General features: G+C 36.4%; 1 protein-coding gene across 1 annotated transcript; it reads right to left on the reverse strand.

Annotated features, from left to right (window-relative positions):
- Positions 1-55,745: 55,745 nt before the first annotated feature.
- Positions 55,746-119,924, reverse strand: MMRN1 (multimerin 1). The gene is made up of 8 exons (XM_036026447.1): positions 118,975-119,924; positions 99,635-99,754; positions 94,512-94,618; positions 82,717-82,827; positions 81,285-81,458; positions 74,522-76,504; positions 57,729-57,875; positions 55,746-56,604 (listed from the first exon to the last, which is right to left on the reverse strand). The coding sequence occupies exons 1-8, from the start codon at positions 119,553-119,555 to the stop codon at positions 56,183-56,185; spliced, it is 3,645 nt and encodes a 1,214-aa protein (XP_035882340.1). The 5' UTR covers positions 119,556-119,924; the 3' UTR covers positions 55,746-56,182.
- Positions 119,925-121,896: the final 1,972 nt, after the last annotated feature.

Genomic DNA, 121,896 nt, shown 5'->3' on the forward strand with positions numbered 1-121,896 from the left:
TCTTATTTCTATGATTTATTTTTTTTCCTTGGCAGCCGTCACTGTCTCACATGTGATATATTTTACTTATCTACCTTCTTTTTTGTCTACCTCCTCACACTAGAATATAAGCCAATAAAGGTAGGAGTTTTTATTTGTGTTATTACTTTATTCTCAGCACCTAAAACAGTAACTGACATATTGTAAAATCCCACCAATACTTATTTAGTGAAGGAGAGACAGGCATTCCTGCTGTGAGGCATTTCAGAGTGTCTTCAAATTAGCTGGACATTTTATAGAAATTTGGTGTAAATGTAAACATAATTGCAGTTCTATTAGGAAGGAGTACATAACTTCCTGCAGATTAACATATTTTTGGTGCAAGAACTAATGCCATAAATAATTAGCCTAAGTAATTTAAAATACTTTTTGAAATGGAGAGTTAAGAATTATTAAGGCTTTCTGAGAAAGGCAGTGGCAAGTATAGAATGGTACTAAAGGAAGATTAATCAGACAAAAAGATGGATTTGAGTCAGCAGAGATTAAAGGCAAAGGTCATTATCAGTCAGGAGGTTATTATCTGAAGTAGAGCAAGAATTAATGAGGTCCTAACTGGAAGCGTGGTTTGGGGAATGAAAGAAGCCTTACATCTCATTATGTGCAAATACTGTCAGGGGTGTTACTATGACACAGTGTGATAGCATTGCTGAAATGGAAATCAAGTGTCATAGTAAGAAAAGTATATATTTTAGTTTAAACTAAACAAAATTTCAAATAGTGGGATGTTGTGGGCTGAAATACCCTCACTGCATTAAAGGGGCAAAGCTTTCACTACAACGTGCCAACCACCTCACCTTAATCCGAAAGTCATCTTCTCTCTCTCCCTCCCAGTGGCGCCATGAGTACATTTGGTTATGAGAAAGGTGATGGGAAACTATTTGTTGAGTCCCACTAGAGACACTGGAATAAAACATAGTAGCACATTACCAGTTTCACTCTTTTGATTTGATTAGCCATGAATATATTTAAATATTTTCACTTTCAGCTCAAAACAAAAGTAACATTATTTGGTAAATATCTTTGTGGAAACTATTTGAAATATTTCACTGAAGTGTTCTCTGCAGGAGAGAAGACTAAACATGCAACCTTGAGAATGGACCTCTTACATTAAATTAATTCTAAATCCTATGTTTTATGTGCATTTTGTGTCTTCATCAATAATTTATCTGTGTAATTTTGAGAGAAAATAATAACTAAAATTTTTTGTTGATTAAATTCTCATGAAAAAAAATTTCTTAAGGACATCGATGCTGTGTTTAGAGATCCCCCCAGACCCATGCTGCACGTTCAGTTTTGGGGAAACAATGACCTTGATAAGAATTGTTTTCATTCTCTTACATTGTTGCAAAAGGGCCAGAGTAAGGAGAATTGTGAGTTGAAAGAGTTTGTAATTAGACAGAAAATAATAAAAATGTCAGCTACTATTGTCAGAGGAGTTCTTAGCACAGCAATGCAATGGAGCAAGTGGAGCATAGGTACTTTTCACCCTTGGGCCTCTGTGCACACATCAGGGTTCTCTTCAGGCTGTGAATGTGACACCCTCTTACAGTGCCCTTCCTACAGGCTCAAATCAGGTGCCCCTCCCTTCCCTGAGCAAGTCCTAGATCCCTATTTTGCCCCTTGGACTTACTTATTTATTCTGGTGCTATATTTCTTCAGTTTCTGGAGTTTGACCAGGAACTGATCCAATGCATATATCCCTCATACCATAGTCACTGATTTCCTTCAAAAGGAAATCCTCACCTCAAACATATGTGTATTCCTCCTAAAACCTATCATTTGTGGCTCTCCACTCTCATTGGCATTTCTCCTCCACAACTAGTTCTTTGCATCAATGTCCAAACTGCCTTTCCAGCCCTCAAGATTCAAATTTATCTTCCATGTTGCTGAAAATCTGATTATACTAATCACTTACTTAAAATAATCAGCAGTTTCTCAAAATTATGGGATATAAATTAAATTATTTGTGTAATCGTATACACCCTTCCAGGTCCTGGCTTTGCCTCTCATTCTTGTCTTGTTTCCCATTCTCTTCACAGATCGTATGTTTTCATTCTTTTTTCAGAAACACCTGGCTGCTCTGTCCATCTGTTAATTGTGCCCATTTCTCAAGTCTTGGTTTTACCAACTCCCTTCTCTTGCTTAGTCGGATTCATCTCTTTCCATTTATCAGTTCCTTGTGTATTTCTACTCAAACATGATCTCATTATATAGTAATGGTTACACAATTCCTTAGTCAAATTCTACCTCCAGTGTCTATCATAGTGATGGCATACTTTGCCTTAGCAGAGATAATACCTTTAATCAAAGAATGATTCTAATGATGAAACTTCCAGGTTACATTTGTGAAAAGGGAAAAAATATGTTTTTCCCACTGGGCCATTTAAATATTTAAGACCAGCTTAATCACTGCTATTCCATAGCTGCATTTGGAAAACCTCAATCTACCTTTTACTGACTTATGTTCTGAGTTCTGGCTCCGATAATGAGGCTGTGTGGACGTCTAGGAAAGAAAACCATGTGGATGTCTAGGAAAGAAAGCAGATAGAAGGAAAACTTTTCAGGAATGAATCGAGGAAATTACGACTTGGCTTCTCTAACCTCATGCATAATGGCTTCTGGAGCTGAGACAGCTGGGCAGGAAAAGCACTGGCTCTCAGAGGATAGGAACAAATGCCAACCATTTTGATCCTTGCTGTGACTATGCAGGTAAAAAAATAAAACCACAATAAGAACAAAAGCCCATGCTCTCAACAAAGAAGAGCAATCACTTGTGTACCAGGGAAATTTCAGCAGCCATGACAGCTGCCTTTATTCAGCTATTACTTGTTTTGAACAAAAATATTGGACCATCCCGGAAATCTTGGCTGACTGACAAGAGAGGCATCTCATCTCACTGCCTACTCAAGCTAACCATCTGGACATGGAACCTGCTTGCTAAGATGAGACACCTTGTGAGTATGATGATCAGACAGGTTGGCGCAGTAGTCCTGACCCAAATCAGGGTCTTTGTATCTTTACCAGGAAGCGTATTGTAGGTTCAACTGCTCAAGTTTCAGAAAGTGCTCTGAGCTTTAGAATGTACCTTAATACTTATGAATTAATATCAGACTGAATTTCATTTGTTCAGGGGCCAAATTTTATTTAAAAATGAAACAATCATTATTATTTTAAAATAAGGGCATTCAAATATTAATGACTATAAATTATAGATGCTTTTAATGTTTAAACAGATTTCCTTTTTTGCATAAATCAAACTTAAAATGTATTATTCACAATAAATTTAGTTTTCAAAAGCCTATTCCATTTTACTAACTCTGTTTTTATTACTATTTTTATCAACAGTAAAGTGATATACCTGTAATATCGCCCACATTTCTATATCTTATATTGAAATAAAGCCCGTTCAAAAATGCTTCTATGGAAAAAAAACTGTTATGTTTGTCTTCACAATCTTATGAAAATTTGATGGGACAGAGTGAAAAAACACAACACACACTAGATTCAGTGATTCTTTCTCTCCTTTTTTCTCCCAGTTAGTCCAAATGGTAACATCTAAATCATGCTTCATACAGTTTTTGAAAAATAAAGACACTAGTATAATTCATATTCATAAATATAACAGTTATTTATTCTTTAAGTTTTGCTTAATTTATGGTATTTTATTATGTCATATGTTTATAAGATTAAAAAATGGGTCTGTGTAGGACTAAGAAATAGATTCTAAAATAGGATTGTTGTGGCATCACCCACAAAAATAGCACCAATTAAGGAATCTGTTTATCTATAAATGGTCTAGCTCTACTCCACTAGGAGGGAAAAGATCCATTCTTGGTTCTTGTCCATAGCATTTTACAGAACTCTGTTTTCTTCTAAGAGTGCTCTGTATCTTTAAAAGCTTGGGACCATATTATAAAATTACACAGTAATTATATTTCTATTCTATGTAAATAGCAATGCTTTTCTTGATTAAAAAAGAACAGAGGGAGGGAGGAAAGGAGAAGAGGAACGCAAATCTAAAACCAGAAGAGGATTTTTGCCACGTGCTCCAACAAGCAAACCCCGCCATCTTCAGTAGGTAGAAGCAGACATGCTCTTGTTGGGAGGTCCAGTGCTGGTGTGTGTGGTGTTTGTGGGCACCAGGCAGGCCAGCAGCTGTAGGACTCAGTGGTGATAGAGGTGACAGCAGAGGTGGCGCTGGGGAGTGGTGCTGGCAGAATTGGTGAGATATTTCCTGCGGGTTACTGGGCATTGGCGGTCTCAGGATGGAAGACTTCCCCAAAGACATGCATGTGAGATCTCTTTGGGACTCTGCCTAACATGGGAAAGTATCTTTGAAAAGATAAAAATATTGATACTACATTATGTTTTCAAAGAAACAGTTTTACTTATTCTGAACATGGCATATTTTTATACCTGGACCCGGGTAGCTGGAAAAAAAATGAATGTTACAGGCATGAAAAAAAAAATGCTTTCCCAATGAAAATTAGAATGATAAAAAGGAGACAAAATTCCAAAAGTGACACCTCAGGAAATATTCACATTAAGGAGGACACAGAGTCCAGTGCTAAAACAAGCGATGTCTCATTTTGGGATCTCACTCATTAGCAGTCAGTCTAAGATGTTTGTGAAGGACACAAAGACTCTGAGTACTCCAAAAATCACAGGCTGTGTTTCTCTGCACAAAATCTTACAAATATGAGTCACATGAAATCTCTTAAAATGACACTGCCTCTCCTGTTGATGGTTGTAGAAATTTTTCTTGCAGAATGTTTATTTATTCTGTTCTTTAAAAGTTTATTTCATAGTTATGAGTTTATTGAAAAACTGCCATCCATTTTTGTGATATCTAATGGCTTCCAATTAGAACAAAAATTCACTCTTTTAGGGAGTGAGAGGGCGACTATTAAGAGCAGATAGAAACATTTTATCTTTAGCTTACTCATTTCAACTCAGGTGAGTTTTATGGTAACTAAAAGCAATTTTATTTGAACTTCTCAGTGACCTTTGTGAGATTAGGTGCTGGCAGTTCGAGGCTGCCTCCTGGAGGACCTGGCCTTGTTTCAAAGGCACCCATGTAACTGTCAGTCCTTCCAGTAACCTTTGCAGAATTACAAGGTTAAGTGGAAACAGAGGCCAAACCAAACATTCACAATGGTGTCTCTTGGAAAATGTTCAAGTCTTTTATTGCTTTTACGTTTTGTTTTATTTTGTCGTTTTTCATAACAGGGAGTTTTGCCCATCAATCTGTCAATCTAGAACCTTTTATGAATATGAAGGTAGAACAAAATCAAACATTACATTTATTTCGTCTACTATTTATAGTCACTGGAAGCGACACACACACAAAAATAGTAATCACAATTTGAACACAAAAAAGCCTATTTATTAAGATTGTTTGTATGAATAAAACAGCTAAGTGCTGAATATGAGAAAAATCAGGGGCACTGTTTTTTTCTTTTTCCGTGCAGGTAAATTTTACACATAGTATGGAAATCATACAGCTGACAGTGTATTGCACTGCTCCTCCATGAGTTGGTAATTAGTGGAATATACCACAGTAAATTAATTGGAGGTATTTTTTTAATGTAGGCATGGGGAGAGTTGAATTGCTCCTGCTTCCAGCCCAGTGTGTTTTGCCATCTGGACCGTCAGCGAGTGCTGGAAGTGCCCCTTCCTCCCAAATCAAAAGTAAAGGATAAATGCTTTTGCACACTACCTTATGCCTGTTTAAACAGCAATTTCTGACTCTACACAGTAGCTCTCATTCTTTTCCTTTCCCCTCCCCCAACTAGCCTGACAAGAAGAAAGGAAGAAGGAAATCTCACATGCACCACATTCCCATTATGATCCCCAGTGTGGGGCCATTAAATAGTACCCCTTCTGAGTGGGTCTAATTGGCCAATATATGGTGCTTTCTATTGATGCTTTTTAGTTGCTACAGAGTTCAATATACTTACATGTATATAATTCATCACATGAAGGTCACTTTCCTCACCCCTATTGTTCTGATGTTTAAATTGTTATTCTGTGTGAATTTCCATGTAATTAACTGGTTTGGTCCCAATTTCAAGCACTTCAGAAAGACAAAGAGAAGACTGAAAGAAGGCCACATTTGTGAATTGGTTTACATTTAGAAGCATTACTTGTCATTTTCCTAGACCACCAGATGTCAGCCTAAATTGAAGAATGGAAAGGAAACCGTGTATCATAATGTTAGTGTCTAGTGTGCCAGATGGAGTTTTACACAACCCTGCAGGAGGACTGAGACAGCAGTACTTAAAATTCAGTGTTAGAAGTAGCACAAGTGACACTGCATGCACTGTAGCTTTTTTTGATTATGGAACTTAATTGTATCATAGATCACTGATAGCTTAATTTATGAGGATTGATTTTGTTAATTCAAGCAGTTCAAAAGTCACTGTTATAGCTTTAGTTCATTTAATTGTATCTGACTTTAGCTTTACTGGTGCTATCAGAAGACAAATGGCTGTATAGTGATGATAAATTTTTATTTTTTTCTCTGTCCATTTATTTCTGTGTCATTTAGTGTGAATTACATACTGATGAGCAATATTAAATATATTAGGTAGATTTCTTTATTCCTCTCAGTTGAGCTAAAAATTGCAAATGTTAAACCATGTTAAAAATGTGACACTTTTATTTCACTACAATAGGAGTACCAATAACTACAGAATGTTAAGATTTTCCTTTCAATATTACCATCCATTTCAAATGGGAGATTACAGATGTGACTTCTTGGGACCAAATAGCCGTGTTTTGGGCTAACCTAATGAAAGCGGTCTGCTATATTTTTCATTAATATGCAACATTAAACATGGCAAATCCATTAATACATACATTAAGAAAAGCAGTCAGGAATACACTTAGAGTGATTTTACTTCTCTTTTTATTGAACATAGAGGATAAGTAAATTACAGAGGAGTTAATTTAAAAAATTGAGATGATGTGTGTTTGTGAGAGAGAGAGAGAAAGGGAGAGAGAATATATGTTTTGCCCTGATAGTTTAATTAGTATTATTTACCTGTTTATTCTTGCTTGAACTAGCTGTCATCACTGATGTATCAATGAAATGACAATTTTTCTCTCTATTTATTTATTTACTTATTTATGTTTGCTATTTGAACTCCAACAGCCAGGTTCTTTTCTTTTTTACCCCGCTGAGCTATGAAAGCCAAATTCCCTTTGAAGGCAATGGTAATGATAATAATACCTCACATTTGCTTATCATGCTGAAAATAAAAGATCTTAAAATACTCCACAGACATGATGTCATTAACCTCATAATGAAGTCCTTTTTCACATGGCGAATGTGAATATCAAAAAGGTTAAAGGCTGGAATGGGAGTAAAAGGGAGAAAACTGTACTGGAACAATTAAAATAAAATTTTTAAAAAATCTAAAAAAAAAAAAGGTTAAAGGCTTACTCCATGGCTAACCAGTGTATCCATGATGAAATCAAATCAAACTCTTTATTTTATCTCAACTATGGCTTTGACATCTGAACTTTATTTTAAAATCAGTTCAGGAGAGAAGAATAACAAAATAAGAAGCTGGCCCTCTATTCAGTTTTACTTAATCCTTAATTAAAGGACTTTCACAGTAACTTCGTAGAAGATTAAATCTGAAGACAGGTTTGATTATATCCTAAATACTGTTTCTGTATATTTTAAATTTCATACATCTAATCTATATGCCTTCCATTTTTAGCAATTATTGTAATAACCCAGAGACTTATTAATCTTTATTATATTACAAACATCCCAGGGTACAGTTTTTGGTTATTTCCAAAACACGTTATATTCAAGGGGGGTTATAATGGTTTCCTAATGAGGATAGAACATTCTAACATCTTTCCCTACATAACACAATGTATGCTAAGTAAAAGTAAAGAATAGATTTGGTTTGATAATTGTAGTTCCAGAAATAAGTTACAAAAAAAAATCAAAGGCAGAATGCCTAATACAAGACAGTCAAACTATCCACAATATGTACAGATGAGACATAATGTGCCTGATTACATGGGTATGATCAGCAACTGAGTCTGAACATATGTTTTCAGACACGTAAAGGTGTTTACCACACCTAGTGATTTAGGTTTTGCTTTAGTTTGTGCTTTGTTTTACCTGTCCAAAGTGGTATAGGAAATTTTCTTTAGTGTTCTCTTGCCTACCTGTGCTCCCAAAAGTCTCAAGTATTAAATAAATAAATAAATAAATAAATAAACAAACAAAAAAATAAAATTTAGAAACCATTTTTCTCACTCTGTAGAAGTCACAAAATTGTAGACAATAGTAGTTGAACTAGTCCAAGTTCCACCAAGTAATTGTTTAGATCACAAATAGATTTGAGAATTTCCCTGAGGACTTGTTCACTCACGTGTTTCACACAACCTTCTTGAAAATGAAAACCAACATTGTGGGACCTTGTCTATCCTTTCCCATTTAATCCAGCAACAGTCCCAATCCACCACATGTAGAAATAAGCAATGATTTCTCTCCTCGTCAATATTGCATAATGTTCATTCTCTTTCTTCCAACTCCATTTATATCTCTTCTCTAAGTCAGGCAAAATACTTCTCAGAATATCTTTTATCCCCTTTACTTTCTGCGCAGCCACTTTTCCGATTGCACATCTTTGAATATACAGGGTCTGGCACAAATAACACCCCTTTTATTACAGAATCTTTTATCACAAAATTATAAGCATTTAATTATGTATCATGCTCAAGCATACCATATGACATTTTAGATGAAATGTTGAAATTAAAACTCTAAATTATTACACCCGTATTATTGCCCTACCAACCATGCTCAAGGAGGTACTACATCTGCCAGACATGTATAACCCACAACTTTCTTTCTCCTATTGCCATACTCAAAACTATTCAACAAACACTAGATGTTGGGCAGCCCAGGGTGACTTTAGGTGAGTTATTCTTCATGGGGTGCACAGGCCAGCAAGGACAGCCGATGTATGTGGTTAGTGCTTTATCAAAGTAACAAAACTCTGCTGGGGGGCATGGTGAGGCTGGAGAGAACAATACATTCTTTCCTGGACACAAAGGTGATGATGGAACAACAGCCTTGAAGCATGGATAGGACGTTTCCATGTGAGTAGTTAGGGAGACATTATTCTAGATAGCAAAGGCACATAAGATGTAGAAAAGCAGAGAGTGTTTGAAGAACAGTGTGTATTGTTCTGGGGCAATGAAAGTCCTCAACACTGACTTTATCCAATTGTTCTACTTTAACTCATAAACTTCCTTTTAAAATGCACTCATTTATTACAACCCCCATTTTACATCTACTAAGCGTTAGACTCTGGGGTGCTATGTATATCTCAAACACCGGAACATTAGAATTCAATTTTCTTTCATTCTTTATAAAGCTCACAAAATTCTATTTTGACTCATTGCCTTCCATGAGTTAGGGAAAGTATGCAGCTGTAACCTTTACTGACCATTTGAGTCAGCTAAAGAGCTTTGTAAAAATAATCAGATCCAGAAACCCCCTTTTTCCAATTAAAGCAGATAGTCAGCTGGTTCTCATGGGAGATCCTTTGGTGCAGACGGTCTAGGAAGGTCTGCCCTTCTATGCAGTTGCTGTTTGTAACCAGGGCCACTGGAAAGTGTTAGCAGTATGATACCCTAGATGGTCCCAGGGCCGCAGGTATGGAACAGATTAACCTCATCAACCTCTGAGAGCTCTAGCCACTTCTATTTTCCTGAGGAAAATTCCTGAATATCTTTCATTGAACTTCCACGGACTTCAGGTAAAAGTTAAATTTTTAAAAAGGACATAAAAGATCCTTCATTAATTTCTCACTGGATGCATGTTCAGCCTCAACTGCCCCCCACACACACCCATTTTTGTCCAAACGATGTAGACACACTGTCGTTCTCATGCCAGAATCTCTCCCAAGTTCCAACTTTGAGTATGTTCTTCCTTCTTCCTATTTAGGTCTTATTCCCTCATACTTCACACCCGTGGATAACTAACTCCTTCTTCTAAGTTCTATAGGCAAGTGTTTCCTGATTGTGCCCCAGTCCTCAGGATAAATAGGTCTTTCTTACTCTCTGTGTCCTGTGTGTAGGTCTATTAGAGTTCTTTTTTCACTCTAATTTAATTGCTGTTTTCATTGGTGTCCTCGCTAGAAGGTGAACTGCTGAATAGGCAGGGAGTTCTGTCTGCTTTCAAAATCCTGTGTACATAATGCATGATATATAATAGAGGCTAAAATGTGTATTGAAAAAAAATTATGTGACTTTATTGAGTCATGCTTCTATTCTAAAATTTAACAATATTTCCAAATCCTTGTATGGTCACTGAATGGTTCTTAATTTCTTGGCACATTTAAGAGCTATATTTGCATATAAAATGCCTTGGAATTAGAATATCTTATTTGGAAATTATTATCTCTCTATTTTTATTCTCTATATTTTTAAAAACTGAAAATGTAGACTTGGGAAATGCTAAATAGTGTAGTGATTTTTTCTTTATATTAATATCAATTAGCTGGACAAAGTTTCTTCATTTGGAAGGAAATTCTATGCTTAAGGAATTTACTCCCCAAGTAAAGATCCTTTCTTTGCACTTAGTTCACTGTTTCTATTTCAGGCTTATGGGAAAGGGAAATGATAAAAAATTATATTTAAACTGGATAAGCAATCTGTAGATTAGTGCTAAAGAACTTAACTAGCCTTTGAAGATCACTTCCTTTTTGTTTTCTTCTATTAAAAGAGTAACAGAGCATTGAAATTGCATAAATAATGCTAATTAATATTTAATGAGTGATTGACCAAATGCCAGATGTGAACCTACCATGACCAAAACCAAGGAAATATCTTGGAATGGTTCCACAGCTAATGTCCTTTGGGAATCATTTCTCAAATAGGTTGTTAAACCATTAATCTTCTGCTTCTATATGAATCTTTTTTATGTTAAAATGTATATGGATTTTTATTTTTGTTTTTTTACCATTTTTTATTAATGTTAAAATATAGTTGTCTCCATTTTCCCACCATCACTTTCCCCCGCCCCACCCACCCCCACCTCCCACCCTCCATCCTTCCCCGCTTTGACTTTGTCCACATGTCCTTTATATATGTTCCTTGATGACCCTTTCCCTTCTTTACCCAGTTATCTCCCTCCCCCCTCTCCTCTGGTTACTGTCAGTTTGTTCCTAATTTCAATGTCTCTGGTTGTATTTTGCTTGCTTGTTTGTTTGTTTTGTTGCTTAGGTTCCACGTATAGGTGAGATCATGTGGTGTTCGTGTCTGTATGAATCTTTGAGAAGTAAGAATCTTTGGACTTGTAATCAATGAGCCAAAAAAAAATCATAGAAGTACAACCCTGTGTACTTCAAAACTGCTGGAAGCACAAAGGTAATTTAAATCCTACTTATGCCATTTAACTACTGTAGAGAAATATTCCTGTAGTGTAATGAGATTTTTCTATTTGGATCATTTCCTTCTGTACTATTTTATCTCCATCAATTTCTTCTTCCTCTGTTATTACCAGACTGATATTGCCAAGATGTTGCAGCCAAAGTTTTCATTCTATGTGTTCAAACTCAGTTATTTCTATTTATATTTCTTTTATCCTAAATTACTTTGTAGGTTTCTCCACACTCATATTTCCTCCATTTCTCTCAAACATCTCTATCTTATTTATTACATATTCTTAAATAATAAAGGGCTGTGTGCAGGTTGGGGTGGCTGAGAAGGAGACTTTAAGATGAAAATGTCATTCAGAAAGTTTATGAGAGTGGGCCGTGGGTTAACAACCATGTAAAGAGAAGGTAGGAAGGTGGATTGGGCAGATGGAGAGGCTGAGCCACAACATAGTCACAGCTAAGACTTCAGCCCTGTCAGCTAGTCCCACAGGGAGCTCTCAGGCTGTGATGGGCTCTCAAATTGTCCTGAGGTGAAGTGAGAGCCCAGGCATTTATACCTCCATGTAGAGCATTCATGACCTCTGAGCTGCCCCCAGAATGGGAGCATGACCCTGGTCTGGTCCAGGAAGCTTTCTTCTTATTTTCACTGGGGACCACATCAGCCTCGAGGTTGCCTTCAAAGGGCTGAATGTAATTTTAGGACTGTTGTAAATATAACTATTCCTTAACTAGGGGCAAGAAGCTCGGCACTGCTGCTGGGCAGAAACAAGGTGCCAGGCTGGATAAAACAAGGGTCAGATTTGGCCCAGAGGACCTTATGTTTGCTACCTGTGACGTAAGCCAGTTCTGAGGCTCACAGAATAGACATTACCAACACCTTGGGAAGAAGTCCTTTCATCCTTGCCTTGCAGCCTGTCAGGGCCAGGCCTTGGGAAAGAAAATATGCAGAGCCATGGGGATGCTTGGCATGCCTTTATTCAAGGGTGGGCGATCCACGAACACTGCAAGACACACTTCCCCTCAGCAGAGAGCCCCTACCCTCTTATATACTAAATATAGACAAAGCCAGTAGGAAGCCAGGATACATTATATAACACAGAGCAATTCTGCACATATGAGCCCACTCAGTGTTATAGGAAACGGTTATCAGACCCAGTCTCAAGGCTATGAGAACCCTACTTATCAGGCCCATTCTCAAAGTTATGGGAAACTGCTTCCCTTCGTTGCCCAGACATCTGGGTGAGGAATTCAGACTGCTTCCGTTTACCTTACAATCCTGAAGGGGGATCTTGGTGGCACATTAGAGTGCCCTCTAAAGACAAACTGATTCAACTGCACCTTATATCAAAGAAGGCTAACCCAACACTTTCTAAGGGAATTTAATTACTTCTGCTGACTGAGGGCTTTAGGTAATATTGTACTAGGTAATATATGGCATGAAAAGTCTCCTTTAAAAGACAAACAATTTGAAGGACGCAATTAGGGAAAAAAGCAGAACAAATGATGTGGGAATGACAAGGAGTGAGTGAGGTAGTTAAGTATGGTCACCCTGTGGACCAGAGAGCCTATGTGAAATCCCAACGTGCATGGCAGCCAAAAGGACTTTAGGAAACGTGGTTGTTCATGTTTGACTGGAAGTCGTTGGTGTTGCTTCAGTGTGAATCTCCCTCAACCCCACCACTCCCACCAAAGTCTTCACGTTCACTTTCAGGCATGTATCCCGCAGGAGTGATGTGATTTTAGTGGAGATTAAAATATAAACTTGAGATTCATGAGTGGGTAGGAGCCCAGAACCAAAACTGACCATTTGAATTTGCTTAAATCTTATCAAATATTGTTATACAAATCTTTCATAAATCTTAGCAGATTATACAAAGGTATAAAAGGGGTTCAAATTTATCTTAATAGATTTCAAGGGATGATGAAACTCCAGGTGATACATTGGATACAGCTGTGAAAAAAGTATATATATACTATATATAGTATAAATATATTTTTCTATATTATATATAGTAGTTTTAAATAATTAAACAATGAAATATTGATAATTCAGAATTTAGCAAAGAAAAAGGTTTTGACCTTGTCTCCCTCTGACAGAGTGAAGACACACCACATATTTGTAAAGGATAGTTTCATTAATAGTATAGTTAAACCCCGTTCATCCTAGAAAATTTTGTTTCTCACATAAGTTATGAATACTGATGAAACCCCTGCTGAGCTATAGTAGAGGACATTTTGTAGAAGACATGTATAACAGACTATGCCTATTGTACGTACATGCCTAAGAGACCTTGACCACTAGAATTCCATTCTTGCATTGATGTTTGTGTCATCACAAACATCACAAAATAATTTATTAAAGAAATTGAGCAATAAAATTAGATTGTAAAATATAAGAAAGAAAATCATTGCAATTTTGAGAATGAACCTGGAATAACTAGATGGATAAAAAAACAACCAAATGAAAAAAAAATCTGCCATTTATCAAGTTCCCACTCTGCATGAGTCCCCAAGTAAGGTGTCTCAGATTCTCACATGACAATAAGTGGTAGAATGTCCCATTTCCTCAGAGGAGCACAAGGGTTAGAGAAGTATGTCACTCATCCATGATGACAGTACAAAGATTCAGACCCAGGTTGGCCTGGCTAAAGGTCCATGGTTTCTCAATTGCTGAAAAATTTTGAAATTTTCTTGTCAGTTATGATAAAAGGAAATGATAAGTCAGATATGTTTCAGCAAAATCCTATGTAGGATATAAATGATCATGAAATAAAGAAACAGAAGATGAAGAACAAGAGGATCCTTACAGAACACTGTTAGTCAATTGAAGGTGTCTTCAATGCCTAAGAGAGAAGCTATTAGCAATTAGCAAGAACTGCATTGCAATTATACTCACATATTATTTGAATTAGTCTTCAGACACTTATTCTGTCTAGTTGACTATAACCTGTTCATTCCATAGTGCTTCATCAATGATTAGCAACATTCCATTGATCATAAAAGAGATAATCTGAGCTCAAGAGCCAAACTCATATTCACACACACAAAACTGGTGTACAATGCACTGTCCAGGCAAGGAGTGTCTTTACTGAATGCTAATCTGAATCTGATCTATGTTAGTTCTGCTATACCTTAAGTTGATAGATGTCATAAAGACCTTATTTTGAAGGTATCTCTTAATAACTATATTAAGATCAAATTTACTTTGTATGAACAGCTAATCACACTATAGCTCTATAACTGCTAGACAAATCTTTTGTGACATCATTTGGGGCAGGTTTTATTTAAACTGGTCCATAAAAAGTGAGCCCTTGCATTATGTATATAAAAAGTAATATTTAAATTATAAAGAATTAGTGATGGAATTTTTAGAAAGGAAGGATGGATATAGCCTTTACAATTTTTATAATACTTCCCCCCAATCAGTGTCTTTAATAGCTATCTGGTGCTGCTTATGCAAATCTTTTGATTCTTCTGCATTAGCCACCACTCCCACTTTAGTACAGCTCCAATATTTTCCAACCTCCCTTCAAGGAATAACTCAGTCATTCTGTTTTCTATGTGGACTTTGCCTTTGTGGCTTTATCTTGTTCTATTCTGAAACTCATAAAAAAATAGGTAAACAAGTGTAACACTAGAATAATTTCCTAGCACAGTCAGTTTTAGTGTGTTCACCAAAAGAATATATTATTGTACAGTTTAGAGAGAGCAGATATTTACCTATAAAATCAGGGCTGCTCCCTGTATGTTGTAGCATCACAAAAGCTTGCGTCTCCAATTACCCAGAGTCTGGTTTCAAATATGCTTTCCTTCTAGGCAGGTTTTCTGTAACAGACCCTGTGCCCATGAGACTCTCCCTTGGGCAAAAGCAAACACAAAGGTGCCTTTGTCTTCCTCTTGAACAGGATTCAAGGCAACAGCCCTAGTTTCTTTGCTTGTGGGTTTGCCAAGCTGTTCAGCATACCAGGAGGAAATAGAGTGTGTCTGTGTTCCTCCCACCTGCCAGATGATTCAGAGTCAAGTGGTAGTAAACCTCTGGGTGCCTACATCAGGCTTTCGAAGTCCAGTCTAAAGTCCTTACAGGGAGTTTCAAAGAACCAATTTTTCCTTTGGTTATATTTCTATGGGTTACCTGGTGTCACTTCCTGGTAAGGAAGTATATCCTGTATATCATACAGTGAAGGCTCATTACATCTCAAAGAAAGACTCATTTAGGAAATATCAATAAATACATAATAACATATTTGCACAGGTTAGAAGAAAAATACTTTTTTAATTTTTACCTATGTAGATGTCCAATGTAGTATGCCTTTCTTTCTTATAAAATCAACAAATATTGATTGAACTCTTATAATAAGACATACACCACATGCTTCATATAGAGAAGGCATTTGTTCTATCAGTGAACTATAGCTTTTAGCAATTACTGCTTTGTTTGTGTGCAACTTGTGTTACCTTGGTTATTTCTGCTACATTGGGCTTTATACCTTCTATCTTCCAACTTGTTTGGCAAAGATTTCCAAATACCATGTGTTTTCTTCTTTGTGATTTTCTGAATTTGTTTGTTGTTTATTTAACTTATATTATCCATCATGCTATCTGCTGTTTACAGTTTCTCATTCTAATTCTGAGGCTAAACACTTTACAATTTTTCTCTCCAATTGTCATGTTTTTATAATCTTACAGCAATTACTCCTAATTTTTAAAGTTTTTATCCTGTGCTTACTGAATTCCATCCTTTATCCTCTCTTTTTTTCTTTCTTGGTCTTAGGTTTACATTTCTAGACTCTGATCCTGCTGGGCAACCGCCTGTTACAAAACACAGCACAGGAATCTCTTGGGAACAGCCTGTCAAAATTGTCTACTTGGCGATCGGTTACACTGCTTGGCAGGTGGCGTGTGACTGATCATTACTTGAACAGAAATGTATTAAATGAATATGTGGCCACATTAGAGTCGCCTAAAAAACATTCTAGGTGTAAAGTAGCCACAGAGCAGAAAAATAAAATTATATTAACAAAAAGCAAAATTATCAGTGAAATCAAATAAAATAATGATACAACGTCAAAAGATGGGCAAAAATACCCATGTTTTTGTTGTTTTGAGACTTAAATTCTGGGGGGTTATGAAATAATTTTGTGTATACATGTGAAACAGCAGATAATATGGATATAACTGTTTAAACTGTTATTTTTCAAAATGTTTTCTAATTCTCATATTGTGTTTCTCTTCCATTTTCTCTCCTAATGTTCACTACAACTGACCTAGATACCCTACATCAAAAGCATTTAGTAGAAAAGAAAACATATGGCATTATGGGAGTAAAGTAGTAAGTGATAAAAACAACTAGGAATGTTACCTGGGCTCCTAATGAATGCTGGTGTTTCATTTTAAAAAAGCAGGTCCCAATAGTGTAACATGGTATTCTACATTTATGCCTTAATAAAACCAGAAACTATTTTTTATATGCATCAAATGAAGAGGAGTAAGGAATTCAATTTTGGAAAGACAGCAAAGCAATTATATGAAAAAAATCCTTTTTTGAACAGTGATTCTCTTATGAAACCAATAATTATATTTAATCACACAAATATTTGATTAAAAGTCAGCCAGATGGAAAACATCAAGTGTTGGTGAGAATATGGAGAAATTGGAACCTTCATACTTTTTAAGGAGGAATGTAAAATGGTACAGCAGTTTGGTAGTTCCTCAAAAAATTAAAAATAGAATTACCATATGATCAGCAATTCCATTTTAAATATATAACCTGGAAAATGGAAAACAATTACTCAAGAAAATAGTTGTACATGATTGTTTGGGGCAGCTCTATTTATATAGCCATCAACTGATAAATGAATAAACACAATGTGGTATATAAACACAATGGAATATTTTTAGTAATAGAAAGGAATGAGGTACTGACACATGGTACAACATGGATGAATCGTCCTGGCTGGTGTGGCTCAGTGGATTGAGTGCTGGCCTGTGAACAAAGGGTTGCCAGTTTGATTGCCAGTCAGGGCACCTGCCTGGATTGCAGGCCAGGTCCCAGTTGGGAATGCACAAGAGGCAACCACACATCAGTGTTTCTCTCCCTCTCTTTCTTCATTTCTTCTTCTCTCTCAATAAATAAATAAATAAATAAATATGTATGAACCTAGAAAACATTATTATGCTAAATGAAATAAGTGAGGACAAAAAGTCACATACTGAATGATTCCATTTATATAGAATATCCAAAATCAATAAATCCATGAAATCAGAAAGCAAACTGATGCTTGCAAGGGCTGGGAGGAGAGGAGAATGGGATGTGACTGGTTAATCAGTAAGGGGTTTTCTTTTGAGATGATGAAAATATTTTGGAATTGGTAACAGGTGGGAGTTATACAACATTGTGAATATACTAAATCCTACTTGTTCTTCCCTCTCTTTCTTTTCTTACTTAATTTTTATTTAAAAATCACCAAATTAGATATACGAGAAAATTTTAAATGATAGCTATAAAATTTTAAAATACTGTGGTCATGATATTATATAGTATTTAAACATAGCTTCATGATATATTTTAAAGATGTTTCATTATTCTCTATCCTAAGGAGACCAATGGTTTTCTAATTTCTTTTAGCACAGAATCCTGTTTTTAAATTTAATCTCATGGAAATAGAGATCCAAGATGGCATAAGAGTAAGTAGAAGCTATGCTAACCTCCTACCAGGACCAAACTGAAATTACAAGTAAATTTTAGAGAAATCATCTGCAATAAACAACTAAACAATGGCAGGAGAGAAGCCTTATAACCATGGACAGACAGAAGAAACAGCTTCACCACAACATGACTGGTACTGAGTGCAGAGGAGAGTCAAAAGGGCTGGCTGGGCTCCCACAGGTGGCAGCTGAAGTGCTAGAGGAACATTTCAGTGGCCAGGGTGTTCCTCCTGAGAAGTGTGGGGTCTAAACCCCAACCTAGCATCCCTAACTTACAGTACCAGAGCCTGAGAAGAACCCAGATAACATCCAGCTGTGAAAAGCAGCAAGATTTCTCTCTGCCAGGGACAGGCAGCTGGAAACTCAGAGAGACTTTCAAAGGGAAGATGCATAAAATTTCATTTTCAGCCAACTTACCTTCAGCTCTGGCAAAGGAGGGGCAGACTAGACTAGAGACACTTGAGGAGATACTAGGGATGGTGGCTTTGGCAAAGAACAGAGTGAGGAGCCACCAGGATCCTGGTGCAGACTCATCCACCATACTGCAGGAGCCATCTTGCTCAGGAAGCCCATTCCCCTCCAAGTAATATTAGCCTGAGAGGAGCAATAGCCCTGCCCACAGAAATTAATCTGCCCTGTCCTGTAGTGCTTAAGCCTGACTGCTGATTACAGAGTAAATAGATTAACAACTGAAGGAGTCAGCCATAGGTGGTACATCACTGATAGTCTTGAACAGGCTGCCTGAGGCCAGACTGGGACACCATCTGTCATCACCAGAGGCAGATCCAGGAAAAAAAACAAAACTGCACCTGCACAACAGCATACAAGATATGGTGGGCAGGATGACTCTCAGTCAGTGAGCCAGAAGGAATGATCCACCAAAGAACAACCCCCAAATAATCAAAACCCAGTTACAAGTAAAAAGCAAACTTAAACAGCATGAAGGGCATCCCAAGAGCATCAAGTTCAGAAGATCAAGGAGAATGCACCTTTGCATCAGAAACAAAGAGGGGAAATTACAACTGATATCAAAGAAATACAAATGATTGTCAGAAACTTCTACAAACAACTATATGCCAAGAAATTTGACAACCTGAGCAAAATGGACAAATTCCTAGAAATATGTAATCTTCCAAAACTGAATGAAGAAGCAGAAAGCCAGAATAGACTGATAATAATTAGTGAAATTGAAACAGTAATCAAGAAACTCCTTGCACACAAAAGCCCTGGACCAGGTGGTTTCACAGGAGAATTTTATCAAATATTTAGGGAAGAGCTAACTCCTATCCTTATCAAAATTTCCCAAAACATTTAAGCAAAGGGAAGACTTCCTAACCCTTTTTATGAGGCCAGTTATCCTAATCCCAAGCCCAGGTAAAGACAAAACAAAGATAGAAAACTACAGGCCAAAATTTTTCACTTATTACATCCACAAGAAAAATAAAGTACCTAGGAATAAACTTAACCAAGGAGGTAAAAGACCTATACTCAGAAAACTACAGAACACTGAAGAAAGAAATTAAGACAGATACAAACAAATGGGAGAATATACCATGTTCATGTATTAGAAGAATTAACATCATTAAAATTCTCATAATCCCCAAAGCAATCTATAGATTCAACACAATCCCTATTAAAATATAAAGGAGATACTTCAATATTTAGAACAAAAATTTCAAAAATATATATGGAACCAAAAATAACCCTGGATAGCCTCAGCTATCTTGAAAAAGAATAACAAAGTAGGAAGGATGATAATGTCTGATATCAAATTATCCTACAAGTCCACTGTAATCAAAACAATCTGGTATTGGCATAAGTAAAGACACACAGATCAATGGAACACAATAGAGAGCTCAGAAATAAACTCATATCTCTATGGTCAATTAATATTTGACAAGGGAGTCAGAAGCATAAAATGGAGTAAAAATAGCTTCTTCAACAAACGGCACTGGGAGATCTGGAATGATGCATGCAAATGAAACTAGACCACCAATTTACACCATATACCAGAATAAACTCAATATTGATAAAAAACTTAAGCATAAGCTGCAACACCATAAAAGTCCTAGAGGAAAACATAGGCAATAAATTTCAGATATCCCACATAGCAATATTTTTGCCAATACATCCTATAGGTCAAGGGAAACAAAGGAAAGAATAAATAAATGGGAACACATCAATATAAAAAGCTTCTGCACCACTAAAGAAAACATCACCAAATTGAAAAAAGAACCCACCATATGGGAAAACACATTTGCCAATGATACCGTGGACAGGGGTTTGATCTCCAAAATATATGAAGCATACATAGAACTCAAAAACAAGAAGACAAACAGTCCAATTGAAAATGGGCAAAGGACCAGAACAGACACTTCTCCAAGGACATATAAAGGGCCCAGAGACATATGAAAGGATGCGTAGCATCACTAGCCATCAGAGAGATGTAAATTAAAACCACCATGAGATACCACTTCATACCAGTGAGAATGGCCATCGTGAAGAAATCAACAAACAGCAAGTGCTGGCAACGATGCAGACAAAAGGGAACCCTGGTGCACTGTTGATGGGAATGTAGACTGGTGTAGCCACTGTGGATAACAGTATGAAATGTATTTTAAAAACCACAGATGGAACTGCCTTTTGACCCAGTGATTTCACTGCTGGGATTATTTTCTGAGTCCTGAAACACCAAATCAAAAGAACCTATGCACCCCCATGTTCATAGCTGCATTATTTACAATAGCTAAGTGCTGGAAATAGCCTAACTGCCTATAAGTAAATGAGTGGATCAAAAAATTTTGGTGCATTTACACAATGGAATACTACATAGCAGAAAGAAAGAAGGAACTGCTACCTTCTGGAACAGCATGGATGGAACTGGAAAGTATTATGCTAAGTGAAATAAGCCAGGTGGCAAGAGACAAATACCATGTGATCTCACCTATTATAGGAACCTAATGAACAGAGCAAACAAAAGAGTAGAATAGAACCAGGGGCATGGAAACAAGGAACAAACTGACAGTGACCAGAGAAAAGGGGGGAGGGGGATAAGGGAGGAAAGAAGGTGAAGGGCCTAGTTAAGGAACAAGTATAAATGACCCATGGACATGGACAACAGGGTGGGGATTGAGTGTGGGAATGGGGGCCAGGGGGTAGGCCAGGCAGGGGAGAGCAAGGGGGAAAATTGGGACAACTGTAATAGAACAACAGTAAAAAAAGTAAAATAAAATAGAAAAATAAATAAATTTAATTTAATGTCATGGAGAAACCCAATATATAAAACAGATAAAAATGGAACTGATCTACTTGTATCTGCCTTTTTCCAAGTGTCTTCTCACATCAGAACACAGTTTGAAAACCACTACTTCAACCAGTTCCATAGAGTATTTAATAACATTTCTTGTTTTACTATTTCTACATAATTTGTTGAGACTATTACTACAAGAAAGGAAAACATTTCTCATTTTTAGTGATACATGGACTCAGGAATTCCTTTAGAATACATTTAGTAAATTACTTCTAGGGAAGTAAATTATACTTTGGTGGCATGAAAAAGATCATGTAATTCAAAAGAAAAACAATCTGTCTTATTCAATTCTTCTGTTAGGTTTTGAGCATTCTGTACAGTTTGGTTCTTTTAAATATGTTTTTATGTCCATCAGGGTAGGTCAGAGACCCATTTTTGGTCCCTTTCTCTGTTTTTCTCTATTTTTTCACTAATAACCTCACAGATCATCTGCCAGTTATATCTTCAACTAAGCACATATGACAGCAAAACTCATTGTTGGGAAATTACCAGATAAAACATAGTTAATCACAAGAGGAAAAGGCAAGGGCTGCATTCACTGATCTAACTGGAGCCACCAAGAATTCATTCTAACAAAATAAATCTCCATATGGAAGAGGACAAAAATTGAATTTATTGTGACTGTTTGCATGAAAATGTAACAAGGTGTCCTACCAAGATACTTACGCCCTAATTAAAAATTCAGAAGCTGACCAATGTTTACTCTGGTGGGGTCCAAGACATCTAACTTCTGCAATCATTAGAGGCTGTAAATCTTTCCAAAACTTAATGGGAGCCAGGAAATTACAAATGACATTACTTGCTGCCCACCTGTGTTATGGTTAAGCCATAGATGAAATTATTTACTACAAAATAGGTAACTTTGGAGAAGTCTACATCCTTCCGCCCTCCCACTCTCTTTCCCCTCACCCCTCCTACAGAACACTGCTTTGATGAGTATCTCTGGAAAGCTTGTGTCCACATTATCCTCCTGCTGTGCATGCTCCTCTTCCACCTAGCTTCTTTCTTATCACTATTCATAATACCCATATGCAATGACCTCTTTATTACATCCATTTGGCAAAATGACATGCCTAGATCAACATAACTCCACCTATTTTTTCCCAAATGGGAGATACTAAATCCTCACAATTGCATAAATTGGCAGTACGGCAAATTTATGGTGTCCAGTCTTGGTAAAACAAACTCTCATTGCTGACTGTCAGTCACTCTAGGAGGCATTCTCTAAATCTGTACCATGAGCCAGGCGACATTCCATGCTCTGCTAATGTAGCTCTAAAGGAAAGAGTCCCTTTCCTCGTGATACTGGCATTCCAATTGAGGAGACAGAGTATAGTCAAGTGAACCTATATAAGCAGGTAATTTCAGTTACTGTTGAGTGCAAAAAATGAAGTCACCAGGATGATCTGGTAGAGACATGTGGAGATTGTCACTTTTTCTCAAGGTCAGGGAAGCCCTCCCCCTCTTGGAGGAGGTGACATTTGAGTTCAGCTAGCAAAGTCAGGAATACATGGAAGCCACCTGTGAGAAAATAACTAGATTTGCAGTGGAATAGGGGTATGTAGGACAGGGAAATGAGGCCAGTGAGCTCACAGTAGAGTATTCAACAGTAAGAATGGAGTGATCAGAAGTGATCACACAGGGTTTCCTTGTAACCCACGGAAACAGTATTCTCAGCATAAGGTGTGAATCATGAGGACTAAGAAGGGATCCTGGTGGCTAACTGGGCTCAAATTTAACAACAACAAAAGCAGAATATAGCAGCCATTTCTGCATAGGAGTCTCAAGCAAACTGTCAGCAGAGCCTCTGCACTAAACTCTACTTCTGCCATCTGAGCCAGCCCTTACCAAGGAAATCCTGGAGACCTAATTCAACCAGTAGGACTGAGGCTTTCTCCGTCAGCTGGAGCTGCACAGTTCTGATGAATCAGAGCAGCTCTATTGGGACCAACCAGAGACCAGGTATGAAGACTTTTGTCTGTAGAGCCTGCTCCCCTCTGGGTAGGAGGCACAATTTCCACTGAAGACTCAATACTGTGCTGCTTCTGCTGGAACTGAAACACTGAAGACATACATACATATAGTTCATACACATACTATATGTACATATATATCGTAGCTCCAAATACTGAGAGTGTTTAGAAGCAGTCACTAGCTCATTATTAAAGAAGACAACTAGCATCCAGATCTTGGTTTTTAAGTATATTCTTCCATTAAAGAAACCAGAACCCTTTGGAGAAGCTGTGATTCCAGGGCCATTACAGGAAAAATGCAAATGAAGCCTAGAGCATCTTGTGATGCCAGAATGTACAATCATGTTAGAAGAAAAAAAAAGAAAAGAAAGAAAGATGGAAATCAGGTTGAAAAGAAATGAGATCCAACCTAAACAAATTTTTTACTGAATTTATAGGGGTGACACTGGTTAACAAAAATACACAGGTTTCAGGTACACAGTCCTACAACACATCATCTGTACACTGTATTGTGTGTTCACTACCCCAAATCAAGTCTCCGTCCATCACTACTTACACCCCCTCAACCCTCCTCCACCCCCGTCCTGGCAATCCTCACTCTGTTATCTGTGCCCATGAGTTTCATTTCTCTTTTTTTCCCCTCAATCCCTCCACTGTCACCCTCCCAGCAACCCACCCCCTCCTCTGACAGCTGTCAACCTGCTATCCATCTATGAGTGTCTATTCCGCCTGATAGTTCATTGTGTTCATTACACTCCACATGTGTGATATTATATAAAGGAATTTTTAATGGTCATATCTGGACGTATTTTTTTTTGTTTTCCAATAGAGCCACCTCTACTTATTCTGAGGTTAGAGAACTAGCCATCCATAATTTCTCACTTTTGAGAGTGTGAAATTTCTCACTTTTTAGATTGTGACTCAGGATCTTCCCAAAGTTCTGCATGATACAGTTCAAACACTCATCAGACTCATGGGAACAGGCCAATAATCTGATATCCTCTAGTCCTTTGAGAGAAAAGGGGAAGGGAAGTGAAAATGCTGTAGTACTTCACCAGCGTTTCTCAAAGAAACTCTTTCTTTCCTGTTCATTTATCTTCAAACCTTTAAAACTCAAATGGGGATGATATGGGGAGAGGTACTAGGCTAATGTTCAAAACTGATTTTTGATTACCAACTTTACATACCCTGACTATATATCTAGCACATCCCTATGAAATATTAAAATACTTGTAATCTGTTATGATCTCAAACTAGCAGCAAGTTCTCAAACTTCGGGCCCTTGGTTGAACTTGAGGCCCAAAGAGTCCCATTTTCTTATTTAGTGATAAAAATAAACTTGCCTAATAAGAATTCTTTTCTGTTCTCCACAATAGACCTGAAAACTTTCCAAAAATTCTTGTGAGCCTCAATAAAATCCCTTGCTTTATTAGAAAAATTAGTCTACCAGAAACTACCTCAATTTTGCCAACTCAAATACTAATATACCTACCTGCCCCCACTTTCATTCTTCTTTTCATGGAACGCCTAAATTACAGGATGCATGTAAACCCATACCTAGATACATAATGACTATTCAGAAGACTACAGACAAGGAAAAAGTTTTATAAGATTCCAGAGGAAAAAAAAAAACAGAAAGGAGGGATATTAACAAAGGATGAAGGGTCAAAACAACTTTGAATTTCTCCATAGTCACATTGAAAGCTAACAAGGTCATAGATAATTTTCTAAGATTGCTGGAAGAAGATTATTTTAAATTGACAGTTTGAAATCAATCTGTACGTAAACAAGGGTGAGGAGAGAAAAAAGATATTTTAGTTATGCAGAATAGAAAAGAATTATGTTCCTGTACTCTTTCTAAGAAAGCTGGAGAAGGTGATCTATTAAAACAAATAACTAAAAAAAATAGTAGAAAACATGGAATAGATTGTTTGGAAAGACATGAAGGTAATTCTGACCATGAGAGTAAAAAGAGCCTCTGGATGACATCTGTGATTCTGGCCAAGAGAGTAATGAAACTAGATTGGAGGGAGAAAAAAGAAAACCCCTGAAATTGACAGAGTGATTCATGAATCTGATAATTTAGGAAAACATTTATACAATTGGCAAAGCGTTTGGGGCTAAATTACTGATGAATATAGAGAAAACTAAGCAAGCAAACAAAGATGATTTTTCACTCCAGAGAAAATTCATCTGTGACTAGCATTTGCATAATCATCATAATAAAAAAAGAAATGAAATATTAATCTAATCAAACACATGACATAGCTGTCACTGGAGGTTTGATAGTGGGGTGGGTATGTGTCTGTGAGCACAGGTGAAGACAGTTAAATACTCATCCTGCACAGTAACCAGTGATCAAATAATTCCTAAAACTGGAAGTATCAGGAAGTAGGAGTGCAAACATGTCCTTGAGACTATGGAGTTAAGTACCACACTCATCAATTTTAACTGACTAAAAGTGCCTATGGGAAAAAAGAAATGTGATAGAGGGGGTCAAGGAACTGCTTTTCAACTGTTACCAAGCTTATGCATTTATTTGTCTTTTAAAAATTTCTGAGAGCAGATGACAGCTAGTGGGAAGGTGGTTAGGGGGTAGAGGGATTGAATAGAAAGGAAAAAGGACTCATCAACACGGACAACATTGTGGAGATTGCTGGAGGAGAGGGGGATATAAGGGGACTAAATGGTCATAGGAAAATATACAATAAAGATTAAATAGAAAAAATTTTTATATATGTAAAATTTTAATAAAAGTGAATATTGAAAACAAAATATTACTGAAGACTTACAAGGTTTTATTCCTCATAGGACTCACAGGGAGTAAGGGAAACAAGCAAGTCCTAAACGCATAGATAAGATCATGAAACGAGTTCCGTAAAGCCCTATAGAGGAAACAGTGTGTCTGATAGAGACCAACTGGAGGAGGTCAGAGAGAATTTCTCTATTTCTTTAAAGAGGATAAATGTAAGTTAAACAAGAATAAAAAGTCATGCCTGGAACATAGCGGGGGATGGGGTTGGAGGAATGTTCCATGCACAAAGAACTGTCAATTGAAGACCTTGAAACAGGAAAAACTTGATGTTTTAGAGAAATTGAGGGAAAGCCTCAGTATTCATACTGATTGTAATGGAAAGTTTGAGATGAGTTAGGATAAACAGGAAGAGATTATATAAGACATGGATTTTATTTATAGATAATATTTAGAATAAATTAGAGAGTTTAAGTAAAACTTAATATTATTATTTGACCATGAGAGTAAAAAGAGCTTGGTACTTATTATCTTAATATAGATACTATTTAGAATAAATTAAGAAAATGTAAGGCAAGTAAATATATCTAAAGATCAACCTGGTGGCCATGTGGAGGATGAACTGAACACAGGCAATACTGAGTTCGAGAAGACCACCTAAGGAGGAAGCCCAGGCTAAAGGCAGCAGTAGTCATGGAAATGGAGAGACATTATAAAATATGCTTGAGCCAGAATGTCCCAAGCTAGATAGTGGATCCAACCTGGTGGCTTAAGGAAAGAGTGTATTAAAGAGAGCCTTCAGACTTCGGGTTGGAGCAACTTGGTAGTCACCATTTATTAATATAGGGAATGCAGGAGAAAGAACACCTGGAGAAGGGAGTCTGCAACTAGAAAAATAGAGTCCTTTCTGCACAATTTCAATTTCAGATGCCATTAGGTACTCAAGAGGAGCTTTGAATCTCGCCATTGAATTTGTGAATCTGAAGTTCAGATAAACCAGTCATGGAGCTACCAGGAATCAGAAGGCTTAAAAAGTCAGGGGAATAGGTATGATCTGCTAGACTGAGTGTGTAAAGACAGAAAAGAGGAGGACTGTGTTTGGGCTCTGAGTAATTCTATAAATTAGAGTTCAGAGGTAAAAGGGGATCAGAAGAAGACCAATAGGAGAGTACGGTGATGTGGGAGTCAAAAGAGGAAATTGTTTTATAATGAAGAAAAGGAATCTGTTATGTCCAGTGCTGCTCAGTGGTAAAGCTAAGAACAGGGCAGAAATGTTCCCTTTGATTTTGGCAGTATGGAAGATCTTAGTGGCCTTGAAAAAAATACTTTTATCAGAGTGGTAGATGCAAATAGGTAGCTAGAACTAAGCAGATTGGAGTGAGAAAGAGGTAAACAATTGTAGACAACAATGGAACACAGAGAAAGAATGAGTTACTGAAAAACTGTCTGTTGAATGAATTGGATATCCAAATAATCAACTTGTCCCTCAGTAAATGGAGAATGGTGAGCAGGCCACAGGATGAGCTGTGAGGTGGGAAATGACAAAGGTCAGGAAGGGCCCATGTCATAGGGGACTTTAGTGTAAGTATCATAATTTAAACATTAGGTCAGTTGCATACCAGTAACAAATGCCTTGTTTTATTTTTTAAGGAAAAACATTTATATACAGAGCCAATATCTTTGCTAGCGTTTGAGACATGGAAGCCCAGAGCTGTTAACACCCAGTTGTACTTTAGAAATTTAGTTTGTAAAAGCAAGTTATTCTGAGTGCTTCCTGAATTTCACATCTTCATTTGTTTCTGTGAGTTATACAATTTTAAAGCTGCAGGCATCCTGTATTTGTTTCTTATTGCTATTGTCATGAATTATCACAAACATGAAGGCTTTAAAAAACAAATTATATTTACTTTGGAGATGAGAAATCTGAAATCAGTATCACTGGGTCCAAATACAGTGTCAGAGGGCCATGATCCCTCCAGAGGCTCTAGGGAAGAATCTGTTTCTTGCCTCTTCTAGCTTCTTGTGACTCTGACATTCCTTGGCTTATGGTTGCATCAATCCCTGGTCATATTGTCTTCTTGTTCTTCTATATCATGTATCCATCTGTATTCCCCTTATAAAAACATTATGATTGCACTTAGGGCCCTTCAGGTAAACCAGGGTAATCTTCCCCATCTCAGGACCTTTACCTTAATTACATCTGCCATATTAGGTAACTTGCACAGGTTCCAGGAGTTATGTCTGGGGAAGAAGGGCATCATTTGGCCTACAGAAGTTCTCAGAGAGCGTTTCAAGTAACTCTTATTTTTGATGAGGGAAAAGCAGGTGGAGTTGAAGCGACCTGCTCAGGCACATACCTAATAACAGACAAGGCTGAGGCCAAGTGCCAACCTCCTTGCTACAAAAATCTCACATAAAATTAGAAGCAGGACTATGCTTTTTTTCTGTTTTATGAAACTGGGTGTGCATAGGCAAACTGGAGATTTATGAATCACAGAAACTGAGAATCAAAATTTCAAAAAGAAATAATAAATTATGTGGTTTTATTCAATAATAACCCTAAAAATTATTTTTTTAAGTTTTAGAGATGAAACTTCTTATTTATAGTGCTAATTCATGATTTAAAATGTTTTATTAGATTAAGAATTTAGTGTCTTCAGTAGGTGTTTATCGACAGGAATTTATAGACAAATTTCCTGACGGTTCTGGAAAATTTTTGCCTGAAGAAATAATGTGTGAAAATAGTGGTGTAGATCAGCATTCCAGTGTGTTAGTAATTCATATAATTAAATATTATTTCCTCTCAATCACTTGGAGAGACTGAATTAAGCATTGTGTGGCCAAGATCCTCCTTGTTGAGAGAGCTGGGAAGGCTACCAGGATTTTTATGCTTCGCAAACCATTTTTACAGTCAGATCAGTGAGTTCTATTGCACTTCATGTGTTTATACTCCACACATAAGTTTCCTAGGCAAAGGGACAAAAAAGTTAAAAAACACTATATTAGATGATTAAGTTATACCACAGAAAGCATTGTCAGATATTGTTGCAAATTTTCCAAGTGTCACATTAAGTGAAAACACATAAAATATAAGAGAACATTCAAATGAAAGTTGGTTATTCCACAGTCACTCAAAGCTCTTATAGATAAGGGTAATATTGGTATATCTTGAAAATAATTGGGGCGGGCTTGATGCTATTTAGAATTCTCATATGTGAATATGAATTGAGTAAGCTTTTCCAAATAAACATGTTTAGCCCCACTACACCTTGTCTGAAAGATGAGCTTTGACAAATACCATGTTAGATTCTTGCTTCCTAATTTTATGCTCAGAAAAAAATTTAATTTAATTCCTTTACATCCTGACCTTTGCTTGTTCTTTTAATCATTTTGTTTTTAGTAATTCAGTGGCATGCACATTTATTTTATTGTGCTTCTATTTTGTATTTCCTTATGTTTTGCACATTTTAAAATGTTCATTGTCCCCTTGAATATCCTCTTTTATCAAGTTTCTATGGAAGATTTATGCCTATTTCTCTTTTAATCTTTATTATCCTTATTGATTGGTAGTTCTTTATATGTTCTAAATGTGAGACTATTTCTTCTATTATATAGATTATCTCTGCACTATCTTAAAGCTATTTTTGTACATGGCTCAATTATTCATTTTAATATCAAACATAATGTCTAGTATTTAATTACAGTAGGCTATACCAACAATTTTTTAAAGATTTTACTTATTTATTTTTAGACAGAGGGGAAGGGAGGAAGAAAGAGAGGGAGAGAAACATCAATGTGTGGTTGCCTCTCATGCACCCCCTACTGGGGACCTGGCCTGCAACCCAGGCATATGCCCTGACTGGGAATCGAACCAGTGACCTTTTGGTTCTCAGGCCAGGGCTCAATCCACTGAGCCACACCAGCCAGGGCTATATACCAACAATTTTAATGCTCGATTTTAATCACATAATCAACCAGCTGAATGAATTTACATAACTATTTTGAAACACCTGGTTTATTGAAGAACATCAATCTTAAAATAATAAGCCTTCAGGTGTGGAATCAAGTTAGAATTCATTCACAATTATTTTAGTGAGCATTATGTGTTAGTGGAGCATAGTATGTAAGAGAGTGGATTTTGGCATCAGACATGGCTCACATCCCCATTCTGTCACCTAGTTCAGTTTAGTGAATAATCTAACATAGTCTCTCAGTAACTTTTTGGTACAATAAGGATAACAATGTCTACCTGGTAAATTCATTCCAAGTTTTAAATTGTTAGTATATATAAAATGCCTTAATATGTGTTATTAGCTTTAATATGTCACTTTTATGCCCTGACTGGTGTGGCTCAGGTGGTTGGGTATCATCTCACAAAGCAGAAAGTAGTTGGTTCAATTTCTGGTCAGGGCACATGCCTGGGTTGAGGGCTAGGTCCCCTTTAGAAGGCACATGAGAGGCAACCACACATTGATGTTTCTCTCCCTCTCTTTCTCCCTCCCTTCCCCTCTCTAAACATATATAAATAACAATCTTAAAAAAGTCCTTATAGCTGTAAAATCAATAAATTCTGTAAATTCATATGAAAGTGAGAATTATAAAGCGCTATTCATGTGATGGATGGACATTCACAATTTCACTTTCTAAATGACACTTGGGTACTTCATTTTTTAATTGCTTTTTTGAGAGATGAAAAATAAACTCACATATCATCAACATAACAACATCAACTAAAATATACCTTTGAGTCAACAATTCTGGAGCCACCTTTAATCAAGAATTATATTCTATGGGTCTTAATAGTATGTTTAAAATGAATAGGCAAATGCTTGGCAATACTGACAATATGGTACTGTATATTGCCTGAGCAAATAAAAGCCATATTTAAGGCAATAACATATGCTGTATAAGAATGTGAGGGCCATGACCAATTGTGTCAAATACAATAGACAGGTCCAGCAATGGGGAAGTTGACAGCATGCTGTTATCAGCATACCTGTGCAAGTGACCGTATAGTACTCAGAAAGAGGCAGCCATCATGCTGTGCAAAGATCAAAACACAGATAAAAAGTTCTCATTAAGGTTTTTATGTTGGAGGCAATTGTGCAAGTGTGTTACCAGCACTTTTAAAAATGCTCTTGGCTGGAGAAGGCAAATTGCTTGGTAAGAAAGTAGAATTACACATTCCCCACAAAGTATCCACTAGGAATGTTTTCTGCATGCTATTTTTTAAAATCCATAGTTAGTGTTTTCCAATATATACAAATATAAAAAATGCAATATAAACAAGTTATATTGACCTTAATATCATCTCTTCCAAGGAAATTCACTCTCTTGGAACAATTATAGGTAGAGATAATAAGGATATAGATATAATGTTCTCAATGTATATTAACATATAAATTAATATATACTAAGATGTTGTATATAATTGGCACATATATGTATACATACACATATGCATATAAATAATCATATATAGGGTGGCCATAAGAAAATTCTACAGGCTGAGTGGATTAAACCACAGGAATTTATATTATCTGGAAGGAAGGTGTCTAAGATCCAGATGTTGGCAGATTTGGTTTCCTCAAAGGCCTCCCTTTTGCCTTTGGGAGAAAGTAACAGGAGAAAGCCTAAATAAGCTGCTTTGCTCCTTAGAAAAATTATGGATAGGAAAGGAGTGAGCCAAGGCAGGGCTGCCTTCTGTTAGAAATACATGAAAAATAGAAGCAGGAGGAACCTGGTGATCTGATCCAAGTGCCTTTATTTGATGTTGCAGAGGCGGGCTTAGTTGGGTTGACTTCAGGACAAGGGGAAGGCAAGAATGGGGTTTTTAAAAGAGAAAGTGTGGGGTTTGTGAGGGGTAGGGGAGGGGATAGTCTCTTGTTCTTCCAGGCAGGTGCCTCAGGGCTCCAGGATGTGAGCCTGGACTGTGGGTTAGGTAAAGGGCGGGCTGACCCCCAGATGCCTTCATAACGCCCCACTCACGCAGGGACTCCCAGAGCTCGGACCAGAGGGAGGATGTGTGTCTTCAGTGTGCAGAGCCCAGGTGAACCCGAGCACTTGTTTTAGATCTTATCCTTGTTTCTGCCTCCAAACACAGACCCCACATATCTGAATACCCCTCCTCTACAGCACAGCTGGGTCTCCTTTAACCCTGATGGTGAATGGGTAGTAAAACATTGCTGGTGAGGCTGTTACTCACTGTGATCTGAGTGGCTACAGACAAAGGGTGGAATCCAAGTCACGATCAAGTCACGACACTAAAATGTTGTGGATGGGAAGAGAGAGACCTGAGACAAAAGGCCCCATCCCTTGTCTCAGATCTTGGCTCACTTGTAAGAGAATAATTCAAGTTGGAGACAAACACCTATGGTAGAAATGAGATAGCAAGTTTATTTATGAAACACACGAGCACAAAGCTGCAAGCAGTTACTCAGCTAGTCTGAATGCCCCACACATAGAGGAAATGAAGTTGTTAGTAAGTTTGTTCTATAGACTTGAGCAGAGCTACAAGTGGGCACTCAGCTAATCTGAATGCACAGACTATTGGGGTTCAGGGGTTATATACCTCAGCTGGCTTCTAGGTTCCCCCTTCTTTACCCTTGGGAATAACATACAGCTACAAAGCCTTTCTAACCCCCTCTTCCTGTATTATTCCCTCCTGTGATGTTCAGAGCACCCTGCAATCTTAGTAAGGTTTGTTACAGAGGCCCCTTTTCTCAGCACAGTCTCAAGGACTCTCCCCTTCTGTGTTACTTTGCTTGCAATGCTCAGACACCAGCAATCTTACCAAACCCAGCTCAGGACTGCCGAGTTAATTGATAAGACATGTCTTCCTTTTGCTTCCAACCTCCTATATGAAGTTCTTTGTTAGATTGTAATGGTGAGGGCCCTGCCTGTATTTCCCCTCTCGCTTCTCATTCCTAGCTGCCGCCTAACATTTTGAAGTGGATGATACACTGGGAGAACTGTGTGAGGTCCCAAGGTGCCTGCTTTGAAGGGGACTGAGGCATCATTATCCTATGTACAATGTTTCTTGCATCTTGTATCTTCTTCAACAAATGCCTATATTTTTCATATTATATGGCTAGATATTTTGGTCTTTAATCCTGGTCTTCTGGCACAGAGCTTTTAAAATTCTTATAAGTTCCTAAATGGTCAAGATTTCAGGAATGTCTGGTTTTTCATACACCACTTTCAACTCTGCCTGAATGTGTGTTAATTAGATGACTGGTGGCTGGAGCCCCTACATAGCCCAGGATGGGGGCTGGTTGCCAGAAGAACCAGCCATGTGATTGGAGGGTTGAAAAATCTCATCCCCACCTGCTGGACCTCTAAGGAAGGAAGAAGGGGGTTGAGAATTAAGCTAATCAATCACTGATGGTCAAAGATTAAAAAATCACACCTAGAAAATGGAACCTTCATAAAAACCTTTAATGAAGGATTTTGAAGAATGTCTGGGTTACTCATTAGATGAAGCAGTATGAATCCCAGTCCACAAATTTAGGTGTCAAATCATCTATCTCCCTTTCCCCTAATAATGGTACCTCCCCTCCTCCCGAGCAAAACCTGATGCCTGAATTTAAGATCCCATACAGGGCACACAGTACCTTGGGAGATGGAATTCAGTTACTCCACTCAACCCTCTTCTGTCATTTCTTCCCTTGTGCACCTTTTTCTTTCTCTCTTGGACAGCAGCTCCCCCAGGCAGATGCCTTTCTAAATCATTGGGAATAAAAATGTCTTCACTTAGTCCCGGATGGTGTGGCTCAGTGGATTGAGGGCTGGCCTGTGAACCAAAGAGTCACGGGTTCTATTCCCAATGGGGCACATGCCTGGGTTGCAGGCCAGGTCCCCAGTAGGGGGCGCCCAAGAAGCAACCATACATCGATGTTTCTCTCCTTCTCTTTCTCCCTCCCCTCCTCCTGTCTAAAAATCTTTAAAAACATGTCTTCACTTAATTTGGCTTAGTTACTTGATTTATCATGGATTAAGAGACAATACAAAGAGTAGATATATCAGAACAAGTGAACTATTTTGAAATTGTTCCAAAATATCCACTTGTATACCATGGTAAGCTATCATGGCTCCTAATCCATACAATGGATTGCACAGTTAATTCTCTGAAACAAATAAAAAGGATGCACCAGTGCATAGTTGTTTTTATATTGAGGAGAACTTACTGCTGTATACAAAAAAAAATCACTATAAAGAAATTTTAAAAAAATTATTGTTGACACTGTTATGGATAGACAACCCAGACCACCGGCCCACCCTTTCCCAGGGAGCTGAGGTGCCCGAAGCTAGGCAGACTGTGCCAAGCCACAGGGAGGAGGGGTGTTCCCCTGCAGGTGAGGCACAGAGCCCCAATGCTCAGCTTATGGCATTGCCTGGCCCAGAGACAGCATGAACCCTGATGGACACCATGAGCAGTAGGGCACCACCTCCCCCAGTGGAAGTGCTGGTTGGGCTCAGTTGCAGTGGAGCGTTGGCTTGGAGGTGGCAGAGCTGCCTTGGTGCAGCCCCAGGCCCTGAGGAAGTGAAGCTGGGCAGCCATGGATGCAGCAGAGTCAGGGGAGTCTCTCCCACCGGCCAGAGGGTGATGGGGGAGGTTCTTACATGGAGCACACTGAAAGCTGGGAAAAGGAATGGATAGGACCCAGAGTGAACCTAAAGCTAGAAAGATACTGGTAATTGGATAAGAGAAAAGGCCCTTTCCCCCTGCCCTTCACCTGATTCTCCGGGGACCACAGGAAGGCAGGACATGCACCATTGAAGTCAGAATCATGGCAATGGGAGGTTCTAGACCAAAGAGGCCTGGCAGTCTAGCCTGGGGAAAGAAGGGATTGGATGGAAAGTGGACCCACCTAAAGTGTGTGAAAGTTTAGGGAGTTAGTTTGTCATACTGAGAAAGCAACTCATCGTCCCACATTCAAAACAGATACAGTCCAGGGGAAAAGAAATGGTCTCTGATCCTGCCCGTCACCCATTGTTCAGGACCTGTTCGTGAGGGGTGCACTAACTTGTCCTCTGCACAGGCCGTGCAGCCTCAGCAGCTTCACGGTCCATGGCCTCCAGGGGGAAGTCTCTCTCTTTGTCTCTCTCTGATCTGATGAAGCATTTGTCAATGTGTTCATGTGCTTTCTCACCCAGAAGCATGTGACCTTGTGCCCCTAGCAGCAGCATAACCCATAGTGCCCCAGCTCCACAGGCAGCCTCCCGAAGGGAGGCTGAAGATGGACAGCAGCTAGGAACAAACTAAGCTGCCTGGATGACCACTTAGTAGCCACCCATGGGCTCCAAAAGATGATATTTTGAAAATGTAGCAGGAATCTGGACACTGCCTTTTACTTTGGTCTTGCTGAGCATGGCTGGGCTTGGTCAAGGTTTTGCGGAGAAGAGCTATGAGACAGGGCATCTCCCTTTTTTCCAGGTTGTGCAGCATCAGAGTAGAACCTCTTCCCTTTTGCATCAGCACCTACCTCATGAGTCTGGCTTTTGTGGCAGCGGGCAGACAAATCTCCTTTTGTTGTTCGGTAACCACACTATTACAGATGTCCTCCACCCCCGCTTTGCCCACCTCCACCCATCCTCTGATCCCCTTTCCCTTGGCCTTCACCACACTATTTCTGTGTCCATGGGCTATGCATATATGCTCTTTAGATGATTTTAAATTATTAATTTTATAATTAAAAATTCTTAAAATGTTGAAAAGCTGAAGGAGAATGAGATGCTAACTATTTCATTGTGTGTCATAGTCTTTGGCCTTCAAGAAATCCTGAATGCCTCTAGATATCAAAAGGGCCCTCAGCTCTTTACTTATTCACAGGTTTCTCTTCTCTGGGAGGAAACAGATCAGGAATTATATGCTGAACTTAGACAATGTGCCAATCATCCAATTAACGTACATTAACAACAGAATTAAAAAGAGAAGAGTATTTCATGGAGGGCAGTCTGGGGATTACCCTGCCACTGTGGCAGACTCTGGCCAGCAGAGTCCACCTGTTGTGACTGAAGGCAAGAACAAATGCACAGGCTACAGCAATCCCGTGGAGAAAAAGGGGACGGCACGGCCACTCTCTCAAGGGGAGAGAGCCTCTGAGTGCACTGACCACTTTCTCAAGAGAAGAGCGCACTGACCCTTGCCTAGACAAGCTTTTATTGTTTTTCTCAGGTTTTATATCAAAGAAGGATTTATTATCTATCACATAGAATATTGTTGTCTACATTTTAGGTACAATCAAGGAAATGAAAATAGCACATGCAGAAGGAAAAGGCGGTGAGCTGATTAGCTCCATCCTTGGGAAAATTTACTCAGGCTTTGGAAACTGCCTTGAAGACAGGCAATAAACATCTACTGTTTCAGACCAGGGTGAGGGAGTTTTAGCAAAAGCAAGCCATAACAGTTTGTATGCATTTTCTAGGGCCGATTCCCACAGGAAAGCCTGGTTTGAGGATCTGGCTCTTGCCCACCACATCACTTCTGTAGGTTTTCTATACAGAGCTGAGTCACATTTGCCTGACCGAAACAAACCAGTTCCCTACATGCCACTGTGAATTTTATTAGATGGGGAGGGGAGTGGCATACATAAGAAGAAGCTAATCCTAAGGCCCATATAGTATTCTTAATATTAAGGTAAATGCATTTCCCTGTTATTTTCACCTGAGAGTTTAGTTCTGTCATGGAGAATCAGATAGGAAAGATCATCTATGGACTTGCTGCTGTTTGTCGACACCTCCTTAAGAGAGTCACATTTAGGAGGGAAGGCCATGACTCATATGGGGGGATGCTGAGGAGCCCCCCACCATGAGAATTGTCAGGGGTGTTGGGCTTGTGGCAGTGAGCATGCCATGCCCAGCCCTCAACACTTGCAGTTTCCCACCAGTGTCCTCCAAGGAGGATTTGAGGTAACAGTGTAGGCCTCTTTCCCTACCACTGTCGCAGCTGAGATCTAAGATGAGTCTAAAGCCTTTTCATATTATTTAAGACACTCTAAATAATCTAAAGTGAAACACTGAAGTTAATCACTGGTAAAACTTAGCAAATATAATCCAACTCTATCAATTATGCAGGTACTCACATAAGAAATATAAATGTATTATTATAGGCTGAATTGTGCTCCACCCAACAAATTCATATGTTGAAATCCTAACCCCTAGTACCTCAGAGTTGACTGTATTTGAAAATCAGGTACTTAAAATGTGGTTAAGTTAAAATGAAGGTCTTTAGGATGGGCTTTGAGCCACTGACTGGTATCCTTGTAGGAAGAGGAGCACACACTCACAGAGGACATAGCAAGGGGACAGACACCTGGAAGGTGGCCCAGAAATTGGTCCCCCATAGGCTGTGGAACAAGTGGGGCCAGGGCACTTTTTTATATACATTATATGGTCTCTCATTCCTGATTTCAGAACATTTTTTAGATTTGTTAAATATATTTTTAAAGCTCGCTCGCTCTCTGGAAACATCTGGAAGATGGAAGCAGAGAATGCTTATTTCATCCCCAAGAGTACTTCTCAGATTTTAGGGAATTAGAAGAATTGCCTCTTTGGATGTGGACCAAAAGGGGAAGGGAGGAGACTCTGAATGGCAGGCTCAGGGAACATAGTGGAGCATGCTGGTGCCCCTCCTCTGCAAGAAAGGCCTCAGCAGCTGCTCCCCACCCAACCCCCCACTGGCGGCCAGAGGCGCCTCCAGGGCTACTGGACTGGGGCACATGGCTGCTTCCAGAGCGAGCCCTGCGATGGCAGTTACTGTCATCACTGCCTGTGGGAGCTGCAGACACTAGGACTTCTATGGGTTTAGTTCCCACACACTTGAAAGCCAGCTCCTCAGAGGTAGAGACTCATGATGGGTTGTGTGCATTGCTGGGCTCCAGCCTCTAAGATGCTACAGTCTGGTGTAGCGTGGGACGTGGGTCCTCACCTGTTTCCACTCTCACTACCGGAGATCTCATCTATGTGGATCTCATCGCAGATGTTGCTTCCCCTGCACAACCTTGCAGGGGTGTCCAACCCGCAGCCTGCGGGCCACCAGAATCCCAGGATGGCTATGAATGTGGCCCAATGTGAAATCATAAATTTGCTTAAAACCTTTTTTTTGCTCAACATTTTTTTGTTAGTGTGTTTGTTTAATGTGTGGCCCCAGACAATTCTTCTTCTCCAGTGTGGCCCAGAGATACCAAAAGGCTGGACACCCCTGGTCTAGAGTGATCTGGCAGTGCACCCCAGACGTAGGGTGTGGGAGTGTGTAGGGGGGGGGGGCGTAGGGGGGGGGGAGAGAGAGCGGGAGAAAGAGAGCTGATGGGAGATGATGGTGACTAAAAACCCTCATAACACACCCCAGAGAGGATGGAGGCCTGTTTGTATGACTGGTGTAAGCTCTAAGAGGACAGATAAGCAACAATGGAGAACTTCTGAGCATGGTTTTGGTTTGCCATCTTTTTGGAGCAAGGGAGGTTCTATGTAAGGATTCAGATCAGGAATGCTCCCAGCCTCCCCCACCCCCTTGCAAATTGGGAACCCTCTTTATAATAACCTATGCCCTTCCATACAAATCTTTGTGTTATGTGTATACACAGTGAAAAATGACCAAACCTCATGCTGTCCTGTTACATAATCTTTCAATTAATCTGCTTTTTCTTTAGTGTCCTTTCCCGTGTTCTAGGGTCGAGGAAGGATATTTTTAATCAGACATTTGAAAATTCTAACTTTAGATAGATCAATCAAGTTTTAGGGAAGCATCTTATCATTACTGAATCAAACATTTCTTTTAGAAATATAAAATGATTTCCTTCATTTTCACACAATTTTGATGCATTAGAACAGCTTATGAAATTCTATAGCTTTAACTTCTGCTTGTTTCATGTGATCTGTTATTTTGGCATGTATCCTTAATATAATACTTGAAGCATCTATGAATACTATGTTAAAAGTGATTTTTAAAAGGCAATGATCAAGATAAAATTGACTTTAAAAATTTATTTATGTGAGAAATTCTCTTTTATCTTGGCAATTATTTTTTTCATATCCTTTTGTAGTTAACACTTCACACCCCAGCAAGTTTTTGTGTCTTTATAAACAAAAGTAAATAATGTAGCCACTGAAGTTCAACAAATAATTTCCTCTTGCATTTTCTTATTTATGTACCCTCATTTCCTATATCTTTCCCCAAACACTAATGTGCTAACTCAGGGTAGGGATATGTTCCACTTCTGAAGTACACAATCCAGCATGTAAGACTATTTTTATCTTTTTCTCTCAGTTTTTCGATCTGTGAGTTGATGCTGTGCAAATAAGTTTATTCTGGCAATGAGATACCTTTTGTTCTATTGTTTCTGAACTCCACCATTTGAGCCTCTCTGTCTTCATGCACTGGCTTTGAGAAAAGCATGAACAGGAGTTTTCAGTATAGAAAGGTTTATTAAAGAATCGGCTAACCTGTAGTGCAGGCAAGCTTGTACTCGATAGACTCCCCCATGGCATGCAGGTTACAGGTTATTTTGAGCAATATCACAAGGGACCATAGGTTAGGGTTTCAGAGCTGTGTTGGGGGCCAGTTGGTTGAAGTGGGGTAAGGGTAATAAATCATTTCTTCAGGTTTTGAAGAAAGCTCTGAGGTCTTTTCTGGCATCCCTCTGTCTGGTCTCAATGGGAAAAAAGCCAGAAAAGAGTTTCACTTTATGACTCAATAGCTGAAACATAACTTAGGTCAAATTGTTATCTTTAAGCTGCCAGAGGTCCAGACCTTGTGGCCATTGGTCAAATTGTAACGGGGGAACACCCTGGGAAATGGGGAAGGGTGGAAAAGTACCAAAGACATGCATTGCTGGGGGAACCAGGAGGATACATGGGCGACTCAGCAGAAAAGAAGTGCAAAGGACTGATGCTTGGAGATAGGGAGGTGACAATGGGAGGGACACACCTTCTCATCTATTTCTGCCAGGAGGGATTATAGGGGTGGTTTTTCAAAGTGAACATGCAGAAAACACACAGTTTTTCTCTCCCCTATTTTACCTTTTATTCTATTGTTTCTACCTTTTGATGGGGGAACTGAGCCATTGGGAAGCATTTGCTGTGTCTCTCCTGGAGGGCTCCAGAACCTGCCCAGCCAGGAGTGTTGTGGGCTCTAGGCTAATAAGAAGGCAGGGGAGGGGGCTTGGGCCAGGAAGGGTTTCGGGAGGTGGCTTGGGGGCAAGCCCTGCACCCCTCCTTCACACTGGAAGCCATCTGCGGTGGCCAACCATCCATAACCTCTGGAGGGACACCCCCTCTCTGGCGGCCATCCACCTGCCTCCAACTTGAGCATGTCAGCAGCAGGCCCTGTGTCCCTCCCTTGCATGTCAGTAGCCTGACACCTAGAAACTGCAGTTTCCCGACTGCCACCCGTGCACTCCTCCAGCAGAGAACCCCTCCCCCTCGACAACCCCCGACAATAGCAATTCCTGCTATCGTGGCCATTCCACTAGCTCCAGCCCAAGCAGAGCCTTAAACCCACCACACTAACATGTGGGACAGGGCTTAGCAGACCACGAGAGGGCAGCCACGAGAGGAAGAGGAAAACATACCACTAGTAGGACACCTGCATGCACAGATCCGAAGGATGGAAAGGATGGTGCTGTGGATGGGAGGAGAGATTCCTTGTGCAGCCTTTACATGAGCTGGCAGAAGGTGGCAGGGTGATTTTCTCTGAGGTGTTTTAAAGGAAGTAGGCTGTGAGGCAGAAATCTGCCATCATTTCAAGCTGTATATCAGATCTGTCCAGAAAAAGTCCAGCCAATTTTAATATAACAAGAACAGTTTGCACAACATTGATATAAACTTGGCAGCCAAAGAGAGTGGACTGGAATGTGCATACATGAACAATGATGACTTCATTGTACTAATTGGTGGGGATGATAGATGCCATTGAGTGAGCATGTGTATTGTGTGGTCATGATATTCAAAATCACTGAGCAAGTAAAGCAATGAATCTGCATCAAATTTTACATTAAGCTTGAACATTACTCCATGGAAACTACTTGGATGATTCAGAAGGCCACAGCTATGGGCAACTGGTGATTGGCAGCTTCATCATGACAATGTACCTGCTCAAGCATCATGTTTTTGCAGAGTTTTTTGGTGAAACATCAAATCATCCAGGTAACTCAGCCCCACTATAGCCCAGATTTGGTGTCCTGTGACTTCTGGCTTTTCCCAAAACTAAAATCACCTTTGAAACAGAAGAGATTTCAGACCATCTATGAGATTCAAGAAAATATGATGGGGTAGCAGATGGTGATTGGGAGAACTGTGTGTGGTCCCGAGTTGCCTACTTTGAAGGGGACTGAGGTGTCACTGTCCTATGTACAATGTTTCTTGTTTCTTCTTCAATAAATGTCTCTATTTTTCATATTATATGGCTGGATAACTTCTGGACAGACCTTGTGTACCTTAATTAAAGGATTCCCTTTCCTTTCCACCAGAATGTGTGTCCAGAGTTTTTGCCTATGGTTGGCAAGCAGTAGGACCCCACTGACTATTCTGGAATAGCATGAGGTTGTCTGGTAACAAGATATTGGCTATTGTTTTCTGCTTCCTCAGAGTTGCTGATTACCCAGGGGAAAGGCTGTATATGAGGGGTGCAGAGAGAGAAATATGATTCCTAGAGCTAGAATTCACAACTAAATTTAATCAAAAACCTTGCTTTGACTATACATTTTCATAAACCTTCTTGCTCTACTACTTATATTCATTTTGTTGACTCTTTCTTTGTTAAAACTCAAATCTAACAATAAGCAGTTATTGAGAACTTGCTAATTATGTCCTCTTCTTCTCTGTGTATTCCCCTTTACCTTTCACAATCTTCTTTCTAGCATAAAAATGCTAGCCAATTATTGAATATTTGCTAAGTCTTAAACTTCATATCTAATGTTTTGTGTGCATTGCCATATTTAGTCTAATAAGAATGAGTGGATAAAAAAACTACGGTACATTTACACAATGGAAACTATACAGCAGAAAGAAAGAAGGAACTCCTCCCCTTTGAGACAGCATGGGTAGAACTGGAGAGCATTATGCTAAGTGAAATACACCAGTCAGTGAAAGACAAATACCATATGATCTCACCTATAAGTAGAACCTTATCAACAAAACAAACAAGTGAGCAAAATAGAACCAGAGACATGGAAGTAAAGAAAAAACTGACAGTAACCAGAGAGGGGAGGAGAGAGATAATGGAGGAAAGAAGGGGGAGAGTCATCAAGGAACATGTATAAAGGACACATGGACAAAGACAATGGGGGGAGGATTGAGCATGGGAGGTGGGGATGGCTGGGGTGGGGGAAAGTGGTGGCGGGAAAATGGAAACAAATGTACTTGAACAATAATAAAAAATGCAAAAAATGGCATATTGGAAAATAAGAAAAAGAATTCTGATACTAAGCAGGAAAACTTTTTATGCCTATTTATAGATAAATAAAATGAAACACAGAAAGGAAAATGTCAGATAACTTGTGATTGGAATCTGAACTCATTTGGCTCATGCCCATTATGATACCAAACTCGGGTTCGATTGCTTTTTGCTTCAAAAGCTCATACTTGAGAGGCAGGTGCTGATGTAAGGAAAGATGGTTTATTCAAGTATGGGAAGCCTTAGAACATGGAGGACTCCCATCCTAAACCCATTGTAACAGCTCAGTGAAGGCAGAGGTTTTATTAGGAGGGAGAGGGAAAACAGAACAAAGAAGTCAGGGAGTGGGAGGTTGAAAGTTCTCTACATGTAAGTCAGCACAGTCGATTCTGATTATGATCTCGAAACCAGTCCAGCAGAAGTCTGGTTTTCATGGTTTAAAGTCAGCCAGTCTGCTGGAGCAAGAATGTCAGGTTGCTGTATTTAGCTTCCTTTGACGTTAGTCCTTGAACTCTTACACAAATATGCTGTTTGTCTATGGGTTACATATTAGTCAACAATTTATCTTTTACAAAAACACTTTTAACAGAAATCACATTAAAAGAAGGGGGGGTGTGGCAGTAAGATTCCCCACCCTTCATGGAGTGCCTATCATTGTAATATGCCTGTGAAACCTTGGGTGTGACCGACTGACAACTGATTTCAAGCTTTGTTAACAAGCCTGTTAAACCCTGATTAACCTGACACCTAAACCTGTAACTAATTCTGGCTAGAAAAATCAATTTAAGGTAAATAAATAATGGTATCAGAACTTTTAGCAACATTCAAGTAGTCAAACTATAGTTTACAAGTGATTCTTGTAGCTTTCTATTAGGTGTTAACCAAGTTCTATAGATTTAATTTAATCGTTATGCTAAATAGGTGGTTACAGGAAAGCCCAGTTATACAAGGGAGATGGTGTTAATGAACATTCAATATTACTCTTACTATTCCACATACCTGCATGTATAAATTATGCAATTATTTATGGAACCTTTCTATTTGGAGCAATTTTAGTTACTTTCTCAGGCAATATGATATATGCATAATTGCACATACCTAACACATACATCCATATGAACAATTCCCTCAGATTTCAGTTTAAGCATTAGCAAACAAACGCAAAATAAATGTCTGCTGTATGTTGGTCATTTGGCTGTACTCTGCAAACACTGCAAACAACAAGAAAACCAGTGCTAAGTCCTTGTGAAAAAGCTTCAATAAGTATAAGAAATAAGTGAGTATTGTAGGTTTCTGAGCCTGGAATTCTTTTTTTTCTCCACTGCAGTAGCTGTGCCAGAATACAGATACTGAATGCCAGCATTTCATTGTAATAAGACGTGATAGGGAGAGTAATGGAGGAAAAATGGGGACAACTGTAATTGAACAATAATTAAAAAAACAATACATAGGGTTTCAGAAATCTTTTCTTTTTTCAAATTTTAGTCATTTGCAAAATAGATTTGATTATTTAGAGGTCTATAACTTATTCTTTATTCAAAATGTCTATAATTTTAATCATGTTGTCTTAATTGCAATAGGTTGTAAATTTGCAAATAAAATGCCGAGAAGGGAGGCTGTAACAGATGTTCTGCCGGCACATGTGATTTCATCTGAGACAATCGAGCATTCGTCATACTTAGTCTCCATCGGTTGAAATGCACTGGTTTTCAATAACATGAGGTCTGTACATTCAAAAGGCTCTCATATCTTTGGTAATTTTTTTTCTTACTCTGCTGTTATCTTTAAATAGTGGCTAATTTACTTAATTCATTATTATAAATAATTTTATTTAGTTGTGCATTATTTTTATGTTCCTTGATTATAAAGATAGCCATAGTTTTTTATGGATGCAGTCAATGTAAAATTTATTTTTTGGTCATTCGTTGTTTCTTTGGACATGAGAGGTATTTCACCTAATAAGTAAAATGCCATCTAGGTTTAAGCTGGATGCAATTTTTAAATAATGATGTTAAATTATTTCTTTGAAATATACTACTCAGATGGCAATTTAATTTAATTTATTCAGATAGTTTTAGAATCCTACTGAGCAGCACATTAGCAATAACATTTTTATTAAAAAATACAATTTAGTCCAGATTCAGTACCATATACAGTGAAAATAAACGTCACTGAAAATATAGTACAGCCTGGGGAATGTTTTTAATTATTATTTGATCTTAGAAAGTGTAGGCTAAAAGCGAAAGAAAACAGAACCATAGGACTTTATAATCAGTACATTCTTTAAATGATGGTTCATAAAAATGTGTGTAAGAAATTGAGGGTGAGAAGGGGAAAGAAGAGTAAGAGAGCAAAAGAGACAAAATGAAAGTAAAAGAAGAGGAATTCAGAAGAAAGTAGAGGAAATACAGATAGAGACAAAAAGAAGAAAAAGAAAAGAGGAATAAGAGGAGGAGAAGGAAAACAAGAATGAGGAGAAAGGCAAGTCACAGGGAAAAGAAGGGAGACACAGAAAGAGAAGCAGAAATATAAAACTTAAAAGACTAAAGCTTTTCCTTTCACTTGCAAAGCTAGACATTTTCCAGCTGACATTTAAAGGCTCAGGTAGGGAGTCAAGTTGTTGGTGAATGAAAGGCGAATCCTGCCTTGAGGCTTGCTTTCACAGAAAGGAGTGAACCTGGGGGAAGAAATGAAGGGAGGCTCCTGCCAGTAGGTGACACGTGCCCACCTGCCTGCAGTGAGCATGGAATGCTGTGGATGGTTTGTCAAAACATGAGAAAAACATACACAGAGACAACCAGGTTCTGTGGGGGAATAGGAACAGAAGGGCTACTCCTCATGTGAGGAGCAACTTTGGCCACCCTCTTTCCTGGAAGGAGCCCCGTGTCCACACCCAAGCAGATTTTTATTGAGAAAACAGACTTAGTTTGTGGATTCACAGTCTGGCAGAAAAGATCAAAAAATGTAGGCAACTTACAAAGGTGGGGACAGAACTCCTGCTGTGATTCTGGGCAAGGTTTGTGGTTTTTAACATATGAAAGGGCTACAGGTTCCAAAAGTTTCCTGCCTATGCTTTTAAATTCCAAGTTAATAACATCCTCCAGCAAACAGATCTTATAGGATCTTGCATATTCTATGTCCCAGGCCTGATCACCCCGGGGGTCCACCGTTTCTGGTTTGGCCTGCACCGCCCCTGCAGGCCTGAGAAGGGCAGAAGACAGAGGCAGCCAGGAGACTTGGATTTCTCACATCTAAGAACAAAGACTCAGGCTTTGACAAAGCCTTGGGGACAGGGGTTGATGTCCATCACCCCTTCATTTCCATAGCCCTGAGTCTCTTCGTAGAAGCCTCCATGTGATCATGCCTGTCTTAGACATTTCCCTCCATGGGAAATCTTACCCGTCATTGGCTAACTGATCAAGCTTAGGAGGTTTAGGCACAGAATAGGCTGTGTTCATGCCAGGGAAATAAGTTTTGTATCCTTCAGTGGCTCCTGATCTGGAGGTCTTTCACTCAGTCTAAGTCATGGGGGGTTACAGCTTCCTGAGACCAGGCAGGGTGGTCCCCAACAAGTGGGCTCTGGAGAGAAGCAATTAGGTCTTGGCTAGTTCTCAGGTACTGCACATGCCATTTGTCTTCACATGAAATAGTCTTGGTTGTTGGCTAAATGATCGCAGTTGAGAAGCTCCAAAGGAATGCGAGGAGTTGTGGAGAAACACAGGAAGCATGAATCTAGAGGTCAAAGTAAGATGTAAAGTTGGGGGTGGGGGGAGAACAGAATTGCCCATATAGTGTAACATCCAGAATATCTTGCTATTCATTCTAAAAATTTTTCATTTTAATCTTGGATGATAGGAAGGACAAACGAGAAGAATGTGCCTCTGATACGCATTCTGAGATTTTATAAAGAGTCTTTTCTCCCAAATCCACCCCACAGTTTCATATATATGATGCTATTCTTATCTTTTCCAAGAGATGCATATAGAAATCAATGAAATTTTACTTTAGGTTTGAGGGGAAGTATGTTTGTCACCCAAGAGACTCCTTTTAAGATATTGATTATTTTAAGGTGGTTATTTTTAAGAAAGAAAAGACCCAGAAAGAACTTTAAACCTCTCCCTACCCTACCCTTCTAAAACCGGCTAAAATTTTTTAGATAGATGGCCTGCTCCAGAAAGGGAGATAGTATGATAGATAACTATAGTTTAATAGGAACTTGGTATGATAGGCAGGAACCTACCAAGGCCCTTTAATCAAAGTCTTCTCTGCATCTCATTGTAAAGATGGCCCAGCAACCATTTATTTACCAAACATTTGTTTTTCTATCTCCATGCAAATTGCCTCCTGACCTTTGAAGTCCAAATCTTCTACCCTTGCTTTCTCTCTAGCTCAAGATGGCATATACTGCCTCTGTCCTCAGGTCCCATATTCTTGGAGAACCTCTGTACCTACATACATCACAAATTTGGCCACTTTCTCCTGTTAATGTATCTTGTGTTAATTTATTATTAATTCCAGCCAGAAGAATTTAGTAGAAGATACTCCCCAACAGGTGGAAATTTATTTTTCTGTACCTTTTAAGAGATTTTGAGAGAAAAGCATATATTATTACAAATTGTTTTCTGATTAATATTTATATAGAACATATTTTATAATAAGGGCAATTTAAATTCATTTCAAATACACTACTTTAAGAAAAATTTTTAAAAATTATTGTGTTTTCTTTATGTTTAGAGCTGAGAGAACACATTAAACATTAAATATATTTGCTAACTTCCCACATTTATTTAGCAGCAATGCCAATGTAGAAATTTGGCAATTCCATTACTGGAGCTTAAGCTGTACTTATTAAAAATGTGTCCATTTTACCCATTTATGCTTTTCATTTTAATGTATAAAGCTGCCTTTTAGGACTTCAGGAAGTACGGTGAACAACCACATTGATTATCCCTTTATGCCAGGAAATAATCTTGGGATCCCACTGAAAGAAAATTTGTGAGAATGCTATGATTTTTTCTTGTTAGACGAATTGTCAAGTTTCATGAAACAAGAGGGGAAATAAAATGAGAACTTGTAACCACAATTTTTGGAATTATGAAGAAATTATTGTCCCTTCCTTCCTGGTTTGTGATGCTAATGTTAACATTTGCCAGAGAATGGCAATCTGCAGAGCACAATACAAGTCCTAAAATTTTCTCAAGACCTATTCATGATTTTCAAAATGGCAGCTGGAATGAGTAGAGACAGTAACAATTTCCCTACCATAGATTTACTCTGCTAGTGTTTTACATCATCTAGGCTAGATGGAAGTTGGTTAAATGCTATCCCTATCTAACATCTCAGATGATTTTTGCTCTTCCACACTATTCCATCTTGTGTCTGGCCATATTCTCTCTCTCAACACCAGCTAGTTTGACTTGAGTTTTTTCTCCTTCTCTTTCACACTGCCTTCCTCCTCCAGTTAGCATTCTCTTCCTCCTCCCACTTACCTTCCCCTTCACCACCTGATTTGTTTTGCTCTTTCTCCTTCTCGTTCATTTTGTCTTTGCCATGCCTTCCCTGCCAGATGACCACCAGAAGCAATAGGGAAAGAAAATATTCATGAGTTTTCTTTCTAAAGTTTGTTTCTTTTGATTTTCCAAGTGTAGGGGAAAATGATGTTATGACTTTTAAACTGTAGTGACATAGGGAAATTAGTAACTTGTGGTTATGCACACTTCAAAAAGAGAATGGCAGATAACATTCTACATAATTATTTACTGTTGAAAGGGGCTTCTTCCTGAGGCAATGACTATTTGACCCTATTGCAAATAGGTGTTCCACTAGATCTCTTGTCAAGATAATTTTAGTGCGAAGGTATGAGGACTGTCTTGCTGGCAAAACTGCATCAGTGTATTAAGTATTTAGCTGGAGTATGTAGCAGCTGTTTGCTACAGCCAGAATGAGAATATTTTAAGAAATTTTGATGTCTTCATCAAAGGCTTAAAACCTCTAACAAAGATAATAACATTAGCCAAATATAGTAGGTGTCACATTCTAATTTTCTAGATTCAAAAATGAGAAATAAGGAATAGTTTTGGGTTGGTGATTATAAATTAAAAGTCTCCATTAAGTTGAGTAAAATAAGTTTTACTAGGAAATTTTTTTAATTTTTAAAATTTAATTAATGAACTTAAGGCATTTAATTTTTTTCCCATTTCTTGCATGTTTCTGGCATTTTCTGATCTCAGTGATGTTCTACTAGCTTCAGTAGATCTTTATCTGGGCAATTGGGACCTGGCCTCGTGGAGTTCTAAGGAACTCTATAGGCATCTGAGTCTTTCCATTGTCTAAAATTGATTACAGAATCAGTTTTCAGATATCCGTATTGCTCCAGTGATAGCTACAGTATATTTCTTAAATATACGAATGTTTCTCTTTTGTGACACTCAATAATGCCTTTAAGGTATATGGGTGTGTGGTTCACAATGAGGTCATTTCCTCAAACATGTTCTACTTGGAGTGTACCATGTGGGAAGAAACAAACCAAAATGATACGGAAATGCAATGATAGCTTTTGGTTTTTGTTTCCATTAACTGTATGCAGTAAAGTTCATTGTATGCTGCTAATTCCATTCATTGTTTGCTGTTAATATAGGACCCAATGATTGGCTAAAGCCCACTGATGACCAGTCAATGTGTTGACCATTTAAATGAAATAGAAGTAGAGATTATGAAATAAAATCATGATTCAAAAGTGTAGTGACAAGATTTAGAAAGGGCAATTAAAGTCACATTAAAAAGACATGCAATCTCTGGAAGGTCTTTTAAATTTCTGTAAGTGGAACCTAATCAACAAAACGAACAACCCAACAAAATAAAACCAGAGACTTGGAAATAAAGAACAAACCAACAGTAACCAGAGGGGAGGGGGGAGGGAGATAATGGGAGAAAGAAGGGGAAGGGTCATCAGGAGACATGTATATAAAGGACACATGGACAAAGACAACGTGGGGGAGGGGGACTGAATGTGGGAGGTGGGGGTAGGTAGAGAGAGGAGAGAGAGAGTAATGGGGAGAAAACAGGGACAACTGTAACTGAACAGCAATAAAAAAAAAAAGAGAATATGAAGGGGAAGACAGCATAAGGACTGAGGCCTTAATAGAAACAACAGAGATCATGATGCTACCAAATAAATACAAGCATAAATTCTGAAAAAATAAATTTTATTTACCAAATAATTTCCATACTTTTATCTTCCTCCTCAGTAGGATTAAAGGGATCTAAACATGTTCATTAAATAGCAAATCTACAATGGTACAATGAGAAATGAAGTATAGCGGGGAATCAAAAAGGGGTTGAGAATATGGGTGGCCTCTCTGTAGGATATTCTTTGTCAATAGCAGATTACTTTCCGGCAGCTCATGAAAATTAGTGCACATAAATATATCTGTGAAATTAGGATAAAAAAAGAGCACATGGTCTTCACATATATTTGGTGTATAAGTAGGAACTATCTTTGTGAAATTTTAATAATCTTCTTACACATTATCCATCTAGCCACATCAAATCATTTTGGAAATGGCTAGAGGTAGTGTAAATAAATGAATTTTTCTGACATATGTTTTCTGACCAATTACTGTTATTCCTAATTCACAAATGTCATATAGATCTTCATACATTTTAGTATTTTGCACAATTAATGTTTTTTAGATAATGACAGTGACAGCAAGGTAAATGAGGAGAAGTAAATCACAAAAAACCTTGGATACCATCTGTAATTGTCTGTATTCTGATAAAAAGAATCTAGGGAGTCAGTTTCTCCTTAGTTGCTAGAGTAAGCAAAGTAGTATAGTATTTACAAGAACATATACCCTTTGCCTGTGTCATTTCATGCTTTCACTATTACCCTGAGTGGAACTGATATTTATTTGAATCTGAAAAAGAGAAAATTCAAACAGGTGTTTGAATTCAAATTTTTGGATTTGGATTTAAATGCACTGAAAATATAATGAAGAAACCCACTGACTTCCACACTGTGTCATGCGGCACTTTTAACTGATCTTCAGCCAGGTTGCTGTGTGTCTCTGTTTGAAGCTAATTACTAACAGGAGACCATGCTACAACCAGGGTCTGCTCTAGGCTTATATTTTTTTAACTATGAAAATAAGATTTTAAAATATTCTAAATATTATGGCATTCAACACTTGGTATCTGTAAAATATTTGACTAAATCCTGGGTTTTGGTATTTCATAAAGCAATCCATGAATAATAAATGTAATAAAAACTCAAAAATTTGACTTTTTCCAGAGTTTGAGTTTGCATGATTAAGATGTCACCCCAGAGAAGTGAACATGACTTTGTGATTGTTTTCTCTAGGCACAAACACAGTATAACTTGTTGAAGATTCTCACTGAGCTGAGGTAAAAGTGCTCAGCAGAAAGAGCTCTATATCGCAACTTGGCTCACTGATGAAACTCTGGGTTCAAAATCACTGGGGCAGCCCACATTCTGCTGTTAACGGGGGAGATGGACCCAACTGAACGTACCACCTAAGAAGGCCAGGCCTGCCGTTTCTGCTTCAATGTTTCTCACGGGTGCCTTGCAAGGAATGAAGATAGGCAAAAAGTTTTGACTAATAAGATACATTGTTACATTAAAAATTGCTTTTAATAAAGACAAAAATGTTGCTTGACTAGTTTCTAATGTGCAAAAATTGACAATAAGCCATAACAATGTTTTTAAAAAAGGTACCAAAGTTCTCTACCCATTTTCTTCATACTTAAAAGTGCATAAAAAACCTTGTTTTTTATATTGCACTATATAGAATTTTATGTGTTAGATAAATGTTTATATTAGATATGTTAGATAAATAAAAACTTTGTTATATATGTATATAACTAACTGAATGTATATATAATGATATATTTTATCTATAATGTATATTATATATATACTGCATACATAATGTAACTTAACTTCTACAAATTCAAAATTCACCTGATTAAGTAAATTTATATTTTGAAACAGATAACCAACAAACAAAGCTTTCTCTAAGAGGATTAAATAGGCTTATCAACCAAATATCAATATGGCTTATTTTAATAATTTCATAATCCCCAAATAATATTAGCTTATTCTTCCAAAGTGAAATTTTTGACTGGTGCAAAAGTGTACAGATGAGCAATATAGGTACACTTCACTTTGAATATGAACTTCTCACTTCCTGGAGGTAACGAAAGTTTAGTCAGAGGTGCAGAAAAAGAGGAGCTAGTTATTAAAGATTCATTCCCATTCTTACTGAGCTACTCATAATGTTGGTAGTAGTAAATACCCTCACATCCCTGAATAATATATTCCAAATGCAGCACCTGTCTGTAATGAGTTACTTGATATTTTAAAGCTATTTCTATTGGGATTTCTCCTGCATGTCACAAAATAGGTGGTCATGAAATAACTGATGAGTGAATGGATATGAGATTGTCATCAGAATTAGGGCCTTAATGTACTTTAAGAGTTTGCTGGACAGGAACGTCTGGTGAGAGAGAAGAGATCTGGAATTCAATCTACAAAATTATATTCATAAAAATTTGCTGTCTCCCTGGCTGGCATAGCTCAGTGGATTGAGCGTGGGCTGCAAACCAAAGTGTCGCAGATTCGATTCCCAGCCAGGGTACATGCCTGGGTTGCAGGCCATAACCCCCAGCAACCGCACATTGATGTTTCTTTCTCTCTCTCTATCTCCCTCCCTTCCCTCTCTAAAAATAAATAAAATCTAAAAAACAAACAAACGAACAAACAAAAGAGCAGCTAATGTTAAAAAAAATTGCTGTCTCTACAGGAAAAACATCTAGAAAATCCCGGTACTATATTTTTCATTCATGGGTAAGTTTGATCACAACAATTAGAAATACATTGCTAAACTAATTACCCTACATTATGTTGAGTGGATTTTTTAAAAAAATAGCCAAACAATATCATAACAACTTAAAAATGATTTCAATGCTTTTTAGCTATTAATGGTAATTTATCACTTGTGTACGTCTAAAAATATTTATAAAAGTAAAAATAATATTAGTAATTAAAATTCCAAACACCAAAGCATCATTAAATACTATATGTTTTCCTCTAATTACAAAACCAATTAACTAAATTGTTCATGGCAATGACAAACGCTGTCAAACTATTTCCTTCTACTCTGCTAATATTAAAGGATGAGCAGGACATTGCACTCACTGGAATCTATGTTGAAATGTATTTTTAACAGATAATTTTTTTAAAGATTTTATTTATTTATTTTTTTAGAGAGGGAAGGGAGGGGGAGAGAGAGAGAGAGAGAGAGAGAAACATCAATGTGTGGTTGCTGGGGGTTATGGCCTGCAACCCAGGAATGTACCCTGGCTGGGAATTGAACCTGGGACACTTTGGTTCCCAGCCCATGCTCAATCCACTGAGCTACACCAGTCAGGGCCTGAAATGTATTTTTATAAGACAAAAATTCTGTTTAGTCTATGAGTCCTTGGAGAAAGGAGATGCAAAACAGTTTAGATTATGATGCAACTTTAAGCAGGAACTAAGTAAACTATCAAAACTTGCCAAATATTTTTAAAAGCGCACATTTTCACATAACAAAATAGAAATTGTCAGTCATCCAGCCTCCACTCATCAGCATCTAGTGCACAGCTTCCCTGGATGCGTGAGGCTGCGGAGTGAGGCTGGGGCATCAGAGCCTAGCTATTTTGACTCAGCATGGAATATTCTAATGGGTAATACTCCAGATAACAATACTGTATTTTACATTTGAAAATTGCTAAGAAAATAGATTTTAAAAGTTCTCACCATAAGAAAACACTATAATTATGTAAGGTGGTGGTTGTTAACTTACTGTGGTAATCATGTTACAATATGTACATGTATCCAGTTATCATGATAATGTTATAATTGTATTAGTTGTATTATCTAAAACTAATATAATGTTTTATGTCAATTATACATGAATTTTTTAAAAAATTGCTTACTGCATATAGGAGACTGTTTTGCATGATGTGGGCCCAGCTCCCACTCTGAGATACACAGGACCCACGCCCATGGATAGGTTCTCTCATGGAGAATCAGGCCTGCAATGTGCCTAGGCTGCTTTGAGTCTTCCTCTTGCTAAAAAACTCCCTCACCCTGAATTGAGGACATTTACTGCCAAGTAACCTCCTAAAATCCATGCTAAACCTTCCAAGGATGAGTGTAACAGTTTCAACCACTTTTGCCTTTTCATTTGCAAATATCCCTCTTCTGTGATGTGATTAGCAGCATTGGCTCCTTTGTTTTCTGTAAAAGGTAACCACCTAAAGCGAACCTCTGCATAGTAAACCTGTAAGCCAACCTGTGCATTACATGAGGACCATCATGTAATGTGCCAAGAAACCCAATAAAGGCCGGTCACAGCAAGGGCCGAGGCTTTTGCTTCCCTTGAGAGAAAAGCCATGCTGTCCTTTTTCCTCCACCAGACTCAGTAATCCATGTGAATGTCTCATTTCATCCATAATGATGTGGACACTGTGGGCCGGTGTCTGCATCAACTGCACACTTCCCTGCAGGGGTGGCTAAGGTTCATCAGGTTACAGTTTGAAACCTCCTCCTAAATGAGTTTCCTACCTGTTGCAGGGTGGTCATTCCTCTTGGTGGTTGGCATCTTCCAGTCTTTGAATAGCCGAGTTTGCTTACCCTTTCATCTGCTGCTGGACCTGTCTGTGGCACTTCATTTTGGATATTACAAATAAGGCTTCTATGAATATTTCTGTACAACTCTTTGGACATATGCATTCAAATTGCAGCAAATTTGAAAAATTTTCAAGCTTCTGTTTATAAGTAAATTCCATTTTCATCCTCAAGACTGGTGGCATTTAAAAATTGTGAGTTTTGATGAGAGCATGTAGGGGATAAAAAGCACTATGTTACATGAACAAAATAGAACTATGGATGGGTAGAAAAAAATTTGAGGGCAATTTAATAGTACGTATCAAAATAAAAAAAATCCTTTGTTCAAAAAATTGCCCATAATTTGCTGTTATATTAGGAAAATTACTTAGCCTATATATGCTGATTTCTTATCTGTAGAAAGCAGATGATAATATGCAGTATCTATTTCACAGGCTTAATATGTAATTCATAGGATTACTGAGCATTGAACAAATTAATTCAAAAAATGCTTGTATACCAGGCCCTGGCTGGTGTAGCTGAGTGAATTGAGCACAGGCTTGTAAATCAAAGCATTGTTGGTTTGATTCCCAGTCAGGGAACATGCCTGGGTTGCAGGCCATATCCCCAGTATGGGGTGTGCTAGATGCAACCATACATTGATGTTTCACTCCCTCTCTTTCTCCCTCCCTTCCCCATCTCTCTAAAATAAATAAATAAAATATTTTTTAAAATTCTTGTATACAAAAAATTTCATTATTATTTTTATTATTACCTATAGAAATCTACTCTTTGGAAATGCTTTGTCAAATATATAGGAAAGTATTTTTAAGGGTGTTCACCACAACAGTATTGTCATAATAACACATTGGAGACAATCTCAATGACCTTTGCTAGGGATTAATAAATAAATGGTGGTATCTCTGTAGGAGACAATGCAAGGAAAGGGTGGATATGCATGCTGAACAAGATATGGCCTCATTCTAAATTCTGCCTCCATCCATAGTAACTGTGGAAATTGGCCCATTGATTAATCACTCTGTGTCTCAGTTTCTTCAGCTATAAAAATGATAACAATAATACCACCTTATGAATCTTTGTAAGGAATCAATGAGACAGCACACGTAAGTTCCTTAGAAGAGAATCAGGGCATAGTGAGCATCCCATACATTGTAGCATCACTTTGGAGTATTTTATACCCTGTTTAAAAATCCAGGCAGGTCTGCATGTGCTGCTCAAGAAGGACACCCTGAGGGGAAGGTTTCCTTTTCCCCTGTAGGTATTGTATAATGGAGACAAGTGAAAGAGTCACTTATAGATCCTTAAACTTGGGTATAAATGTTCAAATATCTGTCAATTATTACTTTATCCTCTAATTACAGCAAGAGAACAATAGTTCTCTTTCTTAATTTTGATTACAAATAAAAATTTTAATATATAAAATTGATTAACTCAACAGTAAATAAATATCAAAATAAAAAATGCTTTTTAGTCTTTGAGTAATTTATTTAAATTTGTGAGTTTAAGAAATACATGTCAGTATTTACATATGCAAAGAATAACACAAGTTAATGTTTTATTGGAAAGGCTACTGTGACTGACGGTGTTGGGTGATTACCATTTTATATTACTTTATATTGAAATGACTTCATATGGGAAAACAAAAGTAGTTATGCTAACACATGCACTTTGTTTTCTGAGCTACTGAATCTCTGTAGTAGAAAGAACTTCTTCATATTCAGATTATCCAAAAGAAATCCAAATGACTTTATGAAATAAACAAATTTACAGCTTCAGACAGATTTAAAAAGTAGATTTTCACTTTATGCAGAAAAACTAAAAATAGAGCAGATGTGCATGCAAAGGTAGATAAAAACACTGGCTACTCCTGAGTAGGGGTGATAGTCACTCCTTCACACTGATTATGTGCGGTATAGCAAGTAACCGCTAAATGTAGTAGCTGGGGGAAATCTGGCTGGAATCTTTCCTTTTACAAGTCGTAGCCACACTTCCTGCCCATAATTTAATGCCAATAAGGCATCCCCAGTCAAAACCCTATCACAATGTATTTCACTGTTAATATTTGCAGATTCAAATGCAAGCTTGTCTCTTCCATCAACCACTAAAAATCCAGAGATATGACCACTAAATGACTCAATACTATACTTAAAAACATATACCCCGAGATATGGAATTCTGAATTTTCCAGTATTTGGAGTATATGAAGATCCATAATTGACATCTAAATTATTAAATAGAATAGGACCGGGTGTAGTCATTCCATATGTATGAGATGCAAAAAATGCCACCATTGGTGCATATCTGTAAGATCCTTTGGAAAAATCTGTTAAAGGGAAAAATAGAACAAGTTAATTTTTGTTTTTACCTTGTTTTGCCTTTCTTTATATCCATAACACTTTACCTCAGGTACAGAAAGGGTGAGCAGGAGAAAAAGGTCATTCATCATATTTAACAAGGTTTGGTGTGTCTGTGTGCTTCCCTGTCCTCTTGACTGAGTTACCTGAAAAACTTAGCATCTCTGAGCCTCAGTTTCTCCATTGAAATCAGGAAAGAATAATAGTAACATTCTACCTCTCTTATAAAAATATCTCAAAGATTAATTTACATATTGCTTTGTTCTCTCCAGAGATAAAGGAATTCAAAGCCCCTTGAAGGAATTGACACTGACATGATGTAGAAACAATTTTTCCAACACCTTGTCAAAGAGTATCTAGAGGCTAAACGGAAACCAAATCAAGTCGTATGCACCATAGAGAAGTAGACAAAAGGAATTCTCTATGTAATTAATGCCAAATGTACTAACAAAGGCTGAGATTTAAAAATAGACTACAAACTTTACTTTTCACTTTCTGGCATATTAAAAGCCTGATTTGAATATGTTTTTTGTTCTCACTAAAGAGAATACATTTTAAATGTTGCATATATTTTCTTGTACAGAAAATCAGAAATGGTATATTCTTGAAGTAACTTTATAGCAACCAATAATTACAAAAATAAATGGACAAAAAAGACATCTTATTCTATTCAATTAATTTGAGCATGTTCTAACAGTCCTTACCCAGTCAAAAGGCAAAGAGATGCTTTACTAGTAAGCACTTAAGAAAGCTTCATTTAAATGACTATATCTGATATGAATGAAAAGTATATTGTTTAACAACTTTTTTGAGGGGAAAGCATTTATATTATATTTTAGGATGCCCAGGGGGGAAAAACTTGTCTCTATTACACTAATATTGAAAATTTCAATAAGTGTACATCAATGAGAATTTACTAGACAAAATGATGTTTCTGCTTATAAATCCTGTGCATTATTCAGCTAAGTTTCAGAAGTAAAAGGTATTAATGCTCGTGATTCCAGATTAAACAGGCTTAAATATTCATTCATAAATATTTCCAAAAATGTTTTTGTATGTGACATTGAACCCAAGGGTGTTTGCACTTCCTTACCTGGAGCTACAGCATTGTCCTCCGTGAGCCTGATGGTGCAGTTGTGACCAGTAAAAGGGTGTCGGCAGGCGCAGACGAAGCTAGCCCTTCCACTTATGCACGTGCCCCCGTTCTGGCATGGGGACTTGCTACACACTTCTTCTGTTACTGAAAAAAAAAAGTCAAGAGGAAAGAAGACAAAAGTGACCTACTTTCTGTGATCTCAAATTATAGTTTGTAGCACTATGAGAAAAAAATACTAAGACATAAGAAAAATGGGTTCTCAGGCCCAGGCTGGCCTTCACTGTAGTCACAGGACTTCTTGAAAATCCCTTAACTCTGTGAGCTCTCTTGTTTCTTGGAAGTGGGTATAATTCTGTGTTCTATGCATTTATTTGTGTGGGAATATCAATATTTTTGTTAGCTGTTCACAGAATCATGTAAGTTTGAAAATGGTACATGATAAAGATAATATTTCAAATCATTGGAGAAGCAAAATATCTATTTAATATATTGTGCTTAGATAATTGGATACCCATAAAAATGTACATTCTATATGCATAAAAATACTAAATGTAAAAAAGAACCTCATATGATTGCATTATAGTCAAAGAAAAATATCTTCATAGAGATTTAAAATTTTGGCAAACTTTTCAAAGCAAAGCAAAACAAAACAAAACCAAGAAGTTATAAGAGGTAAAATCCTGAAGTTTGTCACTGAAAAAATTAAAACTCATTTGCAAAAAAAAGCCACCATTATCAAAATTCAAAGATAAGTGACAGATTAAGAGAAAACAAAATAACAGGACAACAATCTAATGACTAATATCCATAACACATGAAAAGTCCTGACCAATCCAAAACAACAAAAAAATGTAACCCCCTAAAAAAAGTGAAAAATAGGCAAATAATTAGAGCTAGCAAATCACTAAACAAAAACACGAAAGCTCATAAAAAATTAAAAGCTATCAACTTCACTACTGGTGAAGGAATGATAAAGTATCACCACCATCAGTTTTATATCAGGTGGTGACATTTAAAAAGACAGAAAATGTCCTGTCATGGTGGTATGAGAGAAAATGAGTATTCACTTAGTGTTACTTCAGCTTCAATAGGTAGGACCTTTGACTAGCACAATTAGACCATGTTTACTAGGACTTAAAAGCTTCATTTACTTTGAACCAGAAATTTCTTCTGGTAAAATATAGACTCCAGACACACTTCCTACATATTCAAAGAGAATTGTTCAGGAATGTTCTTTATGACATCATTTGCATTATTGAAATACTGTAAGACATCAGAATGAGCATTGATGGGGGACTTACTAAATGAAGTACAGTATGTTTTCACTAAGGAATATTATACAGCAGTTTAAGAATGAGGACATTTGATTTATTGAAGACAGTGAATTCCAGTCCATGCATTAGATATAGAATAATTTTACTTATTTAGAAAGCCTCAAATTGTGAGTATGGTTATAAACATAATAGTTATGTAAATGCAGAGAAAAGGTTAGAATACTGATGTTACTGGCCACAGTTATCCCTATGGCACCACCTTGTGGTAACAAGCAGTTACAGTACAAACATTTCAATGATTTTTTAATTAGCGTTGATTATTTGCTTTGTTTAACATTTCTCTCAAGAAGTGTGGTCTATAAATACTTTATACACATTCTATTTTATATTGAAATAACTCAATTCACATAAAAATGTGACCACTAGATGCTTCTATTGTTAGAATTTTTGGCAAAGAAAATATAACACAATTAAAAAGTGATTTAAATTATATTGGTATATTCTTTGCAATATGCTATAAACTATTTTCCCAACTAAGATACACATCAAAATATTACATATGTGATATCTTTTAACAAACATTTTATGGCCTACATTTCTTTAACATTATTTCTTAACCATGTGAATAGGTTATTAAAACGTACCATTTGCTACTAGTTATCATTCTAAAATCGAGCCCGTTACTTGCTGGCTTTAAAAACTTTAGTGATTCTCCATTACCTATACTGAATTCTTTATGTCAAAGCACCAGCTTCATCTGCTTTCCTACTCTCTGAATCCAGCACAGTGATCAACTCACAGAATAGTATTCAGTTAATGTGCTTCACTGGGAATAAATCAACTGCACGGTGGAGTTGAGGGAATATTGACTTATTTATGTAACCTGATTAGCTCTGTAATTCTTATTTTCCCAGATGGGAAAATGCTTCTGTCACCTGTAGACGCTGTACTGTCCATGAATCAGGAATAAAACCTGTCTCTGGGCAGGAGAATTTTGGGAACTTTAAGAAATTTATTTTTCCGCATTGCTGTTAGCTCTAATGTGAGTCTACATGATCAGGCCCATTGGTTTCTGTTTAATATTCAGGGTGCACATTCCATTCTTCTCCTTGTGTCCCATTACCTCTAGAAACAGTCTTGCTTTTTTCTCTTTTTTTGAGTCATTTCCGAGGGTGCCATTTATTTTAGTTTCTTGTAGGGTCATTCATCTAGAGTAGGGGTCTCCTTGAGCCTAATAAGGGCCTGTACTTCCTCTAACAGCTGTGGTAGCTCAAGTTTGCTGAGACCACACACAGTTCACCTTGCAGGATATCTGTCATTGTGCCTACAGAGAATCTGCCTGGGGTACCTCACCCACGGCTCTGCACCTGCTGCTGCATGTGTTTTATATGCCTCTCTTTGCCTTCTTGATGTTTGAGATACCTCTGGTCTCTAGGTCCTTGCCAAAATAATCTACATTACAGTACATAAAGCTGTGCCTATGGCTCCCAGAACTGGACATGCTGTGAATTTAGTCTAATCAGAGCAAGCTATGGTAACATTTGTCATTAAGAAATGACCTCACACTTCTGTTAATATCACATAAGCATTAAATATTCATTATTTATTTTTGCATCTGTATCACACTATGTCATAACAGGATTTCTATGCTCCAATGTCACTGGTGGTATTTAATACTCCATACTTATTTAACTCATTTTAACAGGAATTCACAATTATTGCTGATAATTAAATGTATCTTATTGCATTTGACTTATCATCTCTGGTCTTTGTTTTAGTTCTGTATGCAATGTTTTAACCACCCCTCCAGGCTTTGATATCATTTTCAAAGGTAGGTTTTATGTGTTCATCCAAGGCATTGATACAAATATGTTATGAATCAGTGTCAAGTACATAGCTTTATAATACACAACTAAAGATTGATTGGCAGTGATTTATCAATTGAAAGTATTTGTACTTTGTTATACAATTAGCTACAAATCTCTTAGGAATCTTATCTGACTTTCATTTTTCTACTTGATTTCTAAAATACTTAAAAATTGTTAGGCACCTTTACAAATTTCTGTGCATATCTGTACTCAATAGGTAATTTGTTTTTGAATTAACAACAAAAGTAAGACTTCAATAGAACATCATTTGCTTTTTGACATCTTTCCTATCCCTGTCAAAAGTCTTAATTACATGTAATTTCCTTAATTATTGTATGATACTCAGAAGTTTGCTTAATAAATGTCCTTCTTAATTCCAAGTAGGTGTGAGCTTTGTGAGGTAAGGGCTTAGGTCTTTTATTTCATGAACTGCATGTCCCCACTGAAAAGCACAGTGCCTGGTACGTAGAAGTGCTAAAATGTCTTTCTGCAGATGAATGAACAAAGGAATAAAAGACTGGCTAGATGACCACATCATTCTTATCCAATATTTTATTGCTTCTTCACAGTTCCTCAAAAAATTACAGTTTTCTTTTTTGTAATCAACAAACAGTGTTTATTGTGCAATTCCAATAGTTATTTGTGGTGTCTTAGTTTAGAGTGAGTCTTCATAGCCATTTCTACTGCCTAGTTTAGGCTAAAAGTAGCAATCTAGTTAGAGATCTATAAATTTCATGATATTTCTTCAAACATTAAAGGACTAAAAGTACTAAGGATTTATCATTTTACAAGTATTCTACAATTACACAGGTCTGATATATTATTCATTTTATGAAATAATCAAAGTGATTTGATTATCGGGAAGAAAATTACTGAAAGAGTCCTTCCAATACAGCTATGACTTCTTTAAAACTCTAAACCAAAAGTAGAATAATGATGAAATAAGGATTTCTCAATCACCGGGAATGTGCCAACTTTAAGATAAGGCACGGACTGGTATTTTTATCTTTTTTTCTGTTTTCGCAGCATGCAGGTGGTATGATGCCACCAGCATGCTTTTCTAGAGACAGGGACTCATTTCAAGCATACTTTCCACAACTTTTCTACTTTTGGCTTCAAACCTTTTAAGCTCTTTCTAATCCATTTATTTTCTTTAATGCAGATTAGTGCAAGTAGTTGAACAGTTCTGCCAACTCCACATCCTGCTGTCTGGTGCAGTAGTATAACTGATCTTTTAGTATTCATTTCCCTGCTCTGAGCATGACTAATATTACTTTGCCATTGTCTTGCAATGTTTCATGGGTCTCAGTTTGTTCTGGATTTTGCTTTTTGGATCCCGATAAATGTGCTCAAATTACACTTTTCCATTAATTCTACTTCCGTATTTCATAAATATCCATGTTAAATTTGAAATGGAGAGCTCTCTAAATTTTCAAATCCTTCTGCCTTCGCTAACATTTGCCATTCTTATTATATTATCCTTACTTGCTTAATGCATAAGCTCCTGGAGAAGAAACACTGTGTTGAATTTACCAGTCTGTTTATTCATTCTTTCTCAGTGCCCATTCAGCATTTACTCAATAGATATTCAATAAATAAAATGAAGAGACACATAGTATTGATAGCTTCTACTTCATTCATATTTCTATTTATATTATAATAATGTTATATATAATATGATTTATATATTATTTTACTTTTATTTATTATTTATTTGAATTAATATTTAATTGACATTTTATTGTTTAGTTCTGTTTTAGCAATAAGATGTTATTTTTTATTTCTTTATTTAAACAGTAATTTTTCAGCGGGCAGATAACTGATCCCTGCTTGTGGCAGGATAGTTTCCAACGGATTAGTGAGGGGGTCTGCCATTGCCTCTGGGTCAGCTGTGTCACGCGCAGATGAAAGCATTATACAAATCCTCTACAGAATTCTGCTCTGGCTAGTGTGCCTGCATAAAGATGGCACTTTGTTTATCTTTCATCCTGAGTATTTTGACTGTCAAACTATGACTCCATTAATTTTCAGTGCTATTATGTCTCCTCATTTATCAAAATTGTATCTATTAAATAAGGCTTATCCTTCTAGTGCTCTAGAAATACTTCAAAGGACCCTTCCAGCCACTTCTAGAAATACCAACATTTGTTTACGTTAAATTTTTTAATTCATTGATTTAGTTACTCATATTCTGTTCATGGGTGTACAGGTGGATGAAAATATTATTTCCAACTGTCTTTGCAACTTTTTCTTCAAATTATCACTTTCAATTTAGTTCTTATTATATTCATCTGTTGTTATTGATAACATTTTCTGGGATATTTTCCCAACTTTTTTAATCCAATCAATCAGCAATCTTTACCAAATGTATTAGCCCTGTCTCAAAAAATTTACCCTTCTCATCAAACTATTATTCTTTTATCTTAAGCCATGACCAAGGAGATTCAATATTTTTGTATTTGATATTATCAACTATTTTCACCTTTTTCTTCAGAGTCATAACCTTCAGTCAAAAGAAGAATAAAAAGCACTGGCAAATATATCCAACATAATTAGTCATTAGAAAATGCAAAATAAAATCACAAGATACTATGAACCTATTAAAATGGTATAATAAACAATATTGACAATGCCAAGTGCTAACAAGATGTGAAGCAATTAAACTTCTCATGTATTACTAGTGCAAATGTGAAATGTTGGCAATTCCTCATAAAATTAAACTCTATTTATCTTGCAATCAAGCTAAACAACTCCTATATATTTATTCAAGAAAAATTAAAACTTACATTCACACAAAGTCTTGTATGTGAATGTTTATAGCAGCTCTATGCATAATCCCCCCAAACCAGAAACAACCAAAATGTCCTTCAACTGGTAAATGGACAGTCTGCAGAATGCCCATACAATGAACTACAGTAATAAAATGGAATACATGCAAGAACATGGATGAATCTCAAGCATATATATACTAAATTGAAACAAGACTCAAATGCCTACACACATAGTATATGATTTCATTTATAAAATACTTTGGAAAAGATAAAACTGTAAGGGAAGAAAACAGATCTCTGGTTGCCAGTGACTGGGAGTAGAGGAAGGGGTCAGCTACAAAGACACAAAAAGAAATTTGGGGGGTGGTGATCTCTATCTTAATTGTAGTGGTGAATACATGACAGCATTTATCAAAACTCATATATTTACATCAAAAACAGCACATTTAACTATGTAAATTATACCACAAACAAATAAACTTGTCTCTTTCAAGTCCCTCAATTTCCTACCTAGGATGTCAAAATCAGTGAAGGTGTATGCCAGGCTCTTTATTTTTTTGACTGCAGTATTCATATTTATTTATTTTTTAAATAAATAAATGGCCCTGCTCCTTGACTCCCATTTCATCTCATTAACATTCATAGTTAGCATTCTCATTATATCAGGGCTAGATGATTGTAGTAGTTTCAAAATCATTTTTCCTGACACTAAACAACCTTTGTTCATATAATTTTGAAATGCATTTCCCTAGCACTATACAATGTAAACATCAGTGCATGTTAAAATCTTGTATTTTTAAGTTTTTGAGTGTTTCAGGCAAACTTTTCAGGAGAATTCAAAGTGTGCATGTGTTTACACATACACACATATAATACTCAGACACTGTCATAGACTGTTGTAGGCGATATACATTGATAGTCTCTGAAGAGAAATTTGGCAATACTTATAAATTTTGTTTAAAATGTACATGGGCTTTAAACTACTATTTTGCTTCTTGGATTTATCTTAAGGAAATAAAATTAGAGATAAGCACAAAGATTTCTCTAATAGTGCAGCATTACCTAAAATAATTTTGAAAATGCCCTAAATGTTAAAAGTAGAATGCAAGATTGGAAATGTTGGCACATTCTTTCATGTGGTGAAGAGACAGTATAATCATCTGGGACATGAGAGGAGATAGAGAGCCTGGGTTCACATCCCGGGGCCAAAACTGAGGAACTCTGCAACTTTGTACAGGTTAGTCAACCCTTCTGGATACAGTATCCTCATCTGTGAAGTAGAAATAATGATAGCACCATGGACAGAAATTGTTTTGAAACTCAAATATTAACTATATGAAGCAATATAAGCCTAGTACATAGTGTTAGACTACATGGGAAAAATATTTTGGATGAAAATATTAATCATATAGTAAATGCTTATGATAAATTGTAATTATTATAATTATTATATAATATGTATAATAAGATAAATAACTGACTTTATTTGAGGGCCTACTATGTGCTAGCCTATTTTCTTTGTATTTTAGGGATATTCCATATTTTCCATAATGAATATATATTACTCATAGAGCCAGAAAAAACATTTTTAACCCCTCCCAAAACTCCAATTGCCTTCTCAACACTGAAGCATAAGTACCACTTTGTGGACAGACATTCTGACGTTCTAATCATATTTGTCATTAGTCCCTGAAGTGGACCTTATGTTCTATTCCGCTCTAGTTCTCATTTGCACAATTTTTTTTCTGTTATTTTGTTTACACAAGTCCTCCTTCTATCTCTATGGGATTATTCCACCTTTTTAAAAAAGAGTTTGAGTTCCAGGACACATGAGTTTTCCTTGTTCCAATAATGATTTCTTTTTATTTTTAAATGAGATCTCTCTCCCTCTCTCTCTCTCTCTCTCTCTCTCTCTCTCTCCCCCCTCTCTTCCTCTTTCACCTGCTCTCTTCCATATAAGAAATCTTCATGTTTATATCTTAAGTTTTATTCTTTACCTCTAGCTATCTAATTTACTTCCATGTCCACAAGTAATCAGCCCTGGATACATAATTTCCAACTTTTATCTGATCCCAGATCCATATTACTAATGGACTTTTGAACATTTCTGCAGGGATAATAAATCTTTAATGTATCACAGACTAAGATTCTTTTTCTGTGTACATCTGTGCTTCCTCCTTGACCTTCCTATTTCTAACAATAGAATGACTAACTTCTCAATTGCAGATACTTTATTTAATCTTTGGGGTTATTCTTTATTCTGAGTGTGTATTTTCAATTAGTTGTTTTTTTTCTACTAAGGATATGTTCACATTTAACTAACATTTCCACATTCGATTTTATTCCTACCTCGGTCACCTAGTTGAGGTAATGATTTTCTCACTGCTCAGTCTGAATAATGTGCCTACATAATTATACCATGCTCTTGCATAAAAAATTCTTTAACTATTACTAACAGAATGAATTTAAACACACTACACTCAACACAGTGTGAAAATGGTTGAATGAATGAATGCCCAGCTCAAGACTGCTTCTTGCATGAGATTTGCCCAAACACCCAGAGAAAACTTAAGAAGACACTAACCTTGTACAATAATGAACTATGACACTTATCCAACATTTAGTATAGTCTGTGGCTTCTTTCTCTTCTTTCACATTCAGAATAGTTTTATAATAACATAGCCTTCATAAACACATGACAAAAATTAAAAACATAAAATATAACCAAACGTCACATTGCTCCACAGTACATCTTCCACTATCAAATTTTTCTAAAGCAAACTTACAAAGCTTCTGAGCCAGGGCCTTGCTTTCTGTCCCTTTCCTTCCGCAGTTTCTTGCAGATTTCACTAATTTTCTAACAAATGGCATCTATCCCATCATCTTATCTAATAATGCTCCAATCTGTTCCAAATACACCACAGTACTCTCATTTCCCTTACTTTTCTCTGATTTTTCTTTGGTGTGTAGCATTTATCACCTTTGAACCTACTAAGTAATTTATATTTTTATTCAGGAAGACAGGAATTTTTTTTAACATTCTGATACACTGAAAGCATTTAGAACACTACCTGATACAATGTGGCACTTAATTAATACTTGTCAAGTTGAATAGTTATGAACTGTTATAACTTTCTAAAAAGAATAACAACATTAAAGATAGTTTATCTTGATTCTAAGACAAAACTGCTTAAATGAATTTAAGCATTATATTTTGAGCTAATATAACATTGTATAATAAAAATGATCTTGTACTTTTCCTATATCTTTCTTTAATCAAGGAAAATGTAAAACATTTTGAGTCAGATCTTTTTCTTTTTAAAAAAATCTTTTATTTTATTTATTTATTTATTTTTAGAGAGGGGGAAGAAACATCAATGTGTTGTTGCCTCTTACCCACCCCTAAATGAGGACCTGTCCCACAACTCAGACATGTGCCCTGACTGGGAATCAAACAGAGACCTTTTGGTTCCCAGGCCAGGGCTCAATCCACTGAGCTACACCCGCCAGGGAATGACAAAAGTCTTTTTCAAGCAAAATTCTTAGCTTACTGTTACACATAGTTTTATGAACACTTAATTTGCAACAAAGGTACCAAGCTTAGATTATATTTGACAGGTAATGCTGATGTTTCATTATTTTCACAGTTATTTATTATTTTTCATAACTTCTAATTTATGCTGGTAGTGTTAGAAAACACTTAGATGTAATGTCCACATAAACCATGCTCATCCCGCTACATCTTTGTCTCTTCTCAATATTCTCTCCTGACTTCCCTCTCCCCAGCTACCCTGTAAAGGTTGCTGTTTGCCGACTCTGCTCCCTTTTCTGGTCTCTCTGCAGCACACTTATTCCCCCAGCTTATCTTAATTACATCCAGAGTTTTAAAACACCATTCTTCTGACAATGTCTCTTAAATCTTAATTTCAAAATTTAACCCTTATTTAAGATGATAAAACCTAGAATATACAGAATTCTTAAAGGAGTGTTGATTGCCCATAAAAATGACTTATTTTTTTTTAAATTTAGACATGTATTTTGTTTGCTGTATCATTCTAACACATGACATACATTAACTTTCTCTGAATTCTTTAGTTCTCCAGTGTAATAATTTTATTGGTAATTTATTTTTGGAGTTGTAGAGATGTGAGTTTAGATCAATCAACAGTGATAACAATAAAGTGCCATATGATTTTTCTCCTAAAATGACATTCAAAATAGAATAATTCAAATTAAATTTATAGTAAAATACTTATTTCTTTTCAAAATCATTAATAAGCTATGTATAGAAAAAGCTATATATAAGCTATATAAAAAACCTGTTAAAGTATGTTTTTCAAATTTCATATGCAGTTAACTTATGGCACAGCTACTGTTTTTTAAATTTTATTTTCATTGTTTATGCTATTAAAATTGTTCCTGCTTTTTCTCCCTTTCCCTACCTCTACCCAGCCTCATCTTTTCCCCACCCCAAGCCAACCCCCGTTTTGCTGTCCATGTCCATGTGTCATGCATAAATATTCTTTGGTTAATCCCTTCACCATCTTTCCTCCTGTCACCTCCTTCCCCAGCCTCCTTTCTGGCAGATGTCAGTCTATTTTATGTACCCAAGCTTCTGTCACTTTTTTGTTCTTTAAAAATATTGTAACATAAAAAGACAGCTATTATTTTTATGCTAGATTTTTTTGTCAAGATGCAAGTATCATGTTCACTTACATGGCTGTGCAACAAGTTCCTACTATATGACAATAATCCGTGCACCTGCATTTTCATGTTTAATAATCAATACAGCACAAAATAATATCATGTGCAAGTTTGAATTTATAATGTTTTTAATGACCAGTAGAAAGACATTTATTCATTGTATTTGATTACATGCTAGTCTATAATCAAATTTTGTTTCAAGTCTTTGTTGTCAAAAAAAATTAAAAAAACCAAAACAGTTGAGAAATAGCTTGTGTGATTCTTGTTAGAGAAACAACCCAAGCACATGCAGTGATGATGTAAACAGAGCTCAGTGCTCTGTCTGATTTCCTTCTATTAGAACATGTGGTATAGATTTTTTTGAGCTATGAGCATCAGATGCATGGGTTTCTGACTGTTCACCTTAGATATCACGGCCACTTCGTCTCAAGACAAGGTTCAGAAAAGGGTTGTCAATTTGTTGGCATTTTTTCTTCAACTGTCATCTTTCCCATGAAGGGGAATCTTATGAAACACTAGGGGAGTCTCTGTTTTTCTACCAGGGAACCATGAACAAAAAGTAGTTCATTTAATATTTGCTTAAACACTGACATGCTTTATTGACACAGCTGGGGAGGCTATCCCCAGCAGACAGGCTTGCTAATCAGTTTGACACAAAGAATATCTTAAAGATCATGAGTAAAACAAAGGGTCAATATAGCAGGCCTGAGAACATAAGTAAGTACATAAGGAAGCCTGTATGTGGATTTCCCCAGACTCCGTCTGTGTCATTTTCCCTTGCTTAGCTGTGTGCAGAACTATATACTGAGTTCTAGGAGTGCTTCTATCAGGCCACCAAAATTGTGTGTGGCTTTGGAAACCTTATAAAACAGATCATAAATTCTAAATTCAAGCAGATATCCTTCAAAATTTAATTAGCTTATGTTGAACCATTCTGTACAAGAGGCAATTTATTAGTTTTCTTGAGGTATATTTGAAAATATTAATTTTTATAGTATGGAAAAGCATATAAAGAGTAGAAAATATCTTGGGGAAAATCACAAATTTTTGTAGATCTTTTCAATGTTTGTCAATGCACATGTACTTTATACAGTTAAACCTTTACATTTTGTATCCTATTCTTCTTGATTTATCATTATATAACTATAAGCTCATTTATAAGTGGTATGTTGAATTTAAAACAATGAATGATAAAAGTAAAGATAGGGAACTACAGAATACCCTGAGTCTGTAAATGATGTTGATGTATAGAAATAATTATGTATGAAATATTAAGTAATAAATATTACAGAAATAAAATATAAACCTTAAATACAGCTAAAAAACTGCATCAGATATTAATAATGAACTTTTATGCTGCATGCAGGTCATTTCCTTTATCCTTAAAACAAACTTGTAAGGTGGGTGTGTTATTCTTATTTTATAAATGAGGAAAGTAAGGTTTAGAAAAATTACTTATTACAAATAAATATGTTGCCAAGCAAGATTTGAACTTGGTTTCCTGATTCCAAATTCAGTGGTTTTTAGTCATCCCAACTGCTTTCATGTAGACTTACAAAAATTTAGAAATGGTTTCAAAATCATATAAAACAGCTAAATGTCTATTAGGTTCTTATTTTTCTTTTAAACTGCTTATATTCACAATAATTACCATTTAAAAATTTGTATTGGGTACATGACCAAATCTTTTACAGAATGTAATCTTTCTTAGGAAGAGTGAGGCAATAATTATGAATAAAAATATTTATTAAAGCAGCACCAAATACATTTGGTATTTTTGGGGAAATAGTTAAGATAAAAAGTCAATTGTTACAAGCAGGAGACATGCATACCCAACAGTGACTGATGATAAATTACAGCAAGATTCAGCTCCTCCTGGTACGCAAGCAGCTAGACTCTCTGCAGAGACAATTCTGACAATTGCTATACAAACAAACCTTCAAAGATGAATTAAAACCCTCTTGGTGTCTACTGGAATATTGTTTAGAAAAAATATTTAATGAATCAACTGGAACAGCTTATCAGCATTGGCCTAGGGAGAATTATAATTAGTATAGCTGAATGCAGGAATGCCTCAAATGGAAGTGATAGGGAAGAATGCTCTAAATTGTGCCTTTCTGAACCAGTCAAAAGGAGATCTTGTGAATAATTGATGGTGACTTTCAATGACAACTGCTTATTGGCTGTATCTTGAAAATTCAAACCAAGAAGTAGCAGCTTCACTTCCTCCTAATCAGTGTAGAGACAATGGGCAATGTTTGGATCCTCAAGAAAGGAAACGCCAGAGCTGGGAGTATTTACTCTGGCTGTATGGAATATTCAGATATGATCAGACTCTTGAATAGATGTAATGCATCAAACAGAAGCAAAGGGAAGAGAACAACAGGTGAATATACTCTGCAGTGTCTTTGAGTACAGTGATTGAGGACTGAGCCCCAAACCCAACAGGATAGGAGTCAGGCTTAATCATGTACTAGTTGCAGGACCTTGGGCAGGATACTTCAGTTCACCTATCCAGGGGTTAGTTTACTCATCTTCAGAGTAAGAATCATAACAGTCAGCTCATAGATATTGTTAAATAATGTATAGAGTATAATTGATACAGTTCTTGGGATATAGTAAATGCTAAATAGTATCCAATATTATGTTATTATAATATTACTATTATTAGGCTTCAAAGTAAATTAGGTATTAAAATTAAGGTTAAATTTTTAAAATACCATGTTCATGAGACTTTTCTTCCTACAAATTGTACTTATGCTGCAAATGATGGTGGCTATAATCTGAATAATATTATTGAGAGATTTGTAAGATGATGATGCATTATCTTGTGTCATTTGTTATATAGGGAAGCAATGTGGCTCTATTGTATTCATAACACAATAGCAAAAGTCAAAGGAAATGCAGCCAAATTTAGCCAGTGTTTCAGTGTGTTCCACCCCTGGTATAAAATGGGATGTCAAAGGAAGTAGTTGATTTTGCAACCGGTTTATACTTATAGGAGAACTTTGCCTGAGTCCACTGCCTTCAGCTCTGTGCATGGACTTTACCTGCTCAGCTGTCCAATGAATGCCATCAGTTTTATGGCGTACAGAAGCAGAGGTGGCTTAATTAGCATGCATACCTGTGCACCCACTTCAAATTATGTTACTGGTTCTACATAAAGTAAGTATCTACCCCACACATGAAAGTAGGTCAATACATCTTTACTGCCCTGATATCTTTATTATCTTCACTGAGATAAAAATAAAGAACTGTTAATTTTTAACATTTAACCTATAAAAATTCTACTTATAGTAAATGAAGAATTAAGAAGCAATATTATCAGGGCATCATTATAAAAAAGAATCAGAACTGAGTTAATTATCAGGCTATTAGGCCCAACAATTATAAGCTCCTAACTGTAGGGATCCAGTTTGTTTGAAGCTGGCGATTGTGACTTAGCCCTGTAACAAAAGCTGACAGGAGCAAAGTGGTGGGCAGGAGCCAGACCCTCAAATCGGTTTTCCTATGGGAACCAGACCTAGAAAATGCATCCAGACCGTTATGGCTTGCTCTTGCTAAAACTCCCTCGTGCTGGTTTGCAACAGTAGGTGTTTATTGCCTATCTTCAAGGTAATTTTCAAAGCCTGTATGAATTTTCCCAAGGATGGAATGTAATCACCTCACCACCTTTCCCTCTGCATTTGTTATTTTCATTTCCTTGATTGTACCTAAAATGTAGATAGCAATATTCTATGTAATAGATAATAAGACCTGATAGAAATAATAAAAGCCTATCCAGGCAAGGGTCAGGATGCTCTCCCCTTGAGAGAAGTGGCCACAGGACTCTCATCTTAAGAGAGTCCCTGTACTGTCCCTTTTTCTCCACAGCACTTCTATAGTCTGTGTGCATTTTTTCTCACCTTCAGCCACAACATGCAGACTCTGCTGGCCAGAGTCTGCCACACCTAACATGCATTCTTCATGCTATATAAGTCTACAAGTTCTTATGTTCTATTAAGCCTTTTAACTCAATTAACTTTGAATTAATATTCAAAATTTTATACTTAACTGCATAGACCCACATATTTTTTGGTTTAAGAAAGAAAAAGATGCAGTTTGCCTGGCATGTGATTACACATCCTGTAGATTTAAATGAAACTCCTTTGTAATAGCCACAGGAAGAGCAAGAATTAACATAGTAGGAAAGAGAACAATTCATTATTTTGTCTAAAATTATTATCATAAGAACTCCTAGATATTAAAGTGCCACCTTTCTCTTAGAAACACATATATCTAAACAATTTGTTCTATGATTCCAGTGGGCAAGGTTAGTTCTCCTGGGTCAGATTAATTTAAAGGTAGTCATAAATAAATACAAAAATTTAAATACTCAACAGACAATTCAATTTTGTGTATTTTGTGACTTTAAGTACTATCAAAACTTTTAGAGATTAAATATGAGTTATGTTAGGATAATGATCACCCTTTTATAGTTGAAAAGCAATAAAATTGCTTTTTTATAGAAATCTACCCAGAAAAATTACAGAAATCTACCCAGACGGGTATAGAATGGAGCAGCGGATGCACGTGAGGGGGGCACTGCAGTTTCCTGTGGTGGGAATCAGTAGCTATTCTCTGCACTGTAGAAGGCTGTTCAATATTACTCGTGTACCGAACATGTTCATAAACCCTTCATATGGAGACTGTTAAGTAGTTTATATGCATTGCATTGGATTTCCTTTCTCCGAGGTTTATGCCCCTTCTTCAGTGTTTATAAACATCTGTTAATAGTACTGCTGCTCTCTCATTTTCCAACTTCAAAACCTGAGAATATTCTAGGTCTCTCCTTCCCCAAGTGCCAAGCACTGAGGCTGTGAACAGCTTATTTTTTTGTTTTACAATGATGCAGTCTACACCATATTTCCACCAATAAACTCAGTAAAACATCTATCACATTCCCATTACATAACAGGAAGACACAGTTTCTTCAGAGAGATGAATTTACTGAGGCCACAGGGAAACTTACTGAAACAACGAGGACCAGAACCATGGTTGGTTGAGCCTCAGATGATTAATTTTTCCACCTCCCTCTACTTCTGTTGTTTTATTTTCACAGCATTTCTCACAACTGTTTCAACTGCCTCTTCCTTTGATCTGTCTCCTATTGTTTTTGGCACTAATGCCCTGACTGGTATCTCTATTGTTTGCAGGCAGGCTATATACCACTGCTAGCTTCTTGCTTTTGAGGCCATTCTCACCTCCCTCAACCCTATGTTCCAAATTTTCAAAGACCACTTTTTTACAAAGTCATGTTTAAATGCCTTAAATGCCTTAGTGTTACAATGAGCATCCCCCTAAAATTAATATTTTGAAATCCTAACCCCCAAAGTTGATGACATTCAGAGCCAGGGCCTTGGGAGGTGCTTAGTGCATGAGGGTGGAGCCCTCATGACTGCAGTTAGCACCTTGATGAAAGAGACCCCACAGAGACCCCTCGCTGCTCTCACTATGTGAGGACACAGTGAGGAGTCACCAGCTGTGAGCCAAAAAGGGACCCTCACCAGAATATGACCAGGTTGGCACCTTGATCTTGGACCTCCTGGCCTCTAAAACTGTGAGAAATTTCTGTTGTTTATAAGCCACCCAGCCTGTGGTATTTTTTTTGACAGCCCAAATAAACTAAGATACTTAGCTGGGTACCCATGGCCTTCTGTAATCTACCAAATTCAATGCCTGCTTACCTACACATTCAATTTGTCAGCCATTCAACAGATGCTATTGAGTTGTTTTTGTATACCAGACATTTTGTCAGGTAATGCCAAAATGAATAAGATATAGTCTGGTCTTATTCATCAAGGAGCTTTCTTTAATTACCTATGCAGAGAAAAATGTTCCACACAGGTGAATTTGATTGTTTTATAAGTGTCTTATCGGAAAAAATTTTAAGAAACATGTGGACAAATATATATACTATAAGCACTTGTTTTATATTGATGACTAATTTATGTAAGATAGGATTCCTTGAAAAATTCAAGCAATATTTCAGTGATCTTTGAATTACTTAACTATTTACCCAAGTTCGAGTAAGTGCCTTTTCTATCTTATGGTCTTGCTAAACTGCACAGATCTACTAAGTACCATTTAAATAGAAAGAGAGAGTAAAACTTATTTTTTCACTGATAACTTACCAGGAGATAGAATGTTGTCATTGTCTGTGTTTCTTTGGGTTCGGCTAATGAGGAGAGTGGTAACATTCACTGTTGGTTTCTTAAGTGCATTGGGTTTCTTCAGCAATGACTTGACTTGCTTCTGAGACTTGAAAACATTTGCAAGACTAGACAATGATTGATTTATATACCAAGTTAAATTAGATAGAGCAATTTGAGTTTTTATTTCAATTACTGATTCTATAAATTCTGTCAGACCTTTCTGCAGAAGCTGAACATCTGGTCGAGAACCGTTTACCAACTTAGGTACGGTAGCGTTCAGTTTTGATACACGTGTGGAAGCATTATGACACACTGTTAAAGCTTCATAGAGAGTTTTGTTAAGCAAAGAGAAGTTAATTGAAAGATGAGTGGATTTTGTTTCCAGGGCCTTAAATCTAGAATTTAATACCCGCAGTTGGAGAGCCTGGTCTTTTTCGTTTGTTGCCACACTACCTGGTTTTAGTGAAGCGTAATATGGGGTGAGTGTCTTGGTCACTTTAGACTCGATGCCTTGCAACCGTGCTTCAAAACGTTTGGAAATCTTTGTGGCTGAGAGCACTTTCTCCTCCAAATGACTCATATTTTCCTGGTATTGTTTCACTTGGGAAGTGGTTTCATTGATAATTTCATAAATCTTTTGTAAATTGAACTGACTTAGTTTTTCTTCTTTAGGAATCTCTGCAAGGGCCTTGGCAACTTGCAAAACAAAGTTATATCTCTGATCGTCATTGACTAAAATCTGAATGGAATCATTCAAACGTTGGAACTGAGGAATAAATGTCAAAATAGCTTCCATATTTTGGGTACATTTATCTTTGGCCATGGGGTTGCACTTTATTGTACTTAAAGTCTCTTTTAACGCATAGTTATCTTGAATGAAATCAATGGCATTATTTATAATAGTCATTGTCTTATTTAGGCCATCTTCCAATTCTGAGGCATATTCATTGATACGTCTGTCTAAGATATCACTACGACTCTGTGCTTCATTTCTCAGTAAGTTGTATCTCTTTGTAAGCTCTTTGATAAGAAAATTTAGACTGTTGACAGCACTAGTCAGGCTTTCCACTTTTTTCCTTATAGCTGTTGCTTCTTTTGGTTGTTCATATGCCATTGTCTTTGTAAACGATGCTCCCTGCTCCAGCAAGGGTTGAAGGATCTCCATATCATGAGTCAAATCATTTAGCTGCTCATTCATTTTATCAATTTTATTGGCGATGGGAAAGAGAACCTCAGCCAATGTTTGGTTTAAAACTTGTAAATTCTCTTCTGTGTCCATAATTTGAAATTTAAAATCATTTCTGCATTTGGATAACATGTCTTCACATTCACCCCTAAAAAACTCTTTCTCCATTTCAAAAGTAATGGTGAGATTGTTAATCTTGCTCTCTTGGATGTGCAAATCATCAAACATTTGGAGCATCATCAAACCCTGCTTCTTTATATTCTCAGGCAGAGTAGACAGGTACTCGGTGACATTACTGCTAACTGATTCAGCAGCTGGAACGCTCTGATGTGATACTTGTTCTGTTGATTCTTCATGCACTTCCTTCATTTTAGAAAGACTCTTATTGAAGGATTCATAATACAGAACATTCCTCCAGTGTTCCTGTTCTAGAGCATCTTCTAAATGAGTCTGTTTTGCTTCTAGTTCTTTGATAGGCTTCTCACATGTAAAAGACATTTCTTGCCTTAGATTCACAATGTGATTTTTAAGATCTAGTATATCAGTCAAAGTGGGCCTATTTTCTTGCATTAAAATAGACTTTTGCTGGACTGCTATTGAGACCATGGATTCATTTACTTGTCGAATGACATGTTTGGTGTCTTCAAGGTCCTCTGATAGTCTCGACACATTCTGGAAGAGCTGTGCTATAGTCTCTTGCATGCCTTTTTGGAAAATTTTAAATTGTTGTCTAACTGTGTCCTTTACCAGATCATTAATGCTGTTGGATTTTAGATCTAGAGAAAGAAGTAATAAAAATAAACAATAAATGACATATGATTTTAATGATGTAAACTTTAGACATCTCTAAAAAAGATACATTTGAGGCCAAACACTAATAGCATATAGTAATAAAAATACTTCTGGACTACACTTATAAAATTTTTTAACATTTCTGCAGTCTATAGAAGGTGATCACTTTCTTAATTGATAAGTCTGAAGGGGGAAATCAGATGCAGTGCAGAATATACCAGAACCATAAAACTAAGTTTCTTTGGACAAAATACATGAGACAGCTACCACTGTCCTCAGCTAACAGGCTCTTGTGTGTGATGATTCTAAGTCTAGTTCTAGTCTTGTATGAAAAGTAATGACTTTGGGCTTTCTGCCTTAGTACATATTACCTGATGTTAGGTCATACTTGTGTTGCTAGGTTTCTAGTAATTAAATTTCTGAGTTTATGTTTTGAGGTTATAAAAACTAATAAATTGACTACAGAGAATAATTTTATAGATTCCCAAATGAGGAATAATATGAATAGTCACAATATTCAACAAGTTTATAATAATAGTAAATAATAATAATAGTAATAATAGGTTTAGAGATTAATAAATCAAATGAAAACAGAAATTCAAGCTATACATTGATTATTATAATATGACATTAATTCTTAACCAAAAGAGAAGAGGCCTCTGCCCACTACTGGAACACATAGTAGCATCTCCAGTATTAGAAAGCATGGACTGATCGCAGCCATGGATAGTTCTAAAAGTAGCATTAAAAAAAAAAAAAAGGAAATTAAAAAGAGCCTGTACTATTTAGAAGTGTTGAGAATAGGAAATGAGTATTTAAAAATTTTAAAAATCAAAGTAAAACTGAATGAAACAAAATATATGTTACAAAAAACAGAAAATGAGAAAAAATAAAACATATCCTTGAGGCATGTTTATAATACACATGAAGCACATACAAATGGAAGATACGTCCATTCTGACATGTAAGCAATGATACCAGCAACACAATACAAAGAATTTTAAACAATGAGGTCTGGACAGTGGGGTTTTATGAAATGAGTTATGGCTACTATGAAGCATATTCAAGAAAGATGATTATAGGGCTAAAATATAGAGTCTCTATGTATATAATTTGTTAGGGAGTCTCTAATAATACTTAGAATGCAAAAAAGACTTACAGAAAAATTATTATGAAAGAGAATTATACCAAATGAAATGTTGTATTGCTTGAGCACCTTGATATTATTTAATCTGGTACTAAGACAAAGCTGTAAATGTTTATATGGATAAATATTTTCCTGGAAATACTAGACCCTAAATATCAATGTTGGAAATCCTAGACCTTTAATCTTTAGGGTCTAGGATTTCCAACATTAAAAAATATTATCATGTATTTCTAAACCTAGTGAACACTGGAATAAATTTAAAAGGCAAAAAAAGTAACTAATCGATTTGAATATAATAGAAAATAAAACATGAAGCATGAAACAGCACTCAATAACACATAGCAGCAAAGCACTGAGGAAAGGCTAAATTAATTATAGAAGATTACATAGCCACAATTAAAGTAACTTCTACTGAAATAGTCCTAGCTTTTGTATTTAATAACATGAATAATTATACCAGAAAGCCTTTCTGAAGTATTTTTTTCTCCAAATTTTACTTAGCAGTTAACCAGTCACCCATTTGTAAAATGAACCTTGAGTACATTCTATATGCTACACATAAATTGAGATTTGGAGAATTTGATTTCTGACATCATAAATAAAATATATTAGCTCTACTGAGTGTAGGCAATTTTTAATAGCAAAGTTATTTTTATTGCACTTTCTACAGGACCATTTAATTATTTCCTGTTTGTTAACATTATCTTTAATTCTTATGACAACTTGATGAAATACAATGAAATATTTACAGTTAGAAATCAGACTTTCTTGAAAATTATAATCTTATCATTTTGGCTTTAAAATGATTTTCAAGATTGCAAAGGCAAAATAAAACTTAAGCATACTTGAATTAATGAATGAATTGTGGACAATAACAATAGGTGTTCAATTTCAGCAACTGAGAAATGATGTGATCTGAAAGTCCAAAAAGGAATGATAGTAGGGAAAAACACTATAAATAGGTAAAGATTAGTACAGAATCTTGATCAAAGTAATTAAGAAAGTAGTAAACAATGAAAATGAAAATTAGGACATCCTTTAGCTGTTATTTAATAAAAAAATATATTGGGTAAAGAGTAAGAACTATCTGAAAATAAATAAGATTATTAGCTTAAAAACTTGTTTCAGGGTAAGAAGCTTTTCAGGTAACATATCTGTAATTTATAACCAAAGAAAGGAACATCTGTGCCAGGATCAGGTTTTGCAAAAATACATAAAAGTGATTTATGTTAATAATTTAATGGGCATATCATATTAACCCTATTTGGTTCTCATGTGTTTCTTTTACTTTCTAAAAATGATATTGTATTTGGTCACTTAACAGATACACTTGATATTAGACACCTTGACCTGCCCCTTCTGTGGCTATGGTTTATAACCTATTCATAACATTCAAACACCTCTTAAGGAGTGGGGGCATTTGATTTTGAACACTTTCTAGGACTATTAGCAGATAAAACAGTGTTTCTCACCTCAGAATTAGACTAACCAAGAGAAGAGGTTGTGGTTTTGCTAGGCAAGCACAGTGCCTGGAAGAGTGAGTTTAGTTTTTGTTGCCTGTACCAACATTCATTAACTATAAGCCCTCTGATTCTCATAATTGGTTATGCTCAGTACACAATTAACGCATCCTAATGAGGAAGGAATTTTGTTGCTTTATAAGTGTATACTTTTTTTCTGTGTTGCTGTTGTATTTTTGTTAGTAGGTTTACAAGAAGCAGGTGACAGGCCTAATTCTCTCAGGTTATGCTGTGTCTTTTTGACTTCCTGCTCATGCTATCACTTCAGGAAAAATGTATTTCTCTCTTATGCTTGTCATCAGTAAGTTTTAGCCATAGGGAACATGCCAGAAATGTAGGACAGGGTCTTTCTCTCCATGGCTTGCTTACTAATACCAACTATTTACATGATTAAAAACAATCATGGCTGATTCTATACTGGTAGATGATATGGAAATAGAAAATGCCAACTTTTAAATATCTTACCTGTAAACCACAGGTGAAAATAGAAAAAAAAGTTGTGAGTGACAGAAATGGAGTTGTACAGTCAGTATTTGTTATGTATAGAACAAAGTGAAAGGGACCAATAATCCTGAAACTTCAAAACAAACAACAAACCCAGTGAACTGAGAAGTTCCTAGTAGCCAAGATACTTTATTAGTATATCCATGCTTTACCTGAACCCACTCTGGCTAATTAATTCCTCCTGATTAATCTTCAATTAGTTGAGACGGTTTCTCTTCAAAAAAGCCTTCCCTGGTCTCCTGACACTGGATTTGTTGAAATTATCAATCAGATCCATTGTACCCTGTGCTTAGCGCGACCACAGCAATTACTCACTATCTACAGATATCTATGGGGGGCAGAATTATGCTGCCCTGTCCAAGATGTCCACACCTAATTCCCTAGACTGGTGAATATGTTATCTCATAATAGTTGGCAAACAGGCCTTATGAGATGTGATTAAGGTTAAGAACTGTGAGATGAGGAGATCAGTCTGAATTACACAGGTGAGCCAATGTAATCCTTTGTGTCCTTAAAAGAGGAAAGGGAAGGCAGAAGAGTGGGTCTGAGGGATGGTAGAAGGACTCAACAGTTGTTGCAGGCTTTTGAAGGTGCAGAAAGAAGTCCATGAGCCAAGAAATGTAGTGGTCTCTAGAAGCTGAGAACAAACGTCAGTCCTACTACTGCGAGAAAATGAATTCTGACAACTTGAATTAGCAGGGTACAGATTGTCGCATTGAACCCCCAGAAAGGAACACAACCTGCTGCTTTAAAAGCACAAAATTAATTTAGTGGGTTGTCTTTTTGTTGATGGTTTCCATTGCTGTGCAAAAAACATTTTAGTTTGATGCAGTCCCATTTGTTTATTTTTTCCCTTTCCTGAGGAGACTCCTAGATAGAGAGCAGACTGATAGTTCTTGTGGAGGAGGTGAGTTGGGGCATGGAGGGATAGAGCAAAAAATGAAAAGGGCTTGTGGACAGGGACAACAGTGTGGTGGTTGCAGGGGGAGGGCATGGGTGGAGGTAGCAGAGGGTGTATGGGGGATAAATGGTAATGGAAAAAATACAATAAAAATAATAGCTGTTAAAAAATAAAAGCACAAAATTCAGGCAAAGCTGATTCACATTGATAAAGGAATTATTATTTCTCTGACCTGAGATATTTTAGAATATGTTTTATTGATTATACTCCAGGAGCTAAATATTATATCTTCATCAATATTACTGAGACAGCCATGAATCTAGCTATCATGTTAATCATCCCTTAATCTCATCTGTATCCTGAACTGGAAATGACAATAAAAATAAATTAAATATGGCTCATAGTCATGTTTCTTTTAAATATAAAGGAATACCAGTCAGTTAAGCTATAACTAGGTACATAACATCAATAAATCAGATGAAATATTTAGTCAAAGATCTGACTATATAGTGAAAAATATTTAGTTTTTTAAATTATTTTGGAAACTAAGTTATTAAAAATCTTATTTAAAAATGTATATCAAATTAATATACCACCCAATCTAAAGCAAAGTTACCTAAGTGATAAAAGGTAAATGAGTTATTTGCCTTTTGTCTGAACTGAATGAATGATTTACTTGGTTTTACTTTTACCTTTTAGAAAAGATTGAAATTCCCTGCCTTTATTTTCATTGATTTTCTCTTCTAGGGAGGAGAATGTGCTCCTTACATCCGTCACAGCCAAAGAAATATCGTCAATCTTGTTCTGCAAAAGGGTCAGTTTCATTGCTTGGTGGTTCATTTGGTCAGTCATTTTTTGTGCCACTGCTGTATGTGGAGAAAGAGAAAATTGGAAACATTAAAAAGACATATTTAAAACCTTTCAAATATTATGATAGGTTTAAAGGTAATTCAAACAAATAATGTTTGCACTATATATTTAAAAGTATAGGCTATATGCACTTAGCAAATGGCAACCAGAATTTTATACTATTTAGGGGTAGAAATTTGTAAGAAAGTTGTATAATAGTTTAGAGTTCTAATATTTTTTAACTAAAATAGCTTAGTTTTAAAATCTTTTTTTCTCAGTAGATGAAGACATTCAGGGTCAGAAAATAAAAATAACTCAACTGAAAATAACTTGCTTGAGGTTGCAGAGCTAAGGCCTCACCACCTGCCTTTGGAGCCAGTGTGCCTGTATTGAGTATGTTTAGCTGTGTACTTGCACATATGTGGTTGTATCTATACTCCGAGACCTTCGTCCTTTCCTGAGGTATTCTTTAATAGAAGATAGATCTCAGTTTAAATAACTGTATATAGCAATGATACGTTTAATGCCTTTTGAAGTGCACTTCAATAATTTAAGGATGATTTATGATATTTGATGAAGATACTGAATTTCCCTTAAGAAATTCGAGTATAGTTTCTAAGCTATATTCACCTACATTCTTAAAGAGAGCCCCTTAAGTCACATTTCTTAATTTGATTGCATGATTTTGTATGGCTACTCCAAATACAGTGAAGATGTTTTATCAGTAAACAAACTATGTTTCTAAGAGATAAAATGAAGCCTAAAAGAAATGGTATTTATGACTAGAAATATGAGAACATATGTAATAGGACAGTTTGGGATCAACAAAAGGTTCTTGTTGGTTCTTAGTCACAATTCTTCTCTCCAGTCAGTGATCACTGTCCCTTAGTGATCTCCATCAGCCAGCAGAAGAAGCCGTCTAGCTCTCTTAAAAGAATCAAGGCATTCCTTCCATGTCAAGTGTCTCCCATGATTGCACTCTTTGGAGGATAAAAGTTTGAATTTACTTTGGAAACCTATGATTTCCTAGTAGCAGCATTTGTATTCTGTGTCTGCGCACAGAGCTTCAATAATTACACAGGGTCTCTTCAGGCTGGGAACCTGCAGCTCAGCCAGAGTTTCTCTCAACATGCAGCACCAATAGCCAAGGGTTCAGAGGTATGTTAATGTATCACCAACAAACATTTGACAGCCAAGTGATTTCTTGTTTGGAAGTTGTCGTAAATAGCCTTGATAAGAATTGGGTTAGGGATGATAGTAATTACAATCCATGACCTGGGTCACAACAGTCTTGCTGCTGCTGTCTCTGCTGCTCGGCTGTCCCTCCGCCAACGGCTGCGTGACTCTCAGCCTGGTGGCTGTGTATCAAGTGCTGCTGTTCCTGGGCTAGACAGAAGCAAAAGAGAGGAGAGAGAGTTATATATTGAGACTGCCTCATATTTTCCAGTCCTGAGCAATAATGTGGCTGACATGCATTTTCACATTTACTGAAGCATGCCCTGGTGACTGCAGAAGAAGCGACTTCGCCAGGACCCATAGGGCAACGCGCAATTTCATTGATTTTGGAAGTGCAGGCCTCTCATTGTGTTCTGAAAAAGTATGCAGGTCTCCTTGCAAACGAAAGTGGTTGGTAGTTTGGGGAAACTGCAAACTGACAGGCATAAACTGCTGCATAATGGAGGCGACTTTAAAATGGTCTGTGTTAAAAGTCATAGCAGTTTTTTGTAAGTTGTCTGCCCCAAAGGCTGCTTGTTTAACAGTGCAATTTCCAACTGGTGTCTACCTGGAAATGAGGGAGAGCTATGGATTCCTGTAATAGTGCCACGTAAGTGGTTTTTCCCAGATATTTAAGAAATACATGGGCTCAAAACCTAAGAACTACAAGTAAACTATTATAGGACATGCTTCAAGGGAATCAACCTGTAAAATCAGTGACATTTAAAAAAAGTAGAAAGTTTTATAAAATAAATCTCTCTGTTAAAAAAATTGCTTTCCATTTCCCATGAATCAAGTAGTATTTTATATGGCAATATAATTTTTCTTCAGGGAAAACAAGTAAAGGAAGACATTAAAAATATTCAACATATAAAGTAATATATATGTATAATTTGTAGAATTCTAATGAAAAATTTTATTTTTTGAAGTCTGCATATCAGACATGAGAAAACAAGTGTTTGGTGTCTGTACTTCTTCCCACGTGAAATTATGTACCAATGAAACAACACCTTTGTCACATGTCAGCTATGCTGTCTAAAGCACATGGAGTTGTGACAATAATACTAAAGCATCTCCACTCCATAGAAACTATAATATATTTAACACTAATTTGAGGTAGCCTCTATTGTCAGATTGAATTTTGTGTTGCTTTTCTTCAGAGCATTGAGCTAAATCAATGAATTTTCACTCATATCCAAGGTTTTTGTTTTGATTTTGTTTCTTCCTGCCTCCCCTCTCCTTGCTATATTATAGATAATCCTACAGAACCGTGTATTTATTGGGTTGAATAAGACAATATGCAGCTTGGGAAAAAGTATACTTATTTGGGGTCTGCTGTATGTGGTAGAAAGTGTTAATTTTCTGCTAAGTCCTAGCAATAAAGTTCTCCTGGTCTAAATTCAAGTTAACTCTTACAAAAATATCCACTAAATAATTATACACACTTTAAAGGTTTTATTTATTTATTTTTCGAGAGAGGGGAAAGGGAGGGAGAAAGAGAGGGGGAGAAAAACATCAATGTGTGGTTGTCTCTCACATGCCCCCTACTGGGGACCTGGCCTGCAACCCAGACATGTGCCCTGACTGGGAATCGAACCAACAATCCTTTGGTTCACAGGCTGGCACTCAATCCACTGAGCTACACCAGCCAAAGCTAACTGTACACATTTTTAAAGTCAAGATTTCTCCTTAGATAATGTAATAAAGCATTTTTTTTGGCAGCTAAAATCTGCCTACCCTAGAGGATACTTAGAGAAACGGTTCTGGAACCAGGGTCCTTCAATCAGCCATATCAGCATCACCTGGGATCTTTTCAATATGCAATTTCTAGTCTCCACCCCCACACCTGCTCATTTAAAAAACTGAAGTGGGGCAGCAAACTGGTTTAACGAGCTGCTTTCCAGGTGATCCCACCATACACTAAAGTGTGAGAACCACTGGATGAGGGTGTAAAGATTAATCTTCCTTAGCAACTTCCCACATCCCTACCTTCCCTGTTCTTCCCTGTTTCCCTCAGCAGTGAAGGAGTGTTCAGGATACAGACTTGTACGTATTTACAGCAAGGGAACAGGTGGGTTTATTGGGATGAACAAATGTTCTTCTCACGTTCTTACCATTTTGAGCTAGATCACAGGAATACAAAAAGAGCTGGTGTTTTAAAGGCATACCATCACTTAATAGAGAGCAGGTTCTTTGTTAGGAAGCAACACATAATTACAGTAAAAACAGAGACTAGGCACACAAACAAGGTTACTAGGAAGATTTCCTTTTTTATTAACTTCACCATGTTATGGATTTTTTCAACATTTCTTTACAATAGTGGTTTTTCATCAGGTCTGGAAGTCAGAAGCACCAGTGAACTTTGAAACACTAGAAGTGTGAAATGTTCTTTCCATTACCCTACTTGAAGATTCTGATTCAGATCAGTTCTGGGGAATGGGAATATATATAAAATTTTAAAACTTTACAGGTGATTTTGAAGTACAACATTGCTTAAGAAGTACTGACTTAGAACAACTTGCAAGATTTTCTAGTTCTAATAAGTAAATTCATTGCTTAAAATAGTAGATATTTTTATATTAAAATTGCAATCCAGAAATTGATCTTTATGGATTTTTAAACAGCCACACACACTTGTTGATAACAAGAGCATATGTTAACGAGTTTATTTAACTCCAGTGAGTGAAAACCCAAGTCTCCCACCACTCACTCCATAGTGAAGTGAGCCTTTATACGGAGGAGATGAAGTAGGCTGAGGTGGAAGGTGTTTTCACAGTTCCATGATTATTCCCTCATACAGACAATTCCATTCTCTTTCTTGTTTTGACACAAGATTCCTGAGTATGTACTGCTAAGCCAGGAAGCATGTGAAGAGAGTTTGAGCCACCTTCCTAGCAATCAAACATAGAGCCCACTGACAATTCTGAATGTCTCAGAAATAAAAGGCCCTTTCCATGAAAAACCTAGGTTATCACTGGTCACTAGCATCTAGCAATGTTCTACATACCTCACCTCCAAGGTCATATTTAGTCAGTATGTAGTAATGTGGTCTACCAATTATTTAAATGTTCAAATGAAGCCATACCTGTTGGCAAATATGTGATAATAAAGTGTGATAACTGATAAATTATTTATAAATATAAAATTAACTTGTTGCTAGTTAATTGTGGATGCATAATAAAGGATATGTCTTATAGAATAGATGCTTACTGGAATTCCTATTGTGAAATATCTGAGAAGTAGGTATTCTCAGAACTAACAATCTGCTGGGCCAGGCCCACAACAGGCACTACACCGAGTCCATGAAACATGCAGTGTTTTAGCAGAATCATCACATTATTTGGTGCTTACTTTAGTTTACTTGTTATTACATACTAATTGTTTTTAGTGCACAGTTTTTCACAAGTATTATTTGAGAAGTTATAATAAATTATTAAAACTAGTTAGTATGGAAAAACTTTTGATATACAAAGTAACAACTGAATTCATTGTTCAGTGTTTGAATATGGCCCCTGGGCCTTGCTACCCCACCCTCACAGTCAAGGTGGGTTGAGGTATTCATGACCCTGACTGAAGCGGAGGGATGTCAATAAAAATCACAAGCATTTTAAGTAGAGTTTATTTCTAGAGGTTCACAATACTTTGCTGAAGTTTATTATAACTCATAAGGTATTTTTATATTGTATTATTATATTCTAATGAAAATAGGTCTCTTATCTCACTGTTTATAAAGTACTGCATGTTGTACATTGAAATGAATGTGGAGATTATAACACTGTATTTCATTTAGTTTCCTTCTCCCTTTGAGAAAGACTGGAAAAGCAGGGAATCACACCACACACTCACCCAAGAGTAGGCAGGGGTATTATAACTCCTCCAGGGTCATATTTGGGTGGGGGCACTTTATCCTCACAGTTCTCTCTGTGCCGCCCAGTTGAGGTAAGATCCTGCATGTGCAGGAAGTGAAAACAAACCTGGGCACGAGGTTCAGTGTCAAGAATAGAAAGGCGGTAACTGAAGAGTTAAAACCTAATTTTCTAATGACCTTAGGGTCAAAAGAATTTAAAATAAATATCATTATGTGATCTGGAAAAATGCTGTTTCTTTACAAACAAGGGAAAAGAAAGTGATATACTAGAGAAAGTCAGATTAGAAATAAAATCTAAAAAGATTAGAAAAAATTAAATCAATGACAAGTCATTTTCTTTAGAAAGAAAAAAGAAATTGAAAGGGATAAAAAATAATACATAGAAATATTGAATGAAAATCTCTGGTTTTTTGGCTACTAATTTTTGGTGATTCACTCCTCATTATGTGGATACATAATATATATGAAATAAAAAAGTTCTCTGCAATGTTGTAAATTTTTGAAAAGACTGATTTAAAAGAAAATAAAATCAGAAAAAATAAATAAATAAAAGAAAACAATTAGAAAAATACTTCAAATATTGAATGACAAAACTAATGTGATTTAATGCATGCATTAAACTTTCCCTTTGCTCTTAGCTATAGTTATGTTTAAATTAATTGCTTTAGGAGGAAATAGGTTATGGAGCTCCTAACTTTAAAAAAAGCAGTAAACATCACACAAAAATCTTTGGGATTCAATTGTCATATGAACTTCTTTTCTCTGGAAATCATTGGATGGGGTCCCTGCCAAGGCTGTTAAAAACTTGAAATGTCTGTTTAACAAATTCAGTAGTTTGTTATCTTTTTCTAGCTCTGTTTGTTGACCTGAGTTCAATGGTTGCAATTATCCCAATTTACTGCTCAGGATTTAGCTGGTGGAAAAGTGCTGATAGAATCTCTGACAGTGGAGTCACTCTCCTGGAACTTTATCCTGGATAATTGATGCTCTTTATTTTTTCATTTAGCAAACTTCCTGTCTTCCCAAATGTATTCTCTATCACAAGGACTGCCACAGGTCCTAGGTTTTTGAGGCAATCTATCCCTTCGTGCACTTAAGCACAGACCTTTGCTTTGTCCCATGGGGCATAGATTTCTGGTCCTGCCTAAGAAATAGGAGCTGAGACAAAAAGGCATTTACTTGTGAACTTCAGATTTTTAAATAATTCGATATATTTAAAAAGTTGGATGGCTTTTTTCTCTTCTCCTAATACAAGTACTCTTTTCCTTGCTCTATAGACTTAGAGAAGAAAGCAAGGTTGGCAAATGTCAAGAGCTGCAGCTTACATATTAGGTGAATTTTCTTCCTCCCTCCTCCCCTTGGTTCCTTTCCTTCCTCCTTCCTCCCTTCCTTCCTCCCTTCCTTCCTTCCTTCCTTCCTTCCTTCCTTCCTTCCTTCCTTCCTTCCTTCCTTCCTTCCTTCCTTCCTCCTTTCTATTATACAGGTGCTATTTGTGAATGCTTTTTTTCCCAGACCTTTTAGACAAATGGAGGAAGTCATTAATGGCAATTCAGTAATGAAGAAGTTTGCTCTCTCTCCCTTAGAACCAGAAATGTTCCTGTGTAACTTGACGACAGGTTTCCAGCTGATCCTGCAATATTAAGTGAATGCTTGCGTGGTAGAGTTCAGTACATATATCTTTACTGAGATTTAGTAGTTAAATTGAATAAGGCAGTTTGGAGCAACAAAGACTTAAGGTACATGGGTGTTTTTTTTATGAAATCTTGTGATTTTATTGAGCAATGTGTTTACAGGAGGTGTTCTTTCTTAGGACATTAATCACCACTTGGAAGAATCAGGCAAAAATACAAGAAATATAGGGCTTTTTTCTGTTTTAAATATTATAACTTTCATTTCATATTAATTTAAGTAATATTTTAAAATAATCTTATTGGAGAAACCCTATTTTAAAAGTGTTAGTTAAAATAATTGTTACATAATTTATTGAATTATTTCACAGTACTTGTGAAATGAAATGTTTTCATATACTCATAATGTATGTTAGGGATCAGTTATTCCAATAACTGAACAATTACATTTTTTCAGCATTTAGAATATCTGTGATAGACTTTATATAAGCATAATTTTATAAAATACTTTTTTTTTACTTTTTCCTATATAGATGATCTGACTAAAGCTGACTGGATTATTTTTTAAGAGATTTGCAAAGAAGTCTTTCTTTTTCCTCTCTAATCTAGCATTATTTGAGCTTAAATTCCTGTTCTTCCTGGCATTAGAAAAAGCCACAATTTCCTTGTTCTACTTCAATACAGTATAGAGACACCTACTGGGAAAGCACATTATTGCAAATTTTATAGAGATTGGTTTAAAAAGTGTTGTTACTAACATTTCAAAAAAAATCTCAGAATTAAATCCCTTTCTGAAGACAAACAATCTGACCTTCAAAAAGTATAACAAATATAAAATACATCAAAACTATTACATTGCCATTAGATTGATGTTCCTCCTTTCAACAAAGTTCTATTCACTTAGACTTTTTAAAAATTGGTTTCCTCTTGAAAGTATGACTAATATTTTAAATAAGCTAATCTAGAACTTATTACAAGAATTTTGGTTTTCTGAGTTACAGCAAAAAAGGTCATATGTGAAAGTTCAGTAATCTTATAAACAGCACATTGTAGAATAAGACACAGGAAGAGCTGTCCCATGGATTTTGAATTACCTTGTTCCTTCCTAACAGGTTCCGGATGGACATATAGAGGCAGAGGGAGAAAGAAAAAGACAGATGGGTACCGAGTAGAGAAGTAAAAGAGTATAGTTGCTAGCAGCTCCAGTTTATTCCTATCTATTAATCACTTTTTATATAATTAAAAAAGATCTTCCTTCTGCAATATAATTTTAAAGGGAATCATTATTTTTTATTTTGTTAAATTTATTTTGTTTGTGAGGAGGAAACTTGCTGGGAAAGCAGGGATTTGTGAAATTTATGTAGTATTTTATGATTTTCTGTGAATAAACTAATCTCCTGATGTGAAGGACTAGCACTGAAGTAATTATCATGATAGTTACATAACCAGGCTATTCCACGCCCTTGAGGGCTCTGAAGAGATTTAAAGATGGATCGGCTACACTGGTTATTCTTGCCATACATGGGGCCACTTGTCATTTGAGACAGCCTGGAGAGTGTTGTCAAAAGAAACCTGACAAATTTTTCTCCCATATAAGAATAAAAGACTGTTGACACATATATAAAGTAGATAAAAGGGGGGGGGGGGCTTGATATGTAATTAGATGAGAATCAGAAGAGAAAAATGTACAAAAAAAACAAAACAAAACAAAAAACCCTGGGGTAGATGAGATAATGAAGAATTGTTGAAGAGACAAAAGGACGCAGGAGTTCTTGATTCTACCAGTGCATCAGTCACATTAATTAAAAATTCAACAGCTTTTACTGTAATAAAATTGAAGAGCAGGCTGGTCGGAATATTGTAGGGAGTAACTAGGTTCTTTTGGAATTACAATGATATTAGAATTAAGTGCATGACAATATCACATAATGGACATACTTGTCATCAGAAAAGGATTACAATAAAAAAAAAAAAAAAGGAGCTTTCCACAGCAGATTAATCAGAAAAATTCCTGAATCTGAAATTCTAATTACAGTATTGTAACAAAAGATCACAGTCTTGGACATTATTGTTCATGGGGATTCAAGGTAACAATTTATAAATCTAGTATTAAAGAATTCATAGGTTGCTGCCACTTAGAACATAAGGTGTCACTAAACAGTCAAAACTAAACTATTTGAATTCAATTTAAATATTTCACATAATACTGTGAGAAAAGGGAAATGACAGTACATAGTAGACATTCAAAACTGTCAACCAGTCTTGCTTCTTGTGTGTACATTTATAATGATGAAATTCTTATTGGTTTCTTTCCTTGGTGTAGATACTCTATCATAGTGATTAATAATCGATTAGAGTTGACACCTTTACAATACCGGCTTGAACGGTGCAGGTCCACTCATAAGTGAATTTTTTTCAATAAATATACAGCTGGCCCTCTGTATCCTCTGTCTCCAACCAACTCACGTGGAAAACAGTATTTCTGAGCCCTGGCTGGCGTAGCTCAGTGGATTGAGCGCGGACTGGGAACCAAAGTGTCCCAGGTTCGATTCCCAGCCAGGGTACATGCCTGGGTTGCATGCCATAACCCCCAGCAACCGCACATTGATGTTTCTCTCTCTCTCTCTCTATCTCCCTCCCTTCCCTCTCTAAAAATAAATAAAATCTTTAAAAAAAAAAAAAAGAAAGAAAACAGTATTTCTGAGTGGTGCAGAGGGCCCACTGTATGCATTGTATTACTCCACTTCACATAGGAGACTTAAGCATCTGAGCATTCAGGTATCTCTGTGGGAGTCCTGGGACTAATCCCCTTGGAGTACCGGAGAGGTGACTCTGGTTCAGTTAGCAGGGGAGTCAAAAGTTATACATGGATTTTCACCTATGCAAGGTGTTAGCTCCCCAAACCCCTGCATTGTTCAAGGGTCAACTATAGTAAGTATAAAAGAAACAAAACCTGAAGCAGCAGCAGTCTCTATCAGCCAGAGCCTACGACATCCTTTGCCATGGACTTTGCTCCCTGCCACGTAGCTGCATTCAGCCTCTCTGCACAAGGATGTGCAATGACTCTAAATCCCTAGAAACCCAGGCTGTGAACAGAGACCTGAAGCTCTAGAAAGCATAATGGAATTAATATTTCTAAGAAATCTTTCTTCATATGAGAAGAGAAATATAAAAACCAATTTTAGGCTTTAGAAATATAATTCTAAGTACTGCCCAGAACTTTTAGCCATCTGTCAAATAGAGACTATAAATAAATATGTTTTACCACTGTGAGCACATCTGCACATCTCATGGAAGTCCAGAGTCCTATGAACATAGTGTCATACTTCGATCTGTTAAGAATATGCTAAATGATATTATTCCCAAATATTTTGGTATAGATAATGTTTTCTTTAAATGTTTATTTTACCTGATTATAAATGAAGTACATATTCATGCTACACTAATGAAAATATATTATTTTTTTAACATCTCTGAAAATCAGGCTAGACCTGGAACAAATAGCATTGCAATGAAATTTTTCTTTAGATTCTCATTGAATTGGGCTAGAAGAACCATATATATTATACCTACTGAACTGTAGAGTTCCTATTGCTTTTGTATTACAACTTTCTTTTTTCAAATTATGAATCATAATGGTTTCTCCACAATTACATTAATTGTTAATTGCAGTCTCCTAAACAGCTGATTAAATTCCCCACCATTGTTAATGGCCTTTGTTGTAATATTCATCCATTTAAAATATGAATGCTGATGCCATATAATATTTTTCAAAGGGAACTTGTTTAAAGCCATAAGCAAAATACTAGTCACATGGATATTAGGTCACAGCAGGTTACTGTGTGTTTTATCAGCCTTGCCACCGGAAAATCCTTAAAATCTCAGTTGAAAAATGGCTTCGTTAGGATTTTTTAAAAAACCAGAATAATTCACACCATATTTGTATGTATTCTTTACAACTGGATTTCATTAATAAACAGTATTATTTCAAAAAATTGAACTGGATGAAAAATAGAGGATAGTTTTTTATTATACTTTTAAAGGGTCATATTGAAGACTATACTTTCGGGGATAATTTCTATAGTGCATTACTAAAATGGGTCACGTAAACAGAAAATCAAACTGTATGGAAGTCCGACAAGCAAGGAATTAAAGATAATCATTCATCCAGACTGACAGAAGGGGTGGAGCCGGGAAGCCAGCGGAGAGGACTCTTGGCAAAGTTTCAGCTGGAGGACTGGGGCAGGTGAGGTGGCAGCTGGAGGACCCAGTGAGGCGACAGCTGGCAGACCAGGTGGGCCCACATTCACATGCAAATAAACCAGGAGGAACAACTGGGGAGTGAGACAGACCACACAACCCAGGGTTCCAGTCTGGGGAAATAAAACCTCAAAACCTCTGACTGAGAACACCAGTGGGGATTGAGACAGCAGTGGGAGAAACTCCCAGCCTCACAGGAGAGTTTATTGGAGAGACCCACAGGGTTCTAGAACGTTCACAAACCCACCCACCTGGGAATTAGCTCCAGAAGAACCCACTTTGATTGTGAGCAGTTGGGAAAGTGACTGAAAAGTGACAGAGAGCGGAGCAAGCATCATTGACCCCTCTTGGACCCCTCGCCAACATACAGCTCACAACACAGACATGGGTTGCCCCACCTTGGTGAATACTTAAGGCTCTGCCCCTCACTATGTAACAGGTGAGGAGACAAAAAAAATGGCCCAAATGAAAGAACAGATCAAAGCTCCAGAAAAAATACAACTAAGTATAAAAAGGCCAACTGATTAGATGCACAGTTCAAAACACTGGTAATCAGGATGCTCACAGACTGGTTGAATATGGTGATAAATTAGGTGAAAAAAATGAAGGCTATGCTAAATGAAATAAAGGAAAATGTACAGGAAGCCAACAATGATGGGAAGGAAACCAGGACTCAAATCAATGGTGTGGACCGGAAGGAAGAAAGAAACATTCAACCAGAAAAGAATGAAGAAACAAGAATTTAAAAAAATGAGGAAAGGCTTAGGAACCTCCAGGACATCTTTAAATGTTCCAATATCCAAATCATAGGGGTGCCAGAAGGAGAAAAGGAAGAGTCATACTGAAGAGTCAAATCATTATTTGAAAAAATAATGAGGAAAAACTTCTCCAATCTGGCAAAGGAAATAAACATGCATGCCCAAGAAGCTAAGAGAGTCCCAGATAAGTTGGACCCAAGAAGAAACACAAAGAGACATCATAATTAAGTTACCCAAGAATAAAGATAAGGAGGAATCTTAAAAGCAGCAAGAGAAAAGGAGACAGTTACCTACAAAGGAGTTCATTCCCATAAGACTGTCAGGTGATTTCTTAAAAGAAACCTTACAGGCAAGAAAGGGCTAGAAAGAAGTATTCAAAGTCATGAAAGACAGGACCTACATCCAAGATTACTCTGTCCAACAAAGCTATCATTTAGAATGGAAGGGCAGATAAAGTGCTTCCCAGATAAGGTCAAATTAAAGGAGCTCATCATCACCAAGGCTTTATTATATGAAATGTTAAAGGGACTTATCTAAGAAAAAGAAGATAAAAATATGAACAGTAAAATGACAACAAACTCAGTTATTAACAACTGAACCTAAAGCAAAAAACAAAACAAAAGTAAACTAAGCAAACAACCAGAACAGGAATCGAGCCACAGAAATGGAGATCACATGGAAGGTTGTCAGTGGGGGAGGCAGGAGAGGGGGAAAAGGTACAGAGAAGAGGAAGCATAAATTGTAGGTAGAAAATAGATGGGGTGGGGGGGCGGTTAGGAATAGTATAGGAAATGTAGAAACCAAAGAACTTATATGTATGACCCATGGACATCAACTAAAGAGGGGGAATGTGAGTGGGAGGGGGTGTGCAGGGCAGAAAGCAATAAAGGGGAAAACATGGGATAACTGTAATAGCATAATCAATAAAATATATTTAAAAATAAAATAAAAATAAACAAAATCTTTAAAAATTAAAATATTAAAAGAGTCATGTCAAATAACAATTTGTTTAAAAATTAGGATTTCTGTTATTTTACTAAGACATGCTTCTATAGCATATACTTAAGCAAAAAGTAACATATTTGATCAGGTGTCCATTTATTTATCATGTAAAACTAACAAAAGTGAAGGGGGAATTTTAAAGAATAGCTTATGAGATTTGGGGGTGCGACTATTACCTACTAAGTTAGGAAGCTCTGAAAAGGTAACAGTCCTAATAGTTTGTTTAGATATTAATTAACTGGTTCAAAGGGGAAAATGCAGCTTTACTGGAATCAGTTGCATATTCTTCAGAAGTTTTATGCTTCTAATTGTTATAACAAAATTCATATTAGATGATACCTTTTAGCTGACATTTTGCTCCACTGAATCCAGGACAACACTTCCATTCCAATGATGTAACAATTTTATGTTGCATCCTGTAGATGGTATTTGATATCCTTTGAGATCTAGAGAGGAGAGCAAATGGAGGAAATGGATTATTTGTCTCACATTAAATTATCAGCTGGAATAATGAATGTAAAGTGTTTGGGATGGTTACTGGAATATATTCAATAATAAGCATTCTCTGTTATCTGTTATTATTATCATTACTATTATTATTATATTTATCATTAATATTATTTCCAACCTTTGGTTTCTTTAAACACACTGCAAAATATACTAAAGATCATATTCTTTGGCATTTTTAACTTATACCTACCATTGTATTTCTAAAGATATAACTTTTCCCTTGATAATGGTCTTAATTAAACCAATATTAAAAGTTATTTTACTTTCAATTTTTAAATAGTTTGTGGGGATAATTTATTTCAATTCTTATTATTTCTTATGTTGTTATAGTTAAAAGGATCCTTTTTACTTCTGATCAATATCAAACAACTTATAAGAAACTGGATATTAGTGATCTAACTGAAATAATGATTCCCACTCTTTCAACCTGAACTTTCTCGTTTCTCAAGTTTTTAAATAATACCATCTATTATTTCTTCCATACAGTACTTCTCTCTGAGAGAATGTGGGAGGGAAAGAGAGAAAGAGACAGAGGGAGATGGGGAGTAGAGAGAGAGGGAAGTCTAACATGAGAAAACATTTCTGAGAAGAAACCATGAAAGGGGAAATCAAGAAACTATAACATTTCTTTAGCAATATACAAAAGGGGACACATTTAAAAATCTGAAACTATCTTCTGGAGGGCAGGCCCCTTGTTAGTACAGGCTTCCCCCACTAGTTGACTGTTCTAGGAACCTATCTGTGGCCAGCTGGCATTGTAAAATGTGACATCCAGCATCAGTGATTTTTTTGAAGACTCTTTGAAAACATTTGCCCATTTCATGATGGGTGACTTATGAGCACACCTGCTCATGCCATGCCGAGTTTTCAGCAGTTTCAGAACAAAAACGGCATGACCCCCATGCTTCTCCCTCCCTATTTGCTTAGTCTCACCCCAATCAACCTTTCTTGCTATTGTTACCCCAATGGAAAAAAGTCCTCAAAGGGAGATATTTTACTGATGTAGAAGAGGTGAGGAAAAAAACGGCAAAAGCACTAAAAGGCATCAAAACTGATGAATTCTAAAACTGTTTTGAGCAGTGAAAAAAAGTCTTGATAGGTGTACTGCATCAAATGGGGAGTACTTTGAAGGTAACTGAAGTTTAAATATGTAAAAATAAGTGCATATATTTTTATAAATAAATTCCATTTTGGGGTATCTCCCCTCATAAATAGTGACTGATACTCAATTGCAGATTCTATGTACATAAATGCAAATATTTTTATACTTATGACTTCAATATTTAGCTAATATTTATCCAATGAGTCTATGAAATTGGTATACATTATTTTGTTGATGCTCATATGAGTTCTATAAAGAAACCATTATTGTTACCCTGATGTGCTAATGAGGAACCTGAGGGAAAAAAAGATGAAATATATGCACAAAGTTCCATATCTAAGAGATCAAATGGGGGCTTTAATCCACAAGGTGTGGTTAACCTCCCCTGTGATCTAGAGTTTTCATGTACATGTGGAGATGCTGTTGCCACTTTCCTGAATAAATCTTGATTATGTGGAGGAAATGTTTTATAACAGATTTGGCTTTGCTTTAGGATACTTAGACTTTAATTTCTGCTTCAAACTTGAGAGGTAATTAAAAATGTGTGAAGTTATTTAATTTTAAGATGAACCCTAAAGTTCTGGCTAAGAGAGAGGTATAGGTAGATATGCTTCACTTCCTTGCACAACAAAAAGAAGGATAACAACCAATTTAAAAACAAAAAACAACCAGAACTGCCAGAAAATCAAACTGCATGGAAGTCCAGCAACCAAGGAGTTCAAGAAACATTCATCCAGACTGGTAGGAGGGGCAGAGGCAGGCAGCCAGGGCAGAGAGGACTCACAGCAAGGCCGGGGCTGGACCAGGCAGCCCCACATTCATGTGCAGAGAAGCTGGGAGGAACTATTTGGGAGCAAAACAAACCACACAAGCTAGGGTTCCAGAGTGGGGAAATAAAACCTCAAAACCTCTGGCTGTAAAAATCTCTGGGGGTTGTGGCAGCAGGAGAAACTCCCAGTCTCACAGGAGAGTTTGTTGGAGAAATTCACAGGGTCCTAGAACATACACAAAACCACCCAGCCAGGAATCAGCACCTAAAAGGGCACAATCCACTTGTGGGGAGTGGGGGAAGTGACAGAAAATGGGGCAAGAGCTGAGCAAATGGCATTGTCCCCTCTCTGATCCCTCCCCCACATACAGTGCACTGCTCTGCCACAGTGCAGTGAGGTGGGTTGCCATGCCCTGATGAATAACTAAGTCTCTACCCCATAACTATAATAGATGTGCAGAGATAAAGAAACATGGCTCAAATGAAAGGGAAGATCAAAACTTCAGAAAAAGAACTAAGTGATGAGGAGACAGTCAACCTACCAGACGCAGAGTTCAAAACACTGGTAATCAGGATGTTCACAGAAATGACTGAGTATGGGCACAAAATAAAGAAAGAAATCAAGGCCATGCAAAGTGAAATAAAGGAAAATATAAAGGAACCAATAGTGATTGGAAGGAATCTGGGACTCAAATCAACAATTTGGAACAAAAGGAAGAAATAAACATCCAACCAGAACAGAATGAAGAAATAAGCATTCAAAAAAAAAAAATGAGAAGAGGCTGAAGAACCTCTGAGACAACTTTAAACATTCCAACATCTGAATTACAGGGGTGCCAGAAGAAGAAGAGGAAGAACAAGAAGTTAAAAATTTATTTGAAAAAATAATGAAGGAAAACTTCCCCAATCTGGCAAAGGAAATAAACATGCATGCCCAAGAAGCTAAGAGAGTCCCAGATAAGTTGGACCCAAGAAGAAACACAAAGAGACATCATGATTAAGTTACCCAAGATTAAAGATAAGGAGAAATCTTAAAAGCAGCAAGAGAAAAGGAGACAGTTACCTACAAAGGAGTTCCCATTAGACTATCAGCTGATTTCTCAAAAGAAAACTTACAGGCAAGTAAGGGCTAGAAAGAAGTATTCAAAGTTATGAAAGGCAAGGCCTACATCCAAGATTACTCTATCCAGCAAAGCTGTCATTTAGAATGGAAGGGCAAATGAAGTGCTTCCCAGATAAAGTCAAGTGAAAGGAGTTCATCATCACCAAGCCCTTATTATATGAAATGTTAAAGGGACTTATCCAAGATAAAGAAGAAGATAAAAAATATGAACAGTAAAATGGCAACAAACTCACAACTATCAACAACTGAAGCTAAAAAACAAAAACGAAAACAAAAGACAAACAAAGCAAACAAGTAGAACAGGAACAAAATCACAGAAATGGAGATCACATGGAGGGTTACCAGTGGGAAGGGTTGGTGCGGGGAGAGTGGGGGAAAAGATACAGGGAATAAGAAGCAAATTGGTAGGCACAAAATAGACAGGGGGAAGTTAAGAACAGTATAGGAAATGGAGAAGCAAAGAAGTTATATGTACAACCATGGACGTGAACTAAGGGTGGGGGATGCTGGAAGGTAGGGTATGCAGGGAAGAGTGGGAGAAAGTTGGGAAAATGGGACAACTGTAATAGCATAATTGATAAAATGTACTTAAAAATATGAGCTTTAAGGTTCAGTCCATCTCTAAAAGTAGGCTAATCATTTATTTCTACTTATTTCAGTAAATTATATTCAGTAAATAACTGTCCAGTGAAATATCATCTCCAGTCCTGTAGCTAGAGATAAATACAAAGTAAGGCAGTTGGGAAAAGGACTCTTTGGAGTTTATAAGGACAAACCAAACAATTAGTTGCATTATTGTTGGAGTTAATGTTCCTGTTTTGGCAAGCAAATTTCTGCTATTGTGGCTCAGACATAATGGATGAGAAAGTGACAAACACTGCACACAAATTGAAATAGTGAGCAAATGGAGAGATGCCTTCAAAGGTGGAGAAAGATAAGTGTTCTGGTTGTTCCAAGAGATAAAAAAAAAGAAAGCTCACCTTGAACTCAGAGGGGTGGTACAATACAGGTGTCTGTGGTAATATTTTCATTACTAAAGAATAAACAAGGCACTCTTTGTACCTGGTGTCAACAAGGAAATTGTCACAAAGGGATTAAATGCTGAAAGCAGAACTGGAGCTCAGCTCTCCCAAATCCGTGAGATGTGCTTAGCTCTCTGGACCACGAACTGTAGTAGCTATTCCTCCAGGGACTAAGAAACACCTTGACTTTATGTATTCTTACTGCACGATGTTCCAGATTGCCAATGTGTCAGATTCATCGCCTGAGTTATTTGTATGACAATTTGCATAACATTAGTCATCATGAGCTGAATAATAATTTTAGTTTTTATTGCAGGTTCTTCTGAAATATGCCCAGCTGAGCCACTGTGACTGTATGAATTTGGAGAATTTATCAGTTACTCAGCCTTACATTTTAGGACAATTACATAGATTTAAAGAAAAAATTTTAATGAAAACTAAATAACATGGGTCATTAAAATAGACACAAGAAGAAAGGCCCCACTGAGCTGCTTTATTATGCATACTTGCAATTGGTGGTTTTCCAGTTGTTGTCCTATCTGTATATAGAATGAAACCGAAATCAGGGATAAACCTTTAAAGCCGTGTATGAATTTCAAAGGAAATAAAGGATATGATGGTTGATAGAGGTATTGAGTACAAGTAATAGTGGTCGTAAAAATAGAAACAAGCATGAGAGTTAACATTTATTGAAGGCTTACAAAATACCAGGTACTAGTATAAGCATATTCTTGCATTATTTCAAATATTCTAAAAACATGCCTAGAAGGCAAGTATTATTAGTATCTATATTTTACTTATTCAAGATCATACATCTAGTTTAATGTGATGAACCTACTATACATGTGTATCTGGAATGATTAACTTTTTCTCTATATTTCAGGCCCTACATGATTATGATGCAAGAAATTACCATTTTCAAAAACCATGACATACCTCTGGGGACAGAAGCCACTGTCCCAGCCACAGGGCCCTCTTGCACTTGGAACGTAAGTAACTTGGTTGTCCATTATCACTGTGGGAGACAATCTGGTATGTACATAAGCACACCAGTTCCTAAAGAAGAGAAAATTTTTATTACAAAAAATAATGGTCAAACAATTCTCTTTATCAATATTATTTTCATAGGACCATATCTATTACTGCCAGTACTACAGATCATATACCTTGAAATATTGATAAAATAGCTTAAAAAATAACTAGAGATGTTAAAAAAACACATTTGTTACTGCATTACCATACTCATGAAAAGTAAAGGAACACTGGGAGATCGAAGTAAGTTAAAAATAAATCACCCCTGGCTGGGCAGCTCAGTTTGTTGGATCATTGTCCCATACACCAAAAGGTTGTAGGTTCAGTTCCCAGTCAGGGCACATTACTAGGTTGTGCATTCCATCCCTGATTGGGGTATGTATGGGAGGCAACTGATCAATCTCTCTCTATATATCTCCTTTCCTGCTTCTCTAAAATCAATTTAAAAAATCCTTGTATGAGGATTTAAAAAAATAGAATAACTCAGAAATAAATTCAGAACCTGTGTGATTTAGCTGAAGCTAAGTCAAAATCCAAGATTGCCCTTATGGCAAGTATCAGTATTAGGACTGAGATTGACAATTCAGACCTAAGTTCATTATTTCTATATAATAACACATTGTATGAAGAGGGAAGTAATGAAATAAATTGTGTAAGGATCAAAAAGAGGAAAAAATAACTGTTTTTAGCAGCAGAAGATATGATGATGAAAAAAGAAAATATGAAACAGTCTAGATACAAATGATTATCATGAATAAGAGTTCAGCAATGTAGATAAGATCAATATAAAAATTTTATAACTAATACAAAATTTAGCCATATCTTTAAGATCAGTACAGTTCCATATATGAATAAGAAATTTTAAAAAATGTTTACAATAACAAAACAACAATATTATCTTATTAAATCCACCAAAAATTGTAAGATTTAATATATGAAAATTTCAAGCTTTATTGAAAAGCCAAAAAATACCCAATTTCTTATGTTCATTTATAGGGTAATCCAATGTAAAGATATCAATTCTTCTAAATTTAATCCATAGATCCAATGCACTTTTATTTTTATTTTTAATGTGATCATTTCATTTTCTTTTTTTTATTATGGTATATTATATTACAGTTGCCTCAATGTTTCCCCCTTTGTCCTTCTCTATCCAGTCCCCACCCCTGCTCCCACAGTCACTCCCCACACTGTGGCCCATGTCCAGGGGTCATTTATACATGTTCTTCGTCCAGTCCCTTCTCCTTCTTTCTGCCATTTCCCCTCCCCCACCCCTCTGGTGGCTGTCAGTCTGTTCCATGTTTCCATGTTTCTGGTTCTATTTTGCTCATTAGTTTATTTTGTTCATTAGATTCCTTTTACAAGTGAGATCATATGGTATTCGTCTTTCATTGACTGGCTTATTTAGATCAACAGAACAGAATAGAGAACCCAGAAATAACTCAGGTCTCTATTGTCAATTAATATTTGACAAACAAGGCATAAGCATACAATGGAGTAAAGACAGTCTCTTCAATAAATGGCATTAAAAGACTTGTACTGGAACATGCAAAAAATTTGAATGTGGACCACCAACTCACACCATACATCAAAATAAGCTCAAAGTGGACAAAAGACTTAAAAATAGGTTGTGATACCATAAAAGCTCTAGCAGAAAACATAGGCAGTAAAATTTCAGATATCCCACGTAGCAATATTTTTGCCAATACATCTCCAAGAGCAAGGGAAATAGAGGAAAAAACGAACAAATGGGACTATATCAAATTAAAAAGCTTCTACACAGCTAAGGAAACCATTATAAAAATGAAAAGAGAACTGACTGTATGGGAGAACATATTTGCCAATGACACACCAGATGAGGATTTAATCTCCAAAATATAGAAAGAACTCATATTACTCAACACCAGAAAGACAAACAATTCAATTAAAAAATGGACAAAAGACCTGAATAGACATTTCTCCAAAAAGGACATACAGAGGGCCCATAGACACATGAAAGGATGCTCAACATCACTAGACATCAGAGAAATGAAAATTAAACCCACAATGAGTTATCAACTCACTCCTGTCAGAATGGCATCATTAACAAATCAACAAACAAGTGCTGGTGAGAATGTGGAGAAAAGGGAACCCTAATGTACTGTCAGTGGGTATGCAGACTGGTGCAGCCATTGTGGAAAACTGTAAAACTTTTCTCAAAAAATTAAAAATGGAACCACCCTTTGACCCAGCAATTCCACTGCTGGGAATATACCTGAAGAATCCTGAAACACCAATTCAAAAGAACCTATGTACCCCTATGTTCATAGTAGCACTATTTACAATAGCCAAGCATTGGAAACAGTAGATGAGTGGATTAAAAAACTGTGGTACATTTGCACAGTGGCATACTATGCAGCAGAAAGAAAGAAGGAATTCCTACATTGTACAACAGCATGGTTGGAATTGTAGACTATTATGCTAAGTCAATGCACTTTTAATCAGCCTTAGTCTGATACAAATTTAATAAGCTTATTTTATCATTTTATGTGGAATAAACTAAAAACAAATTCTAGAAATTTCTGGCTCTGGCCATACGAAAGCATCAGATTTACCTCCCCTTGGTAAAGATTATAAAGCTAGACAAGATATATAAACCAACAGTTTTCAGATATTAGACAACAGACAATGCAGTGATGTGATTATTTTAAGAAGGGACACACATGCAAGATTTGAACTCCATATCCAATCTAATTTTCTGCCTGGGAACAATTTTCAAGTTGCATCTTTGGGCAGACCCCAAAAGAGAGAGAATACTGGGTGAAGAAAAGAGAGACCTGAGTTTGGGCCTGCTGAAGTGGTTAGAATGTCTGGCAAAAGTTCTGTGAGATAGGGGCAGGTCATTGTAAAAGTCAACACTGGTGTTCCTTACATCTTGGGCTGAATACTGTGCTTGCAAAGAGTAGCCTTTGCAAGGCTTGCAGAGAACATTTTGGGGAGCTGCATGAGCTGAACTGAGGTCTCAGATATCACAAAGTAGTGGAGAATTCTGACCAGCCAAGGAGCAGAGTTCTTACTGAACATTCCTCACCATTTACCTCAATAAATGAAAAAATTATAAAATATTTTTGAAAGAATTTAAAGGCAGTCTAAATAAGTAGAAAGTTTTCATCAATTGGAAGACAATATTGTTAAGATGGCAACACTTCCCAAACTAATCTACAGCTTCTACATAATTCAGATCAAAATCCCAGCTGCCTTTTTTGCAAAAATTTAATGTTGTTTTGAAAATTTATATGGAAATGAAAGAAACTCAGAATAGTCAAAGTGGTACTGAAAAAAAAGGACTAACTACTTACATTAGTAGTTAGAATCTTACCGCAAAGCTACAGTAATGGAGACTGTATTTTATCTGCATAAGGATAAAGTACAAATCAATGGAATCGAATTTAGGGTTCAGAAATAAACCTTTATGTTTATGGTTAATTGTTTCTTGACAAGGGTGCCAAGCAATTCAATGGGGAAAGATTTTTTTTTTAAGATTTTATTTATTTATTTTTAGAGAGGGAAGGGAGATAGACAGAGAGAGAGAGAGAGAGAAACATCAATGTGCGGTTGCTGGGGGTTATGGCCTGCAACCCAGGCATGTACCCTGGCTGGGAATCGAACCTGGGACACTTTGGTTCCCAGCCTGCGCTCAATCCACTGAGCTACGCCAGCCAGGGCCGGGAAAGAATTTTTCAACAAGTAATGGAATGATAAATGGATAGCTACATGCAGACAAATGAAGCTGGACCCATATCTCATACCAAATATAAACATTAACTCAAAAAGTGGATCAAAGACAAGTAAGAGCTAAAACTGTAAAGCTCTAAGAAGAAATCATGGACACACACAACAGTATGGTGATTGCCAGAGGGAAAGGGGATGGAAGGAGGGAGGTGAGAGTAAAGGGGGATAAATGGTGATAGAAGAAAACTTGACTTGGGGTGGTGAACACATAATACAATACATAGACCATGTACTGTAGAATTGTATACCTGAAACCTACATAATTTTATTAACCAATGTCATCCCAATAAATTCAATAGCAAATAATGTCAGTGTGATAAGAGAGGAGCCATAAATTCACGCAGACTGAAAATTAAGAGTCAAAATTATATTTATTTGCAGAAAACATGAGCTTTATGAGGAAGATCATAATCTACAAAGAAAACTACTGGAGGTAATAGGTAAAGTTATCAAGGTTTTAAGATATAAGGCCAATATAAAAAAATCAACTCCTTTTTTAAGTAGTAACTAAAATACTAGAATATGTAAACCTGACAGATTTTTGTTTATGTGAAGATATCAGTAGCAATTTGAAAAAAGAGGCCATATATCTGGAGAAGATATTTAGCACATATGAAAATATGTACCAAATTCCTATCAGTAATTAAGATAAAAACAAGAAAAAATAGAATAGAAAAATGGACAACCTATTTGAACAAGCATTTTACACAAGGAAATACCAATGGCCACAAAAAGCATAAAAATAAGACCAATTTTGTTAGTATCAAGAAAATTCAAATTAAGATTACTACAGAATAGTATGTCATACCTCAACATATGCAAACATTGAGAATTTGACAATCTCATTTGGTCAGAGGATATACAGAATTGGAATTTCTTATATACTATTGGTGGAAGAATAAAGTGGTACAACCCCTCTGAAAAAGCTATTTGTTTATATCACGTAAAAATAAACATCCATATACTTTTGACCCAGTGGTCATACTTCTAGATACATACTTACTACTGCACTTGTATACCTGCAATCATGTATCTGAATATAGCAGAAAACATTATCCATCATTAACAGAACTGAAAGTAACTCAAATGTTCATTTACCATAGAATAGAGAAAGACATTGTTATGCTTATTCAATGGACATTATTCACCAGTATAAAAGAATAAACTGTAGAATTACCCAATAACCCAAACTTATAACAAACTTTGGTGATACAAGCAAGTTACAGAGGAAATACAGTATGATGCTTTTTATATAAAGCTAAATAATAAAAATTAATGATATATTGTTTAGTGGTATATGTGTAAATGGTAAAATTATATTTAACAATGCATCAACTTTGTATGTATCAAATATAACAGTTTAAAATATGATTAAGAATGACAAATCCTATCTTATAGATTCAGCTGATTTGCTGTTCTGATCCCCATTTTTTATCAATTAAACCATTTCATCTCTATAACTTTCTCAAACCAATTTCTGAAAGTTTGTTTATATTTATTCATGAATGTTCATTCTGTTCAACATGTAGGGTGGTGTAGGAATATGATTTGATCTCATTCCAAAGAAACTGAGAAATTTTAAAGGCAGCAAAGTCATTTGCCACAAAAATGTTATAATTGGACAAAAAAAGCCTTTTATTAGAGCACCTGTGTTTTAGATGGTATTTTGGTGGAAGCCATGTAAAATGATATATTTACAGATAGCACACCTCTTAAGAAAATTTAAATTGAAAACATATATTAGTGCTACACATAGAGTTGTAGGGAATGAAGAGGAAGTTAAATGTTAACTATTAAATATGTGCCAACACAGAGCACATTATTTGCTATTGCATAAAAATACTAAAAATAATCATATAAGAAAGTAAATTGTCAGACATAAATGGATGAAACCTTGTAATTTTGAGAGCATGGAAAATTTTTGTACTGTGCTTGTGATACATGACATAAGTTACTCCTCTAACTCAAGGCAGACAGTAGAATATGCAGACACTACTTAGGGAAGAAGGAGCATCCTCATTCCTGGTTGCAATACCAGGTATTTTATCACCTGAAATATCCTATAATGAGCTAGAGAAAGTCCTCAACAACTATAGGTTGAATGAATGATTGGATATATATGGGGCTTTTATCCTCCTTTTCTAGTTCTATGATTATTTTTTCCATTGTGAATACATATCTTGAGACATTTAATTTGTAGTTTTTTCTCTCGTCTATGACTTAGATCCCCCTGCCCCGCAATCTGGGGATCAGAGATGATTTGCAGAACATAGTACTAAAGGAAGTGTTATGTGACTGAAATCAAACCACTACAAGTTCACATCAGTATGCGATGTATGTCTCTGATTCAGTAGAATGTAAGAAATCTACTCTGCTTAAAACTAAAAATAATAATTAAAATGATACAAAAATCAACCTGACTGTTAAAGACCAAAGAGAAAACACACCAGGGTAGAGCCACTAAAGCTAGTAATCATCTGCTTTGGGATAGTTAGGCTTCTTAGAACCCAATGTTCTTTTACAAATAAAGCTGAATGTGTCATTCATCCCTCTAAGACAGGAAAATTGAGCAGCATCTATCTTACTGTGCAAGATTCTTTTGAATTAAAGGTTTAAAAATTCAGTTCCATAAAGACATGAAAAGACCCTTTGGCACATTTTGTTAAAGCGTGGTGGTACTTGCAAAAGTAATGGAAACAAATAACTGGGAAAAGCGAGAGATAAAAATAACAAAGATTTGAAAGTAAGAGACTACATAAAAAAATAACTTCTTTTAAATAATTAGATTCTTGGTGCAAATCCACTGATTATCCCAATTACAGTGAGTGACTAACTTCCAGAGAAGCATAGTTAAACAGTATGTCACATGGACGTTGGCTGAATGACTGTGGGGGGTAAAATGTGAAGCAGGGAAATGAGAAGTACCACTCTCCATACATATGCTGGGTTTTGAAAAAGAAATAGGTGGATGTACACATACGGGCAGACAGGCAGACATATATACATTACACATACAGATACCGTGTGTGAGAATAAATAACAGGGTCATCTTCAGAGATCTTTTAAATCCTGAGTAGTAAAACAATCTCAATACTAAAACAGTAGAATAGGCAAAAAACCCATCAGCAGATTGCTCATGGTCCAGCAACCTTTGATCCAGTATAAATGGAAGAATTATCCACAGCCAAAGATCCCCTGGTGTGACTTGTAATTAGATTTATGCTATGATGCAATAAGCTCATTAAGGGATGTTAAATGTGTAAATACAATTTTAAAATCAAAATATCCAAAGATAAAAGTTTAAAAATAGAAAAATAGGCATGGTAAAATGGCGACAGGCAGTATAAAGACAAATGTAATGATCCAGATGAGCAGTGTGCTTAAATCTAGAAATCCTTTGTAGCTTTCCAATCTGATTGTGGTGGGTGGAGAGCAGTCACTTTAAAGTGGTTAGATTTCCATGGGGTTGTAACCCTCCAACAGCAGCCTGCAGTGGGGAGTCTCTGTGAGTGTAATGGCACTGTTGCTTCTGTGTAGCCGCATGTACTGAAAAAATGAAAAAGGCTGTGTTGATTCTTCGGTTTTCCAAGTTAATAAGTAAAAAGTTTTTCCTAGGGTAGTGATTTTTCAACCTTTTGCATCTCATGGCACACATAAACTAATTACTAAAGTTGTGCGGCACACCAAAAAATACACTTTTTGGTGATCTGCCAAAAAACTAGGAACAGCTACTCTTGTGTTGGCTGTTGTCATTTTTTTTTTATTGACAATCTAAGGGAAAATAGGTTAGTGCCTCTGACTTAATACTCAGGTACTGCATGTTTTAAAAATTCTTGCAGCACGCTAGTTGAAAATTGCTACTCTAGGGGAAAGCAGACATCTATGGTTATTGACAAACTCGAGCTTGCAGAACACACAAAACAGAAGGTAGAAAAAGGATTCTTATCTGATTTATACTACTTGAAATCTTGTGGATAATGAACTAAGAGAGGGGTTATAAATACATAATCTACTGTACTTTTGATTGACACATTTTAGAAACCCCATCTTCCAGGGAGGTAGTGAAAAGATTAAATTTACAAGAAAATTTCATAAATTGGTCCTTTGCCACATGAAGTGTACACTGATTTCACAACAGCTCAATGATATCCATTCTCATCCTCAGCACAGAGCAGACCAAAGCAACAAATAATTCATTTAAATAGTGGCCATAGTGGCCATAGCAAATACCTAGCAAAAAGACAATACTCTAATTTGCACTGTTAATTTATACTAGTCCTTAGAACTCAGATTGATAAACTGCTTGTCATCCTGTTGGTAAAAGGTTGAACATTTAAACTTTGATACTGACAGCCTGTGGCTTGAATTGACAGAACGTCATAAAAACACTAGGTTCTGAGGATACTCACTAGAAATCTCGGTAAACCACCAAAATTCCACCATAAACTAGCCAATGGTATGTAATTTTCTCTTGGAAATTGGATTTACAAAAGAAGTAAAAACTTATTAAAAACATGACCACCTTTGCTATATTCAGATCATGTTTATCTCACCACCATTGAATTGGTGGGGATTTAATTGCTGTTTACAGAGGTTTAGCACAAAATTATGTGCTACACTGAAATTTCATAATTTTGCTGTTAGTAATAGCCAGGTAGGTTTTTTTGTTGTTTGATGCATTTCCATGCCTTTATAGCTTTATAATAGCTTATGAGGAACATAAGGTAAATTAGCGACAACATAAATTAATTATTCTTGAAGGATTAATTATTTTTCTATTTAAATTAAATTCCATGGGAAACTTAGTCCTTTCCCTTAGGCATTTATTAATTCATTAATGCATGTATAATTGTTAGATTTGCAGCCAGCAGTTATCTTTAGGTACAAAGAAAAGAAATGGTTATTTCTTATAAAGATCTCACACCTTTTTAAGTCAGAGAGGCATGGCTGAGTGTTAAGTAAAGTCAGTGAGGCTGATAATATTGAAAAATTCAGAGAATTCAGTAGGATCTTTAACAAAGAGAATAGACGTATATATCTTCCCAATTTTTTGCCTCAGAGACGTGGTTCCATTTTGACTTCTTTCATAACATGATAAATTTGTCTTAACAAAAACTATGTGTGCGGGTGTGTGTGTGTGTGTGTGTATACATCAGGTCAATAAAAATTTCAGAAAATGATTTGAGAAAATAATTATAATCATTTATATTCAATTCATATGATGAAGCTTACCTCTCAGAAGAAATATATTCAAAATGTCTCTATAGTCTTAAGAAGTTACAAACATAAATATTTCCCAAATGTTATAAAATCTTTACTTTATGAGAATTTTAATTTAACTAAAAAGGGAAGACATTTATCAAAGTATTAATTTGAGAGACTAGAATTTACATGTAGCCTACCAGTCATAAATGAGAAAGTAGTCCAAAGAAAATGTATACAATATGAAATAATAAACATCAGAAATAAGTACCAATTTAATAAAAAGAATCTGGATATGTAAACAACACATCAATAAAGTATTAGATTTGTTTATATTCATTTTTGGCTAATGGTCTAAAAGCTAAGTTTCTACAAATACTAATCTCCTTAAGAAAATTAACTATTTGCCAACAAAAAAATCATGTTTGGAATTTATTTTACTTTAGTGTTAAGTATCCTTATACAGTCTGTCTTTTTCCAAAATGCTACATAATATTTCTTTTAAATCACATAAATAAATATTTGAAATAAATTAGTTTTATAAAAGAATCATGTAAATAAATATTTGAAACATTTTGAAAGGCAATCATGCAAAGCTCAGACCATGGGAAATGTTGATACTTTAATTTGCTAGTTAATTAAGGTTTTAAGAAGAAACCTCTTTTTATACACCATGTTTTGCAATTAAAGTCTTTTGTCAGCCCTCATTAATTAATCTTCCATAGTAGGCACAGTGTGATGAATATAATTGTGTTTTTCAAGATAGATGACTGTTCAGTGCCTCAGAATCACAAATTCTTGTGCATGTACCATATTCTCTGTAGAACTGTAGGAGAATGAGCCGAACGTATCCCCATCCCAGGGTGTACATAAAGCTTCCTTTTTGGATCCAACCTATTTTCCAAGTTAAAGCCAATAATAGCACATTTTAGGAGGTACATTAAATTAGATATGTACAACATATACACAGAGAACAATTTTTAAAGTTACTTCAATACAATCTTTCTCACAAATTTGTCTTATTTCACCTAGTTTTCTTTCTTCATTTCTTTCTTTCTCTCTCTCTCTCTCTCTTTTTTTTTTTTTGTTTGTTTCTTTCCCACACATTGTGACTTACACATATTCAGGGACAAAAGTAAATTGTTTGCTCCAGCAGGTGTCGGGCTTTCCCAGTGTTCAGATCATGAAGTTTCCCGAAAGGCAGGCTAACAAGAGGCCATGATGCTTACTTCTGTACATAATCCATTTTTTTCCTGAAAATGGACTCTTTCAGCATTTTCCCCTAAATTATACATTTTTAAATAATATTTTCATATTGAAAAATAAGGTATGGAAATATAAAAATTCCTCATTTCATTACCTGGACTAAATACTTGTGCAACTCTAGCATGTTTAATACAATATGTACTTACATATTCAGTAGTCATTTATTGAGCAGAAGTATCAAAGGAGTAAAATAAAAGGGAACTGAAAAAATTGAGATACATAATATACTCTATTAAGTATTAGTTTTCACTACAGTAATACAGGGGATGCATTTATTTCCCAAGGAGATTTAAAAAAGACTCTTTAATGGTATGGTTCTCTTCAGAATTTTAGAACATGGGAGAATATTCCCCTTTGGATGCTGGTAGGCCTGACAATAACTTTGCAAACTGCATCTGCTATAGATCAAATATTTGTGCTCCCATCCAGCTCATATGTTGAGATTTAAATGCCCAGTGTGATAGTGTTTAGAAATGGGTGCTTGGGCATGATTCGGTCATGAGAGCACTCCCGTGTGATGGGATAAATGCCCTTATAAAAGAGACCCTAGAGATTCCCCTCACCTCTTCCACCATAAGAGATTAGAAAAGCTTGGAACCTGGAGAAAGTCCTCACCTCTCCACGTTAGCAACCTGATCTCAGACTTTCAGGTTCCAGAACTGTGAGGAATAAATTTCTGTTGTTCACAAGCCACCCAGTCTGTATTATTTTGTTACAGCAGCCTGAATGAAGTAAGACAACAGAAAAATTTTATTGATCACATTTTTATATCTAAAATCTACTCATAATTCACAGAAATAAGCAGAAAAGTGCATATTCTGAAAGAAGAATTAATTTAAGGTTTTTATAATTTCCAAACATTAATTTTAAAAGTCTGATATTTAAATTTTTCCATTTACATATAGTCTAACAAAGACTCATAGAACTTATAATTTTACATATTATATTAGAAGTCATAGTTAATTTAATTTAAGCCATTACTTGTACATACAGCAAAATATGTAGCTTGTAGAAAAAGAATAAACAAATGAAATTTTAAAAGAAACCAAATTACTAAACTCAGCAAATAAAATATTTATGTTGTTTCTTAGCTAACTTTTATTTTTCTTCTGGCCCTTTTCATTAACTTTTTACCATATTTATGAAGATTCTGTATATAAAATTAAAAATTGGAAACCTCTCTGGGCTAGCCCTGGCTTTTGCCCTATCTCGCTTCTCCCTTTTATTAAAAAGGAAAAGAAAAAGAAAAACAAAACAATAACACCTCCTCAGGAGTGTGCAGATTTCTATATCGCCCAGATTTGTAAATACAATATTGTACAATATTGTAAAATACAATATTCCACAGATTTTAAGACACACATCTCTGAAATCAAAAATATATCTTGAAATCAATGGTATTTTTCAGTATCAGTTAATTTCATTTACATTTTCATTTTTAATATGGAAAAAAGTGATATATAGTAAAAAATCCCTAAGTCTAAGAGATTAAGTAAATCTAAAAATTCTAAAAAATAATGATGACATACTTCCCTTTCTTATGAGCATGTAATATAATGTCACAATAGATAAGTCTGGCCCTGGCCAGGTGGCTCAGTTGGTTGGAGCATCATCCTATATATACCAAAAGGTTGCAGGTTCAATTTCAATCACAGCGTATACCTAGGTTGAGGGTTCTATCCCCAGTCTGAGTACATACTGGAGGCAACTGATCAATGATTCTCTCTTATATCAATGTATCTCTCTCTCTCTCTCAAATCAATGAATATATCCTCAGGTGGGGATTAAAAAATTAGATAAGTCCTACATCCAATGTAATGCATTAATAAAATGATTTAAAGGTTTAAACACCTTAAATTTAACCAATGTCATATGTCAAACCTATTCAATAAAAAAATTAAAAGATCTCTTAATTGGGTGGAGCATGGTAAGAGAAGGTTCTTACAGAAGGTAAGAGTAGAAATGTGGACGAGTTAGGAGACTAGTGGAAAATAAGAGAGGCTAGGAATAGGATGGTGTGATGAAGGTGGAGAACAGCTGAGGAATCTGGAATATATTGGAAAAGGCACCAAGAATAATTCCTGATGAAACAGATCAAGGCTGGAAGGGAAAGAAAAGTGTCAAGAATACATTCAAGGTTTCTAGTTATGAAACTAGCCATTCATTGAGATGGGGAAGATTCAAATCCAAGTTATGTGTGTGCAGGGGTTGGGGTTGTGGGAGAAGTTAAGTAAGCAGCTGATGTGTGCCAATATTTCATTTTACCTCTTATCCTCTCAAGGAAGGCATACTTACCTCCAGTGCAGGCCATGCACCTTGTTATATACTCTCATGAGCTTCATTCAACATCAGCATTTGTTATTACTGTTTTTCCTCCCCATGTCCTTCCTACTGATCTGTAGATTCCATGAGAACAGAACACTGGGAGTTTTTGTTCACTGTTCTACCTTTAGCACAAGCACAGTGCTGGGACAGATTAGGTCCTCAGCAAACACTAGTTCAGTGCATAAATGCATTAATCCTAAATTCTTCTTTTTATCATGGTTAGTCAAAGTGTTTGATCACTGACAAAAACCCTGCTAGACAGAAAACCACATCTAAGGTGTAGCCAGGAGTCACTCCAATGACTCCTAAGTCATTCCTAGCTAAGACTCCTGGCTAAGATGAGAAAGAATACAAGATGAACCAAAATATTACCCCCAAAAAACCCATAGAAAAAAGTATTTATTTAGAATCATTATAAAATTTCAAGAGCAGTAGGGAAAAAATATGTTATTTTCTAAATCTCAAATTATCTCAAATGAGTTAACTCAAATTAACCAAGCTTTATCTTAGAGAAATAAAAATATTTCTTTTGGAAGGATTATTCTTTATATTCACATACTGATCCATAAATTTTATATTCAGTTTGTTAAATATTGTCTGCCTATAAGCCAGAGACTGCGCTGGCACTGGAAACATGTCCCTGTACTCAAGAAGATCACAGGTTTATTATAATACACTTTTGTAGTGCAGTCACAGAAGAATTCAAAGAGAGCTATATGAACAGTTAGAAGAGTCACCTAACAGCCTGGGAAGGCTCCTCAAAGTATTATTATAAGGTGTAAAAATGTAGGTGCTGGGAGAAGAAGACCAAAGAGGGAACAAAAGTAGGTCTAATAAACATCATATTGTGAACCAGAGAACTACAAATTTTAATGACCACAGAAGATGAGGCTGAGGAGGTAAGCAGGAGCCAGAAAAGGATGGCCCTGTGTGACTAACAGGGTAAGAAATCTGGCCTTTATTCTGGAGGCAAAAAAATACCTTCTAAAGGCTCATAAGCAGGGAAATAAACTAGTCATCTTATTTTTCCAGTTGGGTTTAAATACTGTACTTGCTAAAGGCATATAATATAGGAATTGTGAGCTATGTCTCTTAAACCAGCTAGCCTGAATTTGAATCTTTGCCTGAAATGGACTAAGTTACCTTAGTTAAGTTACTTAACCTCTCTATAAAGAAGTATGTGGCTGCTGTGGCTTAGTGCATTGAACATGGGCCTGTGAGCCAAAGGGTCTCCATTTCAATTTCCAGTCAGAGTACCTGTATACATGTAGTCTATACATGTTCTGTTCTGAACATGTTCTGTACTGTACTCTGAACATGTACATGTTCTGTACGTATTCTGTACATGTTCTGAAAAAAAATTTAAAAAATCAGAACAGAACTAGGAACAAATTCCATAAAGTGGTTGCTTTTAGTATTATTATTTGCTAATCAAATGAAAATATGAAGCCTTTTGACCTTAAAAGGCTTCTTTGCATCAACACTGTGTCCATAAAAGAGACTGAAGTTTTCTATAATATTATTATTAATTGCATGTTCTAATTAGCAAGAAGTCTTGAAGACTTGAACCTCATGGAAAGGATTACCAAAAGAAAACCTCAGGCTTGCCCTGGCTGGTGTAGCTCAATGGATTGAGTGCCAGCCTGCAAACCAAAGGGTCACTGGTTGATTCCCAGTCAGGGCACATGCCTGGGTTACAGGCCAGGTCCCCAGTTGTGGGTACATGAGAGGCAACCACACATCGATGTTTCTCTCCCTCTCTTTCTCCCTCCCTTCCCCTCTGTCTAAAAATGAAAGAAAGAGAGAAAGAAAGAGAGAGGAAGGAAGGAAGGAAGGAAGGAAGGAAGGAAGGAAGGAAGGAAGGAACCCCAGGCTCTCCAGCACCTCAGGCTATAGAATCTCTCAGTAGAGTTGGTACTTTTCTCTAGAAATAATTTAATATTATTTTCATGGGAAAATCCATGGAATAAAGTGTAGTTTAGTAGGTTACATCTTTAATAACTTGTTTCCTCTTAACACTACATTTTTAAAAATATGATTTATATGTTGGTGCTTAATTTTTATATAACATATTCCTTGAAAACAGAAATTATTCCTATTTTTAAAACTCTGTATCCCCAGAGATTGGCATAATGTTAGGCATATAGTAAGCAAGGTATAAAGAATGATCAAATAAATAAGGTTTCTCTTCAAAGGTTTTAAAAGTGAGGTTTTTGAATTAAATGACTAGAATTTACTTAATACTAGTATTATTTAGATAAAATCAAAGGCATGGATACATGGAACAGACTGACAGATCTTAGAGAGGAGAGGGTGGGGAGACTAGAAGAGATTAGCCAAAGGGTATATATGCATATATGCATAGCCCATGGAAGCAAATGACAATACAGTGAAAGCTGAGGAGGGTGGAGGGACTGGAACTGAGGTGGAGGGGGGGCAAAAGGAGATGAAATGGGGGACGTCTGTAATGGTGTCAACAAGAAAAAAGGAAAGCAAAATAAAAAACTAGCATTGTTTTAAGTATCAATTATTAGGTTTAATTATGAAACAACTATATGCAACTTTCTATAGGCTATGTAAATTTTAATATTTTAATCTGAATCATCTTCTCTTGATTATATTTCTTATTCAATTGAAAAATCCCTTGAAGACAACATCCCTAAAATTTTTTCAATGATTTCTTGAGTACCTAAGAGTTCTACATGATTGGTTTAAAATATTATAGAGTTTAACAAAATATGGTTAATAGCAATGATCATGTAAGTGACTTAGAAAAGGCTCTCCATAAGTGACATTATTATTTAATAGATCACACTCACTCATCACTAAACATGAGAAAGTTTAATTTATATCTGTTAAAATGTCTATTATAGACAAAAACTACTCACCCAAGTTGAACATTTTGTAATTTGTAGCATTTGTTTCACAGTAAATTGGGATTTTTCCAAATTCCACCAACTACCAGTATATGTTTTGGGTTAAAATTTACTTAAATATTTTTAAATTTTCTATAACCATTGAAATACAATGAATGAAAAATACATAAATATGAATCAATTGGCTTGTATTTTCTCCCAGTGTTTCTTCACCATTAGATCAACAGCAGCTTGGACACAATCTCTTTCACATAGCAGGTGTAAACTACTGTGATTAGCTTGAATTATGTGTTATAGTTAATAAGGGATTTAACTCAAACTCCTAAAGCATTTTTTGATATCATAAAATTATTTTATTATAGGTAAAAGGTATTTGAAAGGTTAGTTCCATAACACTAAACTTTTAGTATTCTAAATACACAGATAAATTAGATGAATAATAAAAGTAAAATATTGACCTGCATTTTTCACAGTTTTTTTGGGTGGGTCCTTTTGAAAGTCTTTAATGATACTCTTTTAAGTTTTGTTTTATAAATTCACTTCAATAATTTAATTCATTGCTCTAACTTCAAATTGAAATCAATTGAAAAACTGGCTTTTCTATCCCTCGCATTCATGATGATGTCACAACTCAATATAACAGCACTAGTAAAATAGGATTTGTTGAGCATCTCTCTCTGAGAGGAATGCATCTAAGCATGGTTTATCAATTTGAATCTTGCATGATTAGCCTGCAAAGTTATATTTTTTTACTTGTACTCCTGATACCACACCTGTATTTTCCATATGAAGAAACTGAAGTTCAGGAAGATCAATTGACTTGCTCAAAGTCATGGGTCTAGATAGTACTAGAGCCAGGGTTCAACCCAGGAGTACATAGCTTGATTTTGATAACAGTATATTTTCCACAATACCAGGTTGTTTCAATTTTTATATCTGTTTACATCCCAACTATATTGATATTTTTTCTTTCATGTTGTGGGTATAGTTCTGAGCAAATCAATATACCCTTGAGTTGAACTAACTACACTAACAGTCACTGTGCTGTTACATTCTTTGTTAGTAACTATCCCAACTAAAAGCACCTCTGCAAGTGACTGACAACTTCAATTAACATAGAACTGCTGACTTCCAGTTAAGATGGTGGCAAGGTAAACATGGCTTGCCTCCTCACACAACCACATCAAAATTACAACTAAATTATAGGACAAACATCAGTCAGAACTGGCAGAAAATGAGTTGAATGGAAGTCTGACAACTATGGAATTAAAGAAACCACATTCATCCAGACTGGTAGGAGGGGCAGAGACACAAAACAGGCTGGTCCCACATACATATGTGGTAGATGAAAATTCGAAAGGGATATCTCAGGAGCAAGAAATCCCAGCCCCATACCAGGTCCCCATCCCAGGGTACCAGTGCCAGGAAAATAAGTCCTCGTATCTTCTGGCTGCAAAATCCAGCAGGGATTGAGCCACTGGAAGAAACTTCTGGAGTCCCTAGCAGTTCCTTTTAAAGAACCCATACACAAACTTACTCAGACTCACAGCCTTTGAGCTCCAGCATGGGGTAGCAGCTTGAAAGGTACTAGTGGCAATCAGGAAATGCCTGGCATCAAGGTGGGAGCCAGGGTCAGCTCTCTCTGAGACAGAAATGTGGGCAGAGCCAAGAGCTAGCAGACAGATGCTGTGTCTGACCCAATTTACATCTGTTAACATTTGCCTTTCCATATGAATGGCTGGTCTTGGCTCAAGCTTCACAACTTCCTAAATCCCTTCAAACAAATAACAGCTGGCTTCAATGAGCCTCCAACCACTGTACCTCTTGCTAAGTGGCCCAAGGCACAACACTAGCAGCAGCCAGCCTAGGTTTACAGTTTGGATTCACCTGGGAATCTCCAAGCCCAGCACAAGTAGCAGCTATCTCAGAAGGCCTAATACCTCAGGCAGGGTGACCCCAGGCAAAACACAGGTGGGCTGACCTTGGCCTGTACCACATGGGAAATGCCAGAGCCTGTGTACCCAGTGGACAGCTACAGAACATGTCAGAGCACCACCATCCCTCCCCTGTACAGCTGATCTTCCACAGAGGGTAGAGGTTGGTGGCCAGTGGTCACATCAATCCTTGCAACTGACTGGCCTGGGTAAATCCCTCCCATAGACCTGCCAACAGCAATGAAGGCTCAACTACAAGAAGAAGTTGTACTCAGACCACACAAAGGGCACACCTGGAGAAGCCAGCTTGAGTGATAAGAGAGCCTGTGCCACTGGGCCTTTTAAGACACCTACTACGTTAGGCCACTCTACCAAGACAGGGCATCATAGCAGCTCTACCTAATACATAGAAACAAACACAGGGATCTGCCAAAATAAGGAGACAAAGAAACATGTCCCAAATGAAAGAACAGATCAAAACTCTAGGAAAAGAACTAAACAAAATGGAAATGAGCAATCTATAAGATGCAGAATTTAAAATATTGGTTGTTAAGAAGGCTCGAGGAACTTAGTGAGGACCAAAACAGCATAAAAAAGATCCAGTCAGAAATGAAGGATACACTAATTGAAATAAAGAACAATTTATACTGAAACAACAGTAGAGTGAATAAACTCAAGAATCAAATCTATGATTTGGAACTTAAGAAAGCAGAACACAACCAATCAGAACAACAAGAAAAAAAGAATCCTCCAAAATTAGGATAGTATAAGGAGCCTCTGGAACAACTTTAAGCATCCCAACATTTGCATCATTGGGGTTCCAGAAGGAGAAGAGAATAAGCAGGATATGGAAAATCTATTTGAAAAAGTAATGAAAGAAAGCATCCCTAAATTGGTGAAGGAAACAGACATGCAAGTCCAAGAAGCAGAGAGAGTCCCAAACAAGATGGATGTAAAGAGGCCCCCTCCAAGACACATCATAATTAAAATGCCAAAAGTTAAACAGAGAATCGTCAAAGCAGCAAGAGAAAAGAAGTTAGTTACCTGCAGGGGACTCCCCATAAGGCTGTCAGCTGGCTTCTCAAAAGAAACTTTGTAGGCTAGAAGGGTTTGGCAAGAAACATTCAAAGTCACGAAAAGCAGGGACCTACAGTGAAGATTGCCTTACCCTGTAAAGCTATCATTTAGAATAGAAGGGCAGGTAAAGAGCTCCCCAAAGAAGAAAAAAAGTAAAGGAGTTCATCATCACTTAACCATTATTATATGAAATGTTAAATGAACTTATTTAAGAAAATAATATCAAAACTACAAGGAATAAAATTTCAATAAATACATACCTGTCAAAAGTTGAATCTAAAAAACAAACTAAGCAAATAACAAGAACAGAGACAGAATTATGGATACAGAGAGCATTTTGATGATGGCCAGATGGGAGGGGGATGTAGGGGAATGGGTGAAGAGGTGAGGGGATTAATAAATACATATAGATACAGAATACCCAGGAGATGTAAAGTACAGTATAGGCTATGGGGTAGCCAAAGAAGTTATATGCATGCCCATGGACATGAACAGTGGTGGGGAATTGCCTGAGGGAATGGGGGTGCTGGGTGGAGGGGGACAAAGGGGGAAAATTGTGACAGCTGTAATGGCAAAATCAATAAAATATAATAAAAAATAAAAATAGAATTGCTGCATTTTGTTTGTTCATCTCTTCCCCATTAGATAAGATAACCTTATCTTCACTGAAATATGGTTTAATTTCACCCTGAACATAAAAATCATTTTCTGGCAGTGAGATAGTTTAACTGTTAGCTTGTAATCTTATAGATCTTATAGTTAGGGAGAAAGAGAAGAAAAGAATGTTTCTTACTTTCCTCTAGTCGTTTCAAAGCTTGACTTTTGATAGCTGGTTCTCTGGCTTTCACTGGTAGCACCTCTGTTGAGATACGTTCCCCGAGGGGATTGAATTCCCAAACTGCCAACTGAGTTTGGAGAAATCACTTGTTGATTCGACTTTCTGGCAAAGCTCTGAAGAAACTTCAGTGTGGAGTTGGAAAGAACCACTGACTGTGCTCCCGGACTGAATTTGATGCTAGATTTGGATTGGGACGGTAGAGTTTGCAGTTTCAACTCCCTTTCTGTCCTCTGTGTGGATGTGAGGGCTGGGCTTCTCTTCCTCTCTGGAGAGGCTCTTGTCTCTGAGGGAAACAGTGCTGATTGTAGAAGACTGTCTTCGGTGGTTCTTCCCTCAGTGGCCATCTCAGCTGACATGATCTGAGTGGTTGGAAGCACTTGGAGACTTTGTGTTTCATTTAAAGGAGGTGAAGCAGAGGTCATGTTCTTCTGAGAGTTTTCACCCTCAGATGTAGTCCAAGCCTGTGTAGTGTCACTAAGCCCAAAGCCCCCACTCCATATACTAGAAAGCAGGACAAATAGCCTTGCTCCCTTCATCTCAGTAGTTTGAAGCAAGAAAACTCATGTAAAATTGGGGATTTAAGTCCTTCTAGCCTTTTCAATAGCTGCTTCCACACGGAATATGCTAAGACAGAGCTCTGCTAATGAGATGTGTAGAGGAAACAGGTTTCTGTGTTTTGCAGTGGACTCAGGAAGTCTGATTTCCTGTTACTGTAGGTTTGTTGTGATCTGTGACCTCTGGTAGGATGGATCTATGGAAGCACTGACGGGTCTCTCACGAGGCTAAGGGTAAATGGGAAAACATAGGTGATTGTTATCAGGAAAACCCATGAGAAAAACATGAAGTAAGTTTGCTTCCCTAGGTACACTCATGTTTCATATGTTGCTGATTTGGAAGAGGAACTTCATGTTGATGATGGGGAGTATGGAATTTGTTTGGATGAACTGAATGAAAGAGTTTAACATTTTGTTCTGCTACGCAAGGAAATTGAGAAAAAAAAATTGTGACACTTCTTTTCCACTGTGCCCCACCAACAGAGCCACATTGTATTCAAGTGCTTGTACACATGCTCACACATAGATAGAACTCATTTGCAGTGTCCCCACCCTTTTTCACATCACAGGCTGAATTACTGAAAAAAATATTAAACCCTATTTTTATAAATACACTTCAGCTATACTGTTACTTGAAGTTAATCTTGATCATAAGTAATAAAAAGGAAGAGCATAAATAATTGAATTATATGGGTATACAAGGAATTCACTTTAAATTTGCTCTCAGAACTTTTACCATAACTAATTAATGGAATGAATAATCAGAATTTTACTTCCTTTGCTTTCTAATTCTGATCTTCTAGTGGTTGGGGGTAATTAATGTTTTTACCACTAAGGATGTATGAAGAAAATGTGAAGTCACAGGAAAATTACATTAAAATGGGATTTTATATAATGCTTTTGTGCTTTTACTGCAGTACAAAAGTATACTAGCTATCACTAATGGAAAACTAAATTGATCAAATGCTTTTCTATGGCTGTTTTTCTAGTAGATACACTTTATGGGATTTATGATTTCACTACTCTAGCAAATCTCTGATTCTCAGACTTCAATTGAACTCTCTCATCCATAAAAAGTTCTAAACCCTAAGCTGGCTTCATCAAAGCACTCTCTTTGGTACTAAGATTATGAAGGAAAGCAAGAATATTCTTGGCTTTCAATTTGCTTATGTTCTATTATATGTTATCTGCAAACTAAATCCATATCTTATTAATCCTCCTGTCAACCTCTGTGTCAGGTGTTGGAAACTTGCTAAATATTCAGTCATATAACATTTGCTTTCAGAATTGGAAAATGTGAAACCTAGTACCTGTTTGGTTATGCATTATTGCTGACATATATCGAACTTTTATTCCTAATCCTACATACAGGACACCAGGATTTGCAATAAGGCATTTTTTTAATAAATTACCAAGTACTTGGTTATAGTCCTTTTTTTCTTCTTAATCTTCCTCATTCATTCCTATGAGTACATTGTTGACACATTAGAGAGTATGTTATATAGGGTTATTAAAACTAAGACACATTAACCAGCCACAACTGCAATTGAATTTGATATGGAGAACAAAGCATCTGCTTCTCAGATATCCCACAGAACAATCTCACAAACCTCTCATTAGTAAGAGAGCAAAAACATCCAGGAAAGACAATCCAGGCAGCAATTAGTTACTAAAAAGAGCAAAAAACTGCACAATTTTCAAAGCACAAATGTAGTTTTTAGTACTGAGAAAAAGACATGACCGCTTCTTTGTCTGGAAAACACACAGGCAACTACCTTTAGCTTAGAGCAGAATAGTAATTGGGAAAAACCCAAGTCAAATTTTTCTATTTAAAGGTGTACATTTTAAGTCCATTTCCTTAGATTTAGTAAAAGTAAATGAATATGCTCTCCAGAAATTTTACAAAGCAAGCATAATAATGGCACATATATGTCTTAAAGAAAAATATCTTGGTCCTGTTGAGGACAAGTGAATTTTAGTGGTAAAGGGTCACTCTAGATCTGCAACTTATAGTAAATAGCCCTCGATGGTAATACAAACTGAACTGAGCTAAGTAATTCATTTCACCTTTTATAAGGTATTGACCAATAATGACTTTTGGTTACCCTCATCCTAGCTTCCAAAGACCTTCTGATCAAAAGGTCAAAGGCACTGTATCTCATTTTCAGTCCACTCAGTCATCTTGTACTGTAACTCTCCAGAGAATTCCCAGTTCATTTGATGGTTTTCGCTGTATGGATTATCCCTTAATTGAAGACATAAACTGGTCAGTACTCCAGATGCCCTCCGAGGCCTAATCTTACATGCTGCTTTCTGAAACTCA

The sequence above is a fragment of the Phyllostomus discolor genome, chromosome 1, assembly GCF_004126475.2.
Source record: "Phyllostomus discolor isolate MPI-MPIP mPhyDis1 chromosome 1, mPhyDis1.pri.v3, whole genome shotgun sequence".
Taxonomy (NCBI): domain Eukaryota; kingdom Metazoa; phylum Chordata; class Mammalia; order Chiroptera; family Phyllostomidae; genus Phyllostomus; species Phyllostomus discolor.

Coding starts and splice junctions, on each gene's coding strand:
- MMRN1 (XM_036026447.1), bottom strand. CDS start 119,555: ATGAAGGGAGCAAGGCTATTTGTCCTGCTTTCTAGTATATGGAGTGGG. Junction 76,505..81,284: donor ATTTCAATCTTTTCTAAAAG/GTAAAAGTAAAA, acceptor TTCTTTCTCTAG/ATCTAAAATCCAACAGCATT. Junction 56,605..57,728: donor GGACAATGCTGTAGCTCCAG/GTAAGGAAGTGC, acceptor TCCCTTTAACAG/ATTTTTCCAAAGGATCTTAC.